The sequence below is a fragment of the Chaetodon trifascialis genome, chromosome 17, assembly GCF_039877785.1.
Source record: "Chaetodon trifascialis isolate fChaTrf1 chromosome 17, fChaTrf1.hap1, whole genome shotgun sequence".
Taxonomy (NCBI): domain Eukaryota; kingdom Metazoa; phylum Chordata; class Actinopteri; order Chaetodontiformes; family Chaetodontidae; genus Chaetodon; species Chaetodon trifascialis.
Window position 1 is genome coordinate 14,356,489 of NC_092072.1, and position 135,826 is coordinate 14,492,314.

Genomic DNA, 135,826 nt, shown 5'->3' on the forward strand with positions numbered 1-135,826 from the left:
TGCTATTTTTTCTTTCGCAGAATTTTAAAGCTTCAATAGATAAAAGATGTGACCGAATTAAGAGCTCAAACCATTGCGCTTATAAGATAGTCATATATATTGTGAAATAAAAATGAAGGATTATAAAGGTTTAGGCTTCTTAACGGGAAGTGACCAAAGACGGAAGTAGATGGAAGTGAACTATCTTGCCCTGCATGGGTCTTTACTGTGCTATCTTTTCTCTCGTCTCTCGTTTTGTGTGTTGGGGGGATGGGGCCGTGCCGACGATGAGACACTCCAAATATTTACCACTTGGCTAACTAAATATCTTTATTTCCTCACTGGGCTTCTTCCGTCGCTCTTGTAGACATAAATACTTTTTGACCACGTATGGTTTTGGGTGGAATTTGGCTATAATAAAGTGGAGTATCCGTACGTCCACGACACACGCTTAAAAAGTCGACAAAATGTATTCCTCTGCTGGAGGTAAGTGGTGCAGCTAACATTAGCATCGGCTAAGTGATGCAGCTAGCACAAATTAACACAGTAGTTGCTGCATTTTTGTACTACATGACATTGAGCTAATGCTGAAACACCGACTCGATCCCGCTTTCATTTAGCTAGTTAATACAAAACTCAACAAATCCTTTGATCAAGAACATGTCGTCCCAGTCTTAAGTGGAGGCATTAGTAGTGGGGGCAAGCTTAGCTATCGTGCAACAACAAGAAGCTGCTGTTAGCCAAGTTAGCTTCAATGGTAACTCGCTCCCGAACTTGTTGTCACTTAGCTTCCCGATATAATTCCTCTAAATAGGATCGATTGGGGTAAATTTTCTGAATAACTAATGCAATTATAAACACAAATCATTGTTTTGAGTGTCTTGCAGTTTAACAGTAAGTGTAGGATTAAAGCAATATTTAGCGGCCGACCATGCTATTTAATCTCATCACCAATCTTGGCTATGGTTAGCCAACAGTGTCCAAGTTAAATTTGGTGAATTCGGTGTTTTTCCACGACGTACGTTTCCCCACGCCATTGAATCGCCCTGTCGGTCTAACACAGACTTTATGACATTGGACATATAAAGGTTAAGTGTGGAGAAGTTTGACCGAGACTGGTTGCAATCACAAATGAAAGAGTTAACTCTCACCTAGCAAGTTGACCAAATTTGTCAGCTTTTGTTTTTCATGTATGCTTTTCTCTCTTGCACTGGCTTTATTTTAACCAGGGTAACCAACAAGCGTAACACTGTCTTGTATTTCTCTCAGATGTAATAATTGCCCTACGGGTTTGTTTCTGTGGTGCTGGCGGCATCTTTGCTGTACTAAAATATGAATTAGCGTGTAGCATTAGTCTATTTCCAGGAGGATGGGCGGCTTCAGCAGGCTTAGATTGGCAGCTTGCTTGATTCCTTCTGTGTGCCTATTGATAAGAGTTGTGAAAAAGGCCTCCCTGATTGTGGATGATGGCGTTGTGTAAGCGATAAAGGAGCAAGACCTGCTGAAATGTATGTTTGCATTGGAAATGTACAATATGAGCAGCACTCTGCACATATCCTCTTCTTGCCACTTGCGGCATAAAGAACTAGTTCATGTTAGCATTTTATGTTAAATGACTCCATGTCTCCACCGCTGTATATTTAAAGATTTTGTGTGTTGGCTCGATTCATAACATGTCATTTTTGTCTTCTGCAGCTTCTGAGATGCCTGAGGGACCCCGTTCCTCTGGGTCAGCAAGCTCTGGTAAGGTTTTCCCATATTTGGCCTGTAAAGCCTTACACTTTTTTTTTAACATCCTTCATTCATCACAATATGTACTCATCTGAAACACAGTTTTTTCCTTCTGACTGTATATTGAAATTGTCCAGGAAATAGGGCACAGGTGATTTGGCGCTATAGGTGAGCTTCTAAGGAAGACGACGTCATTCTAAATAGTCAGTTTCCTCTTGAATGCTCCTCATTTCGCGCTCTGAATGGCGGAGCACATGTTTAGACACTAAAGGTTATTCAATGGCACGGACCGTATATTACTAGGTTTTATGGGTGTTATTCAGTTTGAATGAACAAAGCTGGAGCACAAAGATAAGGCGCTGACAGGAATGGAGGGTGGGCCTCACCGCCTCACTGTAATGTCGGAAGTTGCCGATATGGAGCGTCTTGGTTCAGTATGGCTGCTAATGATGAAAGCTCAGTACATCTTCTCCAGGATAATACAGAGAACAGAGTGGTCTGATTTGGCTCTGAGAAGGTCCAAATGCTCAAATAGCTTATCAGTAGCTGACAGTTTGAGTTTTGTTAGCCTCACTGATGCCAGCCAACTCACAACCACAACACTCACAAGAAGAGATTAATCTAGAATATATTGTATTAATGGTGACTTGGAGAACAATCAGTGATCTAAGCCGTGGTGTTAGATGATGACTTGACTCGCTGCATCCCAGTTTTTCCAAAACTTGGGAACAACTTTTAAAGCTGGATGCTGCAAATGTAAAAGGAGACTTGTCCCACCTCACAGATGTATTCAGAAGCTAATTTCATCAGGTAAATTACAACTTTAATGGCCGTCTTTTTTCCTTTATTAAATTGGAGACATAGATCAAGGCTGCCCTGCAGGCGCCTTGTGTTGTCCAGCAAGGTGTAAGAAGGGTTCATGATAAAGGTCTCACTCGAAAAGTGCACTCAAACAGCCGCAATGAAATTAAAGGTCATGGCAGCTGTGGGTGGTGATCACAAAATGTGCTTTACATTGCTTAAAAAAATACTCTTTGGATATAATAACTTCAGTCAAATCTGGGATGATGCCTGTGTTAGATAGATCATGTCTGTGTTTGTCTTACAATTTTGACATGTACCACAAGTAAGAGGCCTACTGATTGACATAGCTGAGCAGATTGTGCAGAACTGGTTGAGACACGTCACAGACACGTCTTAGATCATTTCTTGCTGAAGGTAATCATTAAAGAGGAGACTCCTGACATGTCTAATTGGCAGGAATTTGAAAACTCCCCACACATTTTTGCGTTAATTATTTTCCAGTGCTTTCAGGTGCCACAAAACCAGTTAACAGCAAAAACATTTAACTCGGGAGTAAATGTTGATATTTCATTATGATCTCTGCCGAGAAACACAATACCTTTGTATTCTCAAAGTGACACTGTGCTAATTATATGCTTTGTTACTTTACCTGTTTTGTGTGTTTTAGAACCCCCATCATCCCCAGTGCCAGAGTATGTGTTCAAGCCACCATCACGGCCAGACTTTGGCACCATGGGCCGGACAATCAAGCTCCAGGCCAACTTCTTTGAGATGGAGATCCCCAAACTGGAGGTCTACCATTATGACATTGACATCAAGCCTGAGAAATGCCCCAGGAGGGTCAATCGGTATGTACTCGTGTACTGCTTGATCAGCAGCCCCTGGCATGTGGTACATCAGTCCAGGGCTTTGTGGTAATTTATTTGTTTCATTGTGTTCTCAGTGAAATTGTGGAGCACATGGTCCAGCACTTTAAAACACAAATCTTTGGTGATCGAAAGCCGGTATATGACGGGAGGAAGAATCTCTACACTGCCATGCCCTTGCCCATAGGCAGAGACAAAGTATGTATTTCTCAGGACAACCTGCAGCAATAAAATCTCTGTTTTTGGGAATATTGCATAAACGTTGTTTAGTCTGAAAGTATCACAGCATTGCCTCTCTCTTTTTCCTTTCTTGCACATCTACTGCACAGGTGGAGCTTGAGGTAACCATTCCTGGTGAAGGCAAAGACCGCAGCTTCAAAGTATCCATCAAGTGGGTGTCCTGTGTCAGCCTGCAAGCTCTGCACGAGGCGCTATCAGGACGGCTACCCAGCGTCCCCTTTGAGACCGTCCAAGCCTTGGATGTGGTCATGAGACATTTGCCCTCAATGAGGTGGGTTTTTTTTAATCAAATAATAAATTGTCTTCTGGTGTATTTGTAATAAAAAAACGTACTGTTTTACATTATTGCTGACCTTCTTCTAAAGCCTTCAACCTGCTTTGAGGTGCAGATCTCCATTTGTGTTCATATAAACAGAAACTAAATTCATCTGCCACCCTGATGACGGCAAACTAACCGGCATGAATAAACAGAGCATGATAGGAAAGTGTTGCACAACCTGTTGGTCATTTATTTAATTTCTGAGCATACCATCAGGCAGGGATTAGGTTGCATTTGTGTCATTGCAGAGTGATAATCAGTTTGGAAATGCTTTAAATTTACAGGTATACTCCAGTGGGCCGCTCTTTCTTCACTCCCTCAGAGGGATGTTCGAACCCCCTCGGTGGTGGCAGAGAGGTGTGGTTTGGCTTCCACCAGTCTGTCAGGCCTTCCCTTTGGAAAATGATGCTCAACATCGATGGTAATTTTCAAGTCGATTGTGCACAAGTCATATGAAGTACAGTTGTTTCAGTGAATCTCATCTCTCTGTGCTCGTTTTGTTCGCAGTTTCAGCCACAGCGTTCTACAAAGCCCAGCCTGTAATTGAGTTCATGTGTGAGGTCTTGGATTTCAAAAGCATCGAAGAACAACAGAAGCCCTTAACAGACTCTCAACGAGTGAAATTTACAAAGGAAATCAAAGGTAGGTGAAGCTGGGGGCTTGCTTAGTAATGGCTAATGAAGTTGTTGTTGCAAGTTTTTATTTTGGGTGCACGGTGTTTATAACAAGGTTGTGAATGTCAAGCTTTGACTCAGTTACTATGTCTGTATATAATTAATAATATAGACTTGATTCAATGTTCTGTTTTTAGAGGTTTTGTTGAGAGTTAAAATAAAGTTTTATACTTGAACAGTTTAAATATTTGTCCCCATTTGCTTTTTCACCATCATGAGAAGAGTTATCACCCATGTCCTTTGTCACATGGGCTTTCCAAATGGAACTTTCTAGTTTGTGGGTATTTTTTCAACTCTGTTTTCCTTTGTCATGATTCCTCCAACCAGGCCTGAAGGTGGAGATCACCCACTGTGGGCAGATGAAGAGGAAGTACAGAGTGTGCAACGTGACCCGAAGACCAGCCAGCCACCAAACGTAAGAAAGCTCTTCTATCTCATCTTTCTCCATGCTGCATCATTGGTAGTTAAACTGTCGCTGAAGTACGTCATCTGCAGTCGAGCAACAGTAAATGTGTTGTTTCATGAAATGTATAAATGTAGATCGTGTGAAATCTGACAAGATGTGCTGTGCTTCTGTGGTATGTGCTTCCCTCAGGTTCCCCCTGCAGCAGGAGAACGGCCAAACTATTGAATGCACAGTAGCACAGTACTTCAAGGAAAAGTACAAGCTCATACTGAGATACCCCCACCTCCCGTGTCTACAGGTGGGACAGGAGCAGAAGCACACCTACCTACCTCTAGAGGTAAGCCTCTTCGACCTTGTGTACTTATTTTGAAAAGTATCCCAATTCACACTTCCTCTAAACCTGTTTCTGTTTCATGTGTGTCGCCCACTCTAGGTGTGTAACATAGTGGCAGGACAGCGCTGCATCAAAAAGCTGACGGACAATCAGACCTCCACTATGATCCGTGCCACGGCTCGATCGGCACCAGACCGTCAGGACGAGATTAGTAAATTGGTAAGATGTGGTGAGATGAATTTGAACTGAATACAACGCAGAAGTGAGCTCTGTGCCTGACAGACATTACAGCCTTAAAGCGGTTGTCAAAACCTTAGTTTCCACAAGCTTGACTCGACTTATGCAACAATGTGAGAAAGTAAACAGGGAAAGTTTTGACATTGCGTCAGCTGCTACGTGCCAGGATTAATAAATAATGCTTGCCCCTCAGTTTGGGACCATTAGCAAACCATGTCAGGATTGTGAATTCAAGAACTCTTTGCCCCAGTCAGGTCAAAGCTGGCAATGCGACCAGGAACAAGAAGGAAAAAACAAGTAACAAAAGCATGTAACATCGCTGGTTTTAGCCAGCCCCTGACATGTGACCCCACAACAGAGAACTTTGGAACATGCACACATGCCAGCAACTCCTGCCAGGGAATAATCTTACCAACCAGTTGTTGGTAGTCTTGTTAATAGTTGTGTCGCAGTCATGTACACAGTGCTCCAATAATCAGAAAGGACTCAAGGAAAATGAGATTGGTACAGAAATTGTTATGGCTTAAAAATGTGGTCAGTGGCATGTTTTCTCCACTGACTTTCAAAGAACAGGCTTTCCTTGACTGTTCAGTTGAGATAAGGAAACATGTCTCCCCTTTGGTGCCAAGTGTCTGCTGATTGGCTACTGGAGAAGAGGGTTCGTGACGTTGGTTATAATTAGCTGGAACCTTGCTAACCTACAGTGGTTTTCAGTCGGCAGTAATTTACATGTGGTATGTTGGCTCGACACCAACACTGCCACAGCAACACAAATAGGGATCAGTGATATTCATTGTTTTTTGTATGATATTTGTGGCAAACTATACACATTGAGTTTAAGAATATGTACAATATATTTTTCAATATTTCAAATCATGACTAACATCTTGCAGTTTGCAGCCGTTCAGGTTAAGTTACACTCAGATATTCACATCTAATCCACCTGCTGTGTTGCTCTGCTTTCAGATGAGAAGTGCCAACTTCAACACTGACCCTTACGTTCGTGAGTTCGGAGTGATGGTCAGGGATGAGATGACCGAAGTGAATGGCCGTGTCCTACAAGCACCTTCCATTCTGTATGGAGGCAGGGTACGTTGATCACCAATTAACCAATTCCAACTAGTCAAAAGGCAGTTGTTGATATCTACAACTGTGGCCACTGCTCCTCACTAAATGTTTAAAGGGCTTGCCATAAAATGCACTTTTCATGCATGCAGCTGTGGCACAATTCATTTGTTGGTATTACATTACACTGGAATAACTTTATCTTGTGTACAATGACTAACACTAACACGGCCGCCGTCATTTGCAGAACAAAGCAATAGCCACGCCAATCCAGGGAGTATGGGACATGAGGAACAAGCAGTTCCACACTGGCATTGAGATCAAAGTGTGGGCCATCGCCTGCTTTGCGCCACAGAGGCAGTGCACTGAACTCCTACTCAAGTAAGTGAAGCACTGCAGCATGTTGCAAATGGATCCCATGTCATCATGAACCTTTTGTTGGGGTTGATGGCAGGCAGCCCACCATGAAGCGGCGGATGGTGGAAAGTTGTGAGCATAGCTTAAGGGCTGAAACACACCCCATTGAAGTACACAAACACAAGGATACGCTGAGCTATGAGCTGGAGCTCCAAATGTTGTAGTGACAGAAACGGCTCAAAGCTGTCTTATTTGATTTGTGTCTCTTTTGGGACTTTCACAATTGTTGCGACAGCCCAGTTTCCAGAGTCTCTCCCTGTATTGCCCCCCTGAGGACTGAGGTATTTTAGCTCTACAGGGGCGTAGGAGTACATGTTGAGTACATACAGCTGTGCCGTTCATTTGCAATGTCTTTGCTTGCTTGAATCAAGGTACACCAGCTAGCCCAGGGTCAAAGATACCGTTAGGTGGTGTAGTTATGTTTTAAGCGTTTCACTTGCTGTTACTTTCTCTTGCAACCCAGACTGCTAAACCTCATAACAACATTACAATAATCATCTCCTCGTCTGTCTCAGAGCGTTCACAGATCAGCTGAGGAAGATCTCGAGGGATGCAGGGATGCCCATCCAGGGTCAGCCTTGCTTCTGTAAATACGCCCAGGGGGCGGACAGCGTGGAGCCCATGTTCAGGCACCTCAAGTACACCTACCAGGGCCTCCAGCTGGTGGTCGTCATCCTGCCAGGGAAGACGCCCGTCTACGGTGAGGGATCCACTCGTACAGTTGCTGGTTTTTGTGTCGTTTAGGGAAGAACTTGATTCATATTTATCTATTTCTGGAGCTAAGACATTCAGCTGAATAATAATGCTACGACAACACGCAATTAGGGTTGGACAGTTTAAGTTGTTAGCAGACGTGCTAATTGACACCACAAACTCTCGTTGGTTTCAAGCAAATGTTTTTGCTGCGGGAAGGCATTGCTTAAAACAAACACGTTTCCAAATCAACGAGGATTTGTGTGATTAGAGAGAGTTATATTTGAAGCTCTGGCAGTTGGTCTGGTGTTTCTGAACATGCCTGCTGCTTCAGTGCCCGCTAAGCAAGTTTTACTGCTTCTATTTCTGCTTTAGGAATTGACCACAGGGAGACACGAGCCAAATAAAGCTACAGTCTCCCCATAGTTCTTTTTAGCTGCTCCTCCGTTCACCTCCCAACTCACTCTGTCATTTAAACATCAGGAATTACCCCTGCGTGGAAAATGTATTTATAGTCCCAAATGGCTGTGAGTGGTCAGTGTACCTGTTTGCACTCCATGTGACGTGAGTATCGTACCTGACTGTGTGTGACTGATGTTTCCTTATCGTCTGGCTGCGTGTTGTAGCTGAGGTGAAACGTGTCGGGGACACGGTGCTCGGCATGGCCACGCAGTGTGTGCAGGTGAAGAACGTTCAAAAGACGACTCCTCAGACCCTCTCCAACCTCTGTCTGAAGATCAACGTCAAGCTGGGCGGCGTCAACAACATCCTCCTCCCGCAGGGCAGGTGAGTGAAGATACTGAAATCCTGTAATTAATCAATGGGTATGTCTTTGAAATATGGCACCCAGCAGAATGGGGAAATATCATTTTCTTGTGCTGATTTCCACCTGTGTCAATGCTCCAGGCCGTTGGTGTTCCAGCAGCCAGTGATCTTCCTTGGTGCAGATGTGACTCATCCGCCTGCAGGAGATGGAAAAAAGCCCTCCATCGCAGCTGTAAGTAACACCACACCACACTATGAGTATTTTCCCTTTGCTAAACACTTAAATATGGTGTGATCTAAGTGCCAAAATCACAGAATTGTCAACCATCTCTGCAGCTCTTAAGATTTGTTCAAGCTATTGTTTTGACTTTATGCCCAGTACAAAACCCCACTGTATGCTGCTCACCTGGTACGAAGCTGCACACACACACAGTTACTGAGAGTTAGTGATATAATAGTAGTGTGTGTGCGCGTGTCCATCCAGCAGTGCAGTAAATTGCTCTTACATTTCTTCATCTACCCTTTAATTTTTAACATTGTGCTGTATGTCATTATAAGTCAGTCCTTTCATTTGGTACTTAATAGTATTTCCTTTTCAGGTCGTTGGTAGTATGGATGCTCATCCCAGCAGATACTGTGCTACAGTGCGGGTGCAGCAGCACCGTCAGGACATCATCCAGGACCTGGCCACCATGGTGAGGGAGCTGCTCATCCAGTTCTACAAGTCCACCCGCTTCAAGCCCACCAGAATTATCTACTACCGTGATGGCATCTCTGAGGGCCAGTTCAACCAGGTGAGGCACATATCAGGGAGGACGATAAACTGAAATATCAGTAAACTTTTAGGGACCAATATAAGAAGATGATGTACTTAGCAGAGTTGACGTTGATTTCTGTGACAGTATTTTAACATATTTTGTGTCATCTGTGCAACCTCTCACCTGTTCATTTCTTTGGACTTGACAGGTCCTTCAACATGAGCTGCTGGCGATCCGTGAGGCCTGCATAAAACTAGAGAAGGACTACCAGCCTGGCATCACCTTTGTGGTCGTGCAGAAGAGACACCACACACGACTGTTCTGTATGGACAGAAACGAGAGGGTCAGTAATCTGTCACAAGTAGGAGTTTGTCAGTTTTGTAACCAAGAGTTTGAGACTGCAGTAGAAAAAGATGAAGCACCAAATTAGAGGCATTACATCTTTTCAGTAATTTGGTGACACTAGCATTTAAACCCCTACTTGGTATGGCATTCCCATATCTGGAAATCTACTTTTCAGTTGAAAAATATTGTGCATAGGACAAAGTCTGATATGGTGCCTTTGCTCTCATTAAATTAAGTTTGTGATCCAAATATTATGAAACCATCCCGACTCATTTGCACTAATACTGTTGCAGGTTGGGAAGAGTGGCAACATTCCTGCAGGCACCACAGTGGACACCAAAATCACTCACCCGTCAGAATTTGACTTCTACCTTTGCAGTCACGCTGGCATTCAGGTAAGAACTGAATTGGGATGATCTGTAATTGAACTGCATGAAAAACAAATGGATCATCCGCCGACCTGGCTGGTAATGGAAGACTGTCAATAGCAACACCTGTCATCCGTCGCCACTCCTCGCAGGGTACCAGCAGGCCGTCTCATTACCATGTGCTCTGGGACGACAACCACTTCTCTTCAGATGAACTGCAGGTCCTCACCTACCAGCTGTGTCACACCTATGTGCGCTGCACCCGGTCAGTTTCCATCCCAGCACCAGCTTACTACGCCCATTTGGTGGCTTTCCGGGCTCGCTATCACTTGGTGGACAAAGAGCACGACAGGTAAGGACTCGACACTTTCGTGTACTTGTATTATATAAGAGTTGAACTGTATGAAATGTTCATGAAACCCCCTTCCTCTGTTAATTTCTAATGTTTCCATTTCAGTGCCGAGGGCAGTCACACATCAGGCCAGAGTAATGGGCGCGACCAACAGGCCTTGGCCAAGGCCGTTCAGATCCACCAAGACACCCTGCGCACCATGTATTTTGCCTGAGAGCACACAGCCCTGTGCGGGTTGGGATGGGTGAGACCCCACTGATGAAACACACTACCCCTCGCTGTCTCACTGTCAGCTGTCTGTCGATAGCATCGCAGAGGTTTCACATCGCGGTCTCCCCGCCGAACAGACCTGTCAGTTACCCACATGTCTACAATTGTACTTCAGCCCCCGACCCTCCCAAACCAAGCCAGCTATTAAACTGTAAGATGCAAAAGAATCCCTCTTCTGCGGGATTTGAGCTGGAAGAGGTTTTATTTACATGTTGTGCATTAGTGTGTGTTTGTATTTGTTGTGGGGAAATATGTTGCAAAATATGAAAGGAAAAGGAAGCATTTGAACACTGTTAGAAGACATTTCTAAACTAGTGGGCAGTATCATTATAATTTAGAAGAAGCTGTTCACCCTCCTTCTCCTGTTTCTATTGTTTGTTAGGGTCTTGGTGCTTGAAGGGAGAAGGATCAAATTCATCAAAAGATGAGGGGGCCTGTTCACTGTTTATATGCCTAAAGATTCGCTCCTCTGACAAACATTATTTATCAGCCAATCAAAGCAAAGTGCACTGACCAGAATGGGTACTTCAATCAGGACAAAAGTACTTAATATACTGAGGGTTGCGTGTGATTTTTCACATAGGGCACTATGTGATGAAAAGTGCCATTCGAGACCACCTTTCTGTTGTCATTTCTGTGTAAAACTATGAATTATTAGGCCCGTACCTGCTGGGTTTTCAGTATTTGTCCTTGATTGACACTGACGACCATTTTATGCCAAATCTGGTGACGACTCGCTAAAGGATTCTTTGCATCAGATTTGTTGTCAACCCTTGAACCAACACTTAGTTCATTGTAGATGAGGGCTTTTAGTGTTCCAATAGAGATTGAAAGAACAGCAATTTTATCCTTCTCTGCCTCTCTTGTTAGTCTGAACTGAAAGAGTTGCACCAGTAACCTAATTCCCATGCCGAGAAATAGTGTATTGGGACTGGCTCCCAACAAGGACACCTTTCTAATGTACTCTGAGCCGTGTTGATAAAAGACACATGACGTAGAACTCAACATAGAGGGGAACTTGATGAAATCTGTTTTTTCTTTTTTCCCCCCTTCAGTTTTTATAGTCTAATTTCAATCATTTTTGTAATGAATATGCATGTAGCTGACTCATGTTTTAGACATTTAGGCATTTGTGATACTTGTTTTATTTCTTCCTTTATACACATTAACCCTACTTCTATATTTTAATGTATATAGCAGCAGGATAGTGTTTTCTGCAGTGTCTTTGTCAGAGCGGGACATTTGTGTGGCGTCTCGATATCCAGGCATTCGGTACAGTGGAGTGAAAGCTGCAACGTTTTAGAGTTTAAACGATCGAAATTCCCTAAAGAAAAAAAAAAATCTAGTGTTTGCTCCAGGACTCGGGAGCAGTCGTCGCACAAACGCTTGGGTTTTATGCAAATGACTTTTTTGTGAGTCTTTATACTATATAGTAATGTTGGTAATAAGGTATATTTTGAATAAGCTTTCAGTGGAGGCTGCTGAATATATTAGAGACGTGTTTTTTAAATAACCGGCCCACGTGTAGTCTAAATTAACACTGTCTATTTGTATACAGATTTTAAGTGCAAATATTCTCTTGCCTTCTAAGACTGTTACGGTCTTACTAATAATTCTAGACATTTCCTAACATCCCACCTAAGTTTTACGACTAAGTTAAGCTGGCGAATGTTCTCATAGTCTTGATTGGAGGCGAGTAGTCTACATTTTCTAACTATGCATCATTTTTAACCAAGAGATATAGCAGTGGGGTGTCTCACATGAATTGGGGTCATTTTTTTTTTTTTAGAGGTAGATAATCAGGGTTTTTTTTTTTCTTTTTTGGGGTTATTTTTTTAGCATGTTGCATTTAGTAGCGTTTCTTAGTGCTTGTCAGCGTCTTCATGCCTTTCTAACGGGATGAAGTATTTATGTGGTCATTTGTAACCTTGTAGATTTTATAGCCTGAAAATTGGGTGTATCCTTTTTAACGCCGAATCTTTTCTTAGCCAAACAAGATTACGAACTTTTACACGATTACTATTCAAAAGACATAGAAGCACAAAAGGACATCTTGATTCGAGGTGCTAGAAGTTTTCACTGTAAAAACCACCTTAATTCCTCACTGGACTGGTCAACAAGGCTTTTTACTTGTGTGTTTAAAAAGATGCTTCGTCATCTTGAGGATCTTCGCTCTCCCTTTGACGACCTCTCTGTGTTACCCTTTTTACTCGTTACCTGTAAAGCAACTAGAAATCCGACTGACTGTGTTTGTGGGGCATTCTGAAAATCACGTACTTGATATTTACTGTTATGATGTCAATATTGTTCTTATCGGTGCTGGTCTCACAACATGTAAATTTGGATGCACTTTTGATAGCAGAACGTTGGTATGACTTCTACACATGTGTGTTCCTCAATCGAAGCAGGAGGCTCGGCCATATTGTGTGACACTGGCGTAATTGTATGGAAATGGCCGTGTGTTCTACCTCTTGTTACCTGTTAAAATGTTATGGTAACATCACACTGCTGGCCATTTCTGTATAATTACCCCTGCTATCTATCTAATTGGCATTGTTTGAGTCTTGCATTGACAGTAGAGGTTTTAAACGCTTGGTGTGCGTGATGGTGAACGCGCTTTTCTCAGTTTATGTAGTTGTGTGATTTTTTTTTTTTTTGCATAGTTTTACTCAGACTGATAAGAGAGAATGTGCTTTTTAAGATTTTCTTTTAATGGTTTTGAGTATTGAGCTGTACGACCAAATTCTTGAAGTGTGTTTTGTATTCACACACACAGCTTTCCCTTCTTTCTTTCCTTTTATTCTATGCACCAATGAAATGACTTTTTTTTTTTTTTTTTTTTTTTGGGACACCTTGACTTTAGACCCGAGCAGTGTAACAACAAAAGCAAAGCCCACGTCAGGCGTGATCATTGCATAAAATGGAAATGTACCGCAGTGGTGCTGTTTGTCAAACTGTTAGCGTTGCTTGCTACTTACAAACAAAACAGAGAGAATAAAATCAAGCACAATCCGAAATCCATGTGAAGGTAATTCCACATTTGATCAGATCCATTTCACCACGGAACATTATGTAGTCACATGCGATCATGTGTTGAAATCTTTGAGGGTGACTGGATCAGATCCAGTGAGTCTGAGTTGTGTTTTTTTTGGAGACTGGTGTCAGGTGGGGCCCCGCTGTGTTCAGGAATGTGGATGTCCTCGGAAAATGCCTGTCATGCAGAGAGTGGGAAAGTGAACGCCGGGGGTCCTAAATGGTTGTGTGCTGAGATTCAGAGCAGGAGGTGGCTTTGTGCTTGTTGTTACTGCTTCTTTATGTTTTACATTGCATTTCCGAGCACCTTAACAGAGCAGATCACAATGGCATTGCTTTTCTTGGAGATAAAACGCAAACATTTGACAATGTTGTTTTTGCACTAAACAAGAATGGACTTTTGTAGCTGTTGCAGCATTAAGAGTATTTATCAGGTGGCAGACTCGCAGCCTCGTTTTTTTAATGTAGAAAGGAGCAGTTGGCATTGGTTGCTTTTCAACATACAAGGAGCACAGCCAAGCATGGCCCGAGAGCCTCGGTGTGTGCGTTTTCCATTCAGATAACCGCGGCTGCTGATCAGCAGGGATTCTGTCCAGCCAACCAGCATTCAGCGCGTCATCTTTCAGAAATATCCTTATGCCTTTAACAAAAGAGTGAAACTTACATTGGCATGGGTGGGTTGCCTTTGTACAGTGATGTGGTGGAAAGGTGCTTTATGCAAAACAAGCTGACAGGTGTCGAAAAGTAGCCGATTATTTCTGCACAGTAAGATTTCTGCAGAGACACGGAGGCCAAAGTGCTGCTTGAGGTGGAAATGTTCAGGAAGTTTGACGCGGGGGGCACGCTCCCTGTTCGAGACGGCCATGTGCGTAGAATAAATAACGCCGAAAGTTGGGCCTCTTTTTGCGTGTGCTTTGTGAGTCCGCCATAGACTTCACATATCAAGATTCAGAAGAGGTGTTTCCGTTTTACATAAATCTGCTTGAGTATAATGGGCTAAATCAAGAATGTGAGTGGAGCAAATGAATACACCAACCTGGATGAATGTGGCTCGACTTTACAAGTTAAATGGTGCCCAAGGTGCTTGGATTGGTATTCAGAACACCTGCAGTGGTCGCACTGATGGCATTACAGGATACTTTCTCATAGATGTTTCACTTCATTTTGGCTGGTTTCGTGTTTTTTTTTCCCCGTATCTTTTGGAGTGGCCAAAGCTGGGACAAAGCAGGTTCTAGAAACGGCTTGTTCCTGAACGTTCATGGCATATCGTTAGCTAATTGATCAGTTCATTTTATTTTCTTGATACCAGGGTTTGTTTTCTTTTAGATTATAAATTTAGGGTTGGAAGAGGCCGAGACAAAATTCCTCCCAGCGTAATGCTTGGCCTGTTTACTTTTTTCTTTCTTGAATGGTGTGTGAATAAAATCAAGCCCAGTTTCTACCCATACATCAGTTTATTCCAAACCATCACACCCTGTATAATAATGCTTGTCCTCTCTTGTAGAGAAACTATTGCTGATATAAAGAAACCTCTTGTAGAGTAGAACCTATTTTCCTAGCTCCAAATAATAACAATGAATGTACTTAGAGCCTGTGTGGTTTGTAATATTGTATTGGCCATCCACCCAGTACATTTCTACTCATGTTTGCTTCTCGTGTACAGCCTTTTTCTTTTTGCTGTTTTCTCTATTTTCTCCTATTTATAGGCCTCAGTAATTGCAGAAAGTGCTCTGTTCTTGAACATTTGTTGATTTAGATGGCACTCTCGTCACCGCCGATGTTATTAATCTTTTCTCTGAACAGGAAATGTACAGTTGAGATGTCTTTCTGTCGATGTTGGCTTACTGGAGTTTTAGGAGACAAATGTTTCACACTGATGCAAAGAGTAGTCATCTTTTCTGTTCTGCCATCATGCATGTGTGAGGTGCTGTAACATAAGAGCTGTGTGTCTATTCATATATATATATATATATATCCATATATATGTATATGGGATGGTTGCTTTGGTGTGTGTGTGATCTTGTTTGCAGTTAGATTTTTGGCTGCTTCTTGTCCTGTAAAAGCCTCCCGGAGTTCAGCTCACTAACTCGTTAGCGCAGTGCCACTTGAAAGCAAAGAAGCTAAGGTTTTTGTTAGAGCATAGCTTGTGTTCCTCATCTTTGGTGATTGTATAATTCCGCATGTTTTTTTAAAAGTACCGATTCGGATTTACAAGGCACTCAGCTGGCTTCAGCAAGCATAATGTTCCTGTTCCTATTCCTACATAAACCTTTCTGAAGCATCACTTTGTCTTTGATGGTCAGTCTTTATCATGCCAGTGTCTACAAGTTGTGTGGTGTCCACAAGGTCTCTCCAGTAAAAAGATTGCCTACGTTACTGTTTTAACTGCAAGTCTGAAGTATTGAGTACAGATTTAAATGGTGTACTGGTAGACCTGAGGAAACCATGACGCCTCATGTCCATCAGATGCTTTTCACTTCAGTTCTTAGTCTTGGTTGCAGCATCGCCCAGAAGGATTTCAGAGGTGTCTGCATGTTTTTCCAACCTTTTGTAGCCATACTAGCAGTGTGGCTGTCCAGATGGCAGCATTGGTCAGATGTTTGATCCAACGTTTTGGTCTCTGCTTAAATATCTCAGCAACTATCAGAGAGATTGCCGTGAAGTTTGATTCAGCAGGTCAGATGTTTCACTCACAAAGTGAAATATTTCAACATGTACTAGATGGATTGGCACAGAATTTCCACCATCACGTCAAAATTTTTAAACTTGTTTGTTGCTGTAGTTTATGACCAAACGCCTGCAACACCTAATACCATTCCTGCCAGCTTCATCTGTGCTTTGTGTTGTGTGTATGCTAAGCCTGGATGGCGACAGTGGTAAACATCTGCATGGAAACATTGTGAGGGTGTTTGGATATTACCATGCTGACGTTAGCATTTAGCTCAAAGTGCCGGGGTGCTTAAGTTCAGCCTCAGCTGCTAGCATGGCTGTAGACTCGTGTTGAAGCTGAAAACATGTTTGCAGCTCATTTATGTGGTAACAAATACTTTCCCTTTACACAGCATGCCATCTTATCCTTTTTTTGGATCTGTCAGTTGTCAATTCTTGACAGTTGCTCGTAATATGTTGGAATTTCTGTACATTCAGATGTGAATCTCAAGCTTCAGACTCATGGTGCTCTGGTAAAAATAGAACTATGTTAAATCTGGATGGAATGAAATCTGGCAGCCGTGACTGAGCCTCAACACGACACAGTTGTTTCCATTGGACATTCAGGGTTATTAGGCCAGGAGCTGTCGTAAATCTGACTGTGGAGAACTTAACCTAGCTTCACCAAACCAAACCAACGCCATCCAGCCGATCCACATGCATCCAATCATGAAAGACTCATGGGTATTTTTGTATTTTCAAAGCATTTCTAGTCTTTGAAATGACTTGGCTTTTTATTTACCAACTTGGAATAGAACTACCTCAGAGCAGTGTCAGGTGCTAGCTAATATTAGCCCTAATTTATAACAATGGTAACAAAATCCAAAATTCGTGTGACCAAACCAATACAAGCCAATATTGCGCGAGAGCACTGTTCTTTCCTTTAACTTTAACACATGCAAAACCAAGTGATCATGTATGACTGGTTGGTTGCTTTAGTTGGTTACATTTTAGGGGACCAAATCTTTGTAATTGGGAGTCTCACTGTTTCATGCGAGTCTTCTTTTTAACAGATGGTGACAAAAGCAGCCCAGCACAACCTAGGACTCATTCATGTGGTGACATAAACTACTCATGACTGGATCATATATCAGCAAACGTGCCATCATGCGGTCGCTATGACGGTGTGTTGATATTCCAGTTAAATGTTGGTGATATTGAGGAATGTTTGCAGCGGCGTTGGAAAGATGTATGTACAGCAATACGCCAGTCTGTCCTCTCAACGCAGGCCAGGGCTACGCTCAGTAAACATTTTAGACTTTCAGTTAGCAGGACGATACTTCTTCTCCATATATGGAACCAGCTTTTTCTGTTTTTGTTTTACCAGAATGTTGAAATATAAAAGGTTTCATACCGGACAGAGCCACTCCATGTGATCAAATGCCTACAACTCTCTGCCATGTCAACCCAGTATTGCAATAAAAATCAGGGTGGATGCCCCTGTCTCGTAATCATTTCCACATCTCCTACAGTTAGCCAGACTCAGCGCCATGTTTTTTACGGGGGTAGGATGTAGTTTTGCATGCAACAATTTACAAAGGGAACATAAACGTTTGAACATACTTCACGATGCATCAGAACATTGTAAACTTCAACGAAAGGTACATACGAAGTCGCGCGGAAGTGAACTACAGTTTGTCGTAATTCAGCCGAAGCTGAAAACATCCAGCGTGTTTGTAGTCGTTTTATGTGTGCCTTTTGTCGGATCTCTCTTCTCCATCTGGCCCCAGCTTTGGGTTTGCGAGTCCTTTTCAACACAAAGGTTTGACGAAAATCTGCTGCACCACATCAAAAAAAAATAAAAAATTAATTATCATGCAACCTTGTGTGTAGATGCTGCATAGAACGATCAGTATTTGTGTTTTGCACTTTCAAAGCAGTCTCAAAAAAAAAAAAAAATCGCCCATTTGAGGTTGGGCAGAAAGTAAAAAGAAATAACTGACGAGGTATTTTGTGCTATCAATAGGAATTATAAGGAATAATATGACTTTGAAGAGCTTTTCTAAAAAGGTTGATATATCTATATATATTCATGAAGTACCTCATAAGCCTGATATATGCTGCATTGACTTTTTTTTCTGTAGTGTACTTCATATTGTCCAATAAAATTTGAATTTTCCCCTTCTGGGAGGTTTGAGTGTCGCCGCAGGCTGTGCACGTGCCACAACCAGTCAATCTGATCCGAGTTCTGTCGTAACAGATGAGTGTTACACCTTGTGGCCAAATGATAATGTGTCATTTATGCAATTTCTACGCAAACGTCATCCGAATCTTTTCTCCGTTGTAGCCACGTCATGTTTCTGTGCTCTGCCGTCTTGTTTATCTGCGTATTCTCTGTGTCTGTGTAGCCAAAAATATCGGGTTTAGCTGCCGAAGAGTTGACGTGCACCAAGCATCCAGCGAGGCTCTGTGGTATAACGCCACTGTTGACTCAGGTATTGTCGTGAAAAGGGCTGTATCTGCTTACTGTGTCCCTGACCCCCCCCCCCCCAACCACCACCACCTTACCCCACCCTACCCTGCACCTTTGTCTTAAAATAGCCTTAGATCTACACGTGAGGTTCCTATTTGGCCTTAAAAGTTGAACAAATTATGCACTACAATTTCACAGACTTGACAGAGAGCTCGATTCCCGTTCAGACACGTTTCTCTTGAAGAGTTGGGGTCATTGCCACGTTATCTACCTCCTATGAATGTAGGGGCCGTCCTGGAGTTGTAGTCGACTGCAAAACCTTTTTTGATTTTCTCGCTCGTTTAAAGACAACAGACAATCATCTGTAGACTCTTGAAAAATATAAACGATATTCCCCTTTATATCCATACATAGAACTGATTCCAGGACGCTCCGTTTTTTTTATTCTTTTTTTTTTGTTTAATGTTGTTTTTTTTTCCCTCATTGGCCATTTTCATTTTATACGTTGTGCTTTTTTTTTTCATTGTAAGCCATGATGGAGAAGCAAAGTGACCAAAGTCTCTTGGCAAAGGCAGCCGTGCACAGCCGCGTGGATTCAAACCTCCCTTCATTTGTGTCATTTTGAGCTCACTTTTGAGTTGTTGTTTATTTTTTTTCCCTCTCTCTCTCTCTCTCTCTCTCTCTCTCTCTCTCTCTCTCTCTCTCTCTCTCTCTCTCTCTCTCTCTCTCTCTCTCTCTCTCTCTCTCTCTCTCTCTCTCTGTCTCTCTCTGTCTCCCTCTGTCTCTCTCTCTCTTGTTCTCTCTCTTCTCCCTTATTTAAACCACGACATGCCAAAACTGAATTTGCTGTCATTCCTGTTCTGGTGAGGGTCTTTACGTTGCTGATTTGATTTGTTCACATCCACTGCTAAGCTCCTTGTTCTTGTTGTTGTAAAGTTGTAAGCTTTGATTTCTATTTTACATTTCCTTATTTTTGTTAACAAGTATGCTTACAGAACACAAGATATGCTGTAAACCCTGTTAGGACATAATGTGAATACGTATCAATTAATATAGTTCACTCTTCGGCTTGACTGTAAGTTGCATTAATTAATAAAAATGTTTCCAAAGTTTTCCTGTTTTGTGACTTTTCACTCATTTGATGTTTTCATCTCAGGTTCAGGTTTGCGTTTTGCACGGGTGTTTAGTTGCTCCTGACACGAACAATGGCTCTGCTCTGTTCAAGTGTCCCAGCCGGCCGTGACTGTGAGCCAGCATGCACAATACCAGCACCCTGAAACCAAAGCAGCTAATTGGAACTCAGCCATCGTTCATTTTATGAGTTGCACCTGTGATTTTGTGACTGACATGCCACCTGCAAACAGGCTCTGTGATTTCACTAAGAGAGAAGTAATGTTACCACTGGAACAATATACAGTTCTTCGCCATCCAAGCTTAGCATGCTAGCATTTGCTCATTAGCCCTTTCAATCTGTCAAATGTTTTGACATTGAAATTAAAAAGGCATATCAGGAGGGGCTTATTAATGCACAGCGGCTCTGAATTGACCGGCTCATCAGATCATGTGTAAACTCTTTCTAGCATCAAAAATTTAGTGAGGCAGATTCTCATCTGGGTTCAAAGCGATCAAAGGGTTAGTTTGCCCACTTTCCACACTCTCTTACCTCTCGTGGTCTTTATCCATGCAGATAGATTTGGCTTTATGTGCCCAGGTTGCAAGACACTTCTTAGATTTCTGTTTGTCTTTTTCACGGAGGACACTTGAACGCAACAGAGCCATCGTCACTGTTATTCATCACACCTGTGTTTTTCCTTCTATGACAACATGTCTGCTGTGAAGAGGAGCGGGTCGTTGTCTGTGGAGCTCAAAGCAGCTTGACTTTCCTTCAGTAATGTCCTGGTTACTCTGGTGGTCCCAGTTCAAGCCTCCAGCCTCTGGGTTGCACTGCCTTGCAACATCAAAGTCCAGATTCTCTTTTAAAGATGTCTTGAAGTGCTCAGTTTTAATACAAGCTGTTCAGGCGGGGCCTCATATGGAAACTTGAGTCACGGACAACAAATCAATACTTTTTTTGATGCCTTCTTCAACAGAGAGTAAACTTATTCTTCAAAACCGTTGGGAAAACTAAATGTCAAATGGTATTTAAAGACTTTGATGGTACAAGACTGTAAAAAAAATCTGGTTTAAATCAGACAGTCTGACCAAAGAATAACAACTTTTGATACTGTGATAGTTTTTGACTCTTGTCTCTAAAAGCGGGCAGCTGAGGTTTGACCTTCAGTCAGTATTTACCAGCAATTACTGCAGTAAAGCACATGTTAAAATAATATTTCAAAAAGAAACTACTTTGTGAGGTTTTTTAAGTTTATTTGTCATAATTTTGTTGATAAAAATGTAAAAACAAATCTGTAGACATGAGGTCGACGTGAAAACAGGCAGCAGGGCTGTTCTCTAAAACCTACAACAGACTGGCTTCAGGATTTTCAAATGTTAGATACACATATACTATTTATTGCAAAGAATATCCATATAAGATCATTTATTAGGGATTTAAATGTATTCTCCAAGAGAGGTTTCAGAAAAAATGAATGGCATTTTTTCAGTATTTTTCTTGTTTTGACAAAGATTTACAAAGTTTAAGACAAACGATAGTACTAGTTTACCCTTTGGCGTTTCCAAATGCATTTACCATCCAAAGTCATACGTTCAGTGATCCATTTACATTAGAGCCTGTGGTTGAAATACCAATCCGATTGAACATTTCTAAATTTCAAACTTTATTTGGAGGGCTTTGGCATACTGCAGCACTGAAGATAAGGACCATGAGGAGGGGTGCCACATTCACAGAGAAAACACAAACAAGTTGGCTTATGTAGACAAGAACAATGACGGTCAATGACAGCGACTGTGCTCACAGCCCCGACAGACTGATAACAAGACCATTAAAAACAAATCAAAGGGTCACGTGTGAAAAAAATCCACGGTAAATCACCACACGGATGGAAAACTAGCATAAGAACACAAAACCTAAACAAACTTAACAGACACAGTGTTCAATCTTGAAAAAGTACATTAGAAAGTTGTTTTTCCTTTACATATTGGACGCGTTGTGCACAGACGGGCCTTTTCACCTCTCCTGGTCCCGTGGAGGACGCTGAGAGAAGAGTTCAGGGCTGGCTACGTTAAAAACACTGAAGGATTACGTTTTATGGACGTGAAAATAAAACACAGCTACACAGGTTTCTCAGACGTGGCAATGACGCGTGACACTGACGGCTTTCTTGGACAATGACTGCTAAAAATCCTCTAATCCATCTCCTCTCCTTGCATTCGGAGCGTGGATGGTGGTCACAGATCCCGGAGGTCCATGAAGACAAAAATTCTTGAAATCAAAGGGAAAAACTACAAAATAAGACGTGTCACTATAACAATAAATTAATGCAAAAACATGGCCCACGGAGCGCGACCAGATTTTTTGCTTCATTCTCGCTGGAATTCCACATTGAATAGAAAGATATTTCATAAAAAGTTATAAAATAAATAAGCACTCTTTCCCTTTGAGTTTTGAGTAGAAAAAAAGTTGCACGGCGTGCAGGCCCAAGAGGTGAAAGAGCAAGTTTGTTTTTTCTAATTATTATTTTCTATCTCTGCCCTCTTCTCCTCTTCTTCAGCCTTTATGGTCAGACACACACACACACACACACACACACACACACACACACATACATGCGCGCACACACACACGCTGGTGGGTCAGTGTGACCCGCTCAGTGTGGTCAGTGGGAGCCCTGCAGCTGGTCCTCAGTACACCCAGTTCACCGGCACCCACTGGGGTTCACTGCACAGTTTGTCCACGGCGGCCTGTAATGTCTCGAAGGCCTTGTCCAGGTTGTCGTTGACGATGGTCAGGTCGAAGTAGTGGCTGTACGCCCTCTGGATCCGAGCACTCTCGTCCACTGTCTTCCTCAGGTCCACGTCCTGCCAGCACACACAGGACAGGCGAGTGGTGGAAACATGGACATGCATCAGTGATAATTCTCCAGTTATATAAAATCATATCATATAATACTCTGAATTACAGGGGCTTGTAAACTTAGTTAACTTTGAATGTAGGACTTTAAAGGAGTGTCTTCACACTGTGGTGCTGCTCACTTAAAAGTTCACCTGATTAGGAAGCCTCCCAGTCACCGCCCCATGGGGGTATGGATATGTATATGTGAAAGGATAATGAAGCATGCGTCTGATTTTCTTTTTTGGGTGGCTCAATTACCATTAGTGTGTGTGTATGTGTGTGTGTGTGCGCTGAATGTGCCTGGGAGTTGTTCACCTACCGTGAGTTGCTTCGTGGTGATGCCGGCGTCCACCACGGCTTTATGCATGGCTTTGAGAGTATCAAAGTCTGGGGCTGCGATGAACACCACGTAAGGCATGAACTCTGCTGTTTTCAGTACCTTCAGAGCCTGAGGAGAGACACAGGAAGTGACATTAGATGCTGCCGAATGTCCTCTCTGAAAGAAGCCTCATATGTGTTCAATCCACCCCCAGCATGTCTAACTTTTGACCCTGTCTGTAAACCTCTTCTTACCTGTGGGTTGACATCCAGGATGCAGCTGCGTCCTGTGGCCACCACCTCATGGATGGACTCGATCTTGGTGCCGTACAGGTTACCATCATACTCTCCGTGCTCCAGGAAGCGGCCAGCTTTTATGTCCACCTCCATCTCTGTCCTTGTAGTAAAGTGGTAGGAATTGCCGTCCAGCTCGTCGTCACGGGGCCGCCGCGAAGTGTCTTAAGAAAACACTCAGTTAAAGGTTTGATCGGCATGAGGTAGAAATACAGACAAAAACCAAGTGTGACATACATGGTATAGTGGTGCCAAAGCGTGTGGGGTGGAGGACCATCAGTCGGTTCTTCAGGCTGCGTCGGCCCACGCCCTGAGCGCCAATCAGAACCAGCGTCTTCCTCTGGAACGGTGGCACCTTTGCAACTTCTTCATAGATCTGCAGCTCATGTCTGTCAAACTCTGTTGAAACACAGGCACAGTTATTAGCCAGCGAAAGAAAAAGATACTCTAGATGCCAGATAAACATCAGCAGCATGAAAAGAGTTCTGACCTGCGTTCTTGGCTGTCAGGTACATCATCTTCTTTTTCTTTTTTCCAGCTATGGTTCCACAAAGGATCCCTATAAAACAACATAGAACATTTATGCTGTTGTTCATCTGTGCTGTTACAGCATTTGGCCAGAAGAGGGCAGACATGGACCGTTGTTAAAGTGTTGGGAATATCGGCTGCCCAGGCCTTCTTGCTATTAATCAGTGTTCCTTGGTAAAAGCAATAGAAAAGTGACAGAAGTCTGGCAGCAAACCAGTTGACAGACTAAAGGTCGGTCCATCTTTTCAACATCAACACTGCTAAAGAGAGAAACAGGAAACTTTCAGATGTCTTAGTTCTGACCAAAGCGCAGCTCAAAGTGTTTACTCAGAGGTCAGGTGAGAAACGCTCACATGCGCATACCTGATCCATCAAAGTCTCGAGGGACAAAAGCTTTCCTCTTCTCTTCCAGGAACTGACTTGGTATCAGTCCCGTTGCCCCGCCGACCACATGGCATGCCTGCCACAGATCACAGATCAGTTCAGTTTCCAAATCTTAAGGAGAGAGAGGAAATAAATGGATGAAAGCTTACCTGCCACCAGTTGGGATCCTCTCTGTTGACAATCTGCAGGATGTCACCTTTCTTGAAGGCCATCCCTGCCTCTCGACAAGGGATCAGGTTGTCATTGGCTGGGTCGTAGTCAAAGTACGGCCGCACGTATACCTGTTAGGAACAAGTGCACCGTTTTGAGTCTTGAATGAATTCCTGCTTTGTTTGTGGTCATGGGAAAGTTTGTTTCCCTTAAAATGAAAAAAAAAAGGTTGTGGATGAAACAGACATACACAAACAAAAAGAGAGCGAGGCAGGCTCAAGCTCAGCATGCTGTCTCACATACTGACGCAGCTCATTCACACCCATTAGGTCCCGCACCCCACCCAACACAGCTGTTCATGCTGCGCCAAACAGTGGAGGCTTTTGCCAGGAAGGGTAAGTGCTCTGGCCAGTGTATTAGATTAAACAAGCAGCCAGAGGAAGCAATAAAACAAGCCAGTAAAATATACAGTGCAGCGCACCCTGAGCCACAGAGCAGGATGTGATTTTGCATTATGTCTCATTCACTTTTACTGCTTCTCATTCAATTTAAGCCTTACAAGCATTTCCAGTTTTATGTCTATTTGTTCAGGAGGCACGATATCTTCAGGATTTGGATTTTTCAAATCAGGAGCCACAACTGGTTGAAAGAAGTTTTGGTGCACGCATGACAGAAAATGTTTAAAAATATAAATTGCTGTACTTTCCATGTGAGGGAACATGAGATTACAGCAAATGTGTGTGTGCTTGGAGTGTGCGAAAGAGACAGAAACAGCTAGTGTGACCCAGATAGCATGTGGAGTGTTATTAATAGGGCTCCCAGGGTTCACATTCCAGCGCAGAGGATTGTGGGAGGGCCGCGGGACAGATCACCAGCCCTGTACCACTGCCCAACATCTGCCCCTCGTTACATAAGTGTGCGTGCTTGTGTTTACATATGCATCTCATTGGACGTTTCTTTGTGTGTCTACCTGTGGAGGTGCAGGGGCGTCTCGGTAGCTTGGGAGTATTTTCAGTGTGATGCCTCCGCTGCAGTCTTTGAGCATCTCCTGCAGCTCGGTGGGGTTGTTGCCGACGTCCTTGCCATTCACCTCCTTTATAATGTCGCCCACGTGCAGCAGACCCTGCCTGTCAATCATGCCGCCATGAAGGATTCGAGCAATGACCAGGTCGTCTTTCTCCACCCGAAATGTGACGCCCTGAGAGGAGGGAGAGAGCAGGATGATGCTGAGCCTCTGCTGGCTGCATGCACGCTCACCTTCACCCACAATCCTACTGTTCTGACACCCTTAATGATTCAGTTAATCATGTACTCAACCACTCGCCTCCAGCAGCATCCACACCCACACCCACACCCACACCCACACACACACACACACACACACACTCAGACCGTCTTGCTCTGCTCACCAGTGGCTCTCCGGCCTTCTTTCGGATGCCAATCATGCGCACAGCATCGGCCTGCATCAGAGCACTGTTCACCGCTGCATCATTGGTCGTCTCAGTCGGGGGCGGGACTTCGTAGCACTTAGAGGCCACCATGTCGTGTGCCTCCAAAAGAGACTGACAGAAAGAGGGAGAGAGTGATGATGATTAAAGTGATGCCATGGAAAATTTGAAAGAAGAAAAAGGACGTTCTTCCTCATACAAACGATAAGCTGAGTTCATTTGTGATAAAACACACCTTTGATCAAGTCAATACACTCAGTGGTTTTTCTGTTACAGCCTCATTTGGTCTGGTATGACCAGGTGCTTATGGTGGCTAATGTTTGCTAATGTTAGCAAACTTTAGAACGATATTGCTTTGTAAGTAACATTAGTGCTGAGACTCGCGCTCCGCTCTGTTTTAGCATTTAGCATTATCCTGTAATTGTCCCTTGTGTTCACGCAGGATGCTGTTCAGCAAAAGCCACATCAGCTCACTGTGCATGATGTCAACAGTGCTGCAACTTATTGTCATACAGCAAAAACTGGATGATCGCTGTGTAAGGTGAAATACATTGACTGTTGGTAGAATACATATCTAATTTATGATGCTGCAGCATCTGTAACAGTTTGTCAGCGACTTCTGGGTTTGATTTTCCCAAAAAATGAAATATTTGAAATGTCATCACCAAGCGGTTTAAACACTAAAAGTCCACAATGTGCCTAAGTCGTGGCTAAAAAAAACCCAAAAAGTAATCATTTAATGGCTCAAATCCCGAACATGGATTACCACCAAATTCTAATCAATTAATTCTTGCTTTGCTGACTATCCACCCACCAATATTCATCCCAGCCTGTGTGTTTATACAACCACCCTAGTTTTTAAAATACCTTTCCAACTGCGAGAAAAACTACTCCTGAAGAAAACGAGTGTGCAAACTAACACACTCACTATGATGTAATATCTGTTTCCCCCTCCCCGTCTCTCCCTCCCTCTCTCTCCGTCTCTCAGTAGGTCAAATGGGTCTTATCCTTCAGCTTACAGCACAAAGGGCTCTGATTGGTGCAGAGGCTTTGCTGAGCTCAGAAGCCTCACTCCTATTGGTCTGGCCTGTGTAAAGCCCCCGGTAGGTCCAAGGATAAAGGTTAATGTCCTACTGATGCATGAGGCCGGGATCCAAAACATCAGCTCTGCACTACTGTAACTACAGTCAAAACATTACAAATCTAGTTTAATGTTTACAATATCAAGACTAATCTCTCGATCACACATGCATACGGTGACATATTATCATTTATGAGGTGTCCATAGGTTGAGCATTAAAATGAACACTTGTCAACAATGTCAATCAGTGGTGTTGAATGCAAAGAAGCTGAAAAAAAAAAGCTTAATGTTTGCTCCTCACCTGGAAATGCGGCTCCTGGAGGATCCTCGACAGTTCGGCCGCGCTGTCGTCTTTAACCTTGAGGCTGCTGATGTCGCCCAGGATCTCCGTCACCAGCTCCACATTGTTGTCCTGCACCGCCTCCAGCTTCACTTCATCCAGCTGTTCGTGAGCCTGGTGGAGACGGAGACGCTCAGGGAGGGTAGCATGTCGGGGGGATGACAGTCGTATTTTCTGTGTGTCATGTGAGTATTTATTTGGACGTGTGAATGAAAGAATGAACCTGACTGATATTTTGCAGCACTGACTGCTGACATATTGGATTCTACATCCAGATAAGAGCTGACTTACTGTGGGGTTGTTTTGCTCTATAAGCCAGCTGTCAGCCTCATGTTACAATGTTAATCAAAGGCGTATTTGTTTATGTTTAGACAACTGTTTTCTCGACAAGTTCCAGGCCTGCAGGGAGCAGCTGAATGGCAGAAAATGACAACAGCCTGTGTAGCGGGAACTACAGCTGTCCTCCAACTGAACTCACTACACACTAGATTCCCTACAGCAGTGAAGATGTGTGTGTGGGCAAATGGTTTGTGAACAGAGGCGTTGCAATACATGCACTGTCAGTAAGAGTGTAAGGCTCCATCACTTGATTGCTGACAGTATATATGCATTCGTGCAGATACACTGAGCACTCTGCTAGCAAAGCCTTACTGTACTTCAGCGCCTCAGCCACAAGCAAAGCACTGCTGGGAGCAGCGGGGGTGTGGGGCCGGCCAGTGGTTAGCGTTAGCCGGCCAGCTGCTCACCCCGAGCTTTGTGTGTGTGCTACCTTAACCAGGGAGCGTACAATGGGACTTTCCATGATGCCGCGCAGGAAAAGCAGGTCGATGTCTTTGGCCCCCGTGGAGGTGGGAAGGTCACCCAGATTATCCAACACCTGCTGCATGGCTGGACGGACGGGTTGAGAGGCAAAGATACAGACACAGACAAGGAAAGGGAGAGAGAGATAAGACGAGTTAGCCAGGCGTGAAAGTCAAACAAAGCACAAACACATGCAAAAGAGTATTAAAACGACCGAGAGGGACAGAAGCACGCACAGCCTCCATATTTCATGTTACTCCCTTACTGCAAAACTAGGACACAAAGCTTCAAATGAAGAGACACATATAAATATTATGTAAGACTCTGATCGGCCATGTTTGCAGTTCATTCACTGTGCACCAGTCACAGCATTTCACAGAGCTTTACTATCAAAATAAAGCTCCATCTGGAGGTTCATTAAGTCTGCTCCGCTCAGAATGAGAACAATTGCCTATGTTCTCAACTCAGTCTCCCACATGGACCATATACATAATTTGTTCATATGCTGAGGCACAGAAACTCTAGCATTCAAGCGATCTCAGAATCTCACTGATATCTGCTGAGTTTTGGACTCTGTGCACACAAGCAGAGAGAGGGTGAGGTGTGGACAGTGAGCTAACGCTCTAATGCCAGGGTCCCAAAGCCCGCATAAGCCCATTTAAGACACTTAAAGCACTGGGAACGTGTGTGTGTGTGAGCGTGTGTTTCTCTGTCATTATACACTTATATGGGTAGTAAATATGTCTAGTCAGCACTTGCAAACAGCTGATTCACTCTATGATTTCTCTGTATTTTGCTCCACTAGTCTGTTATCTCTAACTCTGACTCATGTCGTACAGCATAAAGTCAAGTCTCACACTTCAACCTGCTGTATAGAAAAAAGTGGCACGTACTAAATTGCTGCCTTGAAAAATACAAATTATGAATAATTGCTGTTGTTTGAGGTGTTGTATGGTGTGCTTTCAAAATATTAATAAACTTTCACTTACAAAAAGCCCATGTGGATCATGATATGAGCAGTTTCAGATATTTCACATGTGAAACTCAAGGCATCATTTGCAAAAACACAATGTAACACAAATTTCAACTTTTTTTTGTCATGATTGTGCAAGAAATATCTCATGTATAAGCATTTCACATGATAATTTCACATATCAGTATATGCGGTTTTTGGACATACTGTAGACTGTAGGACATAGTGTAGTTAAAATATGAGTTTAATATCTGCTTCCCTTGTATGGGTTGGGTAGTATTTTTCATCCAAAATCAATGTATTCTGTATTTTAGATCACCTCAGACTCAGACTCAAACTAGAGCTTGACAGCATCATTTTTCATGATTCATTCATCACACATACAAAAGATGACACAGCTGCATGATTAAAAAGGAAGAGGGCAAGATCGGTGAAAATACGATTTATCTCACAATGAGGTGAACACCTCACTGTAGCTTGATAACAGAGCACAGACAGACTGCATAAACAGGAGGCTCCATGCAAAAACACTCCTTAAATATTTATGATCCTCTTAAAGGTGGAGGGGAGGTTAAAAACTGCACTGCAGACTATTAAACTTGTTAATCCATAAAGCAATGTACTGCATTAACAACACAGAAACATGATCCCAAACTCAGTTCAGACATACAATATGTAGTATGGGCAGGATATTTGGTTCCTGTGGGGACCCCACGCTATGTTTCACAAGCTAGAACAAACACAAAGTCTCAGAGCAGAGCTGTAATTGTAGTAAACACATCCACAAAAACGCATAAACTAGCATTAAACCACCACCTTGATTGCACAACACTCAGTCGCTCCTTCACTCACTCACACTCACAATTAGTCATGGTTCAAACTCCTGAAGAATAATGTTTCCAGCTCTCCAAACTTTCAAGCCTGTAGGGCTTTCCAAAACGTGCAACGCCCTCCTGCTTTTGGGAAAGAAAGAGCACGCATTGGAGAGACCTGCACTTGCATATCCAACAATGCTAAACCTGACCTCGCTGACATACTTGAACACATCTGACCACAAAACCTCAGAAACACACCAACACAAACACTCACAGCTGGATCCCTCCTCGCATCCATGTTTTTGTGCTCTTTGTGTTGACCTTTACCCATTTGGTCAGCTCATTGTGTCACTGCGTCCTCCACCGCAGGAATGTTTGCTCATCCCAGCCCGTCCAACGCCCCCACCGCCCCCACCCCTCACCCTGCCACGTGTACTTGTGTGTACATTACTCATCCTGACAAACAACCCCGCGAGATGCTTTTCTATCCAGTGAGAGATTGGAGATGAACTAAAGCCTCCTGCCTAAAGTCTCTATAATCCTATGAAATATGGCATGGAGATAGAGCACAACCACCTACCAGCCTCTTGCTAAGCCTGGCCTGAAGAAGTTGTAAAAGCTAAGAGATTACAGTTACAGTGGAGTGTTTTTTTTTCCAGGTTGGTTCATTCATCTACATAATGACTCATCCTGCTTACCTGCTTTTAATTCCTCCCACTGTGCACTTTTTCCTGCAGTCTGTGACACCATCTAACCAACGCCTCTGTACGTACACCTACCAGGACTGTGTGCAGTGAATGCCAATGCAGAGACTACCTGCTTAAGAATTCCTGACTCTTTCTCAAGGAATGCGACACAAATCCCAAGAGAAAAGACCAGGCAACCCGTGTTGCATGTGGTATTATTATTTTTCAGTACACAAGGTGGCAATCAGAGGAGGGCCGTGGCTGGCACAAAAGTAACATCTCGACTAAACTGAACCTGCTCCTGGGAAAATAGTCACAGCAAGCAGTGACTCCATACTGGGACTCTGCAGCTTCTAGAGGGTACACAGAAAGATTGACTAGCTAAGCTAATATAAAAAAAGATAAAAAATAAAAAACATTGCATAAGAAGTCAGAGGTAACGCTTGAACACTACCTGTTGCAACTGTAGAGTAGATGAATATTAGCTAGTTAGCGAGAAAGCAGCGGCGTCTAAAGCCTTCATGTATCCATGGTGTATTAGCAACAGTTAGCTAAAATAAATGACTAAACAGGTCAAACAGTTCGCTAAAGGTGTGAATAAATGTTCAAAAAAGTTCACCGAAAGTAACTTGTAAATGCTTTTAAAAGATACATAGTGTACACATAGCTACAGTAAAAGTAATGACAAAATAGTTTACATAGTTAGCTAAAACCTTTAGCTAATGGATGAACAGTTGAAATAGCCTGGTTAGCACCAAGTAATGACTAAAAAGTTGAAATAGTTGGATAAAACTTCCAGCTAATGGATAAACACCTGAAGTACATTTAACATTAGCTAAAAGTAATGGATAAATAGTTGAAATAACTAAAAAGTTTCAGCTCACAAATGAACAGTTGAAATAGAATAATTAACCACAACTAATGGCTGAACAGTTGATATTGCCTAGTTAGCTACAAGTAATGGTTTGTAACCATTGAAATAGTTGGATAAAACTTTTAGCTAATGGGTAAACAGTTGAAGTATTTTAATATTTGCTAAAAATAATAGATAAATATTTTAAATAGATAGCTAAATTAACAGATAAACAGGTGAAATAGCTTTAAGTCACAGATACATAGTTGAATGGATGAAATAGTTTGCTTAAAGTGTTAAATTTACCACTATCAATGGAAACTTGATGAACCAACCATAACACTGATGATTCAAGTATATGAATGAATCATCATGTTTTATATAATTACTGGTGTTAAATAACATCTAGTTTACAATCAGTTTAATTGAACACTTTTGAAACATGATGACAGGATACTTCAGTTCATCTGTCATGGCTGTGGGGGGATGTCAGACACTAAATGTTGAGAGCAATGCTCTAAAGGATCATCAGATCATCTGCATTTAAAAGTAACTGAAAAATCTGACACTCCGTAGGAGGTACATGACAATCGTTGCTGCCTTCTGATTATTCATTTTTCATGAAACCATTCCCTCATTCCCTCCCTCTCAAATTTTAAAACAAAATCAAAGACAACAACATGTCTCTGTTCATCTACATGTGACACTCCAACTCTTACTCCTTCTTTCCTCACCTCCAGACGTATCTGGCTCCTGCGTGGACTGCACGGCCGGGGGCCCCTCCACGCCAGGCTGTCCCGGGGATGTCATCTCCACCTCCTCCTCCCGTACCCCATTGGGACAGGCATCCTCCATAGCTGTGACCATCGCCAAGCCCTCCTTCTTCCTCCCTGCTGCCACAAGTATGCTAAGGCTAACCACTAGTAAACCACCAGTAGCTCTGCAACTATGTCTTCTGTCCTCCAATCGTCTTGTCTGGCACTGCTGACCCTCTAAACTCCCAAAAAACAGAGAGTGCAGAGGAGAAAGAGGGGGGGATTGAGGACAGAGAATGAGAGAAGAGACACAAAGAGAGCGACAATAGAGTGGGATTAAGATCAGGGGATATTAAGAGATGAGAAGGGAAAGAGGAGCGGAGAGAAGGAGGAAAGATGGGGGGTAATTTAAGAAGAAGGGCAGCGGCTGATGCGAAGATAAGTTCAGAGAGACAGGCATGAAAAGAGACAGAGAGAGGTAGAAGGCTGGACTGCATACACAGATGTGGACATGCGTTCAATGCTTGTCCGTCCCCTCCCTCCACTCTGGCTTTAATACCTTCCCTTCCCAACCCTGACCCCCCCTCCCTCTGTTCACAACACACACACACGTGCACACACACACATAATCCCACAATCCTCTCCTGCTGTTGAGGGCTTGCTTGAGTACCCCTCCTCTTGTTCCCCCGACCCCACCCAAAGTCGAGTTGCCCCTTGTCTAGACTGAGGCAGGCACACACACACAACCACACAACCACACACACACACGACTTGAATGTGTCATTATGTAAGTAATCTTACATAAGTAAGTGTTAGCGAAGGGGGCCTGACCCTACATTCCCACTCTGTTCCTCGTTCTTTCTCTCATTCATGCTGTTCGTGGTCTGGACACCCTGCTGCAGCAATGGGCACAAACTCTCAGCGTGTGCAGATTGTGCTCGTACGCATTCCCTCAGCGGTCGTCCACCTCCTTAAAGCAGCATGTGTCAGCCTAATGGGAGCTTTTTCTCTCTTTTTTTCCCTTTGGTCTCTCTTCATCCTTAAATTAATGTGCCCTTACACCTTACTTCTTGCAAAGTCAGTAGACTTGAGGTGCTGACTGGATTATGCACATTTTGAGGCTGTAATTTAAGATGCTTCACTCCTGAGCCTAAAAACCTTTGACCAAGCTACTGTACTTGGTGCAGTACTTTCTTAGTATTTCTTGTATTGTGTGTATATATACACACACACATACGCATGTTACCATCCATTTTGCATCTATTTGATCATAAACTAATGTATTGGACAAAGTTTTGACCTGATGCTGGTGCTTGATGAAAAGTCAGAGGAGCAACAATGTTTTTGCAAATCATCTGGAGGGGACCATGAATTTCTGTATTCAATCGTATGTCAATGCATCCAGTAGATGTTGAGATATTTTACTGGATTAGTGAGAACTTTGACCAGCTGGTGGCACTACATAAAAAGTCAAGCCACATTCTTTAGGATAGGGTGAATGGCTGATTGTTGAGATATTTCAGTTGACCAAAGTGATGGGCTGACTAACTGAAGAACCAACATTTCCATCCCTAAAGCTGCAGCGCGAGCATGACTAACAACAAAGAAACCCCTGCAATCTGTTGAAATATCAATGCTGTCAAGATGCAGAGGAAATGCAAAAGAAGCACCTCGTACATCCCAGTGTTAAGAGTCATCTAAAACAGGCCCCTCCCCATCAGCATCAAGCTCCTCCCACAGCGACACAGCTGTGCAAAGAGCAGATCTGTCGACTTTAATCCGCCCCGCCTCTCCCTCCACCCAAGCCAACCCCTCCCCCAATCCTGGGACATGAGATTTTAATCCGGCCACGAAAGCACGGGATTACAGAATCTCCCTCTCCTCCTCTCACCGCATCCAGCGTTCAAACATCTCTACATGCCGATCAGTATGATACACAGCCTGCTTTGGCAATGGTTTAAGCATGTACACTATGATGGTCTGCTGAAATGGCCTTTAGCAACTGCTGCCCCTGACCAAAGTGTGAAAAGAAGTCACTACAGTGTTACACTGATAAATGGCTCACATTTTCACACATTCTTTGATCACACATATGACTTTCCTCTAATTGTTCCCCCGTTAAGGGTCACATGATGAGAGCTGAATATATACAGATCTTTGTAATATAAAACCTGAAGCTTCAGATTTACAGTTTTAGATGAATATTAGCATGGCTCTTTAAATAATATCATGAACCTTGATATCCACACGGAGCAGTGATCAGCACATCTTTGCCTCAAAGTCTGGCAGTCCTCCCACTGAACTGACAAAATCATTTTTCCAAAACGTCTCCAGTGTGTCAGTACTGAGGAAGAGGAGGGGAGGGGGCTGTGTTTACCTGTGCTAGTCGGTGTAGCCCAACCCCAGTCCTACTGGCTGCTCATCAGTCAACTGTGAAGAGAGACAGAGAGGGAGACAGATGCGTCAAAGTTCACGAGACTCATCCTTATGAGACATGAATATTCAGTCCTCCTCGCGTTTCATCATTCCTCACACACACTTGCTTAAGCAGTCAGATACGTACTTGTGCTTATCCCTCACACACACTCAATGACTCCTTCTTTTTCCCCTGTGGATTATCTGTTTCATCTATCTATGTCAGCCGCAGTCTCGTCGGCTCGACTGAGGCCGTTGTTCGCTCAAAGCGATACACGGAGTCATCCAGGACGATTCATTGTCCTCGGCTATTCAAGGATGCCTGCATCATCAGCTGGCGCCGTGCCTTCAACGTAGTAAATGGCCACTATTCTCTAAAAGTAATGACAAAGCAGTATGCATTCATCCCCACAAAGATACTCCTCTCACTTTCACTTGCCATCTCAAGCAAACGCATTAACACACACCTTCTATGTGTGTATCGCGTAGAACTAGACCTGAATAATAGAGGATCAATATCATTAGCTGACACTGGCTTGTCAGAGATATATTTCGAACATTGTAGATGCTGGCTGAAAACCCTGATGATGAAGATTGTGAACATTGGGATTGGGCTCAACCAATCAGAATTAATATTTCTAACAAGTACTGGTATGTTGGTATCTGCATCAGCCCTAAACCAGTGTTTCAAATGTCATTTCTTCACTTCTTCTACTCCAGTTTCATTCATACCCAGTCACTGTGAACAGAAAGGACTGCAACAATCCCAACTCCACTGTACAGCGCTGAAAACATCATCTAATAGAACCGCATTGCCTGGCAGCGCTAAATCCATTCATGCTGCTCTGAAAAGCCATTGTGAAATGGCCCATTGGAAAATGCAAGCCAGCAAAAAACACAATGAAATGATGTGATTACAAATAACCGATGGCTGCAATCACCAACGAAACAATAGATTATCACTCTTCCATTCATCATTTCGTTCAGCCTCTTTCTCTTCCCCCGAGCAAAGGGAGGACAGTGTGATGGCTGGATTGTTCCATAAAAATCTACCTGCTCACTCAAATTCTGCATATTTCTCCTTGTTCCTTTCCATTCTCAGACGCACTCAGGAGGAGATCACACTGTCCACTTAACTTTAGACCTTAAGCTCCCCTCTAGTCTGGGTCATACCAACTCAGTCTGGACTGGAAACGATCGCCGTTCAAGTGCCAAAACATTAACAAGGTGATTACAACACTCAGAGGAAGTCTGCTCATCATTGGCTTGCCATTATCCCTTTCTAATGTACTGGGGTCTTTTCACCCATCATGCTAGAGCTAATTGGTCCTTCACTGTGTGAAAGAAAGAGAGAGGAAGAGAGCGAGAGGTCGAGTCATTACGCAACGCAGATTACAATCAGGCTCGGCACGTTTATTGGAAGTGAAAGATATCCCTCGGAAGAATGTTAATGGAAGCAAAGCCGCCGCGGCAGTTCCACGTCAAATCATCCGCACCACAGAGCAGGAGCCGGGCCAATCAAAGGTCCGAGCAGGGAGGGAGGCGCAAATAGAGGAGGTGAAACTCCGAGCAGAATAAAGATGGGAAGGGTCATAACTTGATTTTAGAGTATAAAAGTGGGCAGAGGGGGTGAGAGAACTTCAGAGGAATCAGAGAGGAGATTCAGAGCAAGAGAATAAGGAAGAGATAAAAGGCTCATTTAGAGTCCCGAAGGAGAGGAGAAAGAGAGAAGAATCCTCAGAGATTAGATAGAGCTGTGGGAAAAGCCTCTCAAGTCTTTGGGGGATAAGAAGAGGAGAGGGAACAGATGAGAAAGTCTTGAGAGGAAAAAGGGCAGTGGGAGCGATCGTTGAACGCAAACACCTTTAAAGGTGGTTCACTGTGTCTGGAAACTTCCAGGTAGCTGTGGGTCTTCGTGTGATAATTGCTCCAAATGCTGATCTATACACGAGTGCTTTCTGGGAGTATGCTCTACATAAAATAGATGGCAGAGAGTTTGCGTACGCACTTATTTGCATGCAAAGGTCAGGTCATCTCAAGGACTAGGAACTGGGTTACAACACGCAATTCCATTTTTCACGGCCGAAGTCTATCTTTCTATCATCGATTTAAACCCTGAGTATGCACTGGACTCAGCAGTCCCCCGGTGTCCTTTTATCACCATCACTGTGTGCTTCTCTTTCCTCCTCTTGGGACAGAGGAAAAAAATAACAGGAAATGTGTCATGTGCGATCCCGGCTGCCATTGGCTGGTGCGTAGGAAAGGACGAGTCAAACTAAAAGTCCTCTGAGTGCCCCCTGGTTGCCAGGCTCTCAGATGATGGACAGCTCATGGAAGGGGGATTATGGACGGATCAGAGGGTTTGTTTTTTTTGCACAAAACATCACTGCTGTCTTACACATGTAAACGCGTGTGTGCGCGCGCATATGCACGCTATTAAAAGCACAGACAAACATCGGCAGGCTGTGTGGTTTTAATTCCTCCGCTTCTAGTCACGCTAGCAGGAAATCTCACTCCACCTCAGTCTCAGTGAGCGCATTTTGTGAATTTATAGTCTCAGATGCAGCACGGCGCTGCAACCCCCCAGGTCATGAAACACAAAACACACACAGAGAGTCAAGCCCATGAAGCATCCATCCTGGAGAAACCATTCAACCCTTGTCTATAAACTCTCTTCACCTCTATTCTCTGCCTGATGAAAACTTACTCTCTGCCCTATGTGCTCCACAGGGCCGGAGGCCTGGGGCCCTCAGAGCGGCCGTCGCTCTCCGTTCCTCTCAGTGACTTGAGAATCACAAAAGAGGCTGGTGAGCCTCTGTCCTGCCTGGGAGCCCTCGTGTCACTTCATTGGCTGACTCCAGAGGTAGCAGAGAGCAATTAGTAAACTTCCCTGAGCACTGAGCCACAGCGCTCCCACTGCGTGACACCAGTATGGTTGCGAGTGCTTGAGGGGCACAAGATATTCAAGGAAGTGTATATTTGTGGACCCACGGGTGTGCATGTGTGTCTGTGTAATGACTGGCTATTCATATAACCGCCCCCCTGCTACGACCAACCCCATCCTGTCCTGCCTCGCACCCATCACCCTCTGCCTCCAGACAAACCCTATGTAGGTCACTCCATGTGCTAACACAGCCGCTCAATAAGAGGATTACACTGCTACCCCCAAGATGGCCATCTTAGCAGATCAATATCTGCAGAATATTTACCATAAACATGTTTTTTAACCAGTTATCACTCCGTTATTGCAGCCGCTGATGCCACTGTGTATTGAAAATGTCTCCAAAGCTGATGAGAACGCAGCTCTCTGTTGATTCATGTTTGCCTCTACACTTCACCTGACACTGCACTCTAAAATTACAACCGTTTAACGCGAAGGCATCAATTGTTGCATCATTGCACTTTCCCCTCATAGACAGAAACAACATCGCTCTCCTTCTTGGTGATGTTACCAGATGTCTGTGCTTTGCCACGCAGCTTGGGATGATATAATTACATGGCTGTCCGCAGCTCGTCAAAACCCTCCAGCACTGAGCGTACAGTGATCTCAATAATGAGCAGCCCGTAAGTTAATCTAACCTGCCACATGGCCGTGCCTGCTTCCTCTCAGTCTCACTCCCTTCCCAGCCTCATACTACTGATCATTAATATTAAGGATGGAAGGGGGGGGGGGTTGAAAGTGATGCAACAGCACTTACCATGACTGCAAAGTTTAAAAATGAGAAAACTGATGTTGGATGGTGAAAATGGGCTGCAAGAAGAGAGATAAGCATTTACCCTGTGTGTTTGCCTTTTTCTCAGCTCATATGTCATATTTTTCAATGTTTTATGGATAGTACAGTTCTTATTTTGTCACCTTTCCCATTGCCATCAGTGTTGTGCATCTGGTCTTTATCCAGACAATGAAAGACAAACCAAGCTGCCTTATGCTCCGTGAATAACAGAACCGTTTATCTGCAGTGGGATGCCCCTTTAAGACCTCAGTAACGGATGAAATCTGGTGAATCTGCACTATACGCTCAAGCAAAAACAACAAGACATTCAACTTAACTTGCTTCTTCTTCCGTAAATAATGCTCCTCTCTGTGTATAGATTAGTCATTTAGTTGTGCGTTTTCTGGAGGGAGCTGCAGTTAGTCCATGGAAGCTGTTATGGGGTCAGTTATGTGTCGACTGCAGGGAGGTGCAGGGCAGGGAGGGTTGATTGTAGGTGTGTAGATAACAACCCAGTGATACATGTGTTGTTCATAGCTGGAAGGTTTGAGTCACTCCAGTCTGTTTGTGTGCGTGTGCGTGCGTGTGTGTGTGTGTGTGTGTGTGTGTGTGTGTGTGTGTGTGTGTGTGTGTGCATCCCTTTCTCTATCTCTCTCTTACTCTACCCCTTCCTCCTTTTTTCTGTACCATCTCCCCCATGGCTGTGTATTAATAATAGAGGAGTAGAAGCTTCTGAGCATTAGATTTGGTCTGTGAATGACTCACTGACAACTCTCATATGCTCCAACATTGAGGGCATGTGTTTAACTTGAAATTCATGTTTTCCTCCGCCCCGATGACAGGAAGGAATATGCATATGAGTGCCGAGAAGCCCAACTTGGCTTGCCTTATTCCACCGACTTCAGTAGAACAATAAAGGTCATCCTGGATCCTGACTGAAAGCTTTACTGGATATCCCCACCCTGGCACTGCAGATTTACTGTAATGCACTAAACTGTCTCTGTCTCCTTCCCTTCCTCATTTTCTTCCTCCTATTAGATTCAACAAATCTGATTAAGGCTTATTATAAGACTGAAAGGAAGAGAGAAAGACTCATAAACTCAAGTTTCCATGCAACAAGATCCATGCTACCCCACTCAGTGGTCTAGTGGCCTATATTGCCCCTCCCATGAAGGATCCCCAAGGATGTTGCGTATGTGCATGGGCTTCCCCCATCACGTGCCCGAGACTAAACAGCTTATAAACCTTGCCAAGTGACCCCGTGCTCCCCCGAGCTAGGAAGTCCCAAGATTCATTGAGAGCTGCGCAGTCTGTGTGATATATGTGAGCTGTTTTATGTTTCTATTAAGTGCTCACATAAAGCGGCCGTGACATCGCGTTAGTGCATTATTATTAGATGGCGCACTCGTACATCTCAGCGGAGGACAAAAAATAAAAATCAATAGGACCGTCTGGCTGCGCCTCCGGTCTGCCAGCGTGTGCCAAGCCACCGGTCCCCTTCTCCGTTTTCAGTCAGCAGCAGCTCAATACAAACACAGCTTTGTTTGATAATTGTTTCCAAAGTTTTTCTAGACAACATAATGCTCTGCCTGGTGCAGTATTACTGTGTATGACTGGTTATAGTACAAGCGCACTGTGTGTCTTCCCTCCACTCCACCACCCTTTGCTGATAGATGTTGCAGTGTGTCATTTCGGGACGGTGGCGCCTTCCAGCCTCCTCATCCTGTCCGCACTAGAACCTGCAGCTCTTCCCTCATGTCTTCCCAGTCATGGATCGACGCCACGGTTCTGACGCATGGCCACATCCGTGCGCCACACACGTGCGCTTGAACCGTGCGCCAGATCCGTGCCAAAACGCTTGCCCCGTTTCGGCTGACCAGACAGCTGTACGTTCACACCGATCTCGCCACACGTGCGGCCATTTTTTGCTATCCATCCGAGCCATTGTGGCGAGCGCACACTAAAGACTACAACCCACCCGCCGTATCCTTCCTCGTGTTATGCAGGAAAAGGGAAAGGACGCGTCCGATTCCACAATAGACGCCCAACGCGGACCGGTATGTGTCTGAATAAAGCCTGCTCTCACAGCAGTAGCGGGATCTATGGGGGACAAACCTCCCCTTCTGTCAAACTCTACTGCACCTCAAACACGACAAAGTGTCTTTGTCTCCTATTTGGGTGCCTGGGGGGTGAATGAATTCAAAATCTTCACATCACAAAGATGATCGCGAGCCGCCACTTACCTGTGAATCGTGCGTGCGAGTTCGCGGTAGTCCACCGACTGTCCCGGTTGGACATTCAGGCCCCCCTCAGCTGTCTGTCCTGGTCCCGCAGCAGACTACCAGATAACACGACGCCAATCAAACAGGCACACCCCGCCTCCTCAGTTGGCGTCATACACCGCCGACCAATCACAGCCGAGGGACAACCCACGCTGAGTGATTACATTGTAGCATATAGTGTTTTCTTCATGGCACAATGTCTCACACTCGTCCATTCACATATTCACAATACGTTATCGTAATTTCAGATGGCCTGCACAGAAAAGTAGGGGCCTAACCAGGATGCTGTGGGCTTCTTTCACAGTTTGAAGCTATCAGTAAAAGCTATCATAAAACTAGACTTTCCGAAAAAGTATGATTGTTTACTCGTTTTGACAACAAACATTGTTACACAGAGCCATATTTATGATAATACCGAGAGTTTTGAAATAAGAAAATGGCCACTCGAAATTCCCTCTTGAGTTACATTAAGAATACACGTCACATTGGGATTAAATTAGTACTGTATTATGTTAAATGTCCCATTAACGTATTGCCACTCGAAGCAATGGTTAGCTAATGCAACGACAGCAGCAGTGCTAACGGTCAAGCTAACTCAATTCATGTGATTAAATGTCCACATTTCCAGAGTAATTGCGAATTTAGGACAAAACGTTAGGTCCCACAGCAGCCTAAAAAGTTATACCAGACTCCATAAGTGTCCTGTTTCATTTTTCATTTATCTGCCACATGAAGACACCAAGCCTTTCGCTGGGAGAGGTAGACAGTTGTCGGCAATGGCCAGGTGTTAGCCTTCTGTTTTACCAATGGCTGAAAAGGCCTACTTGTTCCACACTTTTTCCAGACGAAGAGTCTACCAGGAGCTCATTTGGCTCCCCTTTCAATGTGTTTTCGTCCTTTGGGTTTGCCTCTCTCGTTTTCATTGCAGACTGCATGTCTGCAGCGGCTCTTAGCCGCTTGATTTGTGCTCTACGGGCTGATGTCGATGTCAGGTTGTGGTAGACTAACCACTCGTATAATTGCAATAATGCTCCAGGAAATGCCATTTCTCCCTTCATTTAGTTTCAGAGCAGGTACTTATCCTTCTGGCCACAAGAGAGCGCCATTAGCTACCCAATTGGCAGCTTTAAATTGACGTTTTCTGACCATATAAGCCTTTACTGGACCGTTCATGCTGGTTAGACCCAATTTAAATGTACTTTTCGTGCACTCGCCCCATTATCCAGAGACACAGAGCTGCATTAGGCGGTGCAGTCCTGGATTTCGCCTGGGAGGCGAGGTGTGGCACAGCAAGTCTAAACTTGATCTCATCATGAGGAGGAGACATGAAGTAAACAGTGGCTGATGTGCCAGGAGGCCAGTTGTAAAAGGCATTTTCCCATCAAGGGAGCATTCAGGACCAATGTTCTCTCTAATCTGACAACTGGCTGACCCATATGAAATAATTAATCACACAGACTGTATAATAAGATGTCAGCTGTTTGTCATTGCTCCATTTTCACCTCAAATTCTCTCTCATATTGCATAAAAATAACAGGTGACTTTGGCATGTTTCGCTGAATTAATACCCCGACTGCAGTTTGTTTCAAATCAAAAGTCCTTCAAATACATTTCTTCAAACAATTAATCTTTAATAGCACAATTATACAATACAATCAACATGCCCTCCCCCCATTTTTACTTCTATGGTTCACAGATGATAACTCTGAATAAACTATTTACAGTTTTATGGCACATACTATAAGCAGTCGTGACTGTAGCTCATGGCTGAGGAGGAGGGGTTGAATAGAATATACATGGCAGCTGAGAGAGGTAAAAGGGGCATAGGCAGGGTGGTCATTTGGTGTAGGAGGGTATGGCGTGACGGATGTACAGAGGTCAGAATGTCGGCAGCGGTGGGACAGCAGTGAGGTGGAAGCCAACACTGATGACAGCATCACCACAATGATGGGTCATATCTGGTGAGAGAGAGAGGCAAAGGTCAGCATCAGCTTCCTGTGAGGGTTACAGCAGCGTGGAGCTCAGTCTCAACACGCACCTCGACTGTGGAAGCGTGTCTGTGCTTTCCTTCAACAGCAGCTCTGAGACCAGTGTGTCCAGCATCTCAGGACTGGACCTCTTTCCATACCTAGGACACACAAAGAGAGAGCAGTGGTAATGATGAATTTTCCTGCTGGGGGGGGGGGGGGGGGGGGGGATTTAAAAGGCTTAGCACCACCTTGGACCTTTTGGTTGTCAAACATCACAGAGAAAAAGACAGACCATGACTGAATTCAGCACAGTGAATAAATAGCTGAACCTATTGCTCTTCATGTCCTCATGTCATATATGTCCAATTATAAGCTCAGTGAAGTCTGCACACAGTCAGAGCGAGACCCTGCAGGGGTAGGCAGGAGTTGCTTCGCAGGAGGTCATATTTCCTTTTCTGTCTCTCAGATGATAAGCCGTGTCGGCACGCTCGTCCCCCTGGGTGGTTAAACGCCTGCAGCTACATCCGAGCGCCTGACGCTCAGCAGAAAGCTAAAAACTGTGTGATTTGACATGGCACGTTGGCTGTGGCAGTCATTTCTCCTCAGGGTTTTTTTTCTACAGGTGGTAAATGGGCAGCGGGTGTCCCCTGCCTAGTGATGAGGTGTGAGGAGCTGCAGCCATGCAGACCTGCACTGTTTCATTGGGAACAGGCAAAACTTTAGGTGGACTTATGGACAAACTTGCTTTTTTGTTTGTCTGAGGTCAAGTTTCTGTGCTTTATTATCAGATCACAATGTCGAGACAATACCAGAAAATGCCAAGCGTCAAGGGAAGTTTCCTATAATTGTTGAATATTTGGACGACGGAAGAGAAACAGAAGAAAATATTTTTTTTGCATTAAACATATTATTTTGTGGAACTTGGGAGCTTCCAGCCATGATGCTACACAATGCGGCAAAAATTTAAATCCTCTTTTCCTACACAGCAGAACTGGGAACATGCACAGTATTTAGGAATATACGGGAGAAAACTGAACAAATATATTGAAGCTAAATTTAGAAGCATGATTTATCTGATGGCAGCCATTTCATTATGTTCAGCGGTTTCAAATTTATTAGACTGGAATAGAATTAAGTTTAACAGAATAATGTGGGGAAATAAGCAAGTGGTCACACATTACCAATCCAGACATTTGAAGAGAAAACCTGCTGCAAAGTTGATATCAAACGAACTCCAGCGTATTAACAGCAAGCTCTCTATTCTGTTGTAGTCTTGCAGAAAGGTGTAATTAGTCCGCCTACCTCTGTCTTGTAATGAGGTTGATATAGTGTCTCAGGGCTGAGTAGTACTTGGCCAGCTCTTCCGCCGGGGCATCCTCCCCGGGGTTCTCTGGCTTCACCGGGTATGCCTCCGTCAGGGCGCCCAGGCAGAGCAGCGCCCATAGCAGGAACCCCAGAGTCCCCAGCCAGCTCACTAAGTTAGGATGCATCTGAGAGAGCACAGGAAAAACTGTCACATCACCTGTCCCACTGTGCTTTAAATGTTTTCCGTTTTTAAATAGATTTTTACTTTTTATTGATCTGAGATTAATCACTGCTCTGCTTTAAAGGCACTGCCTTAATCATGGACTTATAATTGGTCGGAGTAAAAATTATGCAAACATAATTAGTGATAGATTTCCAATAGCAGGATTTTAGCAGCTGCATAACCAGCGGACAATACCAAAAGTCATGTCGAGAGACTTTGGATAAGTTTCATAATTGCAAGTTTTCTGTAAATAAGATGCTAAGATACTCACATTTCCCAGAGGGTCAGGGGGAGGTTGGCACGCTGTCCTGTAGCGTCTCTTCTGCTCTTCTGGTCCCTTGGTGCGCGCTGGGTTTTATATCCGCGTGCGCAAGAGGCGCTGCAGCTTAAAAAAAAAAAAAAAAAAAAACGCGTCAGAGCTGCACTCCGTTAAGCGCAAGTCTCTGCTTTTCTTCATGTGAACGTCACTGGTGATGCTGTCATTAGTGAGTTTTTCATGAGAGCTGTTTGCATTCATTTAAAAGGTGTAAAACAATAACGTTGACTAAAAATAGAGCGAGTTAATAAACCCTGTTAGACCAAGCGGGATTATGGGGGAAGTGTTTTTTGTGTTTTTAAGAATGTGGCCAATCCTACTGCTGACATTACGTTTAAGGATACTAACCAAATAAGACAAGTGTCCCTAAAGGAACCTTATAACATAACAATAACATTATAGAAAGTCTGCTAAATTCACTATAAAGTCACTGTTGATCATCAGATACACAATACTCCCCTTGGAAATAATACTGAACCAAGTTCCTGTGTTGTCAATGTAAAACAAATCATGTTCTATTTCTCAAATGCAGGTGTGTGTGTGTGGATAAACAGGCACAACACACACACACACACACACACACACACACACACACACACACACACACACACACACACAAACTTGGCACATATGCACCCTCTTAATAACTGTTGCATTCAAACACACACTGACAAACAGATTGGGACACACACGCTGAGTGTGATGTTTTGGTGTTTATGCAGCTTCTCTTCGAGGAAGAAGATGATGAATTATTTCATAATCAAGTAGCGATTCTTCTGCATAATGAGATCAATAATCCCATCTGATGTCACAAAAGAATGGCAGTAATGTAACACTGTGGGTGAACTTCAAGTGAGCCTTCTGCAGGCGGCCTCCTTACCAAAAGAAGCAATGACGACGCCTCGGGTGATCTGGAATAAAAAGATTTCTAACAGACTGCCATGTACAGGAACCCTTTTTTGACACGCTGTTTGACTGAATCAGTCCACTAATTTCATTTTGCATTTCACTCCATCAGATGGGAAGAGAGACTGGGACACTCAATGTGAACAAAAGGCCTAAATGTGAACATCGAGACATGTCAGTCAAAGAAGAGCCCAATCTCCAAGAAACCCACTTAATAAGAAAACCCAAATAGCACTTCAAATGAATCTGTATCACTAAGTGCTTCATTTACCTCCCATTCATAATCCTTTTGTGTATCAGCTCGCAGCCATATAATCTATAAAAATCAGTATTCTTCAGCAGTGCTGCTTTTTAAGTTGCTGCAGAGGATGTGTTAAGGGCTTTTTGTATAACACAGGATGCTAAGAGGGAGATGAGGAATGAGACACAAGTGAGAGAACACGGAGCGCAAAGTCATGACCGAATCGCTATGTTCGCAGGCAGGAATTAGAACTTATAGTCCTCTTCAGGAGACGTACACACACACGCGCGCTCTGACTCGCTTCAATAAGTGTGACACCGTTTTTAAGTACACAGCTTGAGCCTACATGATGTGAATGCTGAAGAGTCTGACATATGAATGAAGCAGATGTATAAAGCGTGGGACAAAGTTGAGAGGTCAGTTAGTGTTTGCTTAAAAATAAGAAGAGACTTTAAACTCAATATGATCATCAGGGATAGATGCACCAGCTCCAGGGTCTTAGACCCAGGTGACGCCTTAAGATCCGACCAATGTGCCTCCTCTGAAAGCACAACTCATGGATCCTTGTAGCAGATGGGCCAAAACAGAAGAGGCTACGTTGGCTTGAACACAAGGAGTCTTCAGTCATGCTACAGCTTCGTAAGGCTGTGCTACCAATACTACTATTTAGAATTAGGTGAGTAATATTAACATGCCTAACAGGCATAGGCTTAGTGTGCTAACATTTGCTGGTTAGCACTAAACACATGGTACCTACAACTGAGACTGAAAGGAATGTCCTTCATTTTACCAATGAACATCCTGAGGGGAACAAGGTGAATGAATGCATGTACCAAAGTTCATGACAATCCAACCAAGAGATGGAAAACCTTTCACCCAAAACCACAACTGTCAACCTCATGGTGACGCTATCCAAGCTTTCCAGGTGATCAGCAAAAGAATTCACCATTTGGGAACCATGACTGTCTAGACAAGTGTTTGCACCAATCCATGCAGCTGATGTTGAAACACTGTGTTTTTATGCAAGTTACAGTACATAAGTGAAAACACAAACCTGTTGGCGGTGCTGACAGGAAAGGCCAAAGGATCGCCGAAGACAGTAGGATTCATCCTCTGGGGAAACTAAATGTCTGTTCGTAATTTCATCGCAATCCATCCAATAGTTGTTCAGTCTGGGGCAAAGTGTTAGACTGACTGAGAAAAGCATGGCTAAAAACTGCGAAGTGAAAATTGCCTGATAAAACCATGTTTACCAAAGCGGCATTAATTCCACTTCAGTCCTGATTCAATCTTAGGTGGAACGGAAGGTTTAAAACATAGTGGATGGATTCTAAGCCAAATGCGTGTCAGACAGTGGATTAAGAAACACACACAGACAAATCCGTGTCTTTAGGGATGCATATTAGGTTTTTACACAGCGTGCATTCTTCCCACCAGAGGTCACACAGCCTTTAAACAGCCCAGGAGAGGAGTTGAGTACAGAATTAAACATTGAGAGAATTAAACAAGTCATGACCACAGAGACACAGCTCTTAATGTAATTTATGAAAGGTGATACAGGTAACTTCATTAATTAATGTGAATATATATATAAATATCGATATAAAGTGAGTTAAAAATGTCACAACAATAAAAATAATAAAAAGTACTCAACAAAATCCAAATATGCCCATGCAGTTGTTAGATGCTTCCCCAAAGATGTCCTCTTTGCTTGTTTGCACCTTTAATCTCAGTTAAACTATCACTGCACATACAGTGGATTAGTCCATGCTTGGGGCGGTATCAGTCTCAGTCAGTAATCTATTCATTAAATATTTACAACATGTTCTATAATTAAAATGGCTCTGACAACCAGGTCAAATTTTGGAAGAAATCTGCTGGATATCTGTGCAGTACAAAGGAGGAAGAGCGCACCGTTCTCCAGCTCAAGAGGAGACAAATGGCAACGTGACAGTGTGAATGGGCTTCAGGGGGAACATATTCATTCATTTTGATCAATATCAGCACTAATAATATCAGGGCTACTAGAAAGATAGGTACCACTCATCTCCAACACTGCTCTGGTTTTAAATTAAACTGATCAAAATACCCATTTATGCACAATGACATATTCCCTAAATGTTGCACCTTTCGTGCACGCCGTATAAGAGAATTTCTTGGAGCTTGGCTCGTCGTTATCAGAAATCATTTCGGTGGAGAACAAGTCTTTTAGAGAGCAGGCTGTTTAAATGCAAATTTGTTTTCCCCTCCTCTCATCAGCCTCCTGGTTTGGACAATAAGTTCTCTCCCGAGATTTGTTAAGATGAAAAGGCCTGTAATTTTCCGTTGCTGTGAATCACACTTTCCAAATCTACAGTGTGTACAACCGCTAAAGGAAATACTGACATGCAGCCTGCGTGTATCTTCTCTATCAGGCGGCTGCATGCAAACGGACTGAGAGGGCGAATGAAAAAAAAAGGCAAAATCTCGTTCAGCTTTGGTGCTTTCTTGGCTATTACACCACTTTTACACACAAGTCTGACATCTAAATTGTTGCTTTTGACTCCACTATTGTGCTATGGTGACAATCTGTTACTTCTGGTAAGCAAGCACTACTATTACTTAGATAGACCATCAGCAGCTCCCTGTTTGGCTATGTGGGCTGCAGCTTCACACTGAAGGTGATTTGAGTAAAGAGGTGCTGCTATTAGGTTCATATTGGAGGCTTTTTTATTGAAATCTGACTTTGTTGAGCTATGTTGCATTGATGTTAAGTATTAAAAAAAATCTAGTTTAGATTTTATTACTGATTCAATGTAATTTGCATAAATGCCTTAACAATAATTGGCTTGCTTTTGCCGAACTGGTCTACCACCAAAGAACTATCATTTCTGCCATCCACTTCTCTGAGCCGTTATCAGCCCTTTAAAGAAGCATGTCCCCAAATTTGTCTTCTTTGTTCTGGCGCTGACATTAATTGACAGCCTTTGAAAGCAATTACAGAACCATATAACATCTCAGAGAACACAAGCTTTTCTCCACTTTCAGTTCAGAGTAAGTACAATACTGACAACTGCTCAATGAGGAAATAACAAGAAATGATGTCCTTTGTCGTTCTCTCACATGTTGTTCTATCGTTCGAATTAAGCCCCACTGACTTTAGCAGTCACCACATAAAATCGCAGCGTTTTAATTTACCTGTCTTTACCTCTCATCTCAGTGTGTGTGTGTGTGTATAATTGTGTCTCTGCCACATCTGCTCCCAGGGCGAAAGCAACACAAGCGTCATGTCAAGAGAAACGTCATATAAAGTCTTTTGATTGACAGATGAACAGAAGGTCAAGCTGGGCGCTGTGACGGGGCGGTTCGGCTCAGGTGTGCAGGTCAGAGTCCTGAGCCTTGATATTACGAAAACCTGATGAGAGCTGTAACCACGTCAAAGGCCACTAAACTTTGGTTTAATAACTGCTGTGACCACAGCAGCCTCGATGTGTCACGGTTGTGTCTGGCTGTCTGCGTGTTTGTTGAACCTCAAAGACGTTAAATATTCATAAGCATACATTCAGATTCAAATCAAGCTTACATAAAGTGCTCCGTAGTCACATTAAATTTATTTTATGTCTGAATTCAGTCATTTTTCTTGCAATAGGATGCATTCATTTGCATTTCTTGTTTTGAATGAATCTAATGAGTTGAGGACATTTTAAGCTGATAACCTCCTCCTCAATAAGAGATTACTATGTGCTGTAAATACAATTCTGAGCTACAAAGTCAGTGTTAAATTGTTGACTATCCTTAAAGGTTACGGTGGATGTGTGTCTAAACATGTTAGTTAAATAACATCTATTAAACCTTAATCCTTTAAGAAGTCCTCGTGTTTATGAGGAAATTTGTGTATTTAAACACAAGACACGCAGCACAAATGAAGAAGGCTGTCACAATGCCACTGTTTAATATTTTGATGTCTGTTGAACTCACTTTGGAGTGCACCTTTTCAGCCATTTAGCATGCTGTAGGTGTGGAGAGTAAATGTGATAACCACTGGAGCAGCCAGGTTTAATGTATTACCAGCATATTAGACACCATGATGGATGCAGGCTTCTCCGACAAGGAGCCTGGTAATGGAGGGGAAATGTGTGATTTAGGCAGTCCAGCTAATGCATTAAAACGCGGTTGAAAGCGTCAATTCTCAAGAGCGTGCTGCATTCATGAAACATTTTTCCACATGGCTGTCAATCAGCCATTGAGTGGGTCTAAATAGTTACTCCTCAAATTAAAGGCATTTCCAGATTTAATGTTATTTCGGTAGCTGAAAGCTGAAATTCTGTGAGCACAAGCTGTTGCACACAATGAGCACACTACACTCTCACACTGAAGCAGCGACCGCAGATACGTTTTAATAAGTGCAGGATTGTTTTTATGAATAGCTATGCAAGCTATGATTGTGGCTAAATGTATTAATGCTTTACCGATCAGCGATTGTAATGTGTTTAAAACTCTTCCAATGAAGACGAGGGCCAAACTGAGGCTGAGTCAAGAGGGATAGTTAACCCTAATCTGGATTTATGAACATATTTTTATTGCATTAACATAATAGCCCGGGCAAGAAGGTTAAAGACTTTTAAAGGAATAGTTTTGGGGAATATTCTTGTTGAGGACTAAATGAGAAGATCAATACCACTCTCATATCTGTTAAATATAAAGCTACAGCCAGCAGTGAGTTAGCTAAACTTACACAAAGAACAAGGAAACAGCCATCTTGGCTCTGTCCAAAACTGACTAACATGTTACATCTTGTTTGTTTTGTTGAGGAGCTTTTTACCGTTTGCACATGTTTAAACACACGTTTGTCGGTCAAACATTACTGTTGATTTAAACCAGCCATACGAGACCCCTCTCTGTTCGTTATCACGACACGTTGTGAAAAAGCAAAATCCATTTCTCTTGACTCGCTATCCGTCCTCCTCCCCGAGTGTGTCGACACAGGAGGTGATCGAAGCAGAGCCTCTATGAAGTCCCTGCACTGTCAATTCCCCACTGTTTTCTACCACAGAGAGAAGCAACACACACACACAAACACACACACACACACACACACACACACACACATCCAGTGTGTCAAAGTCATACGTAGGATTGTGCTTCACTTTTAGGACGTTATGATGGGTTTTTTTGTTCTTCTTAGAATCTGAACAGGCTGTATTTTGTTTGAGTGAGATCTCTCCTAAATAGAAATCAGGCTGATTCTTCTAATTATCAAAGGAAGCAGGAAAGCTAATCTCCTGAAACAGTGAAAATCTGAGCTGATGATGTTTGAAAATAGCTCAGAGGTCTCATTTTTAATGAAAAGCCGATACGAAGTTTGGCTGCCGCAGAAAGCTGCTGGGACGGTAGATCTTAAGTAAAAACAATTACATATTCACATTTGGAAACAGTATTTTGTTACGGTGGGATTAATCATGTTTTATCTGCATGTCCTCCAGTACAAATTCACACCTGCAAACTATTAGTGAAAAAGGTGACAAAACTAAAATCAGGTAAGAGGTTTTGAGGGCACTCTCCCACATAGAAAAATTTAACACATTTTAGTACGTAAATGAGGCCTTGACAGCATTTTGAGCGAAGAACACAACAAGAAAACAACATTTTCTTTTGGTAAATGAACCAAAATTCTAGTAAAAACACATTTTTCACGGTTTTACTGAATTTTGGTTGTTTTAAATGGCCAGTTTGGCAGGATGTACAGTATGGAGATCTATTTGCAGAAATAGAATAGATTATTCATAACTATGTTTTCTTTAGTGTATTATCACCTGAAAATAAGAAATGTTGTGTTCTCGTTGCCTTAGAATGAGCTCTCTATATCTACAGAGGGAGCATTTCTACAGCAGCCTTGAATGGACAAACCAAACACTGGCAGTAGAGAGTGCCATTCGCATTTCACAGCCACTGTAGAGTCTCCATCTTCACCTGCTAAATACTCCACTACATTCACTATTTAGCGGCTAACATCTAGCTGTTGGTGCTGAGCAGGTGAAGCTTTTTGCAAACAAACACTTCTTGCTGCATCAGAAAACAAACTGATCAGAGGTGGTGAGAGTTAAGCTACAGGATGGAAAACTAAAACAATTAGCTAAAATTTACAATGGCCAAGGAATAAAAGCAAAGGGTTAGCTGCACCACTTGACTCATTCATGATGAGGCCAACAGATTTCTCACAGGGTATTTGTTTTAGCTTTCACATCCCTGGGCTATACAGTCCATGTATACAGTGTACCGCACTGTCAGTGAAGTCGCTAACAAGTGTTCCTATCTGTTCTTTGCCTTTTGGCAATTCTATTTCCAGCTGTATTTTCCCTTGGAGTAGTGCCTGGCTGACAGTTACCTGTCAGTCTGTTGTGTCTCTTTGTGCCCCTGAGTTTTTGTTACCTCTGCCTTCGTCTGTGGGGAAATTAGGTGAGTGTGTTCTTCGTCTACACACACTCACTTAAGTGTCTGCTTACCGCAACTGTCACTGGGGTAATTAAGCGGTTCCTTACGCAGTAATTGCCAATTTAATCTTCTGTGCTCGTGTCCTGATTTGTAGCGGCAGATCTGTCAGTCAAGCTGGGCGTGGTTTCCATGGGGATAAGGGAAGTGTAGTAGTCATTCATTTCAACCAATGGCCAAAGAAAATTACCTGTAGCGTCCCAAACAGGGGTTGCTATGGAGAGGCAATTACCCTAATCTGTAATTGTGCACACTAATGTGTCAGGCCTTTGCCATTGAATTAATTGGGTTTTTCTCTGTCCAGGAGCAAGCAGCGGAAACAAATCAAATGGTTTTTTTTTACTAAGGATGCTTGATTCTAGCAGTCAACATGACTTTTCTGAGTGGTAGAGGGGAAACATGATTGGTGTAAAGTGTGCGTACATACTTAATCTTGTGGCAACATGATACTGTCGTCATCATAGACACACAACGAATGTGAAGTGTCAGCTCTCAGATGGCATCCCTTCCACTTGCTTCCTCATCAGCACTCGGTTACAGAGACCCAGGTGCATCCATGCAATCCCTCAGGCGTAGCCCCACTTCCTTTCCCTCAAGACCACCTGTTCAGCTCACTAACACACACACACACACACACACACACACACACACACACACACACACACACACACACACACACACACACACACACACAGCTCCCTCAGATAATGCTTACATTATGACACAGGTGACTTGAGATGCACTGACCAGCACCAGTGTGGATGCTGATCCAGTTTGACTTGTTGTCCTCGCAGTGAGTGTGAGTGGGAGTGAATCCTCATTTTGATCCCCATTAATTTTATTTCTCAGCGAAAGATGCTGGAAAGTGGGCCGCCGGTGGAGAAAACAAGCCCTGCTTCAATCTCCATTCACTGTGTGGATTAAATCAGCTCTCATCACCGCTGATCTGCCGTGAGGAATGGGATTAATCAATCGGAGACAGTACATATATCTGCAAATTAAAAACGGCGCTCGTCACTGAGCACGCAGCTCCACGGCTCTGGTGTTATTTTGGTGACATGTTGAGTGGGCGGCTTTCTCTCAATAAGAGAACATCAATCACGCAAAAATCAGATGTGTGAAGTGACCAGTTTATGGAACATGTATGGAGAGGGAAATATGAGGCATTGCTAGAAAACAGAAAGAAATAAAAGTAATGTGGGCTGGTTTGGGCATTAAATATGACTGTGAGGAATTTCAGATTAGAGATGCTCTGAGATACACGTGAGTTAATGCATAGTATTTTTGCAGCGCAAAATGCGGCCAGAAACAACACAGAAAATAACACAGAAAAGATTTTTTAACCATGTTTTACTTCCAAATGTGATTAAATGCACCATTATTTGATCTTAAGTCTGGATGATGTGCTCAGGTTTTGTCTTTAAAGTGAAAAGAAAACTGTCAAAATGTAGAAATCTGGATCAACATAACAATTCTGCAAAAGGCTCCCCACACTCCAACCCCTGATTGGATCAATGTAATGTCAGTTAACTGTTTAGTGGACGTGGGATTTAATCACTACTGTTTCTGACAGCAGATCATATCAAAGTGTCACAACACTAACAAAGACAGACAGTTTGGCTGTGAAACATCGAAAGGTTTTTGGCTTTGGACAAGAGTAATGATCTCAGATCAGAACAAATTTGTGATTTATTTCATGAATATGAATCATCCAATATTCAATGGACAGTGAATCTTACAGTGGATAAGAGCTGGATGCTTTAGTAGGCGCTTCTGTGAGCCTTGATGCTCTCTGCTGAGAGCCATCTTCTCTGTCTTGATCCGAAAAAGATGCAGCAGAGATTATGTAAATCAAATGTGACGGGTGCAGCGGTGGATGTCATGAACCTCACAGGTACAGAACTTATTTGAAATCTGTGTAGGGTGAATTAACTCTACCAGGAGCTGAAACACACATGGTGTTAAAGCTAAAGGCTGACATTTTAGAAAATGCATTCATCTGCAGTCACAATCATGATCATAAATAAAGGATGAAACCATACATTGAGTGATAATTTGAAAAAAGTTATGATGGCTACATACAGTCTAATGCTGCACTTAACAGTATTTGGAAAAGCGTGTGACATTTGAGCGTGAGATTTCAAACTCTTAACGACAGCACCGCTGTGTGTGCAAAGTAAACACGAATGTGTGGAGTAATCAGTCAACAGCTTATTAAAACATACATAATTAACTACTCATAAATGAATTAAAAAATCACATTACTGTTGCACATTCAATCTTTAATTAAATTTCCATGGTTTTCAGGGGAAGTGAAAATGGCTTCTTGAGAACTGCAGAAGCCGTGATTGGTCTGATATCATTTGCAAATTTAACTTGGCAAGCTGAACATTTCTTCTCTTTGTGCATCTCAGTGTTACCAAACATTTCCATTCCACTGCAACATCACAACTCAATGACTTCATGAAGCTATGATGTAAGTCAGTAAAGAACCCATGTTCAATCACTGTCATGATCTCACACAATGAATATATGTCTTAAAAGAAGTTTATCTCAATTCATGTTTGCATCCACCGCAGCTCTAATACAAACAGTCTGGGTGAGAGATCGATGCAGAGATGAAATCTAAGGGGTGCGTATGCTGTTTTTACAATATACTTTTGACCTCAGCAGATCCTCGCAGATGCTGTGCTGCTCTTTGCTGCCCTCACATGCCTCTTAAAGGAACTTTCTTCACCTTCAGTGCAGTGCTTCAAAAAAGGCTGGATTGCTAAAACCCTGCCTCCATGAATCGAAGAATGTTAAAGAGCAGCATGCATTCATACTTGCTGGGGGCTGATGTGTGACTCTACAAATGCATGGAATGTTCCAGACTCGCCTCTCACATACACAAATGTAAAAATGGATCCTTCTGCTGCAGCTTTCCATTGCAGACATAAATGAAATTATCACATACATATCTGGTGCTCACCTGAGCCACTTTGTTCCAAAGCGAGGTAACCATCCAACAAGGAGCTGAACCCTGTCAGCCCTCCCATGGCAGCATAAGGGACATCCCTACCTGTGGGCTGACCGCGTGCCTCCCTCTCTGTTTTTGTCTCAACCTGTCATGAAAATGATGCAGTTTGAGTTCACATTATGTGAAGCATGCAACTTTATGTCTGACGACATGTTTGACTCTACTCACTAGGGTCCGGTGGGCAGCGCTGGGCTGGCCACACCCACAGGTGTAGGGGCTCTGGAAGCCAGAACAGGTGCTGCCTGAAAAATGAGATATTAGGAAAGAGGTGAAAATCAGTTTGAACATTAACTGTATGTATCGCCATTTTAAACTCAGCTACAGTATATTGTAAATCAGGTCTCTACCTCATTGTATTTCACAGTTAAAATAAAGGTTTAATGAATGAATATGATTCCATCTGGCTAAGATGCCAGAGTTTATTTGGGCTACAGCGATTTGAGACTCACACTTTTTGCACAAGTGGCCAGCAGCTTCACTGTGATCCTGTGGTAGGTGTTTACACCTGCAGCGAACAGGGTTTGGCCCGACCCGGGGAACATACTGGTAGGCAGGACAATGACATCCTCTGACCTGGCATGGTAGAGCGAGGGGTCGCTCAGAGGGAACCACTTCAAAGTCGGTCTTATGTTGCTTGTACCTGAATAAAAGTTCATTACTCCTTAATGTGTTGATTTATGTACATCTATTCATGTGGTGGAGTGTTGCAGGGCAGGATGATTTCATGCATCATTTCGTAAAGTGCTACCTATGTGTACAGAAGCACTGGGTCTCAGGGCCAATGAGTTTGCAGTCGATCCCTCCTGGGACCCCAGAGCTCACATACAGCCTGTTTTTCAGTCGCTGAGGGAGCACCTTCCTCTTGTACTCCTCATATTGCTCTGGAGTGAACAGCTTTCCTCCATCATCATCACCAACAATCCTTGAAAAGACACACCACCAATGCAAGCCAGATGTTGACATCATAAATTTCTATATAATGCAATGACGACCTGCCTGTAACAAAAGGGTTATAGTGTTAGTGCACCACTTGTTTAGTACTTTTGCCATTACATCCTCTGTAACAGTTAGTTCTAATTAACTTAGCTTTAGTTGTCTCATACTGATGGCTTGCTCCCAGATGAGCGAAGGTCAGGAGATAAAACCAGACGTTGAGACAAACCTTCTGTACTCCCAGTAGTCATCCACTGCTTCTACTGCTGATTTATCGAGACATATTGTCTCCATTGTCAAAAATCCCAAAATGATAGCTATGTGCTTTTTGTCTTGCACAGCACAACAACTATACTGTTTACCACCAGCTTCTAGGTTGCCACGGCAATGGTTGTTGCCGAGATGTCCATCTAACGGTCGCAAAATGAACTGCAAACACACACACACACACACACACACACACACACACACACACACACACACACACACACATAGACAAAGAGAGAGAGAGAGAGAGAGAGAGAGAGAGAGAGAGAGAGAGAGAGAGAGAGAGAGAGAGAGAGAGAGAGAGAGAACAACATAGCAATAGTGAGCGTATCCAAACTAACAGCTAGCAGCTAACTCATGTAGCTTAGCTAACACCCTAAACACTGTTTCCACAAGCTTTCGTGGCTAATGTTTCTTTAGTGCTATATAGTAGTAGTGCCTTTATTTTTTTAATGAAGACCCTGTAACCTAACAGTTTACCTGCACGTAATATTACTACCCCCCCCCCCCCCCTTTTTTTTTCTCACTCGTGTAAAATTGGAAACGAAGGAGCAGTATGAATACATTTCCCACAATGCCTTGGCAATGACGCACGTACTTGACGTGCAGGGGAACCATGACAGTAAGCACAATTGCATGCCAGAAATTGTAGCTACCGACTTCGGCTTTTCGAGACTCTGGAGCGAGAAGCCGAAATGATGCCCGGAGTGCACCTACACCTCCACAAGAAGCTTGGCCGCTAACTTTTGTAGTACAGATAGCGGCCAGCTCGAGATACTTCTCCCAGCGACAACAACGACAGTCCGGGCTTGCCAAACAGCAAGCATCATTCGGTGTCAGCCAGAGGCAGCAGCTGGAGCTTTTCTGCACCGTGTCCCTGCCTTTCCTGACACCGTTAATGCTTGTTTCAACCTCAGGGTAGCTTCAGAGACAACACACCGAGGTAAATTATCTGTTTGTCATGGAATTTACTACATGGGCAGGTGATATTTTGCGTTTTTGTTGACCGTCAAGTTTTAGCATTGCCGAACGAACATGTCGGCCAACAAGAGATGTTGGTGGAGTTGGAAACAGCTACAACTGTGCCTGAGAGACCCCCAACGATTATTATAAAAACCAATTTTAGGTGTAAAAGTCTTCAAACTAAGTATCTGAAATTAGTACAGCTTTCATTTGTCCTCCGTGGTCGATGAAGTGGTGGTCTGTTTACTTTCATGGACGTCTCTAACTTGACATTGTGTAATCAGAATCTCGAGTTTAGCGGGTCAGCAAACTGTGATTTGTGCAGGGACTTTGTGTGTGTTTATGGTTATGTTGTTGGACTATCATATCATGCACAAGACCAACTGCAAGTCTTTATATATTATATACATCTTCCAGCCTAACATTATTGACGTTTCCGTTTTTAGTTTATGCTCTAGAGGCCAATGGGTGAGCCTAGAAGCTGTCCAATCCCAGGAGCCAGCGGTGTTGGTCAATGTATAACCTCTAGATTAGGTATTTTGACTCATACTGTGTGCCTTATCACTGTCAATCATCCCCTTAGGTCCGCTGTATTTAAACAGCCCCCTAATCAAGTGGAACATTCATTGTCTGAAGCCATAGTCTAAATGGACAGAACAATGATCAGGCTTGCTGAATAGCCTGACATGACAGTGTCCAAATACCAAAGCCTCTGGTGGCTGTCATCAAGTGTCAACGCTTTGATTAAGTAAGATGGATATGATCTGTTGACTGACATATGGAAGGCACAGAATACAAGCCTGGAGGTTTATTTCTGCCCTGGGGACGGACTAGCTGACCTATATGTGTAAACAGGCACCTTCCACGTAACGTTTTACCTCCAGCCTGAAATATTAGCTTTCCTTGATTGTGCATAAGATCCCTGTATGTGTGCATGTGTTTTTTGTTTTTTTTTTTGGTTTGGTTGTTTACTTTTAAATGTACAGCACTTTGGCTAACAGCTAAAATTAAAGATAGCTAAAACACAATTTGACACAGGCTTCCAGGATTTTATGCATTTCAAGTTAAAAACATGACGATTACAACATTTTTCAGCTGCTTTTTGAGACCAGCAGCTAAAAGTTGCGATACCTAAAGCAGGTAGCAGAGCTTTACTTATGGTTTCAACTGTTACTTTCATGATGCGTCTACATTTTTCACCTCTAGTCTTGCCTGCTGATAAATAGTAGCAGCCAGGTCATATGAAGGACATGTTTGTGTGTGTGTTAGTGTGTGTAGGGGGTCAGAGAATGAGAAACACTGCTAAACAGATTCTGTTACCTTTCTTTTCATAATTAATTCCCTCAGTCACTGCCCCCTCTCTGACCTCAATAGAGAGTGACACTCCCACACCCAAGAGAGGGCCCAGAGAATGAACTCGGTGACAAAATTGTGAAAAGTGAGAAACGAGAAACGAAGTCTAATTTCCTGTGCATGTGCATGCTGCCCTCACTGGCTATTTGTCAGTCAAAATAAGCTTTTGTGGTGGTGGGATTAGAGAATGAATGCCCTCTGCTTCCGTCCATTTCTTTTCGTCCCTATCTGGACCTGCAAAGTGGGTCCCATGAAATCTAAACTGGTAATCAGGTTTCTGGGCTAAGAGGGCTGAAAAACTTTGTGATGAGTGGGCTATGATACATGCACCCTGACCCAAAGTCTGGCTTAAATAATATCTAAAAAGTCTGAAGCCACTTTGATGTAGCCACCAGTTCTTTGCCAGTAATAATGAGGTGGATTTTGTTCTTCATCCAGCACATGCAGTGGTGTTTGTGCATCTGTTGGAAAATGTCTGCATTCATCCACCCAGAAATCTTCACAGTCATTATGAGTAAAAACCACAGTGCTCAACAGGGCTGTGAGCTCAATATGAATTAACACAGGACAGCTACAGGAATAACTTTTGAAGTGGTTTTTGGTATGCAGTGAACTTCTTTTTCCCAATTTTAGACATTGCAGCACTGCACAATGGAAAGGAAGCATCATATAATAATCTAAGAGCTGACAATAGTGAATGTTTTTCTTTTGTTTCTTTCTTTTTGTTAATTTTATCTTTTTTTTGTCTACCTCTGTATATTTCTCCAACACAGTCAACAATGTCTCCGGATCCCCTGCCTGAACGCCCAGTCTGCATTGGTACCTATTCGGAGTTAGACATCTTACAACCAAAGCACCTCTCCAACAACCCCTGACTACCGGTGTCTGTGGGCATCCGCTTCTTTCTGGTTCCATTTCCTGGCCTCTGCTGTTGCTCAATTCTGTCACCTCCTTGTAGGAGGGGCAGGATGCGTTAGTGGTTAGAGAAACTTACTGAGCTGTATGGGTATCATGCAAGCACGTGTCCTGCTGGAGTTAACTTTGGGACAGTGAGGCACTGAATCCACTTTATGTATGCTTGGTAGTGGACTCTAACCTCTGACTCCTCTGTGGATACGGACAGCAGATAAGAGAATTTCCCTGCAGTAATCTACAAACCATCACTCTATATAACTATTGGTCAGCATTCAGGAAGGGACCTTCAGCCTCAGACCGGGCCTCTTGAGCTCTCTCTCCCCCCTTCGCCACCCACAGTACCATGCTGGGTGCACTCCTGCGGAGGAACATGTCCCAGAAGCTGAGTGTGCTGCTGCTGGTATTCGGCCTGGCTTGGGGACTTATGTTGCTGCGCTACACTGTGCAGCAGCCTCGCCATCAGAGCAGTGCCGAGCTACGTGAGCAGATCCTAGAGCTCAGCCGGCGATACGTCAAGGTCCTGACAGAGGAGAACCAGAATGCACCAGGTGGGCCACAGGGAACCTCCATGGCTGGTTATGGTAAGCATTTAAGAAGAAGTCAAGATTGCTATGCAGTCCATGGGGTTACCACTCTCTTTCCTGCACATAAAGATAATTGATCACTCCTGCATTCTGTGCTTTATAGTTATGAAAAAGCATTCTCAATTCTTCCTCCTTTTCCCTTTGCACACAGCTGATCTGAAGAGGACTATAGCTGTGTTACTGGACGACATTCTGACACGGCTGGTCAAACTAGAGGGCAAAATTGAGTTGGTGGTGAACGCCTCCTCCACTAACACCTCCCACACAGCAGGGGGCGTGCTTGCCTCTGCTGCGGCTGCCCTACAGAAATCCTCAAAGCAGGAGACACCTGGCAGCCACCCAGGGACGTCACGCCTTCATCCACATTTCCCTAATAGGCCTCAGCCACATCAAGGAGCATAGTCTTGATAGATGTATCGAATTTCTTTTTTTTAGCACATCACACTTTTCAAGCATTTATCACTGATGTAGCAACATCAGCCAAGTGTAAAGCAATAGTGAGACTTATGGACATCCAGAAACTTCAAATTTGGGATGCTTCTTGTAAATGTTCAGCCTACTCAGAGGGAAGAAGGAGGACTTCTTTATGATCTGTCCTGTCATATGCTGATATTTATTTATTTTTTACCAAGGCTATCCAGCACATTTTTTATATTTGCATTGTTGATTTCATTTGGCTTAAATTTTAGCATTTTTTATAATGCCATATTTGAACCTTGTGACTGTTAAAGCTAATGCAGAGAGGTATAAACACATGGAACTGAACCTGATTCTCATAAGCTCTTATCAGAAAAATGTACCTACGATATGAACTATTTTACAATACTGCTTCAACATATCAAGATGCTGAATTAAACAGTAATAGCTGATAGTTAGGACAGCTTATATAGCTGTGTAGCAGATAACTACATTTCATCTTTCTTGGCTGGTTCAGTTGTTAAATACTATACCGAATAAGATTCTTTTTAGCACACACATGTAGTTTTGAGGATCATTGAATTGTACAGTTCACCCGTAAGAGATAATCCAAAGAATGTTATTTGCACTCCATCTGAAGGGAGTATAAATGTGTATTCACACTTGCTGCAAGGCAGTTTTATTTTTATGCAGAATATGATTGGATGATGCCTATTTGCCACTGTAAACATGAGTGTGTGTGTGCTTTGTTTGGGTTGAAATCCAATGGGTCCCTTGCCTGCTGTTGAGAAATGTTTTTATTTGGGTGTGGAGCACATTGAATGTACTGTGTAGTCAGTCTTTAGCCCTGTATTGCTGTTAAGATGACTTGCATACTACTTACACATGTTCAGGGTTCATGTTGCACTGTGACTCTAGAGATTTTCTAAAAATACTGGGCTCATTCAACTTTGACTGGAAGGATATTTTAGGGGGTGGATGTAAGGCTCTGGAATAATCATTCTTCTGGTGCTGGTTTCTATAATACTGAGAAACACCCTGTCCTGCCCAGAGGAAGAAGATTCTGCTCATGAACACCAAGGCTGCAGCGGAAAAGATGGGAAGTACTGGGATTATATGAGGCAAAGTCAATGAGGGTGGCACACTAAAATATGAGGCCAAAATTATGTTTAGTGTTACTCAGACATTACATACTTAACTGTACATGAAGGCCGCTAGATTGAATAATCGAACAGTGGTTTGACTGTGTTAACTTTGAGTGACGCCATAAATGTTTTTCACTTCATAATGCTAAAGTAGAAAAGATAGCGAGCCAGTCAGCTGCTGTGAGATAGCTTTACTAATAAATTGTCCTCATGGAAAAATTATTCTCACAAGTCAATTTTTCTATCAGATGCTCAGCCCAGTCTCCACACATTAAATGTGATCTAAAAACATGCTGTTCAGGAGATCTTAGTTTTGACATCATGTGCCTCACAAGACAATAAATAAAGTTTTGTTTGCTTCTAATTTTGTGACAGATTTGTGTATTCATAACTGAACATATAAAGATGAGGTTTCAGTTCATTCAGATGCTACTGACCTACTGCAAAATCCTGAGGAAGGCTTCTACTTAATGTTATAGCAAAGTCATGTCTTCCTGTGGACTGAGCTGTACTAAAGTACAATTTTGAGTTTCCATTGTATGCTGTTTTTTTCCTCCTCCTCCTGCAGTGTATTTAAATGACAGCTGATAAGAGCTTTTACATACATGGTAATTGTCAACTAATGTGAAATGTGATCCATTCTTGAAGACTAAGCTACCGAATAGTGAAGAGTGGTTAAAATTAGCTCCATCTCACCAAATTCAACATTTAAATGCTGCTTACAGAATAATGTGCCATTTATATTATTTTAATACCGTGCAATACATGACGACTAAAACATAACACGATTTCTGTATCATGCGTGCAGTAATTTTTTCTTTTGAAGCTTAAGAATGCATTTTTACTTGTAACGAAGCGAGTTTTATTCTGTGGTATTGCTACTTTTACTGGAAATATCTCAGTTCTCCTCCTGCCTCTGAAGATAGGGCAAAGTATTTAAAGAAAACCGTAACAGTGAGTGTGAGAAGACGTTCACGGGGTGAATTCAGAGACGTTCAAGAGTTTTTGCATGAAGGGGGCGTGGAGGACAAGGCGGGACATGACGTCAGATTCCGCAGCACATAAACATACCACCCACCTCACACGCCATCTTCTAGCTAGTAGCTGGCCACAGCAAGACACTGTAAAACCTTATTGCAGTGTATTTCTGTCTAAATACTCTGTTGTTTTAGCTATACTGAACTATGAGTGACATTGAGGATGGAAATTACGAAGGACGGGTAAGTAGTTACATCGAACGATATCAAATAGCTCCCTTTCTTTCTTTTCCTTCTGCGTGGCTGCCGATAGAGAACGCTGTAGGCAAATTCAGCACTAACGCGAGTTAATGTAACGGCTACATTCGAGCTAACGTCAAGTTCAGAGCTTATCGTTAGCTTTACGTGCTTTGTTGGCTTAAGTTACGTGACATGTGTTACAAAGAGGCAGAGGAGTGTTTCGGCTTTGCCTCAAGCCAACAGTGTTCACCAAAGTATTTCGTTCTTGAGCGTTTCCCACTCTGTTAGCAAGTCTGCTGCAACGACTCTTAAACAGTCGCTATCTTTAAGATCACCCATGTTAACGTTAAACCCTAATACTTGCTAATTGTTCTAAATTTGACATGTCGCTTGAATGTATAGCTCCTGACTCATTCGCTTATGGAATTAGTTACGGGCTATCTGCGACGTAATGATTTGTATATCGTCCTTGTTGTGCGGATTTGCTGCAGCCATTGTTAATTTGGGCAACGTATTTGTTTACCTGATGTAGAATTTCACTAAATTAATGGTAACTTAAGTCCTAAGCATCTCTTCCTTCCCTGCTTTCACCCTCTTATTTAGCTAATTGAAGCATTGTTACATCTTAATATCTAAGCTCTTTATTTGTAACCATGTAGCTTAAATTGTTGTACCTTTTTTAGAATTTACATAATTTCTGAAATATTCTAACTTAATGTAGCAACAATGTAATTGTACTGCATTCAGTGTTTCATTTCATATAAGATATTCTCCTCTTTCCTCAAACCAATGATTTGTAATTTTATTGAATGTTCTTTTTTCATTAAGGTTATTGATCGTGAAGGATTTGAAGAGTTTTATCCAAGAATGATGAAGAAAAATTTCAAGATAAAAGAAGGCTAATGAAAACATGTACAGAGCAGAACATACTAGTGGAGAGGGAGGAAATGTGACGGAAGAATGGTGTGAGATAGAAGCGCTTGCAGTAAAATGGCTAAAATGAAACTGGTTTCAGTTTGGGTGAAGAGAGAAAAACTGACCTGGAATCAGAAAATGAGAAAACTGAAAAAAGAAGAACGAAGAAGGATAGAAATCCTGAGAGAAGGGAGTAGCGCGTAAAGAATCTGGAAGAATGAATGTGTCCCTAGGTTAAGTAAATGTACTGTTTGTGTCACAAATGTCTTTTTTTACCATGCTCCCTTTATGTAACATGAAATGCATGTTTTATTTTTTCCCCTAATGACCGGGTGCTCATGAAAATAAAACCTGTCATGTACATTTGATTTGTTAATGATAAGCAACATTGTAGACCAAATATTTATTAATTGAAATTCTAAGATTGCTAACCCTTTCCTCCACAGTATATAAGTTGTGCATTTTAGACAGGTGTACTGTATGTGTTCAGCATACTCTACCACATGCCACTACTCTGTGCTTGATTGTTTTTCTGCATAAAGAAATAAATGTCTTTGTCCATGAGAAATTTGTTAACATGCTGCTGTGGCAATAGGGGTCACGCTCCCCATCTAAATCGGATCGTGGGAGTCCAGCTCGGGTCAAGTCGGAGAGCAGGTCCGGCTCCCCGAGCCCATCCCGAGCCTCCAAACGCTCTGAGTCCAGATCCCACTCTCGATCAAAATCTAGGTACGTTGTTGCCGTTTTATAATAGCCTTTGTGATGTTATGATCACATCATATTACAAACAAATACATGGTCATCAGAGGCTCATCTGTTGTGTACCAATAAACTCAGTGCGTCTTCTGCATCCTTTTCAGGTCTCGTTCTAGGCGGCACTCGCACCGCCGCTATAGCCGTTCACGCTCTCGTTCCTATTCCCATCGGAGAAAGTCCCGCTCTCGTTCCTACAGCCCTGAGTACCGCCGTAGGAGAAGTCAGAGCACGTCCCCTATGTCAAACCGGCACCGACACACTGGCAGCAGGGTGAGTGTGATGAGATCTGAAACTTGGACCTAAAACTGCTACATGGTTTCACAATCATCAGGCTCATCTCCTCAAAACTGTTGTGTCCATGTTAAATCTCATTATTTCAGCATTCTGTCTATTTATTTAGACAGATCACAGTAGCTATAGCAAGAAAAAAATGACTTGAATGTGTTAAACACATTGCATATATAATGTTTTGATATGGATTTGAATTGGATTATTAAAAACATCATTCCAAGCATATGATTTCTGTAAGAGTTTAATGTTAAGAGATAGTGAATTTCTCCTTTGTTTGTAAGGTAGTGTCATTTTTCACACTATTGTTTTTGATACTGTGGGAAACCACTTTGAAATGACATTTAATAACCCCTTTTTTATTAACCTTGCCCTCCTTTTCATTATATCAACAGAGCCATGACTTGACAAAAGAAGCATACAGTCATGGTGGTGATGCAGATGTTAGGGTATGTGGACGTTCTAACATATTTTGGGCAAAAGCAATGTAATCTTGTGTGTGGTGATCAAAAGAGCTGCTCCCAGTATAATATGAAATAAGCAAAATGTAATTGCATTCGAGTATAATGACAATAAAGGTCGTTCATTCATTCAGACTGGATGAGGGATTAAATGGTAAATGTCACTTGGTGGAGATCAACTAGAACATGACATATTCAGACAATGGGGCTGGTTTGCAGCCAGTGGCATATTACACTGATTTTGATGCAATGTACATTAGATCACCGGCAGAATTAAATTTTGTTACACTGGTGCACAATGTGCATTAGTCTGCTTATCAATACTTATCAATAACTTATATTGATAATTTACTTATCAATAAAAGCATGTTATCATTATTTAAATTGCTATATATCTATATATAAATACATATATGTGGATGATTTTAGGTGTGTGTGCGTGTGTGTGTTTTCATGCATTTTAGTAAATCTAGTAAATATGTAAACTTTTTAGCTGCATTCTCAAACATAGACTGATACTTATGCCAGGAAGCCTTTAATGATTTATTCAAACTGCTGTGGGAAAATGCACGCTCAGACGGAAAAAAACCCAACCATGTTCATGCAAGGAGTCATTGCCGTGTAGCCATAAATCAGGGCGGGTAGTAATAAATACAACTTTTTGGTTTTTTTTTGCAGCACTGCGGTCCACCGTGCGTGTAATCTCAGTAGTGTTTATAGTGCACTGCTGCTGCATGAGGTGTTTGATCATGCAAAGCAGGAGTTAAGTCAGATTTTCAAAGCAAGCAAATGGGAGTTGGACGATGTATAAATGTCCCCGGGGCACTTTTTTTGAAAGCTGTTGAAGGGGTTATTAAAGCTGTCATCGTTTATCTGCTGAACATTTACTGTTGAAGTGGTACAACTGGAGATGCTTGGAGGACATGGTTTTGGTATCTCATTGTAAAAAATGTGTGTAGATTCTTACCTTTTTAGTATTAACTCCATAACTGCCTCAGGTGTGAGCTGCACACAAAGGGTGTCATGCACCTGCATTGGTCTCTATTGCAAATTGTTCAGTTCATGACAGTTATGTGGGGGGTGAATTTATATATAACTCATTTAAATTATACTGAGGCTGAACGTCATTCATAATTATGAACGTGGCCCCCGGATCTGACAGCTAGGTTTCATTTAGCTTTTTTTTTTCCTTTTTTGTGGGATACTGACAAAATATGACAGGCATTCAAGGCTTTGTTTGAGAACTTCAATAGAAGCTTTGAATGTAAAAAAAAATAAAAAAAATACATTTGGGACAGCCTGAGAAGCAACCAATATATAAATAAGGAGGTTATTAAAAGTAGTAAATGAATTCAGTATATTTTTTGGTGCATTATTCTTCCCTATGCTTGAGTGTTGCATGCAAAATGCCACCATGTGCATGAAGGCACATGTTTTGCATACAAAATCCGGTAAATGAATCTTGTATGCAAAGCATTAGATGGAGCAACTCTGACCCTTATTGTCGACCCTTCCAGGCGAACCCTGATCCCAGCACATGTCTGGGGGTGTTTGGTTTGAGCCTGTACACCACAGAGCGTGACCTGAGGGAGGTGTTTTCACGCTATGGTCCTCTGGCAGGGGTCAATGTGGTGTACGACCAGCGCACGGGTCGCTCTCGTGGCTTTGCCTTCGTTTACTTCGAGAGACTTGAGGATTCCAAAGAGGTATGGGAAGAGTTTGTGGTTTTATTTATCAGTCAGATAGCCAGTGATCTTCTGCTTAGGTTTCGAAGACATATTTGTGTTCCGTCTTTTGATCCAATTGATTGCATTCATTTAGTAAATTAAGTGTAAAATATAATATATGACAAGTGGCCTGGCTGTAGGTGTTGAGAACCGGGAGTAAAGGTTATTGTCATAGAGGAGCCATTGCATTGATTTTTGCCCTTGGGCACCATGTTTTAAAACCTAATTCTGCCTCCATGCATCGTCCATGGCTCCATATTGTTTGGCACTTTATTTTCATAGTAGTACATGGTGGTTCAAAGGTATTTCCCTTCAGATAGTGCCACTCAGTTTTTTTATTTCAGTGTGATTACATGAGTACACCACTAGGTGTCTGCCTTGCCACAACGTCTCTTGCAGTCATGCATTCCATAGCAAGGGTTTACAGTATGAAATGTAGGTGGGCTTGTGTGAATTAAATCAGTTTGACCAAAAAGCTTTCATTAGTCTGATAACATCTTTTGTTTTCTCCTGCTTCTTGTGCTCCCCAGGCAATGGAGCGAGCCAATGGCATGGAGCTGGATGGGAGGCGCATCAGAGTGGATTATTCCATTACCAAACGTCCCCATACCCCCACACCAGGAATCTACATGGGCCGACCAACTCAGTAAGATCAACACTTGTGTCAAATCCAGCATGTCAATTTCCCTAACTTATTGTGTGGCATTGGATATTCATCACATGGCTGAAATCCTTAAAAGCAACAAATGTGCATCTGAGCCATCAGGAGTGAAAAACCACCCAAACTGAGACGTCGTAATATTGCGTTTGTATCTAATTGTGCGTCCTTTCTTGAAACCAATTTGTGATTTGTATCAGTTTATTTTTGTGTTGACATGGCGCTGTGGTTTTCAAGAGATAAGACGCCTGGGACACACAGCCTTGTTCTCATTTCAACAGCAATGGCGGTGGCGGTGGCAGTGGCAGTGGTAGCAGCAGGAGGGGGAGAGACTCATACTATGACCGTGGCGGCTATGACCGTTATGACAGATATGATGAGTATGACTATCGATATAGGTGAGTTATAATTTGTGAGTATAAAGTCTGTGTTGCACTGTTAGGTGGGAGAAAATGTATTAAGTTTTCTTTGTATTTTTGCAGTCGCAGGCGCTCTCCATCACCTTACTACAGTCGATACAGGTCTCGCTCACGGTCTCGCTCCTACAGCCCACGTAAGTGTGAAAAGAATGCATACAATAGAAAGCTTGACTAACTGCATCTATTGTATCATCTTCAGACATGAAATCACACCGCAGCGAGTATGCATACTCAGACAGATTTCTGCACCTCGATCATGAGTGAAAGCAGATTGATTTTTTCTTACTGAAGTACTTACAACTGGACTAATGCTAATGTCCTGTTTTCTTTTTGCAGGGCGATACTAAGTTGCTTCTTCCAACATTCAGCCTCCCTCCAATAATTGATGATGTGTGATTCATCAAGGTGTTCCTGAGGGGAACATTTTGAATTAGCTTGTCCATATCAACAGAACTCTTAAGTTTTGAGATCGTTCTAGTTTACATGCAATAGATGTCTTAATTTTTTAGACACTTTGATGCGTCCGTGTTGAGTGTGAGCAAAGAAGTCGGCGACTAATGCTTACTGTCACTTCATTCTTGGACTTGCATCCTTCCCTCCTAATTTTCTGCAGCAACAGTACCCGTTTTCTGTCAAGTGATGGTTAATGAGGGTTGTTGCACTAATCACTGTCAACGTGGTTCTTGTCATGTAGGGGAAAGATAAGTAGGTTGTCGTAAATGATGGTGACACTTAATTTTACAGCCTGTATTAAGTTAGTAAATGTAAGAGTGCACTCAAAAGATTCATCCCAGTGTTACATAGCACTAACTGAGCTTACTGGTAAGTAGCAGGTAAATTGGGCTGTAAAAAGAAGTGTTTCCAGTAGTCAGTGGTTGGTTCTGTGCTTACATTCAGTCACGTTTGGTTTTTTGTCAAGTTTCTCCAGAGAGTTGTATTAACATGTTTTACTTTTTTTATTGTTGTTTCTTTGTATGGAAATATAAATATGAGAACTCCAATGTTTGTAATGTGTTTTTCTGACTTAATGTGCATGAAATTGAAGTTGAGCTTTAGTTGTATAGGTGGGAGTTAATAATTTAAATTGAGTGGGTGAGGTGGGAAAACAAGCTGGGAGTGTTTCACAGAACAAGGCCAGCGCCAAGACGTGCATGATAAGTTTATTACAAATTTACAATTTTATTACAAATTTAAAGTAGTACTCTCATTCAGGCTACACCAATGAAATCAATGCAAAGATGGACTTTTAGGAAGGTTTTATTGGGTGGGTTTTATGACATACAAAGCTCACGTGAGGAAACGTGACCATTAGATGAGTATCCTGTCACTTATTCAGAGATATTTCTCTGCATATTTATTGTAACAAAAGGGTTTGTCTCAATCTCAAACGAGATCTGGAAGTTGATCGGCTAATCACAAGAGTAAACCTGAAGGAATGGAGGGCCCTTTATCAGTAGCCCTTGGCCCCAATAATGAGGCCCTCCTTTCCAATGGGGTTAATAGGCACTGCTGACTTGTCATGGGGCCCCTCCGAGTTACACGTTCATTCAGAGATCAATCCCAAAGTTCCAAGGTAGCCTCTGGCTGGAAAGATACAAGGGTCAAAGTAACAGACAAAGCTACCATCAGATGGATTTCTTATACATTTGTGCTCATTTTCATTTTAGAAAAGTCCAATTCGATTTCTGGTATTACATTTGGTCACAAAGTTAACGAGACAAGCTACAAACTGGAGAAAATGCTGATAATTTTCTTGATTTTATGGCGACACGTGAGGTTGTGTCGTGATCCATGAATTTCTTTTCCTTCACTGATATTGCACAGTGACACAGGTGTCATGGCGCCACCCCTCCCGTGAAATATTGACTCTTTTATATATCTACCAAGATCATCCATGAATCAGTCAAGCCTAACAAATACGAAATAAATAAACAAAAATACATTGCATTTTTACTTGTCCAATGGTGTAGTGGTACCCGCCATACTGCCAGCAACCATTAAATGCTTCCGACTTTAGGCTAGACTTGCGATTTGCCCTTCAATATAAAGCCCTCTTCTTCAAGGGCACCAGTAATGCTGGAGTCTATGAGAGCTAGCAAACTTTTTTATTGTTTACGAGCAGAGACAGCTTTTCATTGGCGCATGAAAATTCGCTTCTAGTTTGCACCTCTGTCCACCCAGACCAATGGCATTGAATTGAATGGCAAGAAACGGGTGAAGGATTTGGGACCAGACTGTCCAGATTTAAACATTTCGCAGCGGACTACTCATACACACTTATGTGTGGTCAGACTACACGCACAGCGCACGAAAAAAAAAAAAAAAGATACAGCGCGTGCACCGTCAGGACTCGGGAGACTGCAAGATCGCCATGGCTAGCAACTGCAACTCCATCATTTCATTAAGGGAATTACCGTTCAGTCGTCGAGTGATGAGTGAGTGTGTTATTAAATGGTGAGTTGTGTTATGTTGTGCTCTCCAAATGTTGAATTGTAAATAGTAGTATTGATTGCATATTGCCAGCCAAATACTGTATGTACTGAACATGTTCTGTTAATATTTGATTAATTACAGTTTTGATGATAGTATGATTTGATTTGATTATTGCCATGGCATCTATGGTGCCTATAAATTGTAGACTGTGCTAACAGTGATTTCATGGGCAAACTAATAGATGACAGTGTATCTGTTGATCGTCACAGTGGAAGTGTTTTATTGTGGAACCTAATTTATTGTATTTGAAACATTTAACTTGATATAGCTTTACAGAAATACTGTACAGTATGTACAATTCATGTCTGGTGTTGCCATCTAGTGGTTGAACAGGAAAACCAAATTAAACAATACAATGTAACACTGTAAAGTTAGCTATCTGACTTTTATTTATTATTATTATTTTACTCATTAAACGGGTCATCTTAGCCATCATCACAACAGTTGCCCCCCCCCACGAGAAATTTGTCAGGAGCCGCCACTGATTTCCACTAAGTCCAGACAGCAGACAGAAATAGACTGCCTAGTGAGGGAGAGAGGCAGCTAAGGCAGCTAAAGAAGCAATGGAGGAAGGCCACAGAGGAGGAGAAGGAGGGGATAAACCTGCTTCAGGAAGAAATTCAGAGCAGGCTTACAACACTGAGGAGAGCTGAAAACCTTCTGAGGAAGTGCAGAAGGAAGGAGCGAACAAGATCACTCTTCTATAAAGATCCCTTCAAATTTTGTGAAGAATCTATTCACGAAGGAGAAGAGCGGAAGTGTCTCAGTGTCAAAGGCAGACCTGGAAGAACACCTGCAAGAATCCTGTACAGATGGCCGGCACCAGGAAGAAGTCACGCTCCCACCTGACATGCCCCCAGTCAATCCACCAGAGCACGAACAAGATATCAGTCCACCCAGGTGGAGTGAAGTGGACAAAACCGTGCATAGAGCAAGGGTCGCATCATCTCCAGGTCCCAACGGAGTTCCATACAGGCTCTACAAAAACGCACCTGCTTGACAACAGCAGAGTACACCACAGCATGGCAACACCTGGAAGCGGGAATCATGGCTGACTGCACCATTTCCCTGTTGGCCTTCACCCTTGCCATGGAGGTCATCATCCGGGCCTCTCAATGGGTGGTTGGCGGACAGCGGGTAAGACAAGGGCTGAGGCGGCCGCCTGCCAGAGCCTACATGGACACCTTGCAACACTCACCACGACCAAGGCTTGCACTGTACAGCTACTTAGAAAGCTCCAGGAAAACATAGGACTGGCTCGCATTAAGATCAAGCCGAGCAAGTCCAGAAGCATCTCCATCGTCATGGGGAAACTGTCAGACCACCGCTTCCACACTGGGGAGGAATCCATTCCAACGGTCTCCAAGAAGCCTGTGAAGAGTCTAGGCCATTGATATGACTCCTCCCTCAAAGACAAGCGTGAACGCCCTTCCTCCCCCACCATCCTGTTGGCAATCAACACCATTTGTCCGGGAGGGTGAGGGGCAAGCCAGCCTCACCTCCATAAAACCAGACACTGGGCAGCTGGGCAGAGCACGGGACTGGAAGCTGCTGGCAGACTTGGGCAAGAAACTCTGCTTCCCAGCTGAGATCGCATCAACCAACTTGCAACCAGACCTTGTTCTGTGGTCAGCCTCACTCAAGCTTGTCTACATCATTGAGCTCACGGAGGAGGCCTACAAACAGAAGAAGCTGAGGTACGCTGAACTTGCTGCCAACGCACACCAACAAGGCTGGAAAGCGAAGGTACGCCCAGTGGAAGTAGACTGCAGAGGGTCCGTAGCCACCTCAACACCCAGGTTATTCAGGGAGATGGGAGTGCAAGGGAAGGGCCACCGGCAGGCAGTCAAAGACCACGCCAGGGCTGCTGAGAAGGGGAGCCAGTGGCTGTGAAGGAAGAGAAAGGACTCTGCCTGGGCCTTCAAGTGAGTTGATGGCATCTAGGAAGTGAACCTGGGATGCTGGGATTCACTGCTGAACCCTCTGGAGGTGCTATGGGCCTGTCTGCGAAACACCCAAGAAGGAGGGTGCCCACTTGACAACCCAAAGGATGCCATAACTCAATTGACCACCCCACAGAGTCTCATCGGTGTCATGTGTATTATTTGAGGGATAGCAACATCTAGTCCTAAACAGCAGACCTCTGGAGCTGACCTCACATCTGACCAGTAAACATGAGGCTCCACTTGGAACAACAAACACTAACAACTGTTTGGTGTTACATCTGCACAAGCTGATTATCTTATCAGAGTTCTTGATGATACAGTTGTCACCTGACTCTTTCTGTCATTTTAATTTGGCCTTTAAAAAAAAAAAAAAAAGATCCTCTTCCTCAGTGGAAAATGTTTTCTGAAAATGACATTTTTGGACGTTTGATGCATTTATCTGCATTTATACATTTGCCAAAATTCAACTAGCAAACATTTCGTTACTTTGCCAGAAATGTGTTTTTATTGTTTTTAGTTTTTTTTTTAGTTTTTTTTTTTAACTAACTTTAACTTTAACTAGTTTGTATCAAGGTGATAAAATATTTCATTATCAATTTAAAAACTGTTTTTTGCTTTTATGCATGTGTAACAGGCCCTGGATGAGGAGCCAGTAGACAGATAATAATGTTGTCCTGTAAAGGACAGAGAAATAATTAAGCAGGCAACAGGTGATGTGATTCCTTCTCTCGCTTCTGCCAGACTTTAATTTCACAAACATATGTATTTTTAACATAATTTCAATTTCACATATTTCTCCATGAACCTATTATTAACTCATAGTTTCCAGAAATCCATGCAATAAAACTGGTTCTGCAATAAAATATTTTCCACAGTCCATGTCTCTGTTGCTGTTCACATACAAATGAAAGAAAATACAATTTGTTCAACTGTTATTGGTCTGCAGCTTTAAGCTGTAATTTCTGCACTTAAGCAGGCAAATAAAGTTCCAGTTACACTGGCAAATCACTTGTGCTTCACATTTAGCATAAAGCTAACCAAATATAATGGGAATACCCATATGAAAAATTGCAGGCACAGCGAGTGTTTTTATCTGACAGAAATACTAAAACATGAAATAAACAATGAAATGTTTCTTTAAACCATGTTCTTAATCCAAACATTTTTTTAAATGCACCAGGAGCCAAACGAAATACAGTTATGAGCCTTTAAGCAGTATGTGCTAACCTCAAACATAACAGGCAAAGCAAATATTAGCCAGTTAAGCTAGCTCACGCTGGCAGTGGCTGCATGCTGACCACGTTATTTTCCGATCCTCAAAGTAAACAAAGAAACAGCCCTGACCAGAAAAGTACACAGTGGCGCTTGTATTAACATTACAAATAAATGTTGTGGAGATCATATTTGTGTTTTGACAAGTTACTAACCTGTAAAGGACAGATAAATAATGAAGCAGGCAACAGGTGATGTGTTTCCTTCTCTCGCTTCTGCCAGACTTAAGACGAGAGCTGGATACCCGCGTCACCAAGCCTGTCTCCCTGGGGAGGCAGTGCCTCCTAGTGGCAAAGTTGAGACACAGCTCCAAACTTAGATGTCCATTCAATTAACTGAACCAGGCTCTTTTCCAAAAAATATACATTAATTACATAATGTGACCACACAGTACTGTGTGTGTTTCAGATTTTCACAGATGGCGGAAAACTGAATTTACCCAACAATAACATTTTGAAACAAGTTTGAAAAACCCTGTTATATCCACATCAAATAAAATGGATTTCTTTACTAAAGTTAATGATCAAAATCATTAAGCTGATGGATGATTACCTCCACACTTTTACCTCAAGTCAATATTCATATGCAGTAAATAACATTTTAAACAAGAATTTCCACCTGAGAGAATATACATGCGCCTGTGTCTGCAAACACCCACTGCCATCAGACTTTAGTGCTGCATGAACGTGTGTTTATCTGATCACACACTCAACAATAAGAAATGCACTCATCTTAAGATGACCAAAAAAATTACAACAATCAACAGATGTTTGTTCCAAAAACGCCATTTTTGTAGAAATAATGAGAATGAAGACAAATAAGAATTGCAGGTTTTTTCCTGTCCCACACCGTGCAGTGTGTGAAATGTAGTGTGTGTTTCTCGCAATTAATTTCATTTGAGAGGCAGCAGAGCTGTTGCCACAACAAAACAACAGTGTGACGGTGCGTCGTTTGGCTGCTGTGAACAGCTTTTTTTAGATGTTTTCGACAAAACAAGATAGCAGTTATTTCCATAAAAAATACCCACACATTTAAAGAATCTTCTCTGTGGCTGCTGATCCACTTTAAGGTAACTTTTCCATAAAAAGTCCCCAAATTTGACTTTTGCTTGGAGGGGGAAAAGAAAACTGGAAGTAACGAGAAAGCGTGGGAACAAAACACGTTTCTTCTGCAGTGTTATTATTTTAAACACAACCCAGATATGAGCTTGAATATATTTGCCATTTTAATGCTTTACAAGCCAGCATTAACTCATTATTTACTGCTTAAAAAAAACAGAAATGCTCCTTGGCATGGTATGTTCTGAAGGGGCACAAACCGCCATTTTCTAATGAGATGAAGGGTGTCACCCCACAGGAGAATCTGTGGTGAAAGCTGTTTTTTTCCTGTTTTTTGGATCCTGCACGAAACTTCTTAAAGCCAAGAGGATACATATGCCTGGACACCCCCCTCCAAAAACAAAAAAGACACTTGCATGATCCTCGACAGGGACATTGTTTCCATCACTTCATGTTACTGTAAGGCTCCAGATTCTCCTCAACATGGCGTTCACCAGTGTTCCCTGACTCTGTCCGCAGCGGTCAGCCAGTGGATTTAATGCTTACAACTCAAGTGCAAAGAAAACATTGTAAAAGATCCGAATCGCCTGACAATAAATAAAAAAATGAAGCAATTAGCTTTCATTTGTTATCCGTGGTCGATGAAGTGGTGGTCTGTTTACTTTCATGGACATCTCTAACTTGACATTGTGTAATCAGAATCTCAAGTTCAGCGGGTCAACAAGCTGTGATTTGTGCAGGGACTCTGTGTGTGTGTTTATGGTTATGTTGTTGGACTATCATATCATGCACAAGACCAACTGCAAGTCTTTATATAATATATATATCTTCCAGCCTAACATTATTGACGTTTCCGTTTTTAGTTTATGCTCTAGAGGCCAATGGGTGAGCCTAGAAGCTGTCCAATCCCAGGAGCCAGTGGTGGTGGTCAATGTATAACCTCTAGATTAGGTATTTTGACTCATACTGTGTGCCTTATCACTGTCAATCATCCCCTTAGGTCCGCTGTATTTAAACAGCCCCCTTATCAAGTGGAACATTCATTGTCTGAAGCCATAGTCTAAATGGTGTGCCTTGCCACAAAACAATGATCAGATTTGTTGAATAGCCTGACATGACAGTGTCCAAATACCAAAGCCTCTGGTGGCTGTCATCAGGTGTCACTGCTTTGATTGAGTAAGATGGACAGGCACCTTCCACATAACGTTTTTTTTCTCTGACCTCAATAGAGAATGACATTCCCACAGCCAAGAGAGGGCCCAGAGAATGAACTCGGTGACAAAATTGTGAAAAGTGAGAAACGAAGTCTAATTTCCTGTGCGTGTGCGTGGTGCACACATTGGCTATTTGTCAGTCAAAATAAGCTTTTGTGGTGGCGGGATTAGAGAATGAATGCCCTCTCTGCTTCCGTCCATTTCTGTTCGTTTCTATCTGAACCTGCAAAGTGGGTCCCATGAAATCTAAACTTGTAACTGGTTTCTGGGCTAAGAGGGCTGAAAAAACATTTGATTCAAGTCTTCAACCAACATCCCTGTTCCCAAGAAGCTAAGGACCACAGGACTTAACGACTTCAGACCCGTCGCCCTGACCTCTGTGGTCATGAAGTCCTTTGAGCGCCTTGTGCTCTCACACCTCAAAGACATCACCGACCCTCTCCTGGACCCCCTACAGTTTGCCTACAGAGCCAACAGGTCTGTAGACGATGCAGTCAGCTTGGCCCTCCACTTCATCCTCCAGCACCTGGACTCTGCAGGAACCTACGCCAGGATCCAAACATCAGCTCCCTCGTCAAGAAAGCACAGCAGAGGATGTACTTCCTACGGCAGGTGAAGAAATTCAATCTGCCAAAGACAATGATGGTGCACTTCTACGTCATTGAGTCCATCCTCACCTCCTCCATCACCATCTGGTACGCTGCTGCCACCAACAAGGACAAGGGCAGACTGCAGCGTGTCATTCGGTCTGCAGAGAAGGTGGTCGACTGCAATCTCCCGTCTCTTCAGGACCTGTTCACCTCCAGGACCCTGACGCGTGCAGGAAGATTGTGGCGGATCCCTCCCACCCCGGAGACGAGACACTCCCCTCTGGCAGGAGGCTGCGCTCCATCAGGATCAAAACCTCACAACAAGAACAGTTTTATCCTGTCTGCTGTCAGCCTTATCAACAAGGCCCGGAACCCCCCTGACACTCTTCACACTCCACCTCTGCCTCTACTTGTCACATTGACATTGCCATAACTCTATGCATTACATTAACCATCAGCTTGGATTTCTTTGTTATTTTGCTGTATCACTGCCAGCTGTACTGCTCTTTTTTTTATAAATCTATAAAATATAGATGTTTTTATATATAATATATTTTATAAATATGTTTCTAAATAATATTTCTTTTTAAAACAGACTGTGTATATATATTTAGATATTTTTTACTTTTTAATAGCTTATTTTTAGATGATTGTCATGCACCAACTTCACCAAAACAAATTCCTGGTATGTGTAAAATCGTACTTGGCAATAAAACTTTTTCTGATTCTAATTCTGATTCTGATGAGTGGGCTATGATACATGCACCCTGACCCAAAGTCTGGCTTAAATTATATCTAAAAAGTCTGAAGCCACTTTGATGTAGCCACCAGTTCTTTGCCAGTAATAATGAGGTGGATTTTGTTCTTCATCCAGCACATGCAGTGGTGTTTGTGCATCTGTTGGAAAATGTCTGCATTCATCCACCCAGAAATCTTCACAGTCATTATGAGTAAAAACCACAGTGCTCAACAGGGCTGTGAGCTCAATATGAATTAACACAGGACAGCTACAGGAATAACTTTTGAAGTGGTTTTTGGTATGCAGTGAACTTCTTTTTCCCAATTTCAGACATAGCAGCACTGCACAATGGAAAGGAAGCATCATATAATAATCTAAGAGCTGACAATAGTGAATGTTTTTCTTTTGTTTCTTTCTTTTTGTTAATTTTATCTTTTTTTTGTCTACCTCTGTATATTTCTCCAACACAGTCAACAATGTCTCCGGATCCCCTGCCTGAACGCCCAGTCTGCATTGGTACCTATTCGGAGTTAGACATCTTACAACCAAAGCACCTCTCCAACAACCCCTGACTACCGGTGTCTGTGGGCATCCGCTTCTTTCTGGTTCCATTTCCTGGCCTCTGCTGCTAGTCAATTCTGTCTCCTCCTTGTAGGAGGGGCAGGATGCCTCCTGCGGAGGAAGCTGAGTGTGCTGCTGCTGGTATTCGGCCTGGCTTGGGAACTTATGTTGCTGCGCTACACTGTGCAGCAGCCTCGTCATCAGAGCAGTGCCGAGCTACATGAGCAGATCCTAGAGCTCAGCCGGTGATACGTCAAGGTCCTGACAGAGGAGAACCAGAATGCACCAGGTGGCCCGCAGGGAACCTCCATTGCTGGTTATGGTAAGCATTTAAGAAGAAGTCAAGATTGCTATGCAATCTTTTCCTGCACATAAAGATAATTGATCACTCCTGCATTCTGTGCTTTATAGTTTGAAAAAGCATTCTCAATTCTTCCTCCTTTTCCCTTTGCACACAGCTGATCTGAAGAGGACTATAGCTGTGTTACTGGACGACATTCTGACACGGCTGGTCAAACTAGAGGGCAAAATTGAGTTGGTGGTGAACGCCTCCTCCACTAACACCTCCCACACAGCAGGGGGCGTGCTTGCCTCTGCTGCGGCTGCCCTACAGAAATCCTCAAAGCAGGAGACACCTGGCAGCCACCCAGGGACGTCACGCCTTCATCCACATTTCCCTAATAGGCCTCAGCCACATCAAGGAGCATAGTCTTGATAGATGTATCGAATTTCTTTTTTTAGCACATCACACTTTTCAAGCATTTATCACTGATGTAGCAACATCAGCCAAGTGTAAAGCAATAGTGAGACTTATGGACATCCAGAAACTTCAAATTTGGGATGCTTCTTGTAAATGTTCAGCCTACTCAGAGGGAAGAAGGAGGACTTCTTTATGATCTGTCCTGTCATATGCTGATATTTATTTATTTTTTACCGAGGCTATCCAGCACATTTTTTATATTTGCATTGTTGATTTCATTTGGCTTAAATTTTAGCATTTTTTATAATGCCATATTTGAACCTTGAAACTTATATTTGAAATACTATACCGAATATGATTCTTTTTAGCACACACATGTAGTTTTGAGGATCATTGAATTGTACAGTTCACCCATAAGAGATAATCCAAAGAATGTTATTTGCACTCCATCTGAAGGGAGTATAAATGTGTATTCACACTTGCTGCAAGGCAGTTTTATTTTTATGCAGAATATGATTGGATGATGCCTATTTGCCACTGTAAACATGAGTGTGTGTGTGCTTTGTTTGGGTTGAAATCCAATGGGTCCCTTGCCTGCTGTTGAGAAATGTTTTTATTTGGGTGTGGAGCACATTGAATGTACTGTGTAGTCAGTCTTTAGCCCTGTATTGCTGTTAAGATGACTTGCATACTACTTACACATGTTCAGGGTTCATGTTGCACTGTGACTCTAGAGATTTTCTAAAAATACTGGGCTCATTCAACTTTGACTGGAAGGATATTTTAAGGGGTGGATGTAAGGCTCTGGAATAATCATTCTTCTGGTGCTGGTTTCTATAATACTGAGAAACACCCTGTCCTGCCCAGAGGAAGAAGATTCTGCTCATGAACACCAAGGCTGCAGCGGAAAAGATGGGAAGTACTGGGATTATATGAGGCAAAGTCAATGAGGGTGGCACACTAAAATATGAGGCCAAAATTATGTTTAGTGTTACTCAGACATTACATACTTAACTGTACATGAAGGCCGCTAGATTGAATAATCGAACAGTGGTTTGACTGTGTTAACTTTGAGTGACGCCATAAATGTTCTTCACTTCATAATGCTAAAGTAGAAAAGATAGCGAGCCAGTCAGCTGCTGTGAGATAGCTTTACTAATAAATTGTCCTCATGGAAAAATTATTCTCACAAGTCAATTTTTCTATCAGATGCTCAGCCCAGTCTCCACACATTAAATGTGATCTAAAAACATGCTGTTCAGGAGATCTTAGTTTTGACATCATGTGCCTCACAAGACAATAAATAAAGTTTTGTTTGCTTCTAATTTTGTGACAGATTTGTGTATTCATAACTGAACATATAAAGATGAGGTTTCAGTTCATTCAGATGCTACTGACCTACTGCAAAATCCTGAGGAAGGCTTCTACTTAATGTTATAGCAAAGTCATGTCTTCCTGTGGACTGAGCTGTACTAAAGTACAATTTTGAGTTTCTATTGTATGCTGTTTTTTTCTCCTCCTCCTGCAGTGTATTTAAATGACAGCTGATAAGAGCTTTTACATACATGGAAATTGTCAACTAATGTGAAATGTGATCCATTCTTGAAGACTAAGCTACCGAATAGTGAAGAGTGGTTAAAATTAGCTCCATCTCACCAAATTCAACATTTAAATGCTGCTTACAGAATAATGTGCCATTTATATTATTTCAATACCGTGCAGTACATGACAACTAAAACACTTGACTAGAGGCATTCTGTATCATGTGTGCAGTAATTTTACTTTTGAAGCTTAAGAATGCATTTTTACTTGTAACGAAGCGAGTTTTATTCTGTGGTATTGCTACTTTTATTGGAAATATCTCAGTTCTCCTCCTGCCTCTGAAGATAGGGCAAAGTATTTAAAGAAAACCGTAACAGTGAGTGTGAGAAGACGTTCACGGGGTGAATTCAGAGACGTTCAAGAGTTTTTGCATGAAGGGGGCGTGGAGGACAAGGCGGGACATGACGTCAGATTCCGCAGCACATAAACATACCACCCACCTCACAGCTACTACATGGCCACAGTAAGAAAGTATAAAACCTTATTGCAGTGTATTTCTGTCTAAATACTCTGTTGTTTTCGCTATACCGAACTATGAGTGACATTGAGGATGGAAATTATGAAGGACGGGTAAGTAGTTACATCGAACGATATCAAATAGCTCCCTTTCTTTCTTTTCCTTCTGCGTGGCTGCCGATAGAGAACGCTGTAGGCAAATTCAGCACTAACGCGAGTTAATGTAACGGCTACATTCGAGCTAACGTCAAGTTCAGAGCTTATCGTTAGCTTTACGTGCTTTGTTGGCTTAAGTTACGTGACATGTGTTACAAAGAGGCAGAGGAGTGTTTCGGCTTTGCCTCAAGCCAACAGTGTTCACCAAAGTATTTCGTTCTTGAGCGTTTCCCACTCTGTTAGCAAGTCTGCTGCAACGACTCTTAAACAGTCGCTATCTTTAAGATCACCCATGTTAACGTTAAACCCTAATACTTGCTAATTGTTCTAAATTTGACATGTCGCTTGAATGTATAGCTCCTGACTCATTCGCTTATGGAATTAGTTACGGGCTATCTGCGACGTAATGCTTTGTATATCGTCCTTGTTGTGCGGATTTGCTGCAGCCATTGTTAATTTGGGCAACGTATTTGTTTACCTGATGTAGAACTTCACTAAATTAATGGTAACTTAAGTCCTAAGCATCTCTTCCTTCCCTGCTTTCACCCTCTTATTTAGCTAATTGAAGCATTGTTACATCTTAATATCTAAGCTCTTTATTTGTAACCACGTAGCTTAAATTGTTGTACCTTTTTTAGAATTTACATAATTTCTGAAATATTCTAACTTAATGTAGCAACAATGTAATTGTACTGCATTCAGTGTTTCATTTCATATAAGATATTCTCCTCTTTCCTCAAACCAATGATTTGTAATTTTATTGAATGTTCTTTTTTCATTAAGGTTATTGATCGTGAAGGATTTGAAGAGTTTTATCCAAGAATGATGAAGAAAAATTTCAAGATAAAAGAAGGCTAATGAAAACATGTACAGAGCAGAACATACTAGTGGAGAGGGAGGAAATGTGACGGAAGAATGGTGTGAGATAGAAGCGCTTGCAGTAAAATGGCTAAAATGAAACTGGTTTCAGTTTGGGTGAAGAGAGAAAAACTGACCTGGAATCAGAAAATGAGAAAACTGAAAAAAGAAGAACGAAGAAGGATAGAAATCCTGAGAGAAGGGAGTAGCGCGTAAAGAATCTGGAAGAATGAATGTGTCCCTAGGTTAAGTAAATGTACTGTTTGTGTCACAAATGTCTTTTTTTACCATGCTCCCTTTATGTAACATGAAATGCATGTTTTATTTTTTCCCCTAATGACCGGGTGCTCATGAAAATAAAACCTGTCATGTACATTTGATTTGTTAATGATAAGCAACATTGTAGACCAAATATTTATTAATTGAAATTCTAAGATTGCTAACCCTTTCCTCCACAGTATATAAGTTGTGCATTTTAGACAGGTGTACTGTATGTGTTCAGCATACTCTACCACATGCCACTACTCTGTGCTTGATTGTTTTTCTGCATAAAGAAATAAATGTCTTTGTCCATGAGAAATTTGTTAACATGCTGCTGTGGCAATAGGGGTCACGCTCCCCATCTAAATCGGATCGTGGGAGTCCAGCTCGGGTCAAGTCGGAGAGCAGGCCTGGCTCCCCGAGCCCATCCCGAGCCTCCAAACGCTCTGAGTCCAGATCCCACTCTCGATCAAAATCTAGGTACGTTGTTGCCGTTTTATAATAGCCTTTGTGATGTTATGATCACATCATATTACAAACAAATACATGGTCATCAGAGGCTCATCTGTTGTGTACCAATAAACTCAGTGCGTCTTCTGCATCCTTTTCAGGTCTCGTTCTAGGCGGCACTCGCACCGCCGCTATAGCCGTTCACGCTCTCGTTCCTATTCCCATCGGAGAAAGTCCCGCTCTCGTTCCTACAGCCCTGAGTACCGCCGTAGGAGAAGTCAGAGCACGTCCCCTATGTCGAACCGGCACCGACACACTGGCAGCAGGGTGAGTGTGATGAGATCTGAAACTTGGACCTAAAACTGCTACATGGTTTCACAATCATCAGGCTCATCTCCTCAAAACTGTTGTGTCCATGTTAAATCTCATTATTTCAGCATTCTGTCTTTTTATTTACACAGATCACAGTAGCTATAGCAAGAAAAAAATGACCTGAATGTGATAAACACATTGCATATATAATGTTTTGATATGGATTTGAATTGGATTATTAAAAACATCATTCCAAGCATATGATTTCTGTAAGAGTTTAATGTTAAGAGATAGTGAATTTCTCCTTTGTTTGTAAGGTAGTGTCATTTTTCACACTATTGTTTTTGATACTGTGGGAAACCACTTTGAAATGACATTTAATAACCCCTTTTTTATTAACCTTGCCCTCCTTTTCATTATATCAACAGAGCCATGACTTGACAAAAGAAGCATACAGTCATGGTGGTGATGCAGATGTTAGGGTATGTGGACGTTCTAACATATTTTGGGCAAAAGCAATGTAATCTTGTGTGTGGTGATCAAAAGAGCTGCTCCCAGTATAATATGAAATAAATAAAATGTAATTGCATTCGAGTATAATGACAATAAAGGTCGTTCATTCATTCAGACTGGATGAGGGATTAAATGGTAAATGTCACTTGGTGGAGATCAACTAGAACATGACATATTCAGACAATGGGGCTGGTTTGCAGCCAGTGGCATATTACACTGATTTTGATGCAATGGACATTAGATCACCGGCAGAATTAAATTTACAGTTACCAATTACACTGGTGCACAATGTGCATTAGTCTGCTTATCAATATTTATAACAATAATAGAATGTTATCATTTTTTAAATTGTTGTATGTTCATTTTCTTATATAAATACATATATGTGGATGATTTTAGGTGTGTGTGTGTTTTCATGTATTTTAGTAAATATATAGTAAATATGTAAACTTTTTCAGTGCGTCCTCAAACATAGACTGATACTTATGCCAGGAAGCCTTTAATGATTTATTCAAACTGCTGTGGGAAAATGCACGCTCAGACGTGTTTGGGGAAAAAAAACCCCAACAATGTTTATGCAAGGAGTCATTGCCGTGTAGCCATAAATCAGAGCGGGTAGTAATAAATACAACTTTCTGTTTTTTTTGCAGCACTGCGGTCCACTGTGTGTGTAATCTCAGTAGTGTTTATAGTGCACTGCTGCTGTACGAGGTGTGTGATCATGCAAAGCAGGAGTTAAGTCAGATTTTCAAAGCAAGCAAATGGGTGTCTCATTGTAAAAAGTGTGTGTAGATTCTTACCTTTTTAGTATTAACTCCATAACTGCCTCAGATGTGAGCTGCACACAAACAGTGTCATGCACCTGCATTGGTCTCTATTGCAAATTGTTCAGTTCATGACAGTTATATGGGGGGTGAATTTATATATAAACGTGGACATGAACGTGGCCCCCGGATCTGACAGCTAGGCTTCATTCATCTTTTTTTTTTTTCTCCCTTTTTCCTAATGCAGACACATGTAGACACATAAAATATGACAGGCATTCAAAGCTTTGTTTGAGAACTTCAATAGAAGCTTTGAATGTAAAAATAAAAAAAAAACATTTGGGACAGCCTGAGAAGCAACCAATATATAAATAAGGAGGTTATTAAAAGTAGTAAATGAATTCAGTATATTTTTTGGTGCATTATTCTTCCCTATGCTTGAGTGTTGCATGCAAAATGCCACATGCAATGTGCATGAAGGCACATGTTTTGCATACAAAATCCGGTAAATGAATCTTGTATGCGAAGCATTAGATGGAGCAACTCTGACCCTTATTGTCGACCCTTCCAGGCGAACCCTGATCCCAGCACATCTCTGGGGGTGTTTGGTTTGAGCCTGTACACCACAGAGCGTGACCTGAGGGAGGTGTTTTCACGCTATGGTCCTCTGACAAGGGTCAATGTGGTGTATGCCGAGCGCACGGGTCGCTCTCGTGGCTTTGCCTTCGTTGACTTCGAGAGACTTGAGGATTCCAAAGAGGTATGGGAAGAGTTTGTGGTTTTATTTATCAGTCAGATAGCCAGTGATCTTCTGCTTAGGTTGCGAAGACATATTTGTGTTCCGTCTTTTGATCCAATTGATTGCATTCATTTAGTAAATTAAGTGTAAAATATAATATATGATAAGTGGCCTGGCTGTAGGTGTTGAGAACCGGGAGTAAAGGTTATTGTCATAGAGGAGCCATTGCATTGATTTTTGCCCTTGGGCACCATGTTTTAAAACCTAATTCTGCCTCCATGCATCGTCCATGGCTCCATATTGTTTGGCACTTTATTTTCATAGTAGTACATGGTGGTTCAAAGGTATTTCCCTTCAGATAGTGCCACTCAGTTTTTTTATTTCAGTGTGATTACATGAGTACACCACTAGGTGTCTGCCTTGCCACAACGTCTCTTGCAGTCATGCATTCCATAGCAAGGGTTTACAGTGTGAAATGTAGGTGGGCTTGTGTGAATTAAATCAGTTTGACCAAAAAGCTTTCATTAGTCTGATAACATCTTTTGTTTTCTCCTGCTTCTTGTGCTCCCCAGGCAATGGAGCGAGCCAATGGCATGGAGCTGGACGGGAAACGCATCAGACTGGATTATTCCATTGCCAAACGTCCCCATACCCCCACACCAGGAATCTACATGGGCCGACCAACTCAGTAAGATCAACACTCGTGTCAAATCCAGCATGTCAATTTCCCTAACTTATTGTGTGGCATTGGATATTCATCACATGGCTGAAATCCTTAAAAGCAACAAATGTGCATCTGAGCCATCAGGAGTGAAAAACCACCCAAACTGAGACGTCGTAATATTGCGTTTGTATCTAATTGTGTGTCCTTTCTTGAAACCAATTTGTGATTTGTATCAGTTTATTTTTGTGTTGACATGGCGCTGTGGTTTTCAAGAGATAAGACGCCTGGGACACACAGCCTTGTTCTCATTTCAACAGCAATGGCGGTGGCGGTGGCAGTGGTGGCAGGAGGGGGAGAGACTCATACTATGACCGTGGCGGCCATGACCGCAATGACAGATATGATGAGTATGACTATCGATATAGGTGAGTTATAATTTGTGAGTATAAAGTCTGTGTTGCACTGTTAGGTGGGAGAAAATGTATTAAGTTTTCTTTGTATTTTTTCAGTCACAGGCGCTCTCCATCACCTTTCTACAGTCGATACAGGTCTCGCTCACGGTCTCGCTCCTACAACCCACGTAAGTGTGAAAAGAATGCATACAATAGAAAGCTTGACTAACTGCATCTATTGTATCATCTTCAGACATGAAATCACACCGCAGCGAGTATGCATACTCAGACAGATTTCTGCACCTCGATCATGAGTGAAAGCAGATTGATTTTTTCTTACTGAAGTACTTACAACTGGACTAATGCTAATGTCCTGTTTTCTTTTTGCAGGGCGATACTAAGTTGCTTCTTCCAACATTCAGCCTCCCTCCAATAATTGATGATGTGTGATTCATCAAGGTGTTCCTGAGGGGAACATTTTGAATTAGCATGTCCATATCAACAGAACTCTTAAGTTTCGAGATCATTCTAATTTACATGCAATACTTTTTCTATTGTTGTTTCTTTGTATGGAAATATAAATATGAGAACTCCAGTGTTTGTAATGTGTTTTTCTGACTTAATGTGCATGAAATTGAAGTTGAGCTTTAGTTGTATAGGTGGGAGTTAATACTTTAAATTGAGTGGGTGAGGTGGGAAAACAAGCTGGGAGTGTTTCACAGAACAAGGCCAGCGCCAAGACGTGCATGATAAGTTTATGTTCACACAAATTTAAAGTAGTTGATCTGGAGCCACTGCCTGAAACCACAATAGTCTCCAAAAAGTCGAGTTTACTCTCATTCAGGCTACACCAATGAAATCAATGCAAAGATGGACTTTTAGGAAGGTTTTATTGGGTGGGTTTCATGACATACAAAACTCACATGTGAGGAAACAGACCATTAGATGAGTATTCTGTCACTTGTTCAGAGGTATTTCTCTGCATATTTATTGTAACAAAAGGGCTTGTTTTGCTCAAAATTCATTACCAAGTAATGTCTTCACTATACGTACCTGAATAACGTCACAAGGGCGCTTCCTTATTGAAAGCAACTAAATGTACGGTTTGTATTATGAAAATACAAAAGTCTACATAAGACACAGTCACATTTTCCTGCTTTAAACAAAACTTTGTGAATTGCATCAACACAACATGATCAGTTTTTTTCTAAAACGACACAGGTTGAGATATTTGACACAGCCAGGGTTAGGGTTATCTGGAACGAGATCTGGAAGTTGATCAGTAAGAGTAAAACCTGAAGGAATGGAGGGCCCTTTATCAGTAGCCCTTGGCCTCAATAATAAGGCCTCCTTTCCAGTGGGGTTCATAGGCACTGCTGACTTGTCATGGGGCCCCTCCGAGTTACACGTTCATTCAGAGATCAATCCCAAAGTTCCAAGGTAGCCTCTGGCTGGAAAGATACAAGGGTCAAAGTATGAGGTCTTTATCAATAAAGGTTTAACAGACAAAGCTACCATCAGATGGATTTCTTATACATTTGTGCTCATTTTCATTTTAGAAAAGTCCAATTCAATTTCTGGTATTACATTTGGTCACAAAGTTAACGAGACAAGCTACAAACTGGAGAAAATGCTGATAATTTTCTTGATTTTATGGCGACATGTGAGGTTGTGTCGTGATCCATGAATTTCTTTTCCTTCACTGATATTGCACAGTGACACAGGTGTCATGGCGGGGGGGACATCTACCAACAGGTTGACCAGTAGGGGACAGAATGAGCAGATGGGATTCCATACAGCAGCCGTCTCATCTATAGAACTTGGGCTCAAATATTCAGAGACAGACACGTTTGTTATTTCCTGGTGCAGACAAAGGACATTATTAGAAGGAGTAATTGAAGTGATTTGCTTGGAGGAAGCCATCCATACCTGCTTCACAAAAAAAAAAAAAAGAAATCATTGTTGCACTGGGGCCACACACATGCAGCACATTGTGATTCTATATAAAATACACCACCTCCATCTTTTCTCTGTTCCATCAACTTCACCATGTAGCTTGAGTTTTTAGAACACGTACCTTCAACCTCATCTGAGCGGCAGAATAAAGCTGGGAGGCACACTCCTCACAATCTGATCAAAGTCTAACAGGCAGCATGTTCATGTTTCCTATATGGTTTGAAGGGAGGACGGCCGGTGGGGGGTGAAGGCTTAAATTCCCCTCCTCTGGAGCTGTTCACATCTGAGCAGTAAACATGAGGCTCCACTTGGAACAACAAACACTAACAACTGTTTGCTGTTACATCTGCACAAGCCGATTATCTCATCAGTTCTTGATGTTACAGTTGTCACCTCACTTCTTCTGTCATTTTATTTTGGCCTTAAAAAAAAAAAAAAAAAAAAAAGTTCCTCTTCCTCAATGGAAAATGTTTTCTGAAAATGACATTTTTGGAGGTTTGATGCATTTATCTGTTTATATTTGAAAGACATTTGCCAAAATTCAACTAGCAAACATTTCGTTACTTTGCCAGAAAAGTGTTTTTATTGTTTTTAGTTTTTTTTTTTTTTTTAACTGTAGGCTAGTTTGTATCAAGGTGATAAAATATTTCATTATCAATTTAAAAACAGTTTTTTGCTTTTATGCATGTTTCAGATTTTCACAGATGGCGGAAAACTGAATTTACCCAACAATGACATTTGAAAAAGTTTGAAAAACCCTGTTATATCCACATCAAATAAAGTGGATTTCTTTACTGAAATTAATGATCAAAATCATTAAGCTGATGATGATTACCTCCACACTTTTACCTCAAGTCAATATTCATATGCAGTAAATAACATTTTAAACAAGAATTTCCACCTGAGAGAATATACAGTGTCCTCTATTGCACATTCAACAAATCATGCACTTCATTTAGCAATAAGCATAATCTAATGTAAAATTACAAGTGTGAACACCTGAAGCACAGCAAACCATGAGCCTCTCTTCTTTTCCAACACAGATATTGAAGGAATTGATTGCTTTTGAGTTGATTCAAGAGAGATTTTCTCAACACCAAATCACAGTGCAACTAATCAATCAATATGCTCAAAGCAGTAAACAACAGCAGGCAGAGCTGAAGTCTCCCTATAAGAGACACACACAGTTACACAGTTACATGCTAAAGCATGGTTATACAGCAGAGCTGCAATGTGTGCAAAGTCTGCAAATATTCATGCGCCTGTGCCTGCAAACGCCAACTTCCATCAGACTTTAGTGCTGCATGAACGTGTGTTTCTCTGATCACACACTCAACAATAAAAAATGCACTCATCTAAAGATGACCAAAAAAATTACAACAATCAACAGATGTTTGTTCCAAAAACGCCATTTTTGTAGAAATAATGAGAATGGAGACAAATAAGAATTGCAGGTTTTTTCCTGTCCCACACCGTGCAGTGTGTGAAATATAGTGTGTGCAGAATTTTATCTAATTCCTCGCAATTAAAGAAATATTTCATTTGAGAGGCAGCAGAGCTGTTGCCACAACAAAACAACAGTGTGACGGTGCGTCGTTTGGCTGCTGTGAACAGCTTTTTTTAGATGTTTTCGACAAAACAAGAGAGCAGTTATTTCTCAAAAAAATACCCACACATTTAAAGAATCTTCTCTGTGGCTGCTGATCTACTTTAAGGTAACTTTTTCATGAAAAATCCCCAAATTTGACTTGTGCTTGGAGGGGGGAAAAAAGTGAAAGTAACGAGCAAGCGTGGGAACAAAACACGTTTTTTCTGCAGTGTTATTATTTTAAAAACAACCAAGATATGAGCTTGAATATATTTGCCATTTTAATACTTTAGCAGCCAGCATTAACTCGTTATTTACTACTAAAAAACCCCCAGAAATGTTCCTTGGCATGGTATGTTCTGAAGGGGCACAAACCGCCATTTTCTAATGAGATGAAGGGTGTCACCCCACAGGAGAATCTGTGGAGAAAGCTGTTTTTTCTTGTTTTTTGGATCCTGCACGAAACCTCTTAATGCCAAGAGGATACATATGCCTGGACACCCCCCTCAAAAAAACAAAAAAGACACTTGCATGATCCTCGACAGGGACATTGTTTCCATCACTTCATGTTACTGTAAGGCTCCAGATTCTCCTCAACATGGCGTTCACCAGTGTTCCCTGACTCTGTCCGCAGCGGTCAGCCAGTGGATTTAATGCTTACAACTCAAGTGCAAAGAAAACATTGTAAAAGATCCGAATCGCCTGACAATAAATAAAAAAATGAAGCAGTCTCACCGGAAAACAGAATCCCTTGATTCAGTGTAGCCTAAAGGGGTTTGTGAAAAGAGCCTTGCGCTTGGCGACGTAGACTATCTACATCTTGGAGTGAGGCCAGCAGCTCAAAGTTGGGCTATAAGCTGCGTTTTACTTAAACAATCTACCTCTCCTCTTCTCCTTCTCTCTAGAAATATCCCAGACTATGTTTAACCAGATCGATTTTTCTAAGTTCTTTCCCCTGCACTGGCATTAACCGCAGCAGTCTTCCCACATAGGATACAGCCTGGTCTGAAACTTTATGTCAGTTTGCCCCTATGGAATTTGTCCATAGCCGAGGAGTCCTGCAAACTGGGGGCGGGGAAACTTTCTGTACATTCCTCAGCGATACATTCACTACTCCTCCTGCGGAGCCGGCAGCCACACACGCAGACAGGCTGCGGCCATGCATCACTTCATTTCCAGCGACCAAAAGTCAGGCGACGCTCACATGACTGCCGGCTCTATACGTTCATTACGCTCATGTGCCATCTTTAAGACGCATTCACGGCGAGCGCGTGCGTGCGCCTTTCGTTATTCCCCCCGCAGTGGAAATCATTAAAGCCAAATGAAGTAGGTTATAAAAAATTGTATGAGCCAAACTAGGCCAACGGAAAGCGCCCAGGTTTAATAAATCCCTTATATTGGTCCATACAGAAAGAATATATGGACCTAACCACTGAGTGAGGAGTTACTAAGAAACTTTTCGGGAGTTGAAAGTTGAAACAAATTATAAGACGATTAAAAGTGAGTAGGAAGCGCCATAAAGGCGAATTTCAGGCGCTCTCTTTTATTCTCTTTTCATTTCATCCATTTAAATGAGTGGCCCATGCATGTAAACACAGCCTAAACTTCCTGAAAAGTCGAGAACAGCCATAAAAAGTGCCGCGGATTTGACCACCGGCTCGTGTTTCGTTACATCTTTATGGCTTATGACAAAGCCCAGCAGAGGAAACATGGGAAGAAATGCATAATTGGCGCGCTGATTCATATAGAATAGTGGAGCCGAGGAGCCAATGAATGAGCGCGTTGAGGCCGAGCCAGCAGCAGTAGTACGGAGCGGGTCCTCGGCCCCCTGATTGGACAGCCCTCCCGACCAATCAGAGCGCAGTGTGTGTTTGTTCAGCAGCAGAGGAGTAAACCCACTGAGACAGCCATGGCCCCAGTCTGAGCCTGTGGCTGAAGGGCCCACTAAACCAACACTGCCTTTGTAACCTGCTTTACATGAGCATGCACACCTAGGCCTATTCATTAGCAAACACTGCAGGGACACAGTACTATCATTTCAGCTCAAAGCATGGCTCTTTGCATGGGCAATTGCAGGGCTGCAGCAGAGGTTACACCCACCTAAACTTTTCCAACACTTTGTTTTCCCCCTGGTGAAATACAGTTCAACCAACTTTTTCCAAAATCCAGCTGTTTAAAGGCTAAATGACAAATACTATATACAGGTTGCAATAAAGAAAGAAAAAAAAACATGCACATACAGGGAAAATGAAATTGAAGGTATTGCTGTTATGTAACTTTTTAATGGTTTACGCTGTTACACACTGGCTGCAGTTCATACTTGGTTTAAAAATTTGCCACTCAACTCATGTAAGACAACTCATATAATTGCAGGAATTAAACAATGCCCATAAGTATGCCCACACATGATTCAGAAAAAAAGTGTCTGACATGATCCAGTAGACCTCATATCTCAAATTATACTGTGCACATGTGTGTTGAGCACATGTAAACACTTGTATTGTCTGAACCCTCAGTCTGAAGATGCTGCGGTTAAAGTTGAATATATTATGGATATATAAGATACTCTACACTCTATTCGGTTTATTAGGTACACACATCTAAAACTAGTGCAGTCTGCTGCAACAGTACTACAATGAATTCTTTCTTTTGGGACTTCATAGTGTTCCGTTTTCTGCTTTTTAGAGAGATTCAACTTTGAGGTCATCACTCAGTATAACACATTACGGTTCAACAGCGGGACAAAGTGCAGCCTCTGAAATGTCCACAATGTTGAATCAGCACCTCTCTAAAGTCGTGTTAACAGAACCAGAGCATGATGACCTTCATGACGGCAGAATGTATTGCAGGATTTATTGTATAGGACTACATAAGCTTAAGCCATGTTTACCTAATAAACTGGCAGGATAGATAGATAGATAGATAGATAGATAGATAGATAGATAGATAGATAGATAGATAGATAGATAGATAGATAGATAGATTTACAATAAAATCTACTTCAGTTACACCCAGGACTGCACCAGAAGTCTTTAAGAAATATGACACTTTAAGAAATTATATTCCTGCGTTTCCCTCTCCACTTCTGATCTGCATATAAGGTTTGCACTGCCCGTAAATTTTCAGTTTAGGGTCCTTGCTGTTGAAAAAGTCCTGCTGTGACATATGGACCTCTGAGCCATCAACAGGTCTGAATTTAACCAGCCACCAGCTCTGTAAACACGGCCATTGTCTGCAGACTGACCTACGCCTAAACTATCGGCCTCTACCTATGCTATCCAAAAGATCTAATTGGCAGTTGTGTAATATTTTAGACATGTATTGCACACGTGATTGCATTGGGCTGTGCGTTACATAGGACGCTAGGGGCACTTCATTGTAGGAGACCCCTCCCTCTTTCAGTAAATGCAAGTCCATGGCGGAGGTATAGCAGAGAGGATTCGCCATGTGCATTCGCTCCACATGGCCGAGGCCTTCCTCCTGAGTCAAACGGCCTGAAAGTTGAAAAAACAAGTGGCGTGGCAGCGCTCATGGCGCCTAAAGACAACCCCTCGATGCCATTTTGCGTGTCCACGGGCAAGTCGGGCCTGCTGCTGGACTTTGAGTTGTGGATCAGCGTGGGCATGGCTCCACTCTAGTGGGAGAAGATGGACGCCGTCATGTGGATAGCATTACGTGTCATTCCCATATTGCGCGAGGGCCCAAGCGGCGGCGCACGGCCCTCCCCAGTCAAGATTTTTCAAATTAAATGTGTCCAGTATGCAATTTAACAATATAGTGCAACATCATTTATGAATGGCCCCACCCCCTTTCCCTCCTCCTGTCATCAGTGCGGCGCACTTAGCACAACCGTGCGCACAAGCCCCCGCAGTATCAGCGTCTCCCTGACATGGGCGTGCGTGAGCGCACCGCCGTTTTACTATTCCTCAGCCGGCCAATGAGAATCGAGGCTTTGCAGAGAAAGGCACACGAATGTGATTCTAGTAAAGATACACTGGGTTCTCACGGAATCCCTTTACGCACATAGCTCGCCAGGTTTTTTCCCAACGCCAATCCAGTCTTCCCCTCCTTTTTTCTCTCCACTCCCCTCTGCTGTCCCCACCCCAGATTCCCGTGCAATTTTCCCCAATCCCAAACACTTAATTGAGCAATTGGGATTCCTCACGTGTGGGCTGATTTGTAGTTTGAACACGTGGCTCATTCAAAAAAGCCGGAATAGCAGCGGATTTTTTTCTCTCCCCCTTCTTCTTCTTCTTATTCTAGGCTCTAGACTTAGAGGCGGGCGCCAGCCTTACCGTGTGTGACATTCTCTGTCTCTTTGCCAAGGGGGTTTGGAGGAAGACACAAAGTAGTTTCTCCTCCTTTTCACCCAGCCCGCCATCGTTTGGAGACACGAGATTAATAATTGAGCATTTATTTATTGCGCGATAGAGTCAGAGGGGCGAGGGGAGAGCAAAACGCGCTGCGAGGCTGCCAGTTTAAATCTATCTGTGGCTTGAAACGACCGGGAAGCACGCCACAGCCACTCCGTAGTAGTAAAGGCGATTTAGGCTACTCCAAACACTGCACATCCGTGAGAGCAAATAACTATCTCTCCCTCAGCGTAAAGATTGTCCCTTTTCGGCGCAGAACATGAATAAGCTATACATTGGCAACGTGAGCGCCGAGGCGAGCGAGGAGGACTTCGAAACTATCTTTGAGCAGTGGAAGATTCCGCACAGTGGTCCATTTCTTGTCAAAACTGGCTATGCGTTTGTGGATTGCCCGGACGAGAAGGCTGCAATGAGGGCCATCGATATTCTTTCAGGTGAGATATTCACTGTGTTCAATTTTTTTCAAGTGTTATTTGGAAAGACGCACGAGCTGCTGCAATTGTGCGAAGATCGCCGTTAGTTCAGCCCTGTAGGGTGGGGGTGTATACAAGCATTTCTTTCTCTCACACAACCTTTACTTGGCCTTTTGACACCGTGGGCTCAGACAAATCGCTGCCCCGGCTTTGAGTGGAATTGTGCTCGTGTAATTTCACTGAGCCCGGCTTGGTAAAATGGTCGAGTAAACACAAATCATGAGGATGAGAACAAGGCTTTCCTAACGCAGGTTACGTGCCGTTCAGGGCAGTGGGGCGCACAGGCAGCGGGGGCTGTGGACGCCGTGAAGTGAGCCTTATTGTGGGCTCTATCACAGCCCATTTTGGCACGATTGGGAGCAGAGAGGCCGTGGCGTGTTGCTGCTTTTAAACCAGTTTCAATTTTGAACTTACACTCATGTCCAGCTTTCAAACTGTAGGCCTTCTCCAGTGGCTACATTGTGAAGCCATTTCGCCCATGCTGACACACCAGGTGGTTTAATTGTGTTGGTCAAATGTAGGCCAACTAACAGAGCCACACGACCATTTGCCTTTTGTGTATCCTCCTAGTTTGTGTTTCTATTAAAGTTGGGCCTGCTCACGTAGGCCACGTAACAATTGAGCTGAACTCGTGCAATTTTACGAATTTGGGCTCGTGTCTGGCTCATTTGCGTCCTCGTGCTATTAGTGGCTCGCGCTCTTTGAGCAATATGTGCTGCTAATATCACACTTGTGCTGAAAATATCCAGGACGATGTATGTGTACAGACGGCTGCTTAGATTTTCAGTCCCCTGCGTAAAATGAGTAGTAAACAGCAACCATAATTCCACGTCCCAGAGCAGGGAAGGAGGCCTGTTTTTAGTAGGTCAAATGATTATTGATATGACTAGCTGAATTTTGTTATTTGTATTTTTTTAGGTAAAGTTGAACTTCATGGGAAAGTTCTCGAAGTGGAGCACTCGGTCCCTAAACGTCTAAGGTAGGTCGAGTTTTATTACACAGGGCTTGGTTCAACTCGTGGGAGCTTTACTTTCTTTCTTTCTTTTTTTTTTTTAAATTCATCTAGCTATTATCCAGAAGAAGCTTTTTTTTTAAAACCAAGTGACATTTGCCGGAAATATGCGTTTGTGTTGCTGCTGAGCAGTGCTAATTCAGTGGTGTGAGTATTTTCATTTAGCTTAAATGAGGTGTCTTTTTTTTCCTGAATGCTCTGGGGTCAAATGAAAGGGGCGTATGGTGGTGTACTCCCTCCTCTCGCCATGACTGTAGGGTGCTCCTTAAACCGTCGTGCATATTGGGTTTAACCAGCACATGGCTGCATTTTCTCCCTCGCCCATCCACTGGGCTTTTTTATTTTTCAGTGTGTGTGTACGTACAGCCCTTGATAGTATTGGAGCTCCAACCTCAGGGCGATTAGTGAAAGCCTGGCGTGTGCTGGTTGAAATGTGTGCAGAGAGCAGTGCAGGCTGGATTTGAGGCGTACAGGCCTTGTGGAGTCGTCCATTTGAGAAGGATCTGCCCGTCATTTCTGCCTGCCCTGCGCTTCCGCCCTCCTCTGCACACATTGTGCTGCTGTTGCATGAGATGGACTCCCAAACGCGAGTGGAATGGGAGGTTTGGGGCCCAAGTCACGGAAAACCTTAGTTTCAGAGTTAGACCCCCGTAGGCACACTGGGCTGTCGTGTTTCAGTGGACGGGTCCCATAAAGTGTACCATAAATATTTTCTGTGGGGTCTACGCTATCTGTGCTGAGGGCGTAAAATAGTGCTTTATGGCATTGTGTGTGTATTTTTTGCTGGTGATGCCATTCACTCGTAATTAATCCCTTTTCTTCAGTTTAATTAAAATGGCTCTTGTTTGGTAATTGGTGTAAGGATTTCTATGAGGATTTACACGTAATATGCATGGTTTGGTCTCCTAAAGTTTGAATGATCTGCTGTTTTACGCAAAGTAACAGGCCATGTTCAAAATCAGAAAAAGACGAGGTGAAACATGGAGGCTTGTAAACTATTATACGTGGCTTGCATTGATTTAGAAAGTGCCTCGACGTGAACGTGGGTCAAGCAGGGAATTTTCTGACATCTTGATGTGAAATGTATTTTCCACATGAAGGTCATACAAGCTTTGCCTGGCAGCTGGGAGGGCTGCTGCCCTGAATTGTAGCTTGGATAAATAAACCAGGTGAGCTACCCGGGAATTTGGCGTCAAAATCCCGAGACCTTCCTCCAAATTTTTCCTGATCACGAAAAACTGGTGACGTTGCTCTGTCTTTTTAGTGCAGCCTGCTGTGTTGGCCATGGCAGCAAACAGAGTCGAGTTTCAGCCACACTTCAAAAAAGTAAAAACGTGCCCTCCCTTTACAACATGGAACACAGCAGCAGTCAATGGGAACAGTATTCTGGGCATAGACACACAACACACTTGTACACTGGGGCCCCTCTTTGCATTCCAACCTGCAAATATCAACTGGGGGCTCGGCCAATCACCATGGCTTAACCTTTGAACCCGTCAGGAAGGGGAAGTGCTGTAGCAGACAGATGAAGGTGTGGTGGCTGCAGTTTGGGGTTCACGCACGCAGAACTGGGTGACATGCTATGTGGCGTTTCACATTGGCCAGAATGCATCATGTAATCCAGCAGTTTTGATATACGCTCTTCTGAATTTGTCATGGTTGTGGCCAAAAGCCCACAGAAATTCTCTCCAGTGCATTAGCAAGACATCTCCTGCGTTGAAGAGTGACTCCTGAAAATATACTGTCTGCATTAGCAACATAACACAGCAAAATGCAGCTAGCTGGAAACGTCCTGCCCTTACATGTATTGTATTCTGTTCATAGTGATTCAACCTTTAAGCCATCTTATGGACATTTACATTTCACTCTGCCTTGACTTCTGAAAACATTCTGTGCTGCCTTTCTTTTTTTCTTTTTTCTTTTTTTTTTTAAATCTGGCATTTAAAGATGACACCCACACGGTCTTGACAATGTCTCGTGCTCTTATTTTTTATTTTTTAATTTATTCTGAGGAGCCATGCAAATTGTACAATAGGAAATGGAACACTAATCAGAATCTTACAGGTGTATTTGCATTTCAGTTGAAACAGCCTTATTTACTACAGCTTTTAAAAATGCCAGTTGTATTTTCACTTTTGACCCAGCTTTTTACAAGTGTGCATTGAATGGCTTGTTGGTGCAGCTGGGCCACATAAAATGTATTTATGCTAACAGTTATCAAGCATTTAAAAAAAAAAAATCAAATATTTATTTTTATTCTTAATTATGGGGCAAACTGAGCTGCAGAAGTGTCATTATTGTGTACACTCTGACTTGACTTCCTGGTTCAGGTTGTGCTCCGGTTATGGATAAATTAAACAAAATAAATGTAGCTTGCCCTTTCCCACATGCACATACCCGCTTAGTCACATGTACAGAAAGAGAGAAAGTGGCATGGCTGAAGGAGGGGTGGCCCCAAGTGTGTGTGAGTGTGTGTGTGTGTGTGTGTGTGTATGTGTATGTGAGTGTGTGTGTGTCTCAGTGAGAGCGACAGGGAAACGGACATTAAACGTGGACAGCTTTGACTTATTTTGCAACATGTATAACACAGCATTTGTTCTCAGTGAGTGGTGTCAAGTTTCAGCCCCGTTGTCTTTTTTTTTTTTTTTTTTAAATATACAGGTTTAAAAAAAAATAAATAAACCAAGCATTCAAGGAACATGTTTAAATTGAGACAATGGTGTAAATCGTACCAGTGCTGTTTGTAGAAATGGCTCCTGGTTCCTATTACAAGAATTCTGGGTCATGGGGTCACTGTGGGGCCCCACCTGCAAAAACGGGGATTTGGGACGGAGACTTGGGGTGCCAGAGAATTATGAATGTGGCCCCTTGTTTTACCCAGACTGCAGGCAAAGGTTCCTTAATTCTCCCCCCTCCTAGGCTCGAATCTGAATCTCATTGTATTTTTTTTGCTTTCTCCTTTTTTGAGGAAAAAAAAAGATATATATATATATACACACAATCTAAACAGTATTTTCTGTGTGGTGTGGAGAGAGAGAAAAATGTGTATTAGTCTTTTGCAGAAGTTGAGTCCTTTCTAACTGTTGATATTCAACTCATTGGAATTCTCTGAGGGAATTCCAAACCAATCTATCCAAACGCAAGTGTTGAATGTAGCTTATTGGGTGCACAGTGTGCATATAAGGCCTGTGAGAGGGCAGCGGAAACCAGACTGCGTGGAGTTCAGTCATTCAGAACCTCTGCATACTGAATAGTCAATGGCTGTGGATGGGCGTTGAGCACAGATCTCGTGTGTCCCACACTGTCCCTGATGGTGCTGACGTAGACTGTCTCAGTCAGGCTGGGCGATAAAGAAAGGGAAGATGAATGCAGGTGTGGTGGAGGCTCATGATGCATGCATACGTGTCTACAGCCACTGGCGTGTTCACAGTGCAGGCCCGTAGGTCTCAGCTGAGCGGCCAAAGAAGGGGGCTAACATGTAGAATATTGGTCCATTTTAAAAGTAAATAAGGAGCCCGGCCTCCTCCTGGCCATCACATGACGAGCCAACCCCAGTCACTCCTGGCCCTCCCCTCCTTCCCTCCCACTTTTAACCCCGCTCTACATGTTCCTGTCAGTGGACTTGTCCGTGTCCATGGCAACAGGGCCCCACCCCCACAGGGCAGAGAGGGCCCTTGTTACCCTTGCTTGAAACAGGGCTAGTCGCCCCCCACCCCCCCTCAACACCACACCCCACTCACACACACCTCCCCCCCTCCCCAAATCAAAGGCTGGGACTAGGGAATGTATACCACCACCCACCCCCCCTTACCCCCACCGCACCCCATACCCTGGCTGACTTCTTCTGTGTGGAGCTATAGGTTAATCCGACTGGAAGTGCTTGGTGCATTTGCACATTTCGCTTGGCGTTCCCACCGCAATGCAGAGCATACAGAATGTGTGGGGAGAGGGGGCCGGATCAGCCAGGAATGGCACAGTGGGCCGGAAAGGGCTGGAATTCTTCTTGGAAGTTATTTGGGAATGTTCTTTACCATTTGCCCGTTTAGAATTAAGGAGTTTCCTAATGTCTCAACTTAAATATGTTGTTGAACTGCTTTTGGCTTGATCATGGTTGTAGTGGCTAAACTGTGGAATTTCAACTCCTGCGGCCCTTGTTGCACATGTGCAGTACGTTCCACTGCGGGGTTTGCTTGTGTGTAATTTATTTATTTTTTTTTTTAGTGACTTTTGTTGCATATGTTTTTTTCTTACATTTGAGTTCATGGTGTAAAGAGTGTGTTTGTAAATGCTGCATGTTGTAAGGTGTTATCTTCCATGCAGATTACAAAAAAGGCCATTAGCAGTGGAGCAAGTAGATGAGCTGCGTTTTAGACGTCATTTAACAGCTCAGTGAAGCTCGAGGAAAAGAACAAGAGACGTGTGTGTCGTGTGACTCTTTACCTTAAAGTTTTTACACAAAAGGGACAAAACTGAGTCTACAGACCAGCACTTAAATTAGCTGCACATGCTGCATATGTATCAGGTATGTACGGAGCGAGTGCGAGGCTGGTGTGGAAATGGGTCGGGGTCAGGGTTTGTGTTTCCAGATTGTGTGTGCGTTCATGCTTCAGCTCCCAAGCCATGTGTACATTTTGTTCCTTTAGGTTTGCACGTGTCAACAGGCAGAGGACTTTGGAGTGGCCTGCACTCCCCTCGCATTTTTATACAACGTCCACATGCACGCAGTCACTTGTGAAACTCTGTGACTCATTGATGCACTAGTTCCATTGTCTGCATGACCTCCACGCATTGCCAGTATACTCATGCTGCTGTACACAAACTGTAACCAAATCAGCAAACCTTCAAGCTAAAAGGATGAATTGGTGATGTCTGTCCTGGTTGTTTCTAGTGACGGAGCACAGCAGCACCATTGTAACTGCTACTCTCCACTTGCTTCTGCTTGTGTGCACACTCTCCACGAACAAGCACGCAAATTTTTTTTTTTTTTTTTGCTTCCCATTTAGTGTGACGCTGCTAGCGGAGATTCCCTTTGGTTTCTGTTTGGCACCTGCACCACCTCCTCCTGCCCCCTCCTTTTTTTTTGTTTTTGTTTTTTTTGATACAACAGCTGGATGCTCCTGGATAAGTGTCTATATTGGTTGGAAAGAGTGGATATGAGTCTTGCAGTGGTTGTATCCCATTGATGCAATGCTACAGGGCACATGCTTGACTCTTGTGTAGACAAGACATTCTTATATAGCATATCTTTGCCTTTTCAATCCCGTTTTTTTTTTTTTTTCCCCTCCTCCTACTCCTTTCTGCTGCTTCACTTCTCCTGTTTCTCTCCCCCATCTCGTTCTTCGCACTCTGTGTGACACAATTGGTGATTTGGCACAATGGGCGTGGTGCGCTTTTAGCTTAATTTTTATTTTGAGCACCCTCAACTCCATTTAGGCCACCCAGTGGAGATTCCAAATCACCCCTTTACCTGCTTTTTCTCAATCACTTCCTCCCACTTTTTACCCCGGGTGTCTGGGTGCACCTGCTGGGTAGGGAATGGAATTAAAGCAGAAGTCATATCTGCAGCTTCTTCACCCTGGTCTGTGTCACTAGATGGTGGAGGGACTAAAGAACTGCTTTTTTTTTTTCAGTTTTTAAATAAGACCCCCTTTCTGTCATTTGTATCATTGTGCCCTTGGTATTGTCGGCTACTAACTGTCTTTCTCCGTCTTTCTCCCCCTCTCCTCTCCCATCTCTCTTCCCATCTACCTTCATCAATTTCTTTTCTTTCCCTCCTCCTTTATCCATCCCCCACCCTCTTCCTCCCTTGTTCTCTCTCCAGGAGCTGTAAGCTGCAGATCAGGAACATCCCGCCTCACATGCAGTGGGAGGTGAGTGCTAACAGGCTGCTAACTGCTTCCAGGGCGGGGCACCATCGGGCAGCCCGACTGGGCTCTCATTTAGTGGCCTCTGGAGTCACCTTGCCTCCCTTTTGGGTTTCAATTGAGCAAGCACTTGATGATTCGTTTGAACAAGGCTGCAGCTCAGGCCAGTGTAACACACCGACCAGTGGGTGGAACTGTGATTGGTAGAGCAGAAATGATTGCAAATACCACTGGAAATTTGATAATGAAGATTGGATGGTTGAATTTGTACAATTTAGCTGCACAGCAGATTGGGGAAGCGAGGATAGATGGTCATGGCTTACGAAACAAAGACATTTGAGGACTTCAGAAAGATTCAGTGTGTCACAGAAGTGGGATCTCCAGGTTGATGAGGCAGCGTCACGCACATGAGGACACTTTCAGTAGTTACACGATCTTTTTTAGCATCACGTGGCTCTGTGTGTTGGCCACTTGCTAGGCATTTTTTTAAAACATTTTGAAAAAGCGTGCTGTTGATTGATTCTTGGGCTGCACAGCATCTGATGTGCTTCAATGGGAAACGTGACTTAATTGTTCTGTCATGGTGTCCTTCAACACTGATCACATGTGCCTTTTCACGCCACGTTTCCTTGCAAAAAAAAAAAAAACTCATGTGGAAATGAAATAAAAATAAACCGAGTGTATTGTCTCAGGGGTTGTGAAACATTCATGCAGCAGGCATGGGGTTTGACATGGCCCCCTGGCCAACTCCAGTGAGCAAATCTTACATCCTTATAAGGTTCATGGGATATTTTTTTTTTCAGTCAGTTTGGTTCTTCAGGACTTTGTGTTGTTGGTATTTGTGTTTTTCGGCCGCACACTCAGTCTGGAAATGTGGTGATTTGAGTTTATTATTAGTGTCTCCTTCACATGTAGAGGGCAGAGGGAATAAAACCGGCTTGTACAATTTAATGCAATCCAATACAGCAACCGTGCAAGAAATGCTGAATGTTTGAAGCTTATCAAGTTTAACTTCTTAAGTTTTGAGTCTCTAAGAGATTGAATTAATCTTTCATTTAACAACATAGTTTGAGGTGTCCAAGAGCGTAATATAGAGCGTTTTTATGGTCAGTTTGTAAGACAATAACACAATCTATAAACACCAGCACAAACGACACCTCAGATTAATTCATACTCCTCACACTGTTTACAGAATACAGTAAAAAAAACTCTTAAGAAATTAAAGATTGTACAGCTGAATGTGATAGAGGTCAGTTAACCTAAAACAGGTGGTTTATGTCACTCATGTGTCTGGTAGCACCTTCATGTACATGCAGGTTAGACAGAGGTCCCACATTAAAACAGCTGAAATTCAAATTCATGACTTGCTGTTAATCTGCTCAAATATGACTTTGAATAGCACACACACAACTATTCCGACACAGGTGACTGCATGAATTATTTGACTCGATATTGGGATGAAGCCTGGGAGTGAACCTTTGGTATTTTAGGTAAAAATACACCCACAAATTCTTCAGAAAGCCATGTTTGAATTGATCATGCAAAACTGGCCTCTGTTGCATAACTGGAGCTCAGATGAGTACACTGCATGTTTGTGGGGGTTTTTTTTAGAGATTTTAAACTGAGGTGAAGCTGAAAAAATGACGCTCTAGGTCTTTTTTTTTTTTTTTTTTTTTTTTTTTTTTAATCTCAAGTATAATCACTTGTTTTCCCTAAAGGGTTAAAGGGCAAAAACATGTCATGTAAAAATGGATGATATCAATAGAAATGGTCCGCTGTAACGTGGTCAGATTTCAAGGCCACAGCCTGATTAGTGAAGTGTTGAGCAACAGTCGTGTGTGTGTGTGAGTGTGTGTGTGTGTGTGTGTGTCCATGCATTGCATGTCTTTCTCTGCATGTGGTAAGCATTTAATTTAAAATCTTCTCAGTGTGGGCTTCACTTCCACCTTGAGCACATGCTGATCTGCTGGACACTCGTAAATTTTATGTTTAGTTTAATTTCAACATTTCAAAGTTGTCTGACAAATTTCAGTGAAGCTTTTATTCAGAAATCATTTGTGTCAAACTCGAGGTCTCCCTGTGAACTTCCATGTGTCCGTAACGCAGCTTTATGTGACCTTTTTGTTTAGCTTTTTTTCCCCTCTGCAGAGGTTTAGCTGTTAGCGTGTGCTTGGACTGTTCACTTAAATGTACTGACAGTTTAAGCCTAATCAGAATTGTTTTATTGATATTGCACAATTCCAGTATTATTCTAAATTGCAAGGCTTTAGATTTCAGCCTGATTCACTCACTGTGATCAAATGGCTACGGACAGACTCGGCGTTTTGTAATGGTGGGCTCGCTTTGCCTACGCATGTCCCTCAACTGCAGCTTCAGATCCACCCATGTTCCTAGTATGTAGCGAGCGAGCTGTTTGCTTTTGCAAAAGGTGACATGGAGGTTTCTCCCTCTGAGGGGGGATGGGTTGGAAGAATGGAGGAACTGAATTGAAAGGAATCTTTTGATGCAAAGGCCTTGTATGTATCTTATCAGGTAGATAAGACAATGGGTCATGGTGTGTGTGTGTGTATCCCTTCAGCGAGAGAATAGTGGCGAGAGTATTGGCATGTTCACAAGCTGTAGTGGGTGGGTGGGCCTGGACTGTTTCCCCTTCCCTTCCATGTGCACCGATTCACAGAATGTGTAGCATGAACTCACACCCCTCCCCCAGCCACTGCTTCCTGCTGGAATGTACCCCACCCTTTCCTGAATGGCCTGGATTCCCATTGGCTAGGCTCCGTAGATGGACAGGCAGCACATCCAGCCAGCAGTCAGCAACTCTTGGCTTCAGGGAACTCATATCAGAGCTGGAACAGCCAATGATGAGGAGTGGAGATGGCAGGGAGGCGGGAGGTTGCTTGGTTGGTGGGTTGGTGGAGTGGGGGGGCAGGGACGCACTCTTGTTGGCTAGAAAGTGGGGTTGAGCTCTTGGGGGTGTGGCCTTGCCTTCGACTGAGCATGGTCGGATGTCTTAGCTTAGCTTAGAACCCTCGCTCCCCCTCTCGCCCACATTTGATCACATCTATGAATTGAAATCCTGTGGTCTCCAGATTTGGGCAGGTGGCCAGCGTAGTGTGGCTTTCTTTTGCATTCATTTTCTATTAAAGCAACATTTTTTTAATGTATGATGCCAGCATGCAGGGATTTTCAAACTGGATTTAATCATTTTTCTAATATTTAAAAAAAAAACAACAAAACACAAGTCCAACAAGTGAAAGCACCCATAGCTTCATGGATGTGTTCTTCTGAAATAAAAAAAATAAATAAATAAAATAATTTTGTTAGATGGATAGCAGACGCTTGTAAATCTAAAATCATTATTATTATTATTTTAGAAAGAGTTGTTTTATATGGAATACATAGGGACTCTAGGAATAAAGACTTTAAAATGTTATAAAAACCCACTCAGCAACTGGAGCTCCATGCAAGGGCCATAAGGGGGAGAGTCATAATTTGAGCTAGACGGGCTTTTACAAGAAGGCAGCAAATTTATCCACATAACTCAACACTGAACTCTGGGGTTTGGAATTAATGGACTGTGTCCTTGCACTGAGTTGGGCTGGTTCTCGTAGATCGCTTCTGTTCACTAACAGGTTCTGGTCAAAGTCTCTGAGTAATCATGGCTTTTCTTTCTCTCAGGTATTGGATGGTATGCTTGCTCAGTATGGTGCAGTAGAGAGCTGTGAACAAGGTAAAAACACACTTGTTTAAGCTTTGACTTGCAGTTTGTTCAAAATATAATTCTGTCACCTTGACTGAAAACACACCTTTTATACTGCATTCAGAATTGTTTTTGTGTTGCAGCCGTACAATATTTCATTTGGTTTAATGTTTAAGTAAAATAATTTCCAAACTAATAGTTTTGTAATTATTGAATCATGTAAAAGTAGCCCACAGTGGTAAATTGTCACTGTCTGTGAACATGTGTGAATTGACTCTGCTGTGTGTTCTCCTACAGTAAACACTGACACAGAGACTGCGGTAGTCAACGTTCGATATGCAGCCAAGGACCAGGCCAGGCTGTGAGTGTACACACACACACACACACGCAGTGTATTCACATCATTAACCTCCAGCTCATCTGTCATGATGTGTGTGACGTGGATCTGCTCGAGTTTTTCACTTTATCCTGCCTTCTCTATGGGAAACTACATCACCTTCCTCTCTCTTGTGTTGTTACAGTGCACCTGATTTCCTCCTTCCACAAACCAGTCCAGTTTAATTTGACATGTAGTGATTAGGAGAGGAAGGGGTGTGTGTGTGTGTGCGCGCATGTGTATGTATGTATGTGTGCGTGTGCGTGCATGTGTGTTGGCGTGGGAGGGGGGTTAAATTAGCCATCTGGTGCCCCCTGGTGTACATGAATCGTACTGCAATGTTGCTGCCTGCACGAGTGGTTGTACAAGTCTCCAGGCATAGTTGACTGTTTCACTACAAAAATAAGTCCTTGAGGCTGACGGGGCTGACATGTATTAGGTGTGAATGCTGTCTTGAGGTTGGAGTGAATTTAGCTGTGATGGTTGGCCACTGTGCTTCAGGAAGTTGGGCGTCTAAGGAGGTCTTGCCTCCTTGTCGCTTGTGGACATTATTTGAGACAAGAACCTCATCAATTTAGACTGAATCCTCTTGATTCTGTTTTAATGTCCGCGCTCCTTGGATTCTCCCATTGATGAGGAGATGGGAAAGAAATCAGACGTGAAGCTTGTGTTGACTGCCTCAACAGGAATTTCTTGTGGCAGTCAGAGCGTTTCGCTCCAGTTCCAGTCTGTGCTCTTAAATCATACATTCTCAGTGGTGGTGGTGGTCAAGAGTTTGAGACAGACAACTCTGTGTGCTCCCCAGGGCGATGGAGAAGCTGAATGGATCAATGATGGAAAACTATGCCTTGAAAGTGTCCTATATCCCAGATGAGACGGCTGCACCTGAAGGTCCTTCAGCAGGGGGCAGGAGAGGCTTTAACACCCGTGGACCCCCTCGTTCCGGCTCGCCAGGGTTAGGCGCCCGGCCTAAAGTGCAGTCAGACATCCCACTGCGCCTGCTGGTTCCCACGCAGTTTGTAGGGGCAATTATTGGCAAGGAGGGCGCCACAATCCGCAACATCACCAAACAGACCCACTCAAAGTACGTACACAGAGGTCAGGAATTATGCTGAATGTTGCCAGTGAGTGTGCTGTCCTTTGCCTGTACTGTTGACTTCCAGTGTTTAAAAAAAAAAAAAAATCATCATCCTTTAGTCACACTAAGGTAACAGTAATCCATGGTAAGAATAAAAAGACAGAGAGATGTGATGATGGTAAAAATTCCAAAAGGTGTTAAAGCTGAATGCTGGTGGTGGGAAAACAAAATTTCAGGTTCAAAGTGGCATTTCTAAACAGACTTTGCCCCTGATTTAGAAAAGAGAAATGCATGGTAGTCCTTCTCTGACATAATTGACAAAAACGATAATGTACCTTACTTGCTCCTGTTACTGACCGACAAACCCTTCTGTGTCAGTAACCTCTGACCCTTTTTGGCACGAAATGAAGTGAATTTGCTTCCTGTGTCACTGACAAACTTAAGAAAATTAGACGAGCTCCCGTCCATGTCAGATATAGGATGGATCTTCTTAAAACCCATTTCATTCATCAACCATACAACCTTGGAAGAAATTGTGCAGCATTTGAAATCCTCCTCTTGCTGCCTTGCCTTTTTAAATTTTAACTGCATGTGAGCAGATATTCTGCAAATATTCAACACTTCTGTACTCTCAGGCTATTTCCCAACTGCAGTTATTAAGTCACCTTTAAAAAGATCAACCTAAATAACTCACTAAAGAACAATTATAGGCCCATATCAAACCTCATTATGTGAAATCACTGAAAAATCTCCCTGCTGTGTTCGAAATGATCATCCGCATCATATTACTAGAGATGCAGGGACTTTCCGGCACAGGATATTTGGTTTGAATCCTACCTGAAAAGGGACTATTTTGTGTGGATTGGTAGTAACGTGTCTTAGCTTGGAGTTCCCCAAGGCTCCCTTCTCTGGCCTCTTGTGTTCAACACCTACGTGCCCCCACTAGTGCAGATTATGGAAAACAACAAAATATTTTACCATAATATTGCAGATGACACTGGCAAGGCATTGAGTAAGTGCATTCAACAAATCAGTGATTTGCTATGCATTCAACAATTAAGTCAGTGCTGAGCTTCAGTCATTAACATTAAGTCCACAGATCAAGCCAGAAATTGTGGTGTGGTCATGGACTAGAGTTTTATATCCACATTAACACAGTTACAACATCAGCCGACTATCACCTTTAAGAATACATCAAGAATTAAAGGACTTGGGTCTCAGCCGGATTTAGAAAAACCTGTTGGCGTGTTTATCTTCAGCAGGCTTGGCTACTGTCCTCACAGGTCTCTCTAAAAAGTGAATCGGACAGCTGCAGCTGATTCAGTGTGCTGCTGCTCACCGAGACCAGCAAAGTGACAAAGGGGAAGCCAGTGTGAAGAGCTGAGAACTGGCCCGATGTGATCTAAAGAACTAAAGAACTGACTTAATAAATCGGCTGTTGGTTTCTAAACCATTGAGTGGTTTCAGGCTGAAATATGTCTGAGCTGCTGGTACATTATGAACCATGCAGATCTCTCAGGGGCAGTTCTGATCCCTGTCCCCAGACTCAAACAAAACCTGGAAAAGCAGCGTTAAGTTTCTGTGCACCTCATATCTGGAAAAAAACCTGACAAATGTTTTACACCCTGATTTAAAAGAAGACTTTTATTCACTTAAAATGTTGTGTTCACATCTACAGTTAAATGTCTTATTCTACTTTAGCTTGTTTCAATTGTCTGTCTTACTTTGTCTTAATCCTTTGAAATACCATTTCTGTGTATTTGGCCTTGTATTTCTTCTGTCTTCTATATCTTGAATGAAGGCTTTTATCTCATGAAAGCACTCTGAACTGCCTCATTGTCGAAAGCTGCCATACAAATATGTTTGCCTCACCCTCCCTGTTGCTCTAGGATTGACATTCATCGGAAAGAAAACGCAGGCGCAGCAGAGAAGCCCATCACAATTCACTCCACACCTGACGGCTGTTCGAATGCTTGTGCAACCATCATGGAGATCATGCAGAAGGAAGCCATTGACACAAAATTGTGAGTAAAGACAGCAACAGAATATAATGTAAGACAAGACACGCTGATTTTGTTCAACTCACGCAGATGTCCAGTGATTTAACGTCTGATCTGAGCGTTAAGTCACGGCTGACGAGCATCTATCTGCGCATATCTGTCTTATGCAGTACTGAAGAGATCCCACTGAAGATACTTGCACACAACAACTTTGTAGGAAGATTAATTGGTAAGGAAGGACGCAACTTGAAGAAAATCGAGATGGATACGGGGACCAAGATCACAATTTCACCGTAAGAGCCCATTCAAAAAAAAGTGCCACTTGGGCTGCCTACATTAATGGTGTAGCATTTGCCAAGGTGTCAGCATTACTACACTGCTCTGTCCAGTCTCCAGGACTTGACCCTGTACAACCCAGAGCGGACCATCACGGTGAAGGGCTCCCTCGAGGCGTGCGCGAGAGCCGAGGAGGAGGTGATGAAGAAGATCAGGGAGTCGTATGAGAGTGACATGGCTGCTATGAACGTAAGCATTTCTAGGGGAACAGGGAAAATGCCTTCAAATGGGAAGTGTGAGTGAACTCTTTTCTAATGCACAAGGTCCATTGATTAAATGCTTCAAAGTGACGTAAACGGCCTGCTACAGTAGACGATTACTGGGTCTAAATTAACGTATAAAATAAGAATACAGATAATGGACACTGTTTTTTTAGGAAGTGAATCAGATAATGGTGTTGACTTGCACAACAGTGATCTGGAAACGCAGCTTCCATATCAGCACTTTCATATCCTGAATCAGTCATATAAATAAATTCACACACTCTGAAAAACCTTCAGAGAGGGTTTTCCAGCAGGGTTATAAAGTGTCAACCAGAGTTGCCTTAATGCTTTATGTCAGATATCTTAAAAAAAAAGGGGATGTTAATCAAAATGCTCTTTTTCTCTTCAGCTCCAGTCCAACCTGATTCCAGGCTTGAATCTGAACGCTTTGGGTTTGTTCCCCAGTGGTGCACCAGGAATGGGTCCCTCCATGTCCAGTGTCCCTCCTCCTGGAGCCCACGGTGGATGCTCATCATTTGGAGTAAGTGACCGTCTCCTCGTCACATGAAGGGCAGTGGTTTGCTCCATAACCCTACCATTACAAAACCAGGACTGGCTGTGTTTTCATGTTAAAATCGATATTCTGCAGCTCTTGGGTCAGGCTGGTGAGAATTCATGAAAACAAAGGCAGACATTTGGTCTGTAGCAACTCAGTTTCATGTTTCTTTTTTCCTTTAGTGCAGTCCTTATGGGGGTGAAGGGCCATTTTGGGCTTCTATGCTGTCGGCGAGCAGCCAGCCCCTTACTGTAAGTCGCCCGTCCCAAAGTGCTTTGCACGGCTTGTGGCTGCTCGCTGCAGGATTAGGGGGGACAGGGTTTGCTACATCGAAGTTCTTCCCCAGTTTGCCCCCTTGATCTTTAACCTTTCAGTCAGGCTCTAACCTGTGTGCAGCAGTTAACCTGGTGCATGGAGAGAAACGGTAGCTTTGCTCCATGTCATAGTTATTGCAGTGTCACCAGATGTTTTACGGTGTCATCTCTGCTGTATTTGCAGTTTTTAAGGAAGATTTTTTTTTTTCGACCGGGTAAAGCATCGTCTGCACAGAAAAGCCCTTGTGCAGGTTTGGAGGCTGCCAGAGCAAGTTGTTGGTGTGCGCTCATCTGACACACTGCCTGGAATATTGGGCTCGATCCAAAATCAACAGGGCTACTTGTTGTTCCTCTTTGATGATGCAACCACCTGCCGAAGTCAATGGCACACTGTAAAACATGTGTTCACAACAAGGCATCAGGAGCAGCAGCAGCAGTCTCTGAGGACACACTCCTCTATTGTGGAGTGTGTTGGCAAAAACATGAACTTCATACCGAGATACCATTTTTCCACCTGATGTCCACCTGTTTTTTTTCTCAGATGGCATTATCTGGCTGATGCATGTGGCAAACTCAGGTTGTGGCCTTTGACAACAGAATTAAACAGAGGACGATATCTGTTCTGACCAGCTGTTGTTTTCAAGTGGAGGGCATGAGCTCCAGTGTAGCTTCAAGAGCCGAACAGCTTTTGCTAGACCCACCGTCTGCATTTCCATAAACATCGGGGGCTGGACCTGAGCGGGCGGTCGGCAGTTACTGTCTGTGTGATCTGCCGGTCACAGTAGCACTAACGCGTCTGTACCCAGCAGGGACACCCAGAGTCAGAGACGGTTCACCTGTTCATCCCAGCGCTTGCGGTGGGAGCCATCATTGGAAAACAGGGTCAACACATCAAACAGCTGTCACACTTTGCCGGAGCCTCAATCAAGGTGAGTGACAGACAGGAGGTGAAGTTCTGAATCTCAATGATGACGTGTCGATGCCAGCTGTCCACTTGTGGAGTGACTGATAGGAATTGGAAGCATAAGTGAAGGTTGCCATTTTTTTTAAATGCTTGCTGTCTGCCCTCCTTCAGATTGCCCCTGCAGAAGGAATGGATGCCAAGCAGAGGATGGTCATCATCGTTGGACCACCAGAGGCTCAGTTTAAGGTGTTGTACCTCGTCACAGTCATATAAACACTTAAAATACAGAAATAAAAGAACGGAGCCATGTAGTTAAATTTGATGGTAGCAGCTGTTTGGCAGGTCTTGCATTTATTTTGCAGTCAGTCACTTCTTGTTTAATTTACGGGTTTTATTAGTATGTAAGTGGCTCTTTACGGCCAGCAGAGAAATGTGTTTTTTCTGCTGTGCATTTGCTCGTTTTCTGGAAAAATGTCCCACTTTCTAAATGCAACATGAATAATCTGTACTCAGGCTCAGTGTCGCATCTTTGGGAAGCTGAAGGAAGAGAATTTCTTCGGACCCAAAGAAGAGGTGAAGCTGGAGGCTCATATCAAGGTTCCTTCCTTTGCTGCTGGACGAGTCATCGGGAAGGGTGGAAAAACGGTAAGCGAGCATGAATCCGTTTATCACTGCGCGAGCTGAACAAACCCAAGCCAGAGTATTGCAAACGTGAAGTTTGTCCTAACAAATGAAAAAAACTTTTAATCTTAGAGTTTTGTTTGGTCTCTGTATTGTGGCTACAGGTAAACGAGCTGCAGAATCTGACCTGTGCAGAAGTGGTGGTGCCCAGGGACCAGACGCCTGATGAGAATGACCAGGTTATAGTCAAGATCAGCGGACACTTCTTTGCATGCCAGGTGGGTTTCTACAAAGACGACAAACATGTTTAGTACCTCAGGAACGCAAAGGTCTGATTTCTTCGGAAGCATGTGACTCCAGGAGTTGTCTTCATCTCTGTGGAGTCTTGCAGGCAGGTACTGCTGCCTTGTTTTGCGGGTAGAAATGGCTAATGAGTATGGCTTCATTCCTTTGTGCTGTGATCTCATCTTCCCATTTTCTCACATCCTCTAGCTGGCCCAGAGGAAGATTCAGGAAATCCTGGCCCAGGTGAGGAGGCAGCAGCAGCCTAAGCCCCCCTCTGGAGCCCAACCTCCGCTGCCCCGCAGGAAGTGAAGATCCAGTGGACCTGGAGGAATGGTGACCGAATCTGCCCGAAGACTCGACAGATGGACAGATGCAGCGGAGTCCAGGGGGAGAAGAAGAAAAAGAAGACAAGGGGTCGTAATGCTCATCTCAGGGGTCAAAGGTTATCAGAACCCAACCAAACATCCACCCCTCCTTGTCTTACTTGAACTTTTAAGTGTGGCTTAACCTCCACCCACCTCACCTCTCTGCGTCTCTGTGAGAATGTACTTCTGAGGGCTCGCTACAATGTCACCTGCCCTCACATGTACGCACCCCTCGACCGCTCTCCTCCTCCCCAGCACGGGTGTGTTGACTTTTTTTTTTTTTTTTAAACACTATAAACACAAAGAAGAAATAAGTATCCCCCTCCTATCACCTCTTTGGTGTGGTACTTCAAACCTGACAAGATGTTTTGGTTGATTTCAGATTCAGTTTTTTTCCCCTCTTTTTTGCCCCCTTTTTTAAGTGTTTAATTGGTTGATGAAGCTTTCTCATGAATTTTCTGTGGAAAGGAAAAGGCATTGCTATCAAGGTCCTGGTCGGACCAACAGAGAGGTTTATTTTGGGGGAGGGTTGGCTCAGATTGGGTGGGCCATGTTTAGGGGAAAGATTGTTGTTTCAGGACAGGACCCCTGAAAGGGTGGATTATATTGGGCGTCCTGCCCTTGTAATGATAGTGGCATTTTATAAATTTGGATGCATTTTATAGATAGACCTATATACATAGATGAATATATATTTAGAGGTGAGGGCAGCGCCATGACTGACACTTAGGGAAAACGGTGCCGAACTGCTGCTGCCCAGGAAAACCAATTTAATATGCATTTTACTTAACTACCTCAGGATCTAGTACCTCAGAAGAGAAAAGAAAATGATTATATATATATGAAAAAATGTTCCTTTCTTTTTTTTATTTTGCTTTTGTGGTATTTTGTATACTTTATAAAGCTGATAGTCTTTGAACATTTTTATTTTTTTAAGAAAATTTAAAATTTGGTCAGCTGCCAACTGACCTTGCCTTCAACTCTGGTGCTTTAGGTGGCATTGTTCATGTGTATGTGTGACTTAAGATGACCCTGTACATAAAGTCTATTTGTACATAGCAGCCCCAGAGCAAGAGTTGGCGCCCCCTCAGCTGGCGGCTGACAGGAGTATCGAGAGAATATCGCCTCAGTTTTTCCCCCTGAGGGTCCACCATCTTCTGAAAAACAAAACAAAAAAATCGAAAAAAAGAAGAAAAAAAAAAAAAACAAGACAACTAAAACATGCAAATAATGCCAACCGTACATAATTGCAGCAATGCCATTTAGTTTTGGGATTGACATCGTTTATTGGTAATGGTACTTTAATTTGTCAGAAAAGAAATTTCCTCTTTGCCTTCGTAGGAGGGCTGTGGTCACGGCAGTGCAGTGTGGACTGTAACGTCCTCCCTCTAGCTGCCCTAGAGTCAGCAAAGCATCTGTTTTTTGTCTGTTCTGTTCCCTGACCATCTGCCACCTTCTTTAACGATGGTGTCTCAGCAAGGTCCAAGCCCGACTAGGTTTATTTTTCATAGAGCAAGCTTTGTCAGTCCGGAATGGCCCTTGTAGCTAGGCCATCAAGTCAATATTAACGTCGTTCACTGCATGGTGAGGGTAGGGGGAGTCACACTGATAGACGCATAGGTTTTTGTTTTTTTGTTTTTTTTTAAAAATCTTTTTTTGCGCTATAGGAAAATGATTTAAACAGAAGACATTCTCTGTAAACCCGCAAATGTAACTTGATGTTTCAATTTGTTGTTCACACAGGGAAAACAAGCCCGAATAGGCACACGACATACTGACTGAACCTTGACTGAGGGTGAGAAAAGAGGAAAGCAATCCAAAACTTAGATTTATTTCATTTGTCTCTTCATGCCGAATGTAAATATGTTGATTGTGGTATAAAAAAAAAAGTTAAAAAAAAAGTGCTCAAGTGTATCCATGCTTCCACAGTAGAACGCCGTCTACCTCAGCTGAGGGGGTGGGGGGTTGTTGTGGCACTAGGCACCCCGCCCTGCCCCCACTGAGCGCCAGCGCGCACCGATACCTCAGTCCCCCAGAACACTTCTTTCTACATGGGCGTGCCACCCTGACACCGCGCTTTAACTGAGGGGCACAAGTGATACTTAAAATTATCCCTGACACCTCCTGATTCCCTGCCAAACCACCCTCCCCACCCCTTCCCCCTCCTCCGCAGTTTGTTTTGATCTACCTCTTTAGACACATATTTGAAGTAGAGGCATTCTTCTATTTGTTAGAATTTAGCCCCCCCCTCCACCCCCGCTTCCTTTATGCCTCCCCATGCTTCCCCAACTTGAACTAAAAATCATGTACTATTTAGAATTGAGAGAATAATTGAAACTGATCAAAAATATTTTCTTTTGCCAGTGTTTTATATATACTCTTTTTGGCTTAATTGAAATCCTCAAATGATGGTTCTTTCTTTCTGCTTTCTAATTTTGGTGGTGTGGCTTACATGTATTTGAACTTTTGCTTGGGTTTTTTGTGAAAAAAGGTCAAATCACGTGTTTGATTTTTGCATTCAATAGTTAAATGAGAATACATTTTTTTCTTTTCTTTTTTTTTAAAAAGGGCCTGCCTTTTTTGTTTCTGATTTGTAAGACTTCAAAATAGATACAAGTCCTGTCTTTTTTTTTTCCCCCCTTTGTCTTTCACAGATGCTACACACACTTGCTGATTTGGTAGCTATTTTCTTCTGTTAGCATTTCTTGGCTGTGTAATGTGGAACATCCTCTTGGTATGAGACAGATATGAGGGACTGGGTCTCTGAGTTTTTTTGGAAAAAGTGATCTAACTTCAGCATGATATTCCCTCCTCCCCCTCTCTGCAACCATGCTTGTGCCCCTTCACCTCCCCTTCACACACAGCTCCACTTGTCAAATGCCTCTAAATAAAAAAAAAATAATGAAATTGTGTTTTTCTTTTTTTCTTCTTGCTAGAAATCTGCTGGATTAAATGTAGTATGGAGGTAGATAGTTTTATGGCACAAACCATGAAAACGGTGCTGTTCTTGGTTGATGGTAAAACCAGATTTCACACACACAGTCTGTTACTCAATTTAGTAAAAAGTCTGGATTGGTTGAAGTTGAATTGGTTAAAGTCATGGTGTGAAATCTCTCTGCCCCAGTTACTAAAGAAATGGAAAAATCACGTGCATCATGTTTTATATTAGTTCCACCACAATGAATACAAGTAGCAACCTCCCTTTAACTGGGATGGGAAGATACTGATTTTAAAAACTTGCTAAAATTACCTTGAATTCATATTATGGATTGGAAATATGTTGTATAGTCAATAGCTATGTCCAAGAACCCATTCTACTCTTTATAGCATACTTTTGCAGTTAGAATCAACTTGCGTTAAACAAGTGTAATTCATAATGCAGTGCAAAGGAATCGGACACAAAGAGGCAGCAAAATGTTTCTCCAAATTTTATTTTCAGTTTTCTGAACTGATCCTGGAGCTGTTTGACCACCATCCAGAATAAGTTTCTTTCCTCTTTGTGCATTGCATAAATCAGCTTTTTTTTTTTTTTTTTTTTTTTCCCTGTAAATCCTGCTAAGAATTGAGGGTGTCCAATACTTTAATCTTGCCGTAAGGCTGCAGGGAAGTTATTTTGCTGTGGTGGAGGTGTTGCTGTTGAAGGCTTTCAACTGTTCAACCTTGATTTAAGATTAGGATGAAAAAGGTAAAAGTTGAATTTTTTTCACTTTCACTGAATCACTGGTCATTTGTTCTGAAGGCTTGTCGAGGACTTATAAAGACGTAGAGACAATATTTGAGTGTCGCCAAAAGATGAGCGGTTAGTTCACAATCCTTTATTAGAGTCCTTGTGTCAAGGTCCCAGTGAATTCTTTGAATTAGTTTTTGGGTATTACAAATTACATTTACGCTTTTAAATTACTCAACTGAGAAAGAGCATGCACACGTTACAGGTAGAATCAATTCTGTACCGGAAAGCCATCTCAAGGATGATTATTATTATTACAACGTAAGGCACAGTGTTGAAAAGCAGTACTTGGCACAAAATTTGCACAAAATCTTTCTTTGGATTAAAAAACAGCTGTAACTTGAACCCAGTTAATCTCCTAGTGACTACTTTATCCAATGATGAACCAGAGTAAGGAGATCAAGAAGAGCTGTGCCTCAGTCAGACATTTACAATCACATGCCGATGTAGCATTAGCCCTTTGCTGTAGCCAACACTCTTAACAACCAAATTAAAACACAAACAAGACTATTATTATTCACTGATATTTCTCTACAGAAAATGAATGTATTCCTGCTATCTTTACTTTTTATTTATGACTGATATAATGCTTAGATTTGCATATGTCAATCAGAATTTTTCAATATTTCTGCCATTGAGACCAGAAATGCTTCAGTATAGCTCAAGAGAGCCTACAGGGGGCGCCTCTCAATCAGCAGGTGATGGCTCTCCTCACTGGAGGGGAAGAGTGCCTCCCTCAGACGGACCATGCGACATCCCACCCTGGCCTGGCCGCTGGCGTCCTCCACCATTGATCTACGGATGGGACGGTACACCCTGTAACGCCTGTGGGACAGGGAAAAGGGAGATGTGGGATAGGAGGATGGAAGTGAAGGAAATATTTGGTGGGGAATGGTGAAAACGTCATGTCTTAAGAAAGAGCAATCAAGAAATGAGACTAGGCAGTCGCACATTATTAGCAGTGTGTCCATGTCCCTGCGCTGCAGCATATACTGTCAATACAGCTGCATGTTAGTACTACTCACTTGCAGACCAGATAGGCAATGAATGCAAATACAGCCACCAGCACAGCAGTGGAGGAGAGCACCACCTCTGCAGCATGAGACGTCTTGGACACTGCAGGGAAAGACACAAGCATTTTGTCCACTTTCTGCAAGGATGCTAGCTAAAGACAATTGATTCATAGTAAGACCTTATTTAAAAAAGTTTAAGAATTCGTGAACGTGCACATTAGATAAGAATGCACGTCTTCGTGTAACCGACCAGGTGTGTCCTGGGATTTGTTGATGGTGACAGTGGTGCTGGTCAGGGCCAGACTGCTGGAGTCCTCCAGGGTGATGTTGACGCAGTAGGTGCCTGGCTCCAAAAACGTTCGCCTGAGATGCACTTCACACGCTGACAACGGCGGCACATCGTTGCACATGATGTCATGCACCTGAGTACAGCTGGGGTCTGACACAATGGTGCAGGCTGACGTGGGGATGCTGAGGGTGAGGAGTGGAAGGATGAAGGGTTAAATTAAATTAGCAAACCTTTTTCTTTGTCTGAAACCTTTTTTTAAACATAACAAATAAGCAAATTACATGTGCTGGGACTGGAAGGTTTTAAAGTCATTCACAAATGGACCACAGCTCTACATATAAACTACCAGCGATGTTAGACATTTTGTTCTTAAGCCAAAAAGCAAATTAGAAGAATAACCATTACAGTACTTTGATTTATGTTATGACTTGATTAGATAATAAATAATACATTTTGAATTTCCTAGTTTTTATCATGATTGTGAAACACTGACTGCAGTTTCATATGACCATAGTTCTGGTAATTAAAAAAAATATACATTAATTAAATGCCTTTTACCTGAAAGGCATTAGTCTCTGTGTTGTATTAATGTATTTGGTTACAGTATATTCTACATGCTATTACTGAGAGAAAAAAAGCCTGTCCTCTGGAGACATAATTTTGAATTTCACCCAACAGCAGTCAAGAAAAACCCAAATATAAGTATTTTAACATGAATATACATGTAAATACTGACTTTCCCAGACACTTCACCAGGAAGCTGATGTCAGTGTTGGTCACTCTGGAAGCCGACACGTCCACAATGCGACTGCTTGGCTGACTGTTCAGCACACGCTTGGGCTCTGTGGAAAAAATAGATGAACGGAGCTGGTTTTAGATATGAAATCATCTTCTCATTACATTAAAATGATGAAGCTCAAAGGTTTTTAGTGGAAGGTGGTGCGTGTGTTTGACGCCACAAAGACAGGTTTTTAGAGGGAAAAAACTGAACCGTAAGAATAAAGATTAACAATTTTGATCTAAAATTATAGTTCTTCCATCATATAAAAATGTGAACAGAAAATTTAATTATTTGTTGTTGTTTTTTTTACATTTGATTTGTGCAACAATCACTAAAGGCTGGTTTCATATGAACAAGCACTGACTGCAGCTCTGTTCTGCTCAGTGGAGCCGACTTTCCTTTAAAAGATGGACAGCAGAGTCACTTATCTCCTCTCTATGCTGTCTGCTTATAGTTGAAAATTAAAATGAATAAGAAGGAATCAGAGTTCCATTTATATTTTGGATGGACAAAATAGATATATATGAACATAATGATGACCAATGGCTCTGTGAGACTGTGTAGAAGCTGCAGTGAATTTAGTGCCTGTGCTAAGAGGCTGATGTTTAGCTTGTATAATGCTCCACATCTGAGTTTAGCATGTGCGTATGCTAACATTTGATTACCAATAAACATAAAGTGCAGCTGAGGATGATGCAAAGTCATTCGTTTTGCAGGTATTTGTTCATTAATCAGAATGCTGGCCAAATAAATATTTTGACGTAATGATGGTGCAAGATGAAAATTCAGTGGGTCACCAAGGTGATTAAAATTCATCCAGAGGGAGAAGAATGTCTGTACACAGTTTCCTCCAATAGCTGTCAAGACATTTCACTGAAAACCAAGAATATCAACCTCATGATGGCACAAGAGGAAAAGTCACTGAAGTCATGAGATTTCATCCTCTGAGCAACATAAATATCTGCACACAGTTTCACGGCAATCCATCCAATAGTTGTTGAGATATTTCAAGTGCTGGACCAACCAAGAGACATTAGCATTCCTGGAGCCATGTGGCTAAAAATAAGTAAATAAGTAATGACCCCAAGTTCATCAAAGTAGTGACAGGTTATACTTTTGTCATCAGCCTCCACAGTGAAAAATAAACTGCAGCATCCCACCTACCAATAATGGTGATGTTGCCCACGAAGGTCCCATAGGCGTAGCGGAAGCACTCATTGCTGTTGAGGCGCCTGGTTCGGAGCCAGGCCAGGGTGGTGGGGTTGGACTCTGGGCTCATACTGGCAACAGTAGGGGGGAGGGGCTCCGTGGTGGGCAGGCCTGATGTCATGGCAATGGTAGAGAAAGAGGGGAGGGCCTTGCTGGCGGTGCTGGGTGGTGCTGAAACAGGAAACAAGTGGTTAGATGTGGTCTCACTGGAGAAGAATGTGTGTATGCGATGCAAGTGTTTCATATTTAAGCATTCATGAATAATCAATGAGCTCCTGCTCAGGTGCAAGCATTTCCTCTGTCTCTCTTAAATACACATAAATGAACACACGGTTAGCCGTTGAACTCACGCGGTGTGGTCTCCACTTTGACAGTAACAGCGTGAGTGGGAACCTCTGGTGGAAGAGACGCAGGAATAGTTATGACATCCAGTTCTAACACTTCAGGACAAGTAACAGCAGTGATCCAGTGTTCTGCCTGAGGTTAGCAGTGTTAATGCTAACGTCCCTCTAGTGGTAAGAAGCATGCAGATAGTTTTGGCTTTATTTGTCCAAGATTTGAGATAACAGGTAACAGGTGATAGTATCATGCATATATATCTAAGTGTCTCTGTCCAGTACCGGTGGGAGGTGGTGGCGTGGGGCTCCTCTGAGTCGGGGTGGCAGCAGTGGGCGGGCACTCAATAGGGAACGCTGCCTCCACCACCAGCTTCACGCTCATTCTCCCCAGCCTGCTGTAGGTGTGTGTGGTCACGTCGCGGTGTGTGACCAGCTGGTTGCCATCCCTGAAGTCCCAGATGTAGTCAATGGCAGCAGCGGTTTTGAGGTACCCGCTTGGGTCATGGAGCTGGACTTTGAAGACCACGTCCTCCCCACGGAAGAAAACGTTCTCAGACTGGTTTACTGCAGCCTTCTGGGAAATGTTGACTGCCAGTGGGATTTTATCTAAGAGAAAGTGTGCATGGGAGTCATAAATAATCCACTCTCTTGGTTTCTCCTGGTGTTTATCTGTTTGGCTGCCGACAAATAAAGTTGTACAAGCTGAACGTGTGAGTTTGTCTCCACCTGTGACGTAGAATACGGTGTTGTCGGTGGTGAGGGGGCTGTACTTCCTGCGCTCACGTTTCCTGTAGACCATGACCTCCATGACCTCTGCCCCCAGAGGGATGTTGGTGGTGTTGATGGTCACGCTGGAGGAGGAGCCGTCGCATGTCTCGTAGTACTGGCCTGGAAGAAACAAAGAAGAAGAACGGAGAGAAAAACGGTTCATTTAGTTTTTGCATGTGCGCATGTGAAAATCTGTAAACCTGTGCCTGCTCACCCATCATGTGCCACACATAGACATAGCTCTTGCGTCTCCAGTCGTTGCTCTGAGGGAAGGGTTTCCCATCAGGGAACATGTTACATTTCTGTTTGTCCGTACACTTTCCAAAGCCATAGTCGTCCAACCAGGAGGTCCAGTTGTACACGTAGCCTGAACGCACCTGTCCATTGGCTGCACAGAAGAGAAGAGGGTGAAGCAAAAGGTTGTGTTATTTAAAAAATAAAATTCAATAAAGCTGCACTGCTCACTATTTATATATCAACAAGACCATTTCAGCCTCTTCCAGCTAACTGTTTTGGTTTTACAACCTGCAACTTTATTGCTTTGGTTCAGCCTCACCACCCGTTCTAGCAGCAGCAGGCAGCTGTTTTCAGGAGGATATCTTTGATAAAGCCGCTACCTGCTCCGCACCAAACAGCAGACAAAGTTAACAAGTAGCTGATGGAGCATTTAGCAACCAGACAGCCAGATGTTTCCCTTTGGAGTCGGTGGAGACCAAAGAAGAGCTAAGAGGAGAATGAATACTGGACGCAGGCTCACCAGTTGAGATACACAACTCCAAATGCTAATATTGCTCCTGCAGTATGCGTAAAAAGATTTGGTTTTAAGTGTGCCTGTGTAACCATTTATTACTACAGCACTCCTGTGATTTCCTTGTATGTACGGTGTAGTATGGCTGTTTAACATGCTGCAGTGGTGTTTTGTGGCAGATAATGATGTCATATGTCTGGGGGCGTGGCCTGGGTGGGCTTTTCGGCAGCACCTGAGGCCTCCAGCTCCATACCATCTTCACAGTGCTCATCCCATACAAGGTCCCCCCTGGCATTCTCCTTCTGGCATGGAGGGTACTCCAGCTTCGCGGTGAAGGAGACGCAAGAGCCGTTGAGAGCCGGACTGTCGCTGGTCAGATGAACCTTTGGTTTACCTGCTGAAAGTGGATGTTTCAGGTGAATAATTCAAAATAGGAAGAAGACAAACTCAAAGGAATAAGATGACTTTACTCACCTCTGTGGTGCATGAGCTCTTTTGGGTTTGTGGGGTTTAGTGGGGGGTAGAGGTAATCATTCCACGGGTTGGTGTCAGGATCCCAGCCTGGGATTGGTGGAATTGGAAAAGGCAACTTCCCTGCTGCTGCATGCTTGTGGGGGAACATGTCACTGAATGCTGGAGAGAGAAGTAACAAAGCCAATTTGAAGACTCCCAGACCAGAAAATCATCAGGGTCACTGATGGATGCTGAGAATATACGGGCCCCCAGTGAAAACCTTTAGTTTTATTAGTTAATAGTGCACATTTAGAGACATGTGTTCTTACCTTTCTTTTGTAAACCGTTAAAGAAAATCTCTTGATTTCTTCATTATCACAATTGAAGTGGATCTTTCTTTTTACCTGAGGTTTACTTGGCAAACACTCCTAATGATCTCACAAGTTTTCCACATCTGCAACCGTTTTGAACAATGGATTTTTCATTTTGTCATTAAACTTTTTATTGATCACGACATGGAAGCCTTCTGCGGTGTCACCTGACATGCAGTGCAGAAAATTAACTTATGAATCTATAAAACCCATCTAGACAGAAATCATCTGACTTTGTAGTCCTGGAATTAACCCCTGGGAATCCTTCTGAGGATCAGATTTCTGAGTAATAATTTTGAGATCAGGTTTTTTCTTGATACTAGTTTGGAATCAAACATTTTATTGAAAGCTCCCAACTGAAACACCAAGTAACATTTTATCACCAAGCATGTCAATTCTGTGAACATTTTCTGCCATATTTTTTATCATCTTGAAGGAATTTCCATCCAAATGTCTTTTATTTGTTAATTGTGTTATTCTCTACAGCTTCATTTGTTTCTGGCTTCTGGCCTCATTTAGACTTTTGCGTGACTGACATATTTTAACATGGATGATGAAGAAAACAACAAATTCCATCGATGTAATTTGATTAAAGGAAAAAGTATCCTGATATCTTTGTGTTTGCAGACAGATGTCGATAATCAACTCATGACACGACAAACACAGACATTTTCAAATAAATGCGTAGTCGTAAAAAAAAAAAAGAAAAAGAAAATTACTTTTGTTGTTTTCATATAAATAACGTGTTATAACGATCTATTTCTGAATTGTTTAAGGTTTTGGACTCACCCAGCTGGACATGACAGTAATCTAAATAAATTTACGAGAGATACAATTTATTCTGTTTTATCAAATGTGAAATAATTTCTGTTTTGTGAATGAAGTCTGACCGGAGACCAGCAGCCAGGGCGCACACCTTAATTAAGCTCATGAGACTCTGAGTGCACAGCTGATGACAGGACAGGCTTCACAGAAACTGAGACAAATATCGAATATATAAAAAGTCTATTTCACACAATAACTCCTGCGCCACAGCCATGTCAAGTCAAACACACAAGATGAAATCATTTCTGTGACTTCAGTGTGAATATTTAAATTTAAGTAGCCCATTTTGTAAATACATGATGAGTTTCTTCATATTTCTGAGTCAGATCTTATTGTTCAAATCCTGTTTTATCACTTCAGATCAGCTGACTTCAACTTTAAAGCAGCAACACTTACTTTTGCGTCCTTCGGCTGGATGCGCAAAGCAGGCACAAACCAGGAGAAAAACACACCGCAAAGCTTCCATTTCCACCGCTCAGCAGGAAAAACAAGCGCTCAATGTGTTTTCAAAAAAGAGCCAAAGCAGACCCCAGAACAGCTGATGTCTTCACCGCCGCACCTCGTCCCTCTCTCTGCTCGTCCAGCTCTCAGTGCTTCACCCTGCTTCTCCTCAAGCTCAGTAATTGAATCTGGGGCCTCTGAGCGCACAAACATGTGATGTTTCCTAACAAGACGCACCTCTTCCCTCATTAGTCTGCTGCGCGCGGACATGCGCACGCACCTTCCTCCCCGAGAAGAAATGAAGAAAGCTTTTATTTCGAAGCAGTTCTTACACTGTGGACTGCATAACACAACATGGCTCTATGATCACCTCCCGTGTTTACCTGTTTATTTGATCTCTGATTAATTATTTGCCGCTTTTGAAAATCTGATAATGTTTACATGTCTTTTTTAAACAACAAATTTCTCTCCATGCTTTTATTTTTGAGAATTTAGGCTTTGTCCTTGTCATCTTTTTCCTCAAATGAGAGAATTTGATTCTGAAACTTGCTGGATTTAAAATAAATATTGTCCCATTTACCTCCATTTAAAAACAGTTTTATACGAAATAACACCGTGTCATTATTTGAAGAAGAAGAAGAAAAAAAGACTCATTTTGATCAAATCTCTGCCAGAGAAAAATAAAGGGACGAACTCATATTGGCAACATGTCTAATTGATTAAATGGAATAATGACAGATTTGCTACAGCCTCGACACACAGTTTAATTGTGTCTTATTTTTTTCGATGACCAGCTGATCACCTGAAGCCTCACGTGTGACAGCTGAGCGCATGACATCGGTGCCATCCAGCAGTGTCACGGTGACACGCTCCGCACGGCGATGTGAGGTCCGAGCAGGTTGCGCCACAGCTGCAGAAGGGAGAAAGCAGAAGGAAGGCGTGTGATGTGCGGCAGGGTCGTGATGATTTACAGAAATCCAGCATGTGATAGACATTATTCTGCCGTCTCCTCCGCTGTCACAAGGACAGTTTGGAAACGGCACCAAAGGGCTCTCAAAGTCTAAACTTGACACCTTTCTCCCATTTCACATTTCTGTTCAGAAGTCAAGGCTATCTTCCTGCAACACAGAGAAAACTCCGAAATCAGAAGAACTTCTCTTGTGGGATATTTCTGAACAAAGCATCGCGATATTTAATTTACAGGTAATTAAAGTTGATATTTCACAGAGTGCGCACAGTAGTGGGGATGCTGGGGAGGTGAATGGAGGTAAAAGCACATATGTTTTATTGATTTACAGTATTAAACCCATAGAGAAACAAAAGAGAGGGAGCAGGATTGTAAAACTTTCAAACAGCGGGTAGCACTGTAATATACAGTTCAGAATCAGTTCTGATCCTCATACTGATCGCTAATATAATGCCAAGGTTTCACAGTTTCAGGAAAAGGCTTTATTCAGAGCTAAAGGTGATGATCGCAATGGTTTCTGTGCCTCCAGGGCTTCGTGATTACAGATGATAATCCACTGAAATTATTACATGAAGCTTCGTCCCCCGCGCAGCTCTTTATAAATCAGATGGGAAACCACACTGCATTCGTTTCATCGCGGGGTCTAAGAGACTTCATTGTTGACATTTAAGTGACATTTGTGCTTCATTGAGGGCCGATGGGGAACAATACACAAGTTATTAAACTGGTTCATAAATGATCACATGCTCTCATTGTAATGGGAATAACTGAAATATGAACGGATGCATCATTTTGAGCAGGAATCGTCGTTTTCAAACTCCGACCATTGATGGAGGACGCGGCATGTGACCGAAAACTACGAAAGAAGTCTCGTTGGTGGACTCCTTCTTATTTAACTTCTTATTTTTTTTTCTCCCTAAAATGACATGTAGAAGAAGCGTCAGTGAACGTCAATACTGCTCATCCTCCAGTAGAGGGCAGCACCACTCCGCAGCTCCTCATGTTGTGAAACTGGAGACGTTGTTGGGGCCCCTCCAAGATCTGGTTCCCAAACACACACAGACACAGTCTCTCTCTCTCTCTCTCTCTCTCTCTCTCTCTCTCTCTCTCTCTCTCTCTCTCTCTCTCTCTCTCTCTCTCTCGTCAAGTCAGCTTTCAGCTTTATTGGCATTGTTGCTAAAGCTAAATTCCATATTATTGGAAATTACTTTTATAATATAACTAAATAAAACTGACAAACCATTAAAAGACAACACATGAATCAATCAGTGCAATCTTAGTCTCCCAGACTCTGAGATGACCTCTTCAGGTCACTGAAATTGATAATAGGAGACAACAAAAACCAGTGAATATGCACAGCTGAGGAGCTGGAACCAGTTAATTTCTGGCATTTTTACTTTAAAGAAAGACGAATAGATTGTCAAAACTGCTGAAGATTAATGTTCTGTTGATCGACTTCTGCATTAATCAAATAATCGTTTTATCTCTCCTCTCTTCCAGCCCAGACAGAAGACTCCAGACATCACTGCAAAACAGAAAAATGAATGAACAACAAGCCAGATATTTGCTGTGCAGCCAACAGTCACTTTTCTCTCTCTCTCTCTCTCTCTCTCTCTCTCTCTCTCTCTCTCTCTCTCTCTCTCTCTCTCTGTGTTATGTGAGGGAAGGATGCATGCGAGTACTTGTCGTGACTTCTCATTTACAGCTCTGGCTTCTAGTCAGTTGGTGGAATGCAGTAACATTCCCGAGAATGTGGACTGGACCCTGGACCTGGACCTTTAGTGTGTTTGTGTGAGTGAGTGTGTGCAAATGTGTGTGTGTCTATGTTCTTTTGGTGTTTATGCGTGTGTCTGCAAATGTGCTGGCAGTGGAAACTCCAATTCAGAGTGTGTTTTGGCCGCTGGTTGGAAACATATGGGAGTGTTCACTGTGCAGTGCTGGAAATACATGAAGACCGTCTTTCCTTTTCAATCGTGAAGCCTATAAACATATTCCCACAAGAACACAGCAGCAGGGACATTGCACATAATTCTGGACCCTGCATAAAGGCTTCTCTGAGGGCCCCTCTCTGCTTCCACAGCTATTCATTCCAGTCCTCCTCACATGAGGGTCCTGCACACTCAGTCCCCACACCTCCATCAGGAGCCAGTCACCTCTAACTCTCTCTGTCTTTCTGATCTGACTCTTTCATTTCCACCCTCTTTGCAACACCGTCATCTTGTTGCTCTTCTTGTCCTCTGAAGTCCTCATTCGCGCTTTCAACTTCTCAATCAGTCTCTCCAGGTGTCCCCCTCCCTCATCTGTAAACTATAATCACAACCATCAGAAGCCATTCTGCCCTGTCATCCTGAGAGGGGAGGTGAGTGCCTTTGGTTACAATGGGAGGACGGCAAGGAGCTGCTAATCCCACCAACTCACTGAAAAACGAGGGCCGCCAGACAGTCAACACCACCACCAGGACACGGGAACTGGCTTCTGGCTGTGGACGAACGGGCTTCAAAGCTCCACTGGCTGCACTGCCAAGTTGCATGCAGTGGCCTTTCACAGCTGCAGTCAGCCACAACACAGAGCAGAGCTTGTGAAGCAGGCTGACGCAGGAAGACTTCATTTCTAGTGATGTGGTGAAGAAAAGCTGGGTACGGTCTGACCTCCTGCTGGCCACCACCTAAAAAGAAATATCACCCTGAGGTCACTTGGAAAATGTGTTAGGAAATTATTAGGCATTCTCCCTCGAAATCCTTACATGGCTTTCAGGCATTTTTCCTTTAACTTCTTTTTTTATGATCTAATTCTGGTGCCACTTACAATGCAGGCTGTGCTTAATTCATTTGCAGTGCGATACAGTAGGGAAAACAAGTTTATGACAGAACAGAACTATGCAATTTGCACTTTCCACAAAAAACGAAGAAGAAAAAAAAATCCAACAACCTCAAACTGCGACTGACGAAAATCTTTGTCTCCACTCAGTTGAAAACAGCTGCTTCGGCTGCCAAGATCTCCTCGGAGAACCGGGGAGATCGAAGCTGCGACCGCCCCGCTTCCCGGCACCGGCAGACGGTCATGGGACTGCGGGGCCCGCCGCCAGCTGGCCGGTGAGAGCATCTTTGATGTGTGACGCACCGGGGCCGACTCTCACACACAAACTGGAGGAAATGTGAAAACTCTGTTTCATTCCACTGCAATGTGAGATCATTTATATCTCACTGTTGTTTGTGGTGGAAGACATGTTGCCATCTCTATTAAAACCCTTGCAATAACTTTTCGGAGTCATGACAGGAATATTGGTACCACATGATATTAAAACTAACCACTGAGTCCCACAGACGTCATAACCGTTAAATAGACTCATTCTGAGTCCATCTACTCTGTTTGAATATTCTTCTCTGTTTTAATATTAGGGTCTGTCTGAATAGATGTTTTAGTCCCTGTTATCATCTGAACTGATGAGGTCGCTCTGAGAATCTACTGATCAAACAGGTGTTGCAGCAGGTGGATGTATCAGGTGCACCCTGAAGCCGTTGTGTGTGAGCACAGATTTGCTCGGGCTTTAGGACCGCGGGATGAGCTGGATGGGAGACAAAGTCTGCGCACCTCCACCATGTAGAAGTTAAGCGTTTGTCCTGAACCTGCTCTGTCTGTCACTCCTGCCCAGGGCTGGTGCTCCATGGATGTGGCGCTGCGCTTTAGGAGACTCGTGGGCCATTTATTTCTTTTTCTGCATTTTGGATTAGCCCTGCAGGATCTGACTTTGGTAAAATGCAATCCACTTCAAAGTTGAGTCAAAGTTCAGAAATGGGAAAGTCAAGACAGCGCTGGGCTAACTTCTGAGCGCCGAGCCACTCTTCAGCATGAGGCTGTGGGGCAGAGCTACAGCTAGCCGGACTCGGAGGACGATGCTGTGCCTCTGGCTGCTGCTCCTCGGGTTCACCCTGCTCACTCTGGCGTTCTCGGACCTCTTTAACCGAAACCACGAACAAAGTCACCAGAAACCTGGCCCTCCCCGTCGCCCCCTCCAGCGGATTCTCAGTGCACCGGACCTGGAGGTCATCGTGGAATCCCGGGACCCTGCATTAGAGCTCGGCGTCGATCTCTCCCCGCTTAAATCTCTGCAAGAGGACGAGCTTTTGTTCGTGCCATCGACGCAGGGCACCAAGACCCCCCCGCAGAAGAAGGGGAGTTACAAGGTACTTCTGCCCGGTGCAAATAAGGACGCCCGAGCCACTGCGCCTCCGACGCACGGTGAAATGGGAAAAGCAGTGCGGCTAAACCTGGAGGGTGCGGAGAGGGATGCGGAGCTATCCGCGGTGGAGAAGTACGGTTTCAACGAGGTGGTCAGCGAGAGGATATCACTACATCGTAGGCTGCCTGAGGCGCGCCATCCAGAGTGAGTGCCCAGTGGCCAAAGCGCACGACTGAAAAGATTCACCAAAACGCTTGCGCTGGGACATACCTCTTTGGTATTGAGTTAGGTTGAAAGTTAATGAAGTTGTCGCTTTGACAGTGCGAATTTGTCTGTAACAGGTGTTTACGGGAGAAGTACAGCGAGTCGCTCCCGTCGGCCAGTGTTGTTATCTGTTTCCATGACGAGGCTTGGTCCACGCTGCTGCGCACCGTGCACAGCGTGCTTGACACGGCACCCAAGCAGTTTCTGCAAGAGGTTCTGCTGGTGGACGACCTGAGCCAGCACGGTTAGTCTCCCTGTCTGTCCACATCCATCCATCCACTTGACCCGTGCATGACCACAGTGAATCTGTCTCTGTTCACCTCTCAGGTCACCTGAAGAGTGTGCTAAGTGAGTATGTGTCCCATCTGGACGAGGTGCGTTTGATTCGCAGCACCAGGCGCCTGGGCGTTGGAGGGTGCCGTGCTCTGGGTGCTGCCAGAGCTGCGGGGGAGGTGCTGGTGTTCATGGACTCCCACTGTGAATGCCAGAGGGGCTGGCTGGAACCACTGCTGGAGAGAGTGGCCCAGGACAGGTAATATTTACTCCAGTTATCTGCAAGAATAATGAATAACAGGACAAATGCCTTGAAATTAAACGATTCCAGTAGAATCACCTCCAATGTAAACTGCTCTCTTGGTCAAAGCCAGAAGTTTAAAATGTAAGATGGCCAGAGCTTCATAATGAAGAATAATTAACATCTACATAAACATTTGGTTTGGAAAACACTCAAACGAGCAGTTGCGCTCTAGATCAGCCGTCCCCATACACCGGGCCACGGACCGGACCATTTGGTACCGGGCCGCACAGAGAGAATTAACAAAAAATATTGCATTGATCATCAGAGTCTGAAAGAAGTTTTATTTTGAAAATCAGGTGCATCCGCCTGTGCCTCTGTACACATGTCAAACATTCACACGGGATCCGACCTGACACACACACACACACACACACACACACACACACACACACACACACACACACACACACACACACACACACACACAATGATAAAAATAATGATAACCCGGTACCTACCGACCCGGCAATGTCCTGGGAAATTTCCGAGTCGGTCCTGGGTAAGTTCCGGGACTTTGCCGGGACCGATCCGGAACCTTCTTGGAACTTACCCGGGACCGACCCGGAAATTTCCCGGGACATTGCCGGGACCGACCCGGGACATTGCCGGGACCAACCCGGAACTTACCCAGGTCTGACCCAGGACACAAACACACTAATAATAATAATAATAATAACTATGCTGGTCTGGCAAATTATTGCTTTACGTGAAACCGGTCCGTTGCGCAAAAAAAAGGTTGGGGACCGCTGCTCTAGATTTCTGCTCGTTTCTCTGTTGTGTTCTGCTGTTTGACAGAACCACTTGAGAGAAGTGAGAAGATGGAGGGTTCAGAGTTATCAGTTGTCCTGCCTCATTAGTCAGGCAGGGGATACATGTGCCGTGTGTGTGTATCCAAAGCTCAGCTCATGATTTGGCTCTGGTCTTGTGTCTCAGGCTGCCTGCAGCGTGGCTCTAATTAGACTAGGTAATTAGGTTGAACTCTCAGACCTGGAATCTGCAACCACTCAAGTCTCTCGGCCACATTTTTGACCCTTCTCCCATTTCTCGCTCTCTTTCTTCCCCCTTTAATCTCTTCATTCCATTTCCTCTGAGCATCGCATCACACTCGGCCTCTCGGAAGAAATATTTCAAATAACATATGTGACCCAGAACAGACCCCAACAGAGGACAGCGTGTGTCTCTAAACCTGGCCTCTGTGAGATGAGCCTGAAACACACACTGACGAGGAAACATTTGTCTTTTTCTCACTGCCAATCTCACTGCAAACAGACGTAGAATAATAAGTGAGAATGTAGCCATGTTTTTATTCTTCCAAGTCTCTGACTGACAGGAACACATTTCTCATTCATAACATCAGCCTCACTTTGCATCAGCCCACTCGATGAAAGTCAGTGAAAAAAACTCAAATTTGAGTATAAAAGTGACTATTTGGATGAACATGGTGTCTCCATCCAGGACCAGAGTGGTTTCCCCCATCGTGGATGTGATAGACTGGCAGACCTTTCAGTACAATGCCACCCAGTGGCCAGTTAGGGGAGTGTTCGACTGGAGGCTTGACTTCTACTGGGAATCTAACTCTCAGCTGCAGGATAAGGATCCAGACTCTGCTGTTCAAGCTGTGCGGTGAGTTTTCATGGCATGAGTTTATGTCTGAAAAAGTTGGGTTTTATTTGGAGTAATGTTGTGCGAAGCCCAAGAGGAAGCACTGACCAAATTGGCTTTTTTTAATGTTTTATTGGTGCAGAATTGATATTCTGCATTTTGAAAAGTGTAGCAAATGAGAGACATGTATGAATTTAATTTCTTTATTCTTGGCTAATGTTTCCTGTCTTGAGGTTTAGGCCCCCCAAAGGGTTTGCAAGATAGACCTGAGGGGCCATGAGATGATTAACAAGTAAGAAATGATGAGAAAAACAACAACTATGTATTAACTACATAAAATTGACTAATTTTTCAGATATTTTCTCTCACTGTTGCAATTTTCTTGTGAATTACTGTGTGGTTCAACCTCTTTATAGGCCTATAAAACACATTCTTAAAAAAAAAAAAGTAAAAATTCTCTTTGCTTGCTCATAATAATATATTATTAGTAAGATGTGAGTTAGCTTTGATTTGTTGTAAAGGCTCATGAGCCAGAAAGGTAAGGAAGCACTGCTCTGGGCTGTGTGCTGTCAATCTGTCTTTGTTAACTGTGACTGTAATACTCAGTTACTTATGTGTCTCTGCTCCACTGACACGGAGACAAATTCCTGTGTTTGTTCTTGGCCAGTAAAGTGATTCTGATTCTGTCTGTGACAGGAGCCCAGCATTAGGAGGCGGAGTTGTGGCCATCGACAGACACTTTTTTCACAGTGTGGGAGCCTTCGACCCGGGGATGCTGCTGTGGGGAGAGGAACAAATTGAGCTGTCAATCAGAGTAATGCAAGCATTTTCATGATCAATTTTCAATTCAAATCCTCCAATAATTAACCTGCCCACACAACACAGGGGGGAAGACAGATTGCTTTTGTTTTTCATCTTCTGAGTGATTCAGTTGCTTTTTGTTAGGGCCTCAGGAATGCTGTGCTGGGACATGATAACTTTTGCAAATGGGAATCTCAGGTTGAATAGTGGTTTGGGAATGTCTGGGCAATTTGACAAACGCACAAGTATGAGAGGAAAATGTTCCCTGACTGCTTGTTTTCCTGTGACCATTAAAATGCATATGGTTAAAGTGTAGCATGTTCTGTGAAAGATTAAAATGCAGCATGACAAAAGATAATTTGTGCAATGTGCAAAGTATAGTTTTACTCGTCATGCTTTCTTAGGATGTTATTTAAGAGAATCAAAGCCCTTGATAAAGCTGTCTTGTTGTCCTAGGTGTGGTCATGTGGGGGTTCCATGGAAGTGGTTCCCTGTTCCCGTGTGGCTCACCTAGACCGTCACCACCTGCCCTACCAGTTCCCAGACCAGGAGCTGCTTCAGAGGAACAAGATCCGGATTGCAGACACCTGGATGGATGCATACAGGAAGATCTTCTATAGGAGAGACACACTTGCTCATTTCATCAGGCAGGTACGTATGTTTGGTTTTTAAGATTTGGTCAAGAGACTGGTTGGTGAATGTACCAAATACAACCCCCCCCCCCCCCCCCCCAATAACATAATTGCTCTTTCTTTTGTTCAGTCTGAGAGCCCAAACATCACAGAGCGTCTGCGGCTAAAGAGGAGTCTAGGATGTAGGAACTTCCACTGGTACCTGATGACAGTTTATCCACAACTTTACATCCCCCAGGACAGACCTGCACTGTCAGGCGAGGTAGCACACACACACACACACACACACACACACACACACACACACACACACACACACACACACACACACACACACACACACACACACACACACACACAGTGTCTCCACCATATATGATGGCCTTGGTTATAATGGCTTCCTCTTGGCTGAATCAGAGGTGTAGGCCACCTCTAAAACAGACACTGACCTGGACTCTTCATTGACCACCACAACATCTGGTGTATTGGCAGAAAGATGCGAAGAATATCTGGGCTACAACTGCTGGGAAGGAACATGGAAGCTGTGACACAGGAATGCTTGTGCATTCTCATCGAGGCTGGAAAATGGTTTGATCCATCCACTTTCTCGTACTTTGTACGGTCCTTTGTAAGAATAACAGCCATTCAAGGTGTGTAATATAGTTTCAGCAACCTGTTCTGTGGTGTGATGCAAACAGTGAGGGGCCTAAGCAGAAGGAGACCAGATAGAGAGGTTGAGTCTGGTGGGCTTGTGGTCTGGCTTTTATTGTCAATGTGACAATGTCCTCATTGAGTGCAGTGATGTGAGGAATGAGTGAGACACAGAATCATCAGCAGAGGGATTATGTGCAAGTTTTCCCTGAAGTTTTAGTCTAGTCCAGTGTTGTTGCTCTTGTTGTTGATGTTGGAATAAATCCATAAGAGTTTGCCAGGCAGCTGTAGGTCTTAGCAGGAGGCTGCGTCCACTGTGTGAGGCTGTTGCCTTGACGGAGGGTCAGTTATAATGTCCTCTGAGACCCTCACAGTCTCTAAGTCAGACTGCACGCCCACTTCAGGGATGCTTAAGTTTGGACATAAAGTTCATTCAAATGCAGCCAGTCCATCCAAACTCTTACGTTTTCTAAGATCCTGGAGCAGAGAAGATTGTGCCAGTTCTTGAACTTCCTTGTCATTTTAATTCAGCACAATGAGAAGCTGGGAAATCCACATGCTGGTATAAATCCATGCCATCTTTCCCATTGGGGATAAAAACAAAATGTCACAGGTGCTGTGTGTATTCAGGCAAAGCCCCTTTGGCACCAAGCTCACTGTTTTATCGTTCATTTCACTTAGCACCCCCAGTTTAATGTGGGCGTTGGAGAGCAGATGTTGTATTTTAGACATTATTTGCCACCTGTCTGATGGCACAGGGCATCTGTCAGTCAGGTCCAACCTGGATGTGAACTCAGACTAGATGATGTTGCCCGGCTCCCTTTATTCTCCTGCAATGTTGAATGTGTGTCCAAGATAAATGCATGTCTCATGGAGGGAGGATACATGCATGAGTTTTGTGGCTATGTATCAACTTTCCTCCTCTCATTCAGAACAGTACACACACACACACACACACACACACACACACACACACACACACACACACACACACACACACACACACACACACACACACACACACTCTACTACTGCTCCTTGATGGACATGACAGACTGATGTGTCCCATTTGTGCTTGTTTGAAGCTGTATAATGTCGGCACTGGCAGCTGCGCAGACTACCCCCGAGGGCAGGGACTGCAGGATGGGGCCATGAACATAGCACCATGCAGCGGGACGGGCAGCCAGGTAACCATAACACCAGCTGTGAAAGTTGAAGAAATACAGGTAACACACAGTGGCAAAGATGATCTCTCTTGTCATCGCAGCACTGCGATCTAAACACTGAGTTCGAAGTGCGGTGGGGTCCCATGGGGGCTTTGTGTTTGGACGTCAGGGCAGAGAGGGCGGTCTTATCTCCGTGCCCCACACAGCGACCAACCCTCAGCAGACTCCGGTGGAAGTTCATAAAGGCAAGGCAGAGAATTAAACTTTTTTTGTTGTATTTCTGAATAAATCCACATGGTCACGGTGGGCATTCAGCTGTCTCCGTGTGTCTGTTTTATGCTTCAGCTGAGCGGACAACTTGTTCACCAGCAGTCCCAGTTGTGTCTGGAGGCTGTAAAGGAGGGAGGGCTCCCGCAAAGCAGCCCAAGAGAAGTCAACACCAAAACAGGAGGACTCTTCCTGCGCCCCTGCACCCATCACCCCAGACAACAGTGGCATTTTGAGCAACTGGTAGCTCCTAAAGGTGCCTGAGTGCACGGAGCAAGTAAATCCAGGCACTATGCAGGGTAGCATTCAGTAGTGAAATGGTGCAGGAAAATACACAACATTTCATTTTTCGCTCCACTTTGCCACTCAGCTGTTTTGTTCCTGTTTTAAGGATTGCAAATATAATTAAATAACAGATTGTCTAAAATGATAAGAAACAAGGTATGATTATGTTGGAATAAGTCTTTATTTAAAATCGCTTTTTTAGGAATATCTATTATTGTCTTGTATTAATGTACATTTAATCATACACAGTGGGAATAACATGTCGAGAAAATGATCTTAAATGATTTTGTACTGCAGTAAAAGATTTGATTAATTCATGTGTAAATGTTGTTGTTTTATTCTGAAAGGTCGAAGTATTCAGCCAACAGAATCACAACCAAGCATGAGCCAAAAATCATTATATGCGTTATCCCTCCCATTTCATTGTCAGTAATTGCCCCCAAATTTTCCTTGGCCTACAGTAGATTTTAGTCAGATTTCTTCTGCAGTGAAACTTCATCTTCTACATCACCAGTTCACACTTCCTTTGTCCTTATCTTAAAGTAAAGTTCAGATAAAAAACAGGGTAATGTCACACTAGGGTAGGTAGATTGGGATCAGGCACAAACATAGATGTACAACAAACTAGATGATCTAAGAATTTAAATCTGAGGACAGTGATCATATGAAAGACTTAAATATAGACGTAAACATTTGTGTTCTTTTGGTCTGGGTCTGTTTTTCGTGTTTTTACTTATTGTGCTTTTTACATGTCTGCTATTCATTGACATCTTGACTTGTCATAGTAGGAAAAAGCACAGGGGTCACCAATAACATTAAGGATGGCTCCGTTCTATTCAAGTGTCCCAGTCAGCCATGGCAGTGTGACAGTGAGCCAATGATATGAGACACTGAAACTGAGTTTTACTACTTATTTTTACTACTACATCTGTACTTTTCGTACTGTGGAAACCTCAAGTGCAACAAAACAGGAGCGAGCAGCAGTCTGCACACACTCACAGTCCTGAGAGGTGGGAACACCTGTGTGAGCAAACCATCAGAGTTTGAATAAGCACTGATGAATCAGTCATTAACAACCCCAAAATTGTAATATTCTAAAATATTTTATTCATTCTTAATGTGTTTGAAATCATTGCACTCTTATTTACCTTATACATGTTCATTCCTTATCAGCTGTCAACAGCAGAGGGAGCCATCTGCCTTCATAATCTTTTCTAAACTCCCAGATGATCACTTTGTTATTGTTCCACATGAATGACCTCACCATTTGATTTTCTTAATCGACTTTCTATAAAGATGTGCTCATCTAAACTTTCTGTGGCTTGGAGCTAAATAAGCATGTTGTACAGTAAGTCTAGCATGCGACAGTAATGTCCTGATGTGACTGAGAAGAGTGGATGCGGTCCAGAATGGCCAGACTACTGTCTACTGTGTTCTTGTGTCCAAGTATCTACTGTAATTCACAGCTCAATTATAACTGAAGGTCGTACTTAAACCATAAAGCCCAAGGTTAGGATGGCAACTGGCATACAGGGAAGGACCCTGACTCTCTCCTCACCCCCAAGCATTGAACGCTCATAACCGCCTACACCCTGCCACAGTAATGCTCTTCTAAACCCATGGTGCACTTAGCCC

General features: G+C 43.0%; 10 protein-coding genes across 18 annotated transcripts; 6 read left to right on the top strand and 4 right to left on the bottom strand.

Moving 5' to 3' along the window:
- Positions 1–209: 209 nt before the first annotated feature.
- ago2 (argonaute RISC catalytic component 2) lies at positions 210–11,949 on the top strand. The gene is made up of 20 exons (XM_070984092.1): positions 210–465; positions 1,675–1,722; positions 3,182–3,362; positions 3,458–3,578; positions 3,710–3,891; positions 4,224–4,360; positions 4,447–4,581; positions 4,941–5,028; positions 5,209–5,356; positions 5,453–5,572; positions 6,557–6,679; positions 6,903–7,036; positions 7,588–7,772; positions 8,392–8,551; positions 8,672–8,762; positions 9,130–9,324; positions 9,497–9,631; positions 9,927–10,028; positions 10,154–10,353; positions 10,459–11,949. The coding sequence occupies exons 1-20, from the start codon at positions 447–449 to the stop codon at positions 10,565–10,567; spliced, it is 2,613 nt and encodes an 870-aa protein (XP_070840193.1). The 5' UTR covers positions 210–446; the 3' UTR covers positions 10,568–11,949.
- Positions 11,950–21,127: 9,178 nt separating this feature from the next.
- On the bottom strand, positions 21,128–40,719 carry pals2b (protein associated with LIN7 2, MAGUK p55 family member b). 2 transcript variants are annotated; one of them, XM_070984871.1, is made up of 14 exons: positions 40,588–40,719; positions 34,594–34,646; positions 32,196–32,453; positions 28,121–28,221; positions 27,295–27,447; positions 25,874–26,026; positions 25,435–25,662; positions 24,464–24,595; positions 24,294–24,390; positions 23,893–23,961; positions 23,640–23,801; positions 23,364–23,566; positions 23,110–23,238; positions 21,128–22,756 (listed from the first exon to the last, which is right to left on the bottom strand). In XM_070984871.1, exons 3-14 carry the CDS (start codon positions 32,326–32,328, stop codon positions 22,580–22,582), a joined length of 1,737 nt encoding a protein of 578 aa, XP_070840972.1. In that variant the 5' UTR covers positions 32,329–32,453; positions 34,594–34,646; positions 40,588–40,719; the 3' UTR covers positions 21,128–22,579. The 2 variants fall into 2 exon arrangements, with proteins under 2 accessions (XP_070840972.1, XP_070840974.1); XM_070984873.1 differs by lacking the exon at positions 32,196–32,453.
- A 1,517-nt stretch (positions 40,720–42,236) lies between these two features.
- Positions 42,237–44,502, bottom strand: npy (neuropeptide Y). Its single transcript, XM_070984431.1, has 4 exons — positions 44,396–44,502; positions 43,899–44,086; positions 42,665–42,754; positions 42,237–42,584 (listed from the first exon to the last, which is right to left on the bottom strand). The coding sequence occupies exons 2-4, from the start codon at positions 44,084–44,086 to the stop codon at positions 42,563–42,565; spliced, it is 300 nt and encodes a 99-aa protein (XP_070840532.1). The 5' UTR covers positions 44,396–44,502; the 3' UTR covers positions 42,237–42,562.
- A 9,288-nt stretch (positions 44,503–53,790) lies between these two features.
- On the bottom strand, positions 53,791–56,301 carry fam221a (family with sequence similarity 221 member A). The gene is made up of 6 exons (XM_070985079.1): positions 56,237–56,301; positions 55,823–55,996; positions 55,524–55,714; positions 55,243–55,316; positions 55,032–55,159; positions 53,791–53,881 (listed from the first exon to the last, which is right to left on the bottom strand). The coding sequence occupies exons 1-6, from the start codon at positions 56,299–56,301 to the stop codon at positions 53,791–53,793; spliced, it is 723 nt and encodes a 240-aa protein (XP_070841180.1).
- A 569-nt stretch (positions 56,302–56,870) lies between these two features.
- Positions 56,871–62,013, top strand: ccdc126 (coiled-coil domain containing 126). 2 transcript variants are annotated; one of them, XM_070985403.1, is made up of 3 exons: positions 56,871–57,217; positions 59,364–60,086; positions 60,241–62,013. In XM_070985403.1, exons 2-3 carry the CDS (start codon positions 59,849–59,851, stop codon positions 60,489–60,491), a joined length of 489 nt encoding a protein of 162 aa, XP_070841504.1. In that variant the 5' UTR covers positions 56,871–57,217; positions 59,364–59,848; the 3' UTR covers positions 60,492–62,013. The 2 variants fall into 2 exon arrangements, with proteins under 2 accessions (XP_070841504.1, XP_070841505.1); XM_070985404.1 differs by lacking the exon at positions 56,871–57,217 and having other exon boundaries at positions 59,362–59,477; positions 59,845–60,086.
- Positions 62,014–62,714: 701 nt separating this feature from the next.
- Positions 62,715–69,093, top strand: tra2a (transformer 2 alpha homolog). 3 transcript variants are annotated; one of them, XM_070985399.1, is made up of 9 exons: positions 62,716–62,871; positions 64,379–64,512; positions 64,644–64,809; positions 65,223–65,276; positions 66,806–66,994; positions 67,546–67,661; positions 67,955–68,071; positions 68,156–68,226; positions 68,429–69,093. In XM_070985399.1, the coding sequence occupies exons 1-9, from the start codon at positions 62,836–62,838 to the stop codon at positions 68,437–68,439; spliced, it is 894 nt and encodes a 297-aa protein (XP_070841500.1). In that variant the 5' UTR covers positions 62,716–62,835; the 3' UTR covers positions 68,440–69,093. The 3 variants fall into 3 exon arrangements, with proteins under 3 accessions (XP_070841502.1, XP_070841500.1, XP_070841501.1); XM_070985401.1 differs by lacking the exon at positions 65,223–65,276 and having other exon boundaries at positions 62,715–62,871; positions 63,697–64,512; XM_070985400.1 differs by lacking the exon at positions 65,223–65,276.
- Positions 69,094–80,712: 11,619 nt separating this feature from the next.
- On the top strand, positions 80,713–86,432 carry LOC139346365 (transformer-2 protein homolog alpha-like). Its single transcript, XM_070985402.1, has 9 exons — positions 80,713–80,837; positions 81,663–82,478; positions 82,610–82,775; positions 83,189–83,242; positions 84,609–84,797; positions 85,349–85,464; positions 85,758–85,865; positions 85,950–86,020; positions 86,223–86,432. The coding sequence occupies exons 3-9, from the start codon at positions 82,743–82,745 to the stop codon at positions 86,231–86,233; spliced, it is 582 nt and encodes a 193-aa protein (XP_070841503.1). The 5' UTR covers positions 80,713–80,837; positions 81,663–82,478; positions 82,610–82,742; the 3' UTR covers positions 86,234–86,432.
- A 7,264-nt stretch (positions 86,433–93,696) lies between these two features.
- On the top strand, positions 93,697–112,996 carry igf2bp3 (insulin-like growth factor 2 mRNA binding protein 3). 2 transcript variants are annotated; one of them, XM_070984651.1, is made up of 15 exons: positions 93,697–94,183; positions 95,141–95,201; positions 101,056–101,104; positions 104,777–104,828; positions 105,096–105,159; positions 105,980–106,258; positions 108,142–108,276; positions 108,423–108,545; positions 108,642–108,777; positions 109,201–109,332; positions 110,471–110,590; positions 110,737–110,811; positions 111,079–111,210; positions 111,351–111,464; positions 111,679–112,996. In XM_070984651.1, the coding sequence occupies exons 1-15, from the start codon at positions 94,009–94,011 to the stop codon at positions 111,778–111,780; spliced, it is 1,749 nt and encodes a 582-aa protein (XP_070840752.1). In that variant the 5' UTR covers positions 93,697–94,008; the 3' UTR covers positions 111,781–112,996. The 2 variants fall into 2 exon arrangements, with proteins under 2 accessions (XP_070840752.1, XP_070840751.1); XM_070984650.1 differs by having other exon boundaries at positions 93,911–94,183; positions 110,468–110,590; positions 111,679–111,879.
- Positions 112,997–116,134: 3,138 nt separating this feature from the next.
- gpnmb (glycoprotein (transmembrane) nmb) lies at positions 116,135–122,957 on the bottom strand. Of its 4 annotated transcripts, none has more exons than XM_070984881.1 (12): positions 122,755–122,957; positions 121,184–121,342; positions 120,963–121,103; positions 120,176–120,349; positions 119,920–120,081; positions 119,476–119,799; positions 119,206–119,250; positions 118,811–119,026; positions 117,602–117,707; positions 116,827–117,047; positions 116,589–116,679; positions 116,135–116,388 (listed from the first exon to the last, which is right to left on the bottom strand). In XM_070984881.1, exons 1-12 carry the CDS (start codon positions 122,822–122,824, stop codon positions 116,235–116,237), a joined length of 1,863 nt encoding a protein of 620 aa, XP_070840982.1. In that variant the 5' UTR covers positions 122,825–122,957; the 3' UTR covers positions 116,135–116,234. The 4 variants fall into 4 exon arrangements, with proteins under 4 accessions (XP_070840982.1, XP_070840980.1, XP_070840981.1 ...); XM_070984879.1 differs by having other exon boundaries at positions 120,942–121,103; XM_070984880.1 differs by having other exon boundaries at positions 120,963–121,106.
- A 4,442-nt stretch (positions 122,958–127,399) lies between these two features.
- On the top strand, positions 127,400–134,502 carry LOC139346209 (polypeptide N-acetylgalactosaminyltransferase 15-like). Its single transcript, XM_070985167.1, has 10 exons — positions 127,400–128,150; positions 128,288–128,454; positions 128,538–128,742; positions 130,243–130,410; positions 131,086–131,203; positions 131,647–131,841; positions 131,953–132,084; positions 133,559–133,660; positions 133,741–133,884; positions 133,985–134,502. The coding sequence occupies exons 1-10, from the start codon at positions 127,615–127,617 to the stop codon at positions 134,168–134,170; spliced, it is 1,953 nt and encodes a 650-aa protein (XP_070841268.1). The 5' UTR covers positions 127,400–127,614; the 3' UTR covers positions 134,171–134,502.
- Positions 134,503–135,826: the final 1,324 nt, after the last annotated feature.

What these genes read in the sequence shown, in the direction of transcription:
- ago2 (XM_070984092.1), top strand. An exon ending in TGCCCATAGGCAGAGACAAA is followed by an intron (nt 3,579 to 3,709) that starts GTATGTATTTCT and finishes TCTACTGCACAG; the next exon opens with GTGGAGCTTGAGGTAACCAT. An exon ending in AGACCAGCCAGCCACCAAAC is followed by an intron (nt 5,029 to 5,208) that starts GTAAGAAAGCTC and finishes TGCTTCCCTCAG; the next exon opens with GTTCCCCCTGCAGCAGGAGA.
- pals2b (XM_070984871.1), bottom strand. Translation starts at nt 32,328, where the DNA reads ATGGTCACAGCTATGGAGGATGCCTGTCCCAATGGGGTACGGGAGGAG. An exon ending in GCATCATGGAAAGTCCCATT is followed by an intron (nt 27,448 to 28,120) that starts GTACGCTCCCTG and finishes CGTCTCCACCAG; the next exon opens with GCTCACGAACAGCTGGATGA. An exon ending in TCGAGACTTTGATGGATCAG is followed by an intron (nt 23,962 to 24,293) that starts GTATGCGCATGT and finishes GTTGTTTTATAG; the next exon opens with GGATCCTTTGTGGAACCATA.
- npy (XM_070984431.1), bottom strand. Translation starts at nt 44,086, where the DNA reads ATGCATCCTAACTTAGTGAGCTGGCTGGGGACTCTGGGGTTCCTGCTA. An exon ending in AACCTCATTACAAGACAGAG is followed by an intron (nt 42,755 to 43,898) that starts GTAGGCGGACTA and finishes TGTGTGTCCTAG; the next exon opens with GTATGGAAAGAGGTCCAGTC. An exon ending in GACACGCTTCCACAGTCGAG is followed by an intron (nt 42,585 to 42,664) that starts GTGCGTGTTGAG and finishes CTCTCTCACCAG; the next exon opens with ATATGACCCATCATTGTGGT.
- fam221a (XM_070985079.1), bottom strand. Translation starts at nt 56,301, where the DNA reads ATGGAGACAATATGTCTCGATAAATCAGCAGTAGAAGCAGTGGATGAC. An exon ending in TGGCCACTTGTGCAAAAAGT is followed by an intron (nt 55,317 to 55,523) that starts GTGAGTCTCAAA and finishes CTCATTTTTCAG; the next exon opens with GCAGCACCTGTTCTGGCTTC. An exon ending in CTCGCTTTGGAACAAAGTGG is followed by an intron (nt 53,882 to 55,031) that starts CTCAGGTGAGCA and finishes TGCTGCATCTTT; the next exon opens with TTCGGATCAAGACAGAGAAG.
- ccdc126 (XM_070985403.1), top strand. Translation starts at nt 59,849, where the DNA reads ATGCTGGGTGCACTCCTGCGGAGGAACATGTCCCAGAAGCTGAGTGTG. An exon ending in AACCTCCATGGCTGGTTATG is followed by an intron (nt 60,087 to 60,240) that starts GTAAGCATTTAA and finishes CTTTGCACACAG; the next exon opens with CTGATCTGAAGAGGACTATA.
- tra2a (XM_070985399.1), top strand. Translation starts at nt 62,836, where the DNA reads ATGAGTGACATTGAGGATGGAAATTACGAAGGACGG. An exon ending in GTGGTGATGCAGATGTTAGG is followed by an intron (nt 65,277 to 66,805) that starts GTATGTGGACGT and finishes CGACCCTTCCAG; the next exon opens with GCGAACCCTGATCCCAGCAC. An exon ending in GACTTGAGGATTCCAAAGAG is followed by an intron (nt 66,995 to 67,545) that starts GTATGGGAAGAG and finishes TGTGCTCCCCAG; the next exon opens with GCAATGGAGCGAGCCAATGG.
- LOC139346365 (XM_070985402.1), top strand. Translation starts at nt 82,743, where the DNA reads ATGTCGAACCGGCACCGACACACTGGCAGCAGG. An exon ending in GTGGTGATGCAGATGTTAGG is followed by an intron (nt 83,243 to 84,608) that starts GTATGTGGACGT and finishes CGACCCTTCCAG; the next exon opens with GCGAACCCTGATCCCAGCAC. An exon ending in TACATGGGCCGACCAACTCA is followed by an intron (nt 85,465 to 85,757) that starts GTAAGATCAACA and finishes TCATTTCAACAG; the next exon opens with CAATGGCGGTGGCGGTGGCA.
- igf2bp3 (XM_070984650.1), top strand. Translation starts at nt 94,009, where the DNA reads ATGAATAAGCTATACATTGGCAACGTGAGCGCCGAGGCGAGCGAGGAG. An exon ending in CGCCTCACATGCAGTGGGAG is followed by an intron (nt 101,105 to 104,776) that starts GTGAGTGCTAAC and finishes TCTTTCTCTCAG; the next exon opens with GTATTGGATGGTATGCTTGC. An exon ending in TTGCCGGAGCCTCAATCAAG is followed by an intron (nt 110,591 to 110,736) that starts GTGAGTGACAGA and finishes GCCCTCCTTCAG; the next exon opens with ATTGCCCCTGCAGAAGGAAT.
- gpnmb (XM_070984878.1), bottom strand. Translation starts at nt 122,824, where the DNA reads ATGGAAGCTTTGCGGTGTGTTTTTCTCCTGGTTTGTGCCTGCTTTGCG. An exon ending in AGAGCTCATGCACCACAGAG is followed by an intron (nt 121,107 to 121,183) that starts GTGAGTAAAGTC and finishes ATCCACTTTCAG; the next exon opens with CAGGTAAACCAAAGGTTCAT. An exon ending in CACGCCACCACCTCCCACCG is followed by an intron (nt 119,251 to 119,475) that starts GTACTGGACAGA and finishes CTCTTCCACCAG; the next exon opens with AGGTTCCCACTCACGCTGTT.
- LOC139346209 (XM_070985167.1), top strand. Translation starts at nt 127,615, where the DNA reads ATGAGGCTGTGGGGCAGAGCTACAGCTAGCCGGACTCGGAGGACGATG. An exon ending in GGACGACCTGAGCCAGCACG is followed by an intron (nt 128,455 to 128,537) that starts GTTAGTCTCCCT and finishes TTCACCTCTCAG; the next exon opens with GTCACCTGAAGAGTGTGCTA. An exon ending in TCCGGTGGAAGTTCATAAAG is followed by an intron (nt 133,885 to 133,984) that starts GCAAGGCAGAGA and finishes TTTATGCTTCAG; the next exon opens with CTGAGCGGACAACTTGTTCA.